Consider the following 144179-nt stretch of genomic DNA (forward strand, 5'->3'; position numbering starts at 1 on the left):
CAAGAGCAGTTGGCTAAGGCCATTTCAAGGGCTGATAGAGTCAAAGAGGTAGAGTCACCCGGTGTCCCTCTAACGTAAACATTGAATAGGTCAAGCCTGGCTGCATCCTCCCGTCCTCTCGCCGAAAGGTGGAGTATGTCATTACAGTCCACATTGTGGCGTGTGACCCCCCAATTCAGGTCTATTTTTAACCAAACAATGAGCCCACCCGCTGGTCTGCCCTTACCTCTACTTACAGCAGGCACAAAGTGGGTGGAAAACCCCGATTTGTGCAGCGGGACTAAGCTCCATGTTTCCTGAAAGAGGCAAACTTCAAACTGCTCAATGAATGTATGCCACTCCGGGATGTCGAGCTTCCTCTTTAACCCGGCAATGTTCCATGATAGAAGGTTTATTACCCGTTGTCCTCTGGGAAAAGAAATGCTACCCACCACAGTCGGACTCTCATCAGCCGCCCTACTCGTATGATTCCCCTCCTCACTAACCAGTGAGGTAGTGGATATAGGGCAACCTACCATAATAAGTGGAGGCCCGGCTAGCCCATAATCTTCATTAATTACATTGGGTATTGCCGTATGGGCGGTAGGTAAACTATCTACTGCTGCTTCTGTGGACCCTCCGTTTAATCCAGTATCCTCTGCTCCCGAAAGTTCATACTCACCCCCCCCAAGCCCCAGACTTCAATCGCAGTCTTCCAGCCCTGACAGCTGAGAAAACCGATTGTAAGTATCCAACGGGGTAAAAGGTATTAGGTGGTTCATCCTAGAGCCCATGTTCAGTGAATATCTATTAGGAACCGTAGACCAAGCGGTATGAAGGTCGGGCATCCTGATGGACTGGTGCCCATACTGGGGATAATTATTAATATAGGAATTTATAAGGGGCGGCCTGAAAGACCGAGATCTCTTATCGTATTTAGTACTAGTTACTTCAAACCTGGGGTAAAAGAATGTTAAAGCCCGTGGGGTGATGCCAGTTTCTCCATTCCCAGGTGGCCAGTTTAAGATATAATCAACTGCCCGCGGGTCTCTAAAATTAACCACTACTAAGTCCCCCTCTATATTTTTCGTGGTACTCCCCAGCCAATTAATCCTTCTGACATGGACTATGTCCCCATCTATATTCGGAGCTATCGGCCTATGCATCCTCAACCAGTGGATGATTTTATTCTTAAGGTCAACATAACCCTCCTTCTTATTACCTATTAGCGGTGGCACCCCCGATAAAACCACAACGTAGGGCACAGCTTCTGGGGGGATCTCGACTTGTGGAACCCTTTTATGAGCAGATCTACTATTTTCACCGACCTTGACTGCATTTTGGATGTTGCTAATCGGAGCCTTTAAGAGTGGTTTAGAGGGGGCGGCACCAGATGCAGTAGCTGTTGCCTTTGAATGTTTAGACGGCGATAAGTTTTGTGGAGGGGGGTCAACTCTACCCTGGGGCTGGCTAGTTTGCTTAATCGGGGCGGGGACAGAAGAGATTCCAGGTTTCGTTGAGGGTTTAATAGGAGGGGGCCCTGTCGAGGATATAGACTGCACCACCCCATTCCCTTTGAGGATATAGACTGCACCACCCCATTCCCGTCTCATAAATCTAAAAGTGGCAACTTCCAGTTCCAGAGCATTTGTATGGTAAACAGGGATAAAGGATGTACCTTTATTCAGTACTTGTTGCGCCTCAAGCTGCGTGCTTCCGTCTCTTTCTTTTACTACTCCTGGGTTTTTTTTATCTGGTGGTCGTCCTGAGGTTGAACAGCTCCCTCAAAAAAGACTTCGGCTGAGTACTGAATAAATGTTTTGTTTTGATCAATATGATATACATTGGAGTTGCTCTTGAAAAATAATGTGAAGTTTAAATACATTAATCCACGCAGTGCATTAAATACACTGGTGGTTTTCCAGGAGAATTTTTGATTTGTTCTTTTGAGCTGCCACTCCCCTCCCACCTGCCTAGCATTGTCAGATGGCTGTAACCTGTCCCTGCCACCTTGTCTGTTCCATTGTAATGCCCCTGATCCGTCCCTCCTACCCTTTCTGGTCTGTTATGCTGCAGCTTTCTCTCTTGTCTGTCCATTATGGTCAGCTATCTACCATTTCCTCTTTCCACTCTGTTCTCTGTTGTCCATGTGCATGGTCCTGTCCCCTCCCTATTGCTTTCTATGGATTGTTGTGCTGCACTCCTGTCCCGCATGCCCTGTGTGGTGTATTGTGCTGCTGCAAACCCTGATGCCTGCCCTGTAGGGTCAGTTTGGTGCACCTCTCCATGTCCCTCCTGTCCTCTGTGATCCAAGTCCTTGTCCCTACCCCAATTCCTCCCGCCTTCCATGATCCAATGTACCATACTTGCTAACATTTTGAACTTGGTAAGAGGGAGATTTTGAAATAAACTGGGGTATTGATTTCCCCCTTTGACCTACATTGAAAAATAGTTAATTGTACACAGGAGACAGACCAAATAAAGCCCATTTGTGCTTAAAACATTGGACGTTTCCTGGCTGAATCGGGTCTGTTGGCACGTATGGTTATACTACCACTGCCTCTTCCTTCTGCCCACAATGGTCTATTATATTGCCACAGCCTCTCTTGCCAGTCCTGTATTGTTGGTTTGTTGCCCCTGTCCCCCTTTCCACTGCCCACCATAGTCTGCCTGCCCAGTGTTGTCAAAGTGTTGCCTCTGCACCCTCCTACCTGCCTTCAATTTTCAGAGGCCGTGCCCCTGGCCTCTGCCTCTCAACAGCAGCCTAATGAACAACTAGATTGCTAACATTCTATATTTATTACAAAAGTGTGAAACGCCTGACGTCATCTTGATGTAATCAAAACTGTAATACCTAGAGCATTTCCTTTAGAAATTACATATATGAGAGGGTCTTATTTGCATCAAAATTGTGGTTAGTGCTCTAAAAAACTAAAATGAGGACATATTTTCTGAGTTTTCAAATAGCGACAAAGCACTTTCAAATTATTTGTTATGGATGTGGTTTTACTTCCAGAGCTGCAGACTTTGCAACTGGGGAACCAGGTTGGAGTTTCGGCTTCAGCTCGACATTCTGTGATTCTGGTCAAATCACTTTATCTCCCCATGTCTAAAACCAAAATGAATTTGTTCTTGTGTGATATAATCAATGCTCATGTAAAGCACTCCAATACCTGACAAGTCTGCACTATATAAAACTGCAAAAACGCAAACAATAAAAAGTGTTTTGCACACTTCTGTCATTGGGCTACACGTGGGCTACATCTGGGTGATATTTGTGCTACATTTGGGCTCTTTTGTCTCTGGTGGCCATCTTGGGAGATTTATTTGTTATGTAAATGTAAATGTAAATGTATTGCGACTTATATAGCGCACGTATCACCCGAAGGTATCAAGGCGCTTGCTTAGGGAACCCGTCCTGGTATTCCCCTGTGAGATACCCCGGCAGGGTATCCACAAGGTGAAAGCCAGGCATCCCGCCGCGAGGGGCCGTAGTGGAGATTAAGCAAGCTATTGCCCAGAGTCGCAGAGTGTGACCCCATGAGTCAAGTAGGCACCGGAGCAAGAATTGTCGAGTCCGTGGAATTTTTGAGCCCGAGACCCGCCGAGGCGGGGAATCGAACCCTGGTCCACAGCCGATCTTAGCATCCGGGTCTGCCGCCTCTAACCACTGAGCCACGCTTCTCCACTACTCCACAACTTCTATGACGTTTCCTTATTTACTGCAGTCTCCTAAATAGGAAATGCTTTCAGTTTTTTTACTTTGATTCCATCAGGAAGGTATTCAGATATAAATTCTGAATGTTAGCACTCTAGTTGCTCATTAGATCACTGTAATAAAGCTACTGCTCACCAAGGAAGTCTGCTGCTGGTATTAAAAGTGCATGTTTCAGTCTGCATGTCAGAATTTTTTAATGCAATAGAAGACGATTTGAGAAGTCACTCAAAACGTGCCCTAATTTTTCTTTCCTCAGCACTAATCATAATTTCTTTTTTTTTTTTATTTATTTTATTTCCACAATTGAAGCAAGTAGACAATATCGATCATATTCATACAATTAATACAAATAATACTATTTACAGGTTTGTTAACATTTGTACAGCATAAAAAAAACATAAATCAGGTCTCCAAATGATCTTAGATTGCCCCGCAAATTAACATACCTAGTCTTCGCTTCCTAACACCCTTTAACGCATACAAACTCCATTCCATTTCATACAAATTGTATAGCTTAGCTCTCAAAAATTCTAATCATAATTTCTATGGCAAAATGAACCCCCTCATTGTGTTCCTTTTAAAATTAAATGTTTTAAGTGTTACCAGTTTATTCCAATCAAGATGGCTTCAGGTGTGCCATACTTTTGTCATAAGTAAGACAGTAAGCGCTCTAGTTGAAGAACACTCTGGGACATTCTGTCATTGAGCTATACGTGGGCTCATCTGGGTGATATTTGTGCTACATTTGGGCTCTTTTGTCTCTGATGGCCATCTTGGGAGATTTATTTGTTATGAAGTTTCCTAATTTCCTCATTTACTGCAGTCTCCTTAGTAGGAAATACTTTCAGTTTTTTAATTTGGTTCCATCAAGAAGGCATTCAGATGTGTCACACATTTTCCATAAATTCTGAATTTTAGCACTCTAGTTGCTCATTAGATCACTGTAGTAAAGCTACTGCTCACCAGGGAAGTCTGCTGCTGGTATTCAAAGTGCATGTTTCTGTCTGCATGTCAGAATTTTTTAATGAAATAGAAGAGGATTTGATAAGTCAAAATGTGCCCTAATTTTTCTTTCTGCAGCACTAATCATAATTTCTATGGCAAAATGAACCCCCTAATTTTGTTCCTTTGCAAATTCAATGTTTTAAGTGTTACCACTTTATTCCATCACGATGGATTCAGGTGTGCAATACGTTTGTCATAATTAGGACTGTTAGCGCTCTATTTGTATTTGTATTTGTATTTGTATTTTGATTTGTAGAGCGCCTTATCACCCAGGGGTCTCTAAGCGCTTAGCGGGGTGTAGACACAAGTGGACAAAGAGGTGTTTTGGGGAAGAAGCTAGATGGTACCCCATGCCTCCTGGAATAGCACGGTTTTTAGCTTTTTCCTAAAAGGCAACAGACTTGTTTCTTTGCGCAGGTTCTCAGGCAGTTTATTCCATGCACTGGGGATTGTGTGGGAGAACGTGCGACCTCCTATAGAGGATAGTTTGAACCATGGGCAGATCAATAGTGCGGCTTCTGCTGATCGTAGATTCCTGCTAGGGGCATACGGGACCAGACGTTCCTTGATGTATTTAGGGGCTTGCCCATATAAGGCTTTATGCGTAATGCATAAGCCCTTGAATTTGGCCCGTTGATTTATTGGCAGCCAATGAAGTTTGCGAAGAAGGGGGGTGGCATGGGTCCTTCTTGGCTTGTTAAAAATGATCTGGCCGCGTCATTCATAACGATCTGGAGTCTGTTCATTAGTTTTTTTGGAATACCGACATACATGACGTTGCCGTAGTCCAGCCGTGCCAGGATTAGTGCTGATACTGCTCTCCTGAGCGTGTCCGCCGTCAGGATGGGCGACAGTTTGCATAGTTGTCTCATTAGGCCCACACAGGTGCCCACTACAGCTGAGACCTGGGCTGACATAGTAAGGTTGGCATCTACAACTATGCCGAGACTTTTAACTGTTTCTGCGGGTACTGGGGGGTTTCCTAACTCAGAGGGCCACAGGAGGTCACTCCAAGGGCTAGATGATGTCGTAATTGCAAGCACCTCCGTCTTATCAGGATTGATTTTTAAGGAGTTTGCCGTCATCCAATTGACGGTGAATTTTAAGATGTTTTGCAATTTATGATCTGCCGTTGGAGTGTTACCAATTTGAATGATGATCTGGGTATCATCAGCGTAATTGTATATACTGCAGTCCATCTGATTCAGTGATGAAATGAGGGGCTGCAAATATGCATTGAACATCAAGGGTGACAGGGCCAAGCCCTGTGGGACTCCACAAGTGATCCTTGCTGCCTCTGATACCAGGTCATCCAGTTGTACCCTCTGACCCCGTTCACCAAGAAACGAGGTCAGCCAGGCATGGGCCGTGCCCTGGATACCGAAGTCCCACATCCGCGACAGTAGTAGGTCGTGATTGACCGTATCAAATGCCGCGGAGAGGTCAAGCAGCACCAGGGCACAGGGGTCTTTTTTGTCTGCTTTAAGTCGCAGGTCGTCTAGCACGGAAAGCATGACCAATTCCGTGCTATTGTGGGCCCTAAAGCCGGCTTGGTTGGGTTCCAGCAAGGAATTGATCTCAAGATGGTGAGAGAGGCTGGGCAGTACATGCTGCTCCAGTATTTTAGCTAAAAAAGGTAGTTGTGAAATAGGCCTGTAGTTTTTTAAGATCTTGGTATCAGCCCCTGCCTTTTTTAAGAGCGGGATCAATCGGGCTTCCTTGAGGTTAGAAGGAACCTGTCTGGTAGTGAGGGAGCTGTTTAGAAGCGATAGTATATCATCCTCCAATCCTGGCCATGCTTGTTTGAAGACCCTCGGGGGGCAAGGGTCAGCCGGTGGCCTGATTTGACTTGGTTCATCACTCTTTCCAGAGTTTCTTTAGTGAGTAAGGGTAGTGACGTTAGGGGCTGGGTGACTGTGGGGGTAGGTATTAGAGTAGTTCCTGGGCATTCCAGTCTAGGGGTGGACTCGATTTCTGTCAGGAGGGCAGATATCTTGGTGGTGAAGAATGACTGGAATTTATGGATGGCTTCTTGCGTGAAGGAGGGGGGCTGTTCCTTCTTTTTCCTCAGCTCTGTGAGGACTTTGAAAATTTCTTTTTGGGGATTGGGTGCTGTCGCAGTTCTGCTTTCGTAAAAAGCACCTTTCCTAGACCTAATAGCTTGTTTACAGATGGTGAGCTTTTTTTCGTACAGAGCTTGGGAATTAGGATCATACCCCTTTCGTCATGCTCTCTCGCTCTGGCGCAGGGAGCGTTTCAGTAGTCTCAGGTCATCATTAAACCAGGGGGCCCCTTTTCCTTTGTCCCGTATTTTTACCCTTCGTGCAGGTGCCACTGCCTCAATGGCATTTTTCAGTTTTAGGGAAAGTTTGAGGCTGGCCCTCTCCACGTCATCCTCTGGTGGTCTGTTAAGGTGGGAGGATTTCTTTAATGTAGATAATAGAGTATCAATATTGATTGAATTCCACCTTCTCACCACCCGCCACTCGGCAGTGGGGATTTCTCCTTGCCCCGGGAAAGCTAATGTACCCTGCAGCAGGTGATGATCCGACCATATGCAAGGCGAGATAGTGACAGGGCTCAGCACCGGGACTGAGGTCCAAATCAGGTCCAATGTGTGACCTTTCTTGTGTGTAGGGCCTGTCACTATCTGGGTTAGTTCTAGCGCGGTCATAGCCTCATCTAACTGTTTGGACAGTGTGTCTTTAGTGGACTCCTCCCAGTGGAGGTTGAAATCTCCCATTACCACAAGCCCCTCATACCTTGTGCGAAGATCGTGACCCGTCCCAAAAAAGGCTCAAGAAAGGCTGGGGGAGTTCTAGGAGGGCGATAGATGATGAGTATCGCCAGGCAATTGGTTTAGAACACTCTAGTTGTTCTTTAGAACACTCTGTGAAGCTGCAGTAGAACACAAAGGAATCAACTGACAGTCTCTGCCCTTGTTGGATGTACATGTTTTACTGAGAATGTCAGACTTCATTCTCACATGCCTGAGAAAGATAATGTGAATTTACAGAAAATATGCTCTCAGTTAAGCTTATAGATCACCTTCCAAACCTCTGTGGGAAAAGCGTGAGAAAATAGTTTTCTCTCAAACATGATTCATGATATCCCAGCAGTAGGCTTTTTCAGATGGTAAAATCACCTTAGAACACACCATAATTCCTAAAATAAGTATGGTACCATCAACAAATGATTTATAATGTAACTAAAGTCTTAAAACCATCTATTATTTGCAATGCTTTTTAATGAGGTGCTATCATGTATATTGGTCCCAATATACATGGTCTTGGATGAAGTGCTGACAAGCCAATCTGATCTCACGATGAGATGTGTGGTTATGCTCAGATATATATATATATATATTTATTTTTTCAATAATATTTTAAAAACTACTGAACGGATTTACACCATTTAACGAAAAGGGCGCTTTCTGAACCAAGGGCTACCTTTTTGCCAAATTTGGTGTAATTCCGTTCAGCAGGTCGGGCTGTAGCTGTGCCTAAAGTTTCCTATGGAAAATTTCATGGAGAAATCACGTTTTGGGACTCCCCTTCTTTCTCTGACCCCGCTTGCCGGATCACCCCAAAACTTTTAGGATAGGAGCGGACCAAAGCGGGCCATAGGTTTTGAAAATTTCACGAAGTTTCATCAATCGGTGCCAAAGTTATTGGGAAAAGAATGTTGCGATTTTCATATGGTAACTAGGTCGTAACTATAACTAGTAGGATATATATATATATATTTTTTAATCCAATGTGCCTGTGGCATTTAGGAGGTCACACGACAGAGACTCGCCATGCGGCTTTTACATACTGCCTGCCTCGATCCTCATTTGCATATTTACAAGCCGACGCGTTTCAGGTTTTCAACACCCCTTCCTCGTGGGCTGCCGCATACAAACACCTGAGCCTCGCATTTTAATTACCAGCGATCTTTATTAACAACACTGCCTTTCATTGGGCGTCTGCTTGGTGAAACATTGATGCATGCTGGGAAACACAGTTCTTAATGCGAGTTGCATTCGTTTTCTTTGGTAAGTTCAAGTGTTCTTTTGCATTTAGGCTTAATTTATATCCTTAGTAGGTTCAGAGTCCCTTGGCAGGCATTCATTAACTTGTGAGTCTCTGTGCTGACACGTCTTAGTTAGGTACAAAAACGACAGCCTCACTTGCTGGAAACTCCATGTCTGCTCCAGGTTGTGATGGTGCTCCTCCCCACGGCCAGGCCGCCGTGTGAAATCTTTTAATCCAATGTGCCTGTGGCATTTAGGAGGTCACATGACAGAGACTCGCCATGCGGCTTTTACATGCTGCCTGCCTCGATCCTCATTTGCATATTTACAAGCCGACGCGTTTCAGGGTTTCAACACCCCTTCCTCATGGGCTGCCGCATACAAACACCTGAGCCTCGCATTTTAATTACCAGCGATCTTTATTAACAACACTGCCTTTCATTGGCCGTCTGCTTGGTGAAACATTGATGCATGCTGGGAAAAACAGTTCTTAATGCGAGTTGCATTAGTTTTCTTTGGTAAGTTCAAGTGTTCTTTTGCATTTAGGCTTAATTTATATCCTTAGTAGGTTCAGAGTCCCTTGGCAGGCATTAATAAAGATCGTTGCCTGCCTCCAGTGCTCATCCATCTCATTTAATCAAGAGCATCTCGTATGGGGAGATTCTCCGCATCCGACGGATATGCAGTAGAGAGGATGATTGCAATGATAAACAAAGTGAATGTAAAAGCAGGTTTTTGGATAGAGGATACAGTTCAGATGTTATTGAATCAGCGATTAATAAATCTAAATCGCAGACTAAACAGGACTTGTTGAAGTACAGGGACAAACAGAGCAGTTTGAATCCACAGAAAGAACACATAAGACTAATCCTTGGTTTTTCACGACATGAGAAACAGATCAGGGAGATAGTCAGAAAGAACTAGCCTATTATCAAGGGTGATCCAGTAATAGGGGGGTCACTGACTAACAAACCGTTAGTAACTATCCGAAAAGCAAATAGTATGGGTTCATCACTGGTCAGGAGCAACATTGAAACAAAAGGAAAGGGCTCTTGGCTTATGGCAAGAAAGGGGTTTTTTAAGTGCTCTGTATGTAAGACTTGCCAGTACGGTACGAATACTACATGTAACACTACAGCATTTGGTCCCGTAAGAGGCAAAATTAATCAACACCTTACATGCAAATCTGATTTTGCAGTATATGTGATCACTTGCAGCTGCAATCTAAAATATGTAGGGAGCACAAAAATACCAGCTCATAAGAGAATTCTTCAACACATCCACGCTATTTGCAACAACAATGAGAATTATCCAGTTGCCAGGCATTTCAAACTGTGCCGTAATAGCGATCCTAAACATCTGAAATATTATGTTATTGAGGCCATACCACCGCAAAAAAGAGGAGGTGACAGGGAGTCTAAATTAAGGAGATTAGAAACTACTTATATCCTGCAATTTGACTCTAAGCATTCAAATGGGCTGAATACTATGGAAGACCTGTACACTTTCTTATAATATTGTAGGTCACTTAGCTATGTGGAAGGAGAGTAATTGTTTATTGATTCGTATGATATGCCAAAGATGAGATACAAGATGATTTATGTTGTAATACAGAATGTTCATTTGGTCCACCTGATGTGAAGTTCTAATTCGTGTAGAGGAACTTTTAGGATAGTGTTATTTACATATTTATGGTATTAAGGATTGATTTTAGAAATCACTAAGGAGAAAGTATAATTTTATACTTCTGGATATTTATAGTGATTTTTATTGAAGGATCAACCTGAAATGTGAATGTATTTATTACTGTCCTGGAGCTGTTTTGCACGTTAAAACTTCATAGCAATTTTGCACAACAATGATAGTCACCTTGCTGACCACCAGAAATTTCTGAGTGGTTTTCAAGTCTAATAATTTATTCACTTGAAACAAATTGCACTGATTTTGGTTATACGCTTGGATACATTTTATGGATTGTACAAAGTTGGAAACAAGTATATTATGCATTTATGCTGGTATTTTAGTGTGATATATTGATTTTCACAACAGGATTTCTTGTGTACAAATTTAGAGGAATTAAGAAGCTTTGGGGTCATAATTTTTACATTATGTTTTATTAGACCTGAAAAAAGCACTTATACTTGGAGTTTTTCTTCTATGTCTATGTAATGGTTGCACTGCCTAGCACTTTGAGAAGCGAGAAAAAATTCCAATGAGTTGTCATGTGATCAAGGGAGGGAGCTCCCGAAACGCGTAGTGGCGGCACTGGTGAAATAAAAATATTGCACTTTAAAATTGTGTCCACGCTCATCTGTTCGTGAGCAGAAGTGAAGGCGGGTTTTGGAGTGATAGATATATATATATATATATATCTTATTTCTACACGAAAAGTCAACGGTCCCTGTGGGTTGGGGTAAAATTATAAGAGGATCCCTTCTTTTCAAAAGTCAGTAAGTACTGCTTGTATATGGAAGACCTCTTGCTATCAAAGAGGCAAACTATCCTTAACAGCTATCTGCAGACACGTTTCGACCTACCTTAGATGAAAGTCTTACTCAGGGTGGAAATTTTAGAGATGAGACACTAAATACAAAATGTTTTAACAGCCTAACTTTCAACCAATTTGCATGACTAGTTTCAGAACGGGAGTTATTTTATATACCTTACTGTTCCCTATGGAGAGTTTCTCAATGCTAGAAAATGTGGAGCCTCTTTCTACCAGTTTTCCTGTTGGGACCGAAAAAGTCGAAAGATTTTGTAAAGCCCTTGATTAAGAGCAGGAATCGCACTCTACGCAGGAATCCCAGCCAAACACATCCAAAACGCCTCTGCCCGACTGATCGTCAACGTCCCCTGCCGCAGCCACATCACCCCCCACTTGAGAGACCTACACTGGCTCCCCGTCGACTAGAGGATCACCTTCAGGCTCCTCACCCACACACACAAGGCACTCCACAACACCGGACCAGCCTACCTGAACAGCAGACTCAACTTCTACTCCCCCACCCGACAGGTCCGCTCCGCCAGCCTCGCCCACGCTGCTGTCCCCCGCAACCAACGAATTACCTCCGGCGGCAGTTCCTTCTCCCACCTCACCGCCAAGACCTGGAATACCCTCCCTACCCACCTACGGCACACCCAAGACCTGCTCGCCTTATTTATTATTTATTTATTTTTAACATTTGTATAGCGCGGCTGTCACCTCACAGGCATCCTGGCGCTGAGATAACTCCAGAGGGGGGAAGCACGGGGGCAGCAGAAAAATGGCCAGCAGGTCAACATTTAGGAAACAGACAGGTTTTGACCCGTTTCCTGAAAGGGAGGAGTTCCTTCATTTGCCGGATATCTAGAGGCAAGCTGTTCCATAGTTTAGCAGCCGCAACTCTGAAGGATCTACCTCCGGTCCTAACTTTTTTAAATCTCGCCTTCAGAAGGCTCCTCAAGACCTGGCTCTTCGAGCAGTAGCAGCTCGCCCTCCCCCAGCGCCTTGAGACCCTCACGGGTGAGTAGCGCGCTTTACAGGTACTCTGATTGATTGATTGATTATTGTATTATTGAAAATTGTCCTGAATAATTACCTTAACTATATGGTGTGCAGGAGTTTTCCTTACTTTTTGACAGAGTCTTTGACAGAGAGCTTTACCTCTAATTGGATCTCTTGAAACACATATGGGTCTGAATTTATATACTAATGGTGCTCCCTTGTGAGTGTGAGCTTAAGAGAATGGTGTCATTTGTGTAATATATGAATTACAGTTACTCATCCAAAAGCTTTGGTGGATGGTTCACCGTCAGCTTCAATATTATGCCTAGATCAATCATTAATAAATTAAATAAAGTAGGAGAAAATATACCCGTGTAAAAGTTTTAATAAAAGGGCCCTAGGACATGGATATCCCGAGAATGTTTTTAACCATGTCCTAGGGCCCTCTTATTAAAACTTTTACAGGGGTTATTCCTAGAGGCATTTTTAACTCATAACTTCACTTTCACATAGCACCTCACTTTCCTAACACAAACAACCTGCTCCGCTGTAACTCAGGCGTTGAAGCACAGCTGGATTGCGCTAGGTGATCCAGCTGGGCCCCGATGATGAAGCATACCACCTACGAGGTAGGTGGGTGAGCAGTTTCCTAAAACTATTTGCAGTTGTTTTTGCTCCTTCTGAAGGTTTTTGGTCAGGACCGTGGACCTGAAAACCTCAAGAAAGACTTGTCCATTTTGTTTGTTCATATACTACTTAGGGAGGAGGACAAGTTAACTGTTTCCTTACTCTCCAGTTGTTTCAATATGCCTAGTTTAAAGGACAGCAACATCTTATTTTCCTCCATGAAATCTCAAGAGCAAGAAGATTGTTATTGAGTAGCTCTTCTCACAGCAGGTAATGAAATTATCAAAAAATGCATATAGTTTCTGCTTCGGCCCCCTGCATCCTAAACTCTGCTCAAGCAATTCTGGACAAAGAAATTAGGAATACAAGTGCAGAATCTTTATACAGAGCCCCACAGGAACAAGAATCTTGAAGTCTGGGATGGATGTGTCCAGTGCAGTGCAAAATGAAGAAAAAATATCCCATTATATCTGCAGGTTTTATAAACCTTTTCACATAGAAAATAATATGTTAATATTTTGTCCTTACTATTGGAAGAAGTACATTTTAACGCATACCATTCTTATGTGCAGCTACGTGAAATGTTCTTTATTATGAATAATATTCTGTAAGTGACATGAAACTCTCATCAACTTTGAGACTCATCTCCACAAGATAGGCCATCACCTTCAATGTTTAAGTCATAATAGTCACTGTTTCCACGTTTCTGCCCCACAGTTCTACAATGTGAAGCCATTTTTCAAAGATTTCTAAATGTGGCCAACGTTTCACATTCTATATTCATAATGCTAATCTTTTTCATAATCACATTAATATCTTCTTGTGCTCACCAGAGGCTCAAAGTAAGGGAGAAGCGAGAAAATCAAGATGCCACCCACTTAGAACTAGACAGTATGATCATCCACTCTTACATCCACCCATCTGTTCATCCTCCCATTCTATCATCCACACTCTATTCTTGCAAGCTGTTTCCCCTTTCAATCTGTTTACTCTTTCATCAATCCTATCACCATTCCATCCATTCGCTGACCATTCCATCAATCTTAACAATTCATCAATATTTTCCTCATTCCATCCAGCCAATGGTCATTGTTTTCATCCATCCATAAATCAATCCGTCATCTATCGGCCCAGCCATTGTTTCATATATTGTTTCATTGTTCCTTCTAGTAATTTTTCCATACATGCATTCATCGCTCCTTATCTCCTTCCTGCCATTGTTCTTTTTTACCTTTCCTGCCCACCTTTCACATATCCTTTATGTCTCATACCTCCCCTTTTCATTTTCTTATTTTGCCATTTCTCTCTTCCTTTTCCCCTGCATACTTGCATGTTTTCGACTTCCAGTCTTCCTTTCTTTAATAATGTTCTTTTTTTTTCTCTTACCTTTCTGCCCCCTCTCTCTCTCACTTGATTTGCTGCCTTTTCCATTTGCCATCATTTCTTTCTCGGTCTTCTTAAATTAACATGGCTCACTTAGCAGCCCATGAGCCTCTCCTCTCGGTCCTGATTTGGTATTAATGTTATTAGGAGATTTCACCTTCTGAATCAAGAAATTATCTTTTTGGAGGGGCGCTTTACCAGGCAATGGGACCTAGTGAATAACCACCCATTAGCTGCCAAAGCTGAGGGTTGACAACGCTACTGGCTCGGAGAATTAACTAATATCTCTCAATTTACACCTGCTAAGAGCTCCTACGGCATTTCTATTGATAGCGGATGAAATCACAGCATGATCTAACATAACCATATAGTAATGTATGTATGCATATATGTGCTGTGTTTCTAGAGCGCAAACCTAGGTTGAGAGCAGCTGCACGCTTAACAGGGGGCTTGGGCAGATACAGCTATAAGGGGAAGATCAACAACAGACTGTAGTGTCTGGGGCAGTGCTCCATGAGGAGTTGTGTCTTCAGCTTTCTTTTGAAGTGTGATGTATAATGTTTGTTAAATAATGTTTTCAGTTCCTGTGCATTACTGAGCACTATACATAATAAGCGCATGCTTGTACAATCTAGATACTATTATCTTGCTCATGCTTCAACACTAATATATTTTCAGTTACCATATGGCTGAACATTTTAATGTTCTCTCCCACTGGTTTCGGCAGGGATGCCTATAGTTGGAGCGAAAGATATTTTCAATGATTTATTCAGGAATTCACCTCCTGCAGTTCTTTCTTAGATGTTTCAAAGGTGACAATATATAGAGAATTTTGAAGTGGGCACTTAACCTCAAAACATCTCAAGTCTATGCCTTCTCCCTAGTTGTCAATACAAAAAACGGGCTTATCCAGTTGAGGATTCACGTTCAGTCCGAGCTCTCCTCAAATATTATTAAAACATAATGCTAATAGGCCTAAGACTCGGATAAAACTCAGCCAGTATTATCCGAGTGCTGTGGTTACAAATGAGCGCAGAATCAATCCGATCCAGTCCAAAATTAAGGTTCTCAGCACCCTTTCTCAAGATAAAGTGGCCCAGGTGTCAATGCGAGGGTTGATCTTGTTCCACAGATGTTATGGTGTTTAACCATTTGACCACCAGTTACATCTTATTACTAAAAATGAATTCTACTGTTATCGTTTCGGTCTTCAATCTAGTGCTTTCTGAAATATTGGTATTTCTACATGCTGAAGGATCATTATTGAGGGATGCACTTGATCTATAATTCCATTTTTGTGAAAACCCTATGGTTCAAGCTAAGGTTTGATTCTGGAAAAAAAGGTCGATACTGCAGACAGTCATGCTTCTGGTACATGACAAAAGAAAACACTGAATATTGCAGTCTTCTGGCACTGATAAGAAAATACATGTTTAGGGGTACATGATCAACATCCCAAACTCTGGTGCACTCAGAACTGGTAAGGAAAGGCTACTGCAATGAATATGCTATGCTAAAAGACTTCAGCCCGGACGGTGACATGGCCTACCTACCAGCCAAGCCCTCTTATGCATACTTTGTTAATTGCTTGTGCAGGCAATGAACAATCTAAGAGATATGACAGCCTAGCCCAGAAGAAAGACCTGATCTAATTTTGTTAAGGCTCGGACAGTTGCCTTTTTTAACTGTATCCGGCATGGTAGGGACTAACAAGAATGAGTTTATTCACCATCTCTGAAGAGTAAAACTAAAATGCAGATAATTTTGAGATGTGTTGTGCCTCCTTCATCTAGTTCAATCAATCAGGATTCGTATAGCAGGGCTGCATCACCTGTGAGGGTCATGAGGCGCTGGGGGATTACGCTCATGCTGCCTGTAATCCAATTGGTTAAACATCCAGGTCTTGAGGTTCTTCCTGAACAGCTAGGCCGATGGGGAGGCTCTGCGGTGCAGGGGGATGTTGTTCCAGGCCTTCGCCACCAGGTGGGAGAAAGAGCTGCCTCTACTGTTCGTCATGAGGATGCGTTGGGTGGCTTTTAGGGAGAGAAATTCTGACTGCAGTTTCCTAGCAGGTTGGTGTCGGAGTTGAGTTTGATTAATTACCAAAAAATGAGGAGGTCTCCTTCTAAATCCAATTGGGGACAAGGAGAAATAAGTATACAAAATGAACAGGTCCCTCTATTTCCAAAGTGGAAAAAAGCTATTTAGGCTTCCACTAGTTACTCAAGAACCCATTAGTGCCAGTCTCACATATGATAGATTAATTATTAAAACAATATCGCATGAAAACACTACAAAATTAAGAAAAATTGTACAATTTATTCATAGAAAACAATATTTTACACAAGAAAAAGTGCCATACAATACAGATAAAAAGTTAAAAGTGTGTCAATCCACACAGGAAGCAATAAAAGTGCAAGTTGTCAACGCAGCGTTTCGGTATTTGTAATAACACCTTCATCAAGACAAAATTCTAATCAAGAAAAGAAACATACAATTAGTTACAAAAAACGTATACTTCTTTTTTTACATTTTTCATTCAACTCACAAACCATATTTACAATATACATAGTCTAAAACATAATCATAGCAATACTATTAGGCACTCTTTGACACTCTTTATATGTAAGAACAAATGGTTCTCGGAATTGAGTATTGTGGAGCCATTGAAAATCTACATAAATTATTTGAGAGAAACATTAACTTGTTGTATCAGAAAGAAATTTGGATTTCTGGTACGCATACCTTATAAAAGAGTAGAATTTATCAACCTCTGTAATCAATTTGAGGATTATATCATCTTCTAACCATCTCTTCTTCGATGGATTAGATGTTTCTGCTAGATTGCGATATTCTGGTTGTACTTTCCGAATTGTCAACCCTTTTAAATAAATAATTAGATTCATCAATTTATTGTCTCGACCCTTCATTATGGGCATATTATGCTCTCATCATCAATATACATTAGAATGGTTACCTTCAGCTTTCTTGATATATGTATTCTCTTTTGAGGACAAGGGAGCCACCGAGGTCTGGTGATCAATAGTTCATCACTATTTAAAAACGAATAGATAAGATTTATCTATCAGTTCTAATTTTTGCTCTTTCGTTTGTTGTATGAATGACAATTAAATCGACTTACCCACTGTTAATAAATTTAAACCTTAGAAGATGCGCGTGACTGGATATCCTGATAATCGCGCTGATTTCTTGTCTCTGGTATGTGGTTTGTCTTCTTTAGGTGGTGTATTTTAATTACCCGGCTGGATGGAACAAAAATGAATGCGTTCATATAAGAGTAGAATTAGACTCTTCAAGTTCAAATTTATACTAAGGAATATTTTTTCTTAAAAGGATAGTTACTTTGTATCTAATGTTATTAACCTTTCTCATGCTGGCGTCTTGGATTCGGTTTATATTTATCTCGCATTGATGTAGGGTAAAAGTAATTACACTAGTCACTTGTATGTGCTGCCACAGTTAGTTGCCTCGCAAGCCCTGTCTCGTATCTAGTGATAAATCGATGGAATGTTGCTTAATGTTTCTCTATAGTGTTCTCTAAGGTCTACGTATAAACCCCACGAGTCATGCTGTAGTCTATTAGGTGGTTTTATGCTGTTGCATTGATCAACTATGTAATGCTGGTTGTCGTATCTTTTATAACCTTTAAAATGGGCAATTCGACTTGCACTATGCCAGTTTAATTATTCTGTGCACAACATGCCCTCTACTTTTACTGCATTTTATTCCCACATCGTGTACTAGTCTATTCGATGGTAGTGATCGGCTTTAAAGTACTGGTTATCCTATCTGTTATATCCATTAAGAAAAAACAGTTCATCGACCACTGTGCTAGTTTGTGTTATTCTGTACAGAGCGTACCCTCGGTGACTTTTCAGCAAATCTGTCGGTTTCTCTATCTCTTCAGCAATATTATGAGAGTATAAAGGTAATAATTGTAGAGAGGTAGTATTCGCCTGCATACCTAGCAATGGACGATAATCCCTGGCTTTGACTAACCTGTATCGGGAAAGTCTGCCTCCCTGCTGCGCTTGTCGCTCTTTCGTTCTTAGTGGAATAGTGAGCTCGTTTAGTCAGGTATTTTTATATCCATCCTGCGAGGGCTGGCTGAAAGATCGTTTAAAGCCCGCGAAAAATTAGAGCGCGAGGTCCTTTCATGATCACGTCAGTTCCGGAGCGACGTTTTTAGAAAACTACTGTGGTAGTTTAATGTCATTTTCAATTGCATTTGTATCATACGCTCCCTCCTAGCTTTATTTAAACAACACCTCCTACTGCTATATATTTAGTGTTGTTTCTTTTCCGCCCTGAGTTAAAATGAGTCTGTTTGGAAATAATTTTTAGTTGGTAATCATGAATTAATAAATTAATAAACTAGGACCCCCAACCTAAATGTTTAAGAGACTGCCCTTATGAGTTCAATGTATTCAATAATTATCCCATCTCTCTTATTTGGATTAAGTTCTCTTGGCTGTCATATTGGAATGGGGCTAAATCAAACGGCTCCTTATGCGCATGTGATCTCGCGTGATGACGGATAAACTAAGAACTACTCTAGTAGTTTTCTGATTAGTTGAGTTTGAGGCAGTTGTTGTTCATCCAGCCAGCCACGTCTTTCATGCATATTTGAAACCGGTCATTGGTGGCCATTGGTCAGGGAGAGGATGAGTTGGGTGTCGTCGGCGTAGGAGATGATGTTGTGTCTGTGGCTCTTGACTATGTTGGCCAGGGGTGTCATGTATACGTTGAAGAGGCTTGGGTTGTGGGATGAGCCTTGAGGGACACTGCAGCTGATGTTCTAAGGGAGCGAGGAGTAGGGAGGGAGGATGACCTTCTGCATTCTTTCTGTGAGGCAGGATGCGATCCACTTGAGGGCTGCTCCTTGGATTCCAATCTGGTGGAGTCTGTCGATCAGTGTGTAGTGGGATATGGTGTCAAACGCTGATGAGGGGTTGAGGAGGATCAGGGATGTTGTTTCTCTGTGATATAGCAGCATTCTGATGTCGTACGTGGCTGTGACTAGGGCTGTCTCAATGCTGTTGTTTGCTCTGAAGCTGGATGGGGAGGGGTCCAGATGGTTGTGATTCTCCAGATATCTTGTGTTTCTTGATGACCTTGGCTGGTAAAGGGAGCAGGGAGATGGGTTGGTATTTCTTAGGTTCTACTGGGTCACAGATGGCTTCTTCAGCAGTGGCTTCACGTCGGCATTCTTCCATTTCTGGGGAAAGGGGGCCATGATAATAGAGGAGTTGGGGACCTTGTTGAGTTCTTTCCTGATGAGTTGATTGCTGAGGTTGAAAGTATGGTGTGGGTAGGGGTCTGCTGGGGCTCCAGAATGGAGATCTCATGAAGGATGCCCTTTCCTTCTTGGTGAGGGAGCTCTACAAGATGAGCTGGTGTGGGTGTGGGTCGGTCACCGTAATGCGGTTGATGCTGTCCTTGGCGGGGGTTGGAGTGTGAAGTCATGATTTGGTGTTGATTATGAAGGGGAAAAAAGTCCTAGAGGGTGTCGCAGAGAGCTCACAAGGGTGTGATGTTGTTTTCGGTTGCTGAGCAGTTGGTGAACTCCTTGACTATGATGAAAAGTTCCTTGCTGTTGTTGGAGCAGCCCTTGATGTGGGTGACTAGGGTGGAAGTGTTCTTCAAAAGGTGGTAGTATGGGTTGAGGGCACCTTTGAAGTGTTTTCAGTCTTCAAGGGTTTACTGGCATGCCATCTTCTATCCTGTTTTGGAACCAGTTGGGGTGTCATTTTTGTTTCTTCAGGTTGGTGAGTTCCCTGGGTGTGACTTCGTCAGCGCTTGCCATTATCCAGTTCGCAAAATTGTCCGCCGCTTGTTCTGTGTCTTCTGTGGTGGTGGGTAGGCGGGAGATGAAGGTGTTGGTACAACATTGTTCTGATACCCTTGCCCAGCTGCTCAGTGTCTTGATAATGCTGGAGGCAGGGGTGTTGGTGGTTTCGAGATGACAAAGTGGGCGCAGTGGTGGTCGGTTCAGGTGAGCTCCTCTGTGTGGGTGTATTTTACTCTGTTGCTGTCTGAGAAGATATGTTTGAGCTAGTGTCCAGCAGTGTAGGTGGGGTCAGTGACCAGCTGTTTGAGTACTGAATATAGTTCTCTATATTAGAAGATTTTGTCTGATCATCGGCAGCTGATGATGATGAATGTTACAGTTATGTATAAAGGAAGCAGCTGCACCAATTCTTCCATGAAAACCCTCTGCAAGATGTTGGGTAAGGTCCACATTATACTCTCCTTTTTTTTCTAAAGTAAAAGTATATTCTTCTGCTTGGATCTTCTAAAAGATCCTTCTCCTCAGTCCAATGCATCGCGGTGAGTGGTTCAGGTTCTCAGGGCCATAGCCCTTTAGTCTATGAGATAATGTCTATGAGATAATGTAGGCATCCATAAATTCTTCTGGAAGCTAGTACTGCTCTCACCTTGTACTAATTGAGGTCATTCACTAGGAAGGGAAACAATAGTAGAGCCAGCGTTGCTGTCTCATCCGCTAAAGGATTTACTATGCCTATGATAACTCAGGGCCTCATTTACCAGGATTGACACTTGTCAGGCAAGTTCAAATGAAGATTTTTTGTTGATAACTGTACATAGTGGTCTGCTTACAGTGTTGTGATGGACAACTGATCTATATCTGAATTGATAGAATCTGTATATTTTTCTTTTTGTAGATATTGTTGGGCTGAGAAAAAGATAACAAACAGCTGTTAGTGATGATCATTCACTGAAGGGACAAAGATGTTTATAATTTCATTCCGGGGAGGGGAGGGGGTCATTCTTTGGTGCAGCCCCATGAGGCAAAATAATTGTAGAACGCTTTTTGAAGAGTGTGAGGTGCTATTATATTAAATATTCTCTAAACCTAGTGCAGCTACCAAATACTCAAATATTGAGAATTATAAAAGACTGTAGATTTTCCATGGATTGATGTCTGTATTTTGGTTGCCTATCCATTTGAAGATGCTATGGTGTAGAAAGACTTGGGTTGATGTCCAGGGATACAAATTAGGAACCATTTTAGATGGACAGCAACTCATGCAAGGACACTATCTGTTAGCTGAATATGTGGGGTGGGGTTCTTGAAGTGCATAGTCTTTTTAAGTGCACAAAGTGAAACGACGTTTGTTAAATAGTTGATCGTCACCAGAATGGTGGTACAACCCTGTCTCTGGGTACTTCAGCCACGGAGTACATGACTATGTTATGCAAAGTCTTGGAAGAATGGATTTGTTATTTTCGAAACAGTACTATTATGCCAAATAGGATGCGGAGGTCCATGATTTTACGGAAGGCAACTGGGTGAGGATTTTATCTCAGAGTTTTATTTTAAAATGTAGATCCAGGTTTGGGAGGTCTGTTAAAGTTGTGAGCAATAACAAGCATATTGTTGGCAAGTAGGGAGGTAAATTATACAATATGGGGAAAGCATCTAAATGAGAAGTTTGATGTCTCAAATTGAATCTGTTTTCCAACAGCAACTGAAACTCATCCTCCTCAACAAATACTTTAACCCACGCGCTAACTGAATTGTGTTCCAATGCCCCACTCTCTCTAGGACTAGACCCTTTGTGACAGTCGACTGATTGTTTCAGCTGTCTAATATGTCATTTACCCCTTTAACTCATGCTATTCTAATTTTCTGCATACTTTAACCATCCTAATTGCCTAACGATTCTCTTTGTCTCTCTTTATGCGTGTACTTACTTAAGTTACCTGCTGAACCTAAGTGTGTCACATTATATGTAAAGTAATTTTTTTCATCTTCATCTTATGTAAAGCGCTCTGATACCTTTGGGTCTAGTTAGCGCTATATAAAACCTATAAATAAAAACAGTACTTTATGGATCATCGACATAACAAAGCAGAGTTGAATTTCCTTGAAATGTTAAGCAATGAGTCTGGTCAGGATGATGAGAACTCTTATTGAAAAATTCTGAGGGATAGAAACAAGCTCTCTTGGAGGGTGCTGCAATATGTATTTTTTTATTATGGGTACAGATGTGTTATGTTATAATTCTATGCGTTTGATTGTAATGGTCTGTATGTGAAAGACTTCGATCGAATATACCTAGTAGGGCTTCCTAGTAAAGTATCTTCGCCCTGAATGGAGTTTTTGATTTGGGATAGCAATACGACTCTGTGGATGAGCAAACTACCATTAAGGGTTTGAAGAATGGTGCTGTTGGGTCTCCCAACATTAAAAAGGACTTGGAAAGCACAGTACAGTAAGAAAACAAGTTACTTACCTGTAACTTTGTTCCCCAGTATTGGTACTTTCATAGATTCCCATGCTTTGTATCATTCCCCCGTCATCGGAATGGGAGCCTCGGTAATAGAAACATACCATAGCAGTAGGTACAAAAGTGAAAGACAGGTCTAGGCCTCATCTCATTTTGTAGCCTATCCGCCTCTTTTTGTAAAAGAGACCACAAAAATTGTAACAACCAATCAGAGTAGCCTCACCCCATAGAACCCTCCTGAGAGAGCCTCAGATTTTCGTAGCCGTTGTGTAAAAGTAATTACATTTACTGAAGGCTGAGCTTTCCCAGGGGAGGCGGGTGGGCGTATGGGAATCTATGAAAGTACCAATACTGGGGAACCAAAGTTACAGGTAAGTAACTTGTTTTCTTGCCCCAGTATTATACTTTCATAGATTCCCATGCTTAGTATCAGAGTAGCTAGCAGTAAGCCACAAATGCACATTTTGTTACATGCATATCAGCATAACACAGTATAAGCATTATCATCAAATACAAATGTGCAATAAAGGAAGGAGGGATAGAAGGGAAAGCTCACCGCTCACTGGAATAAATTCCTCAGGACTGCTTGTCCGACTGCTGTATCACTCCTTGTGGAGGAATCCAAACAGTAGTGTTTCGTGAATGAATGGGCACTGCTCCATGTAGCTGCCCTACAAATGTCCTTGATAGGGACACCATAGAACAGAGCCGTAGATGATGACACTGATCTTGTAGAATGAGCTTTGATCCGTCCCCTCAGCGGCTTTCCCGCTGCTTGATGACAGAAATGAATCGTGCTGGCAATCCAACGTGATATCCCTTGCTTTGACAGGGGCAAACCTTTCCTTGGAGCGCTAAAAGCGACAAAAAGTTGCGAAGTCTTCCTGAATTCTTTCGTACGTTGAAGATAAAACTTCAGGCATCTTTGGACATCCAAAGTGTGGAGAGATCTCTCCGCCAGAGATGAAGGTCGAGGAAAGAAAGTCTTTAGTACTATAGGCTCATTTAGATGAAAATCCGAAGGGACTTTTGGGATAAATTTTGGATTTGTCCGTAAGATCAAAGATTCTTTTTTGAACTGTAAGAAAGGCTCAACCATTGTGAGAGCTTGAAGTTCTCCAACTCTCCTGGCTGATGTTATCGCCAGAAGAAAAGCAATCTTCCAGGACACAAACTTCATGTTCGCTCTATCTATTGGTTCAAAAGGAGCCCTCATGAGATGGGCAAGGGCCAGGTTGAGTTGCCAAATTGGAGGAGGAGGTCTCACCGGAGGGAAAACCCTGAATAGACCCTTTAGGAATTGCTTGATCACCCTGGCGGACCAAAGAGAAGGTTAAATGAGAAGGGTTTGGAAGCGCACTCCTAATATTCAAACAAATCCACTTTAAACCAAAATTTTGTGAACAATATAGCTTACAATGGTGCCGCAGCGTAACACTTGCTGTCAATCAAGTGTGGAATCAGTACAAATCTAATGCTGCCAAAACTGGTAGACAACGCTGTGCACTGTGCATGAGTAGTCCTGTCGGGCTCTAATAATCCACTTGGTAAATAAACAAATCAATCATATATATACAATATTTTTCAAAAGAATGCTTATTATTCATCAACATTCATTTATATGTATGTTATACAGTTAATGTTGAACAAATGAATGTTCCATTAATATTTAGATCACAAAAAGAAACAACTGTTGGTCCATTAATACATGAATCCAATTGAATAATAATAAACAATGTTTTACAATCTAAACATAAATCAATACATTCTTGAAGATAACCATCTTTAAAATGCCCGATGCATTTCGGGACAGTGGTGTCACTTCTTCAGGGGCAATCTGTGGAAGAAAAACAATTTCTCAAAATTTTATATTGAAAATGTCAATACTATCAATGAAAGTGACTATGCATTAAGGCACACCTTGCATGGGTCGTGATTAGACGATATGCAGATGCTGTAATACTGTTATTAAAAACAAACCGTATGACTCAAGTGCTCGTGCACAAAATCAACCTCGAGGTGCACAGGAGAGGTGAAATCAATGAATCAATATCAAGAAGGTACCACGTGATAAAAGAAAATGGTGCAACTGATGAAGAATTTTCCCATAGACTACTCCCCGTGAATCCAGATGTTATAGAAAATGTAGATGAAATAAACAAGCTGAAAGAATATTACAATGGAAACTCAACTACCTGGATGGTGCCACGACCTGACAACTGTAAGAAAACCAACAACAACACACTTGTACGACCTTAAGCCAAGGTACCTCAGAAAAATAAAACATGAGCAGCAACACTTGAGTGTCCATATGGGACAAGACAACGCCTACCTGAAAGTATTCAATAATGGACTCTGTCCGGTAAAGGATGCTACTGTTATACTGTAAAATGCTGGAAAGGGCTGCAAAAGATAACAATACCAGCCTCTTAATATAATGATACAAAAGGCTGTGATGCTGATCAATGTGAGATTGAACCATTGTCATTTCTATCACTCACCCCCGCAGAGTCTCTTTTAAGTAACCTTCTTGCTCCTTCTGGTTATTTGTGAGATCTAATGTTCAGTCTTGCGTTAAATGAACCGCATCTGTAGACATGAATATAACGTTGCAGTCAAGAGTAATATAGCGTAACCTAACTAGCAGATAACAGTTTCGAAAGACCGTGAGGTTAAAAACTTACTCGTATTTCACGGTATATACTCCCAAAGTCAGAACATCTCTTGCTCGGTACCTCAATACACACGAGTGAACGGGACCCCGTCCAAGACTCGCGTTTACATGGAGATTAGCTCAAACATTAAAGAAGGACTAGTGCAATACGCGGGGGGCGCCATCTTGGAATGGGTTGAAATGCATGTTTGACGAACCGATGTATACACTAAGAATATACAGGCTAATAAAAACGGTTAAGGAAATAAACGGAACCTGATGGAAATAAGTGGAACCATTTAAAAAAAAAAAAGAAAAAAAAAAAGGCCTAACATTGGTAATATACAGGCTAGGTCGAAAATGAAAGAAAAATTAATGATATACCTTCCACAATGATGAACAAATGCAAGAATGAGACTGGCCAGACGGCACACACTAAAATATAAAGTAGAAAGATCTCTGCTGGTCACCCTATTCAGTGTGAGTGACCTGTAGAAAAATAGTGTAGGGGCTTCGATGCCTAATGATGATGGGAAATCCTCTAAATGGTACAGTGTCTGTGCACAGGTGTGCAAATCTGTGCAAAAGGAAAGCACAGGATATAAGAAAGTGTAAATACCAGTAACCCCAAAGAAACCCAAGGGTGCAAAATAGTGCCATGTGTATTGCTAAACTACATGATATCACAACAATGTTCATGACTATGCAATAAACAATAGGTGAAAGTAACAAGGACCCCCTGTTTGTGCAACAGAATATGTTATACAGGGAAATTAGACAGTGTGAAAAAAGGCATCAAAATTGATATCACCAGGGAGAAAACGACATATAGAAGGCACAACAATCAATTAAAAAGTACAAAATTTTGTTTTTTTTATTAAGTATATATACTCAGAATAAAAACATTTAAATTCAAATACAAAAACAGATAATACATTCGACCTATTCTAATTATAAAAAACAATAATTGACATACAAAGTAAAATAATCAATAACACAATTAATTATAAGTTCATAAAACAGTGGCAAACACTGTTTTATGAACTTATAATTAATTGTGTTATCTATATGTCGTTTTCTCCCTGGTGATATCAATTTTGATGCCTTTTTTCACACTATGCAATAAACAATAACATGACAAATGCAAATGCATAACATGAGACATGCAAATGTAAGAATCCACTGTGGTAAGTTACTGTTGAGGCAAACAGAAAACAGTCACGTCGACATCCTATAATTAGTGAAAATCCAATTTACAGAAAACAGCTCATATCAAAACGATCATTCAGCCCAATTGGTTGCATGGTTCCCAAGGATTGAATCCAATACAATTCACGTTGTACCAACAATTTGTTTACATCTATTCCTGGTTTGCTCTCAATTTGTTCAACAACTTGCACCCTGAGTTGGGAGATTGAATGTGTAGCTTCCTCCCAATGAACCGCTAAGCTAGCAGGGTGCGGAGAATCTGTTCAGATGCCAATGAATGTGACATTTGATTTCAAGACCTCACACACAAGTTTCAAAACAGAGGTTACCCTACACAGATCATTGACACTTGTCGTCAAAAAGCACTTACTAAAACTCGTGACCAGTGTTGACAAAAACAAACAGCACAGCCTAATACCCGAATGGTTTTTGTCTCGAAATTTTCAACTGCTTCTTATGCAGTTAAAAACATCATACATACACGGTGGGATTTACTCCAACATGAGCAGGATTTCAATGGAATTTTTTCAGAAAAAACCCTTTTTGCATACACTAAAGGTAGGAATCTTCTAACAATTTTGGCTAACCCCAATCAACAGAGGGTAGAACAGACAGAACAAGCACACTTAGGCAACAAAAGATGTAAAAGCTGCATTCACTGCAACAACATAACGGTTGGAGACACCTTGACACATCCATTATCTGGCAAAAAGATCAAATTAAGACACTCTTGCGATTGTAATTCTGTCAATATAATTTATTGTATAAAATGCCCATGTGGGAAAGCTTACATTGGCAAAACATCACGTAAATTGAGAGTAAGGATGACGGAACACAAAAGTAGGATCCGGACAAGTAACACATCATCTAGCTTAGCGGTTCATTGGGAGGAAGCTACACATTCAATCTCCCAACTCAGGGTGCAAGTTGTTGAACAAATTGAGAGCAAACCAGGAATGGATGTAAACAAATTGTTGTTACAACGTGAATTGTATTGGATTCAATCCTTGGGAACCATGCAACCAATTGGGCTGAATGATCGTTTTGATATGAGCTGTTTTCTGTAAATTGGATTTTCACTAATTATAGGATGTCGACATGACTGTTTTCTTTTTGCCTCAACAGTAACTTACCACAGTGGATTCTTACATTTGCATGGCTCATGTTATGCATTTGCATTTGTCATGTTGTTGTTTATTGCATAGTCATGAACATTGTTGTGATATCATGTAGTTTAGCAATACACATGGTACTATTTTGCACCCTTGATTTCTTTGGGGTTACTGGTATTTACACTTTCTTATATCCTGTGCTTTCCTTTTGCACACCTGTGCACAGACACTGTCCCATTTAGAGGATTTCCCATCATAATTAGGCATCGAAGCCCCTACACTATTTTTCTACAGGTCACACACACTGAATAGGGTGACCAGCAGAGATCTTTCTACTTTATATTTTAGTGTGTGCAGTCTGGCCAGTCTCATTCTTGCATTTGTTCATCATTGTGGAAGGTATATCATTAATTTTTCTTTCATTTTCGACCTAGCCTGTATATTAGCAATGTTAGGCCTTTTTTTTTTTTTAATGGTTCCACTTATTTCCATCAGGTTCCGTTTATTTCCTTAACCCCTTGGACGCTCATGACGAGCTCAGCTCGTCATGGAGTTTCCATTGATTTCAATGGAAATTCAATGAAGAATCTGAAAGTGCCTTAGCATCCAAGTGGTTAACCGTTTTTATTAGCCTGTATTTTCTTAGTGTATACATCGGTTCGTCAAACATGCATTTCAACCCATTCCAAGATGGCGCCCCCGCGTATTGCACTAGTCCTTCTTTAATGTTTGAGCTAATCTCCATGTAAACGCGAGTCTTGGACGGGGTCGCGTTCACTCGTGTGTATTGAGATACCGAGCGAGAGATGTTCTGACTTTGGGAGTATATACCGTGAAATACGAGTAAGTTTTTAACCTCACGGTCTTTCGAAACTGTTATCTGCTAGTTAGGTTACGCTATATTACTCTTGACGGCAACGTTATATTCATGTCTACAGATGCGGTTCATTTAACGCAAGAATGAACATTAAATCTCACAAATAACCAGAAGGAGCAAGAAGGTTACTTAAAAGAGACTCTGCGGGGGTGAGTGATAGAAATGACAATGGTTCAATCTCACATTGATCAGCATCACAGCCTTTTGTATCATTATATTAAGAGGCTGGTATTGTTATCTTTTGCAGCCCTTTCCAGCATTTTACAGTATAACAGTAGCAGCCTTTACCGGACAGGGTCCATTATTGAATACTTTCAGGTAGGCGTTGTCTTGTCCCATATGGACACTCAAGTGTTGCTGCACATGTTTTATTTTTCTGAGGTACCTTGGCTTTAGGTCGTACAAGTGTGTTGTTGTTGGTTTTCTTACAGTTGTCAGGTCGTGGCACCATCCAGGTAGTTGAGTTTCCATTGTAATATTCTTTCAGCGTGTTTATTTCATCTACATTTTCTATAACATCTGGATTCACGGGGAGTAGTCTATGGGAAAATTCTTCCTCAGTTGCACCATTTTCTTTTATCACGTGGTACCTTCTTGATATTGATTCATTGATTTCACCTCTCCTGTGCACCTCGAGGTTGATTTTGTGCACGAGCACTTGAGTCATACAGTTTGTTTTTAATAACAGTATTACAGCATCTGCATTTTCATCTAATCACGACCCATGCATGGTGTGCCTTAATGCATAGTCACTTTCATTGATAGTGTTGACATTTTCAAAATAAAATTTTGAGAAATTGTTTTGCTTCCACAGATTGCCCCTGAAGAAGGGACACCACTGTCCCGAAATGCATCGGGCATTTTAAAGATGGTTATCTTCAAGAATGTATTGATTTATGTTTAGATTGTAAAACAATGTTTATTATTATTCAATTGGATTCATGTATTAATGGACCAACAGTTGTTTCTTTTTGTGATCTAAATATTAATGGAACATTCATTTGTTCAACATTAACTGTATAACATACATATAAATGAACGTTGATGAATAATAAGCATTCTTTTGAAAAATATTGTATATATATGATTGATTTGTTTATTTACCAAGTGGATTATTAGAGTCCGACAGGACTACTCTTGCACAGTGCACAGCGTTGTCTACCAGTTTTGGCAGCATTAGATTTGGACCAAAGAGAAGGGCCAGAGGTTGTCCGTCTGTACCTCGAGATCGCTGCCAGACGCACTTTAATGGAAGAGTGTTGAAGACCTGATTTGGCCAAAGACAATATGTACGGTAAGATTTTATGAGGAGCCGAAGTAAAAGGATGAAGATTCTCCTTTTTGCACCATGTACAAAAACGCTTCCATTTTGCACGATAGGTCCTGTTTGTACTAGGAGCCCGAGCTTGAGCTAAAATGTCCTTGCAATCTTGAGGGATATCTAAAGCATTGAACTCCCGGTGCTCAGGAGCCAAGCTGTCAATTGCAGAGAGCTCGGGTCCGGATGCATTACTTGGCCCTGGGACATCGTCAGCAGGGTAGGAATTGGACGCAGGAGAGTTTGTTGATCCTGAGATAGAAGGAGGAGCTCTGTGAACCACAATTGGCGGGGCCAAGCTGGGGCTATTAAAATCATGGTGCAGGGTTCTGTCTTGAGTTTCCTCAGTATCCTTGGTATCAAAGGAATCGGTGGAAAGGCGTAAAGAAATGCGCCTAACCAGGCTATCGAAAAGGCATTCCCCAGCGACCCTCGACTGTGATACCTGCTTGCGTAGAATTAGCATTTCTTGTTCTGTGGAGTCGCAAACAGGTCTATAAGAGGAGTGCCCCAACAAAAGAATATTCTGTCGAGAGTCCTCTGATCCAATTCCCATTCGTGGGAGACTGACCTTAGGCGGCTCAATGAATCTGCCTCCACATTGAGAGAACCTGGTAGATGTTCTGCTGAGAGAGATATCTGGTGCTGAATAACCCATTCCCAGATCTCCTGTGCCTCTTTTGAAAGGAGTTTGGATTTTGTTCCGCCCTGCTTGTTCACATAATGCATGGCCGTCGTGTTGTCTGTCCGCACCAGGACTGTAGAATTTCGAATTTTTGGAAGGAAAGCTTGTAGAGCTAAACTAATCGGTCTCAGTTCTAGTAGGTTGATGTGAGAGGTGCGAAGCTCTGGAGACCAGCGATCGCTCACTTGAAGATCCTTTAACACAGCTCCCCAGCCTTCTAGAGAAGCGTTTGTGGTCAGGACTAATGGAGAGCGAGGAACCCTGAAGGAGAGACCTTCCTCGATATTGCTTGTTACAGTCCATCACCTGATCGCCTTCTTCATGACACGAGTAATCTTTATCCTGTCTTCGAAAGACCCCTCTGCTTGACGCCATTGCAAGTCTAGTTGTTCCTGCAGGGGACGCATGTGAAGCCTGCAGTGCGGATCAATGCAATGCAAGATGACATCGATCCTACAAGGGATTTGTACTGACGGACTGAAAGAGTTTGTTTTCTTCGAAAACGGTTGGCAGAAAGAATCAGTCTGTTCTGTCTCTCCTCTGAAGGGAAAGCTCTGCAAGGAGTTGTATCCAGAATGGCACCCAGAAATCTTGCCGACCTGGACGGAAGAAGGATAGACTTGCTTCTGTTTAGGCCTAGACCCAGATGACTGAAAAGTTGAATAAAATCCTCGACTGCTTTTGAGGCTGCTTGAGAGGTTGGAGTTTTTATCAACCAGTCGTCCAAGTAGGGAAACACCTGCAGAGACTGCCTTCTGAGAAAAGCTGCCACTGGTGCCAATACCTTTGTAAATATCCACGGTGCAGACCTTAGTCCGAAAGGTAGGACTTTGAACTGAAAGTGGCTCTTGGCTACTGTAAAGCGAAGATACCTCCTGTGGGACGGATGAATGGGAACATGAAAATATGCGTCCTCTAGATCTAGAGTTGCCATATAATCGCCAGGATTTAGGAGACGCAATATATCCTGGAGAGGAACCATCCGAAAAGAGAGTTTTATGAGATAGGTGTTGAGCTCCCTCAGGTCTAGAATTGGGCGCCACTTTTCTTCCATCTTGCGAACCAGGAAAAACCTGGAATAGAATCCTTTCCCTCGTTGGGTCTGAGGAACCGATTCTATCGCCCCTTTGATGAGCAGCTGTTGAACTTCGAGACGTAGAAGATTTAGATGTTTCGATTCCGTGGCGTGAGGAGCTCTGGATGGTGAAAATTCTTGAAACTCTAGTGTGTGGCCGAATTGTACGATGTTGAGGACCCACCGATCCGATGTAATAATTTTCCAGTTGTGGAGATATTCTGATATTCTGCCCCCCCACTGATGTTACTAGAGGGGAAGGAACAGTAGACAGAGCCATGAAGCCGCTATTGACATTTAGGAGTATCTCTCCCCTGACGTCCCTGTCGTCCTCTTGGTGGTTGGCGAGAGAAAGACGCCGATTGACCTTGGCGCTGTGAGTATTGGGGCTTGTATGACTGAGAGGACTGCGAGTAAGAAGAGTAGCGCTGTTGGTTGCCCCCTCTGTACGATGAAAAACCACTCCCTTTCGCACCCCTGAAAGGAACCTTGCGGTAATGCAATTCCTCCAAAAGCAAAGTTGGAGGCAAGGGTGTTACTCTGCGAGGAGATGTCATCTCTGGAGTAATCTGCTGGCTTTTAATAGAAACGTGGACCCTTTGAATCGTCGTCGATGAACTGATCGGAGAGATGGACCTCGTCGACGGTGGACTGATCGACACTATCCTCGATGTCATCATCGTCGACGTTGAAGATGTAAGCACCATCGTCGACGAGAAGGAAACAGGTACCTTAAACGTCGACAAAGATATCACTGCAGCTACCGTCGACGGTCCCGTCGATGGAGCTGTAACAGAACCCAAGTGAATTTAGGATGTCGTTGTCGACGTACCAGATATTTTCGTCGTCAATGGATGAGATTTCTTATCCGATTTTCCTTCCTGAGGGACAGAAGCAGGTTTTTTGAATACCTTCTCCTTATCAGATAGTGGAGAAGTAATAGAAGGGGTTTTCTGTACCTTCCCTTCTTTGATGACTGTGTCTCCTCAGTCCGTCCCAGCCTCTCCTTTACACCTCGGTGAGGAGATTGTTTGGGACTAGGCCTCTCAGACCTATCAGAGGTCACTTGCAGGGCCTTAACAGGGGGCTCAGAAGATGTTGAAGGGGAGGACATACCCCTTTTCTTGGATCTCCTGGAGGACGCAGCTGAGGAAGAGTCCTCACTGTCGGATGATAGAACCTCCTTATGAGACTTCATTTTCTGCAACCAGGTTAATAAGCGGCCTTCCCTGTCTCTCAAGGTCTTCGTAGAGAAAGTCCTGCAGATCTTACAATCTGTGGCCTTGTGATCCGGGTACAAGCAGTATATACAGTCCTTATGCTTGTCCTCAACGTATAGCCTCTTCTTTGAGCAGGTAGCACAAGCTCTGAATAAAGCCTTCTTCTCCTTATCAGACATATTAGAGTTGAAAAAGAAAAAGAAGAAAATTCCAAATCTGAAGAGAAATCTGAGCAGAGCTCAGTGGAGACTCCCTTAGCACAACGTGCAGTAGAAAATCTGAGGCTCTGAGGCTCTCTCAGGAGGGTTCTATGGGGTGAGGCTACTCTGATTAGTTGTTACAATTTTTTTGGTCTCTTTTACAAAAAGAGGTGGATAGGCTACAAAATGAGATGAGGCCTAGGCCTGTCTTTCACTTTTGTACCTACTGCTATGGTATTTTTCTATTACCGAGGCTCCCATTCCGACGACGGGGGAATGATACAAAGCATGGGAATCTATGAAAGTCCAATACTGGGGCAAGTTTGATGATGTCTGTTGCATGTGCTTTTTCATATGTTTTAGGAGATAAGAAACAAGATCTAGACAAGCCAGACAGGTATGTTAAGATTTGTGAACAAATAGAGGGGTCACCTCCTGCGCACAGGGGCTTGACTGGCTATCGTTAAGCACAGCATTAGAGCAGGATGCGGTTTGAAGATGACACGGTTCATAGGCACCACAGAGACATTGGTATTTGAAGATATGACAATGATGGGGGTCACCTACCTACCACTGGGTCGCGATTGGCCATAGTGGAGCACAGCATGAGAGCATGATGAATTCTGTAAAAATATACAGGTCACAGGCACCCCACGAATTGGTGTACTAGAGACTATGTACTTCACGGGTAATAGACGATCAGTAGATCATAACACATAATAGAATAAGCGCAGCGAACGTTACCGTATTGCATGGGTTTCCACTGAGTGACTTTCTGCCCCACAAATGGGATGTTTCCTAAGAGTGGGGAAACACAGTGGTGAAATGTGTCTTCACCAGTTTTGAATCATAGAAGTATAAACTATTGTTGATTTTGATGTTATGTTATTGTAGCCCTGAAGAATTCGCACGATACCGACTAACGACGAAACATGTGTTGGCTGGGCGTAAAAAATTAAAAGACAAAGAAAAAAACAAAAATCCCCTTGTCGTCTTGTTTGTGCAGTTACTGCTATATGTTTGTAATGTAAATTGATGTGTGTGCATAGGATTGTGATTTAGTATGACTTTTAACCCTAGGGTTGAGTATTGGAGGGTTCAGGGTAATTCCCTCCCCTAGAGCACCGCAAGTGAGCAGAGTTATATGCTTGATAGCAAGACGTGTATTTCTGAGCGCCAAGGAGTGCTTAGTTTTAATTGATCCAAGCACGAGATTATTCATTCTCACCGTATACCCTGCCCAAGTGTGGACCTCAGTAAGGATAAGAGGAAAACTCTGCTCATTAACTCACATTCTCAAAACATTCCCTACGGAGGCCACGCTGCAGTTCAGCTCATTAAAGTGAGGAGTTTAAGATGGCAGAGACAGCAATTTCTGTTTTAACACTTCATGTGACATCGTTTCGGTGACATCTGTGGGCATCGTCTGTGGTAATGAGTCCCCACTGCATGTTACAGGCATGTATTCTAGGAGGGAGGAACTCCCTTTACAGCTAATCCAATCACGTGCTGTAGCCTGCCTGCGTCTCCACTGAAGGAAGTGAGCCGATTAGGGCCACCCGGGTCATCCGAGACCACCTCTCAGCCTTCCACACAAATGAAGAGTCAATCAGACAGTAGAGAATACAAACCAAGTATATTTTATTCAGGTACACTCTGTCGTGTAGTTCCTATAAACAATATACAGGATCTGCGCGTTTAGACAACATACACTGTAGGATTGGTGTCAGACGAACTCTGATCACCCCCACCGGTTATGTTGGCCTTCTTGTACCAACTAGCTCACAGTGGCACTAGAATCTCCTCTTACCAAGGAGAGAATAGTTCTTAGCAACCATTGAACAGGACAACCCTGATCCCTCAGAATCATGGAAACAATATGCTACTTTTCGCTCATTCACTCGTGCTTACTGAGTCTGTCTCAGAGAGATACAACGAATGAAACAAGCATGGCGTTTTCAACAATCATTTATTGAACAGTTGTTATTCTGGTGTAGAATAGATTTGCTGCAACAACCGTTAGACAGTATAGGATATAAATGATTAACAGTACTATAAAGGTAAAAGGATGGTAAAGTTCTTCCATCTTACTAAAATCATGAATACATTCAAGCACATAAAACACATGATAATAAAAGGTGCGTACTCCTACGATGCCGCCCTATCCAGATGTACCCAATTGTACCTAGCATGTGTGCAGGTATTAAGCCAAGAATTCCTCTAGGATTTAGTCAACCCCATTACCTTAAGTGAGGCTGTGGGGCCACGTCCTGGTCTCGAGTTGGACACCCCGCGAGGGATATTAGACCACTGCGAGCTAGAGCGTCTGCATGCAGAAACCTCAGAGTATCTGGTCAGTGTGTCGGCCGGGACGTTTTGTCTCCTCTAGGTATCTTAGTAAGATGTGATGTATATATACCCATAGGTCTCCCCAGGGGTCCTACCTTGCTGTGTTACTCTGTCGGCCTAAGGATCACGTTGGGCATGAACTTTATACATGGATTTTATACAGGAGGAGACAGTCCTGCTGTGCTTCCAAGAACCTTCACGCATAATGTATTCAATTTTGAACTTGGGGAAACCCGCGTTCTGAATGCAGTGTAATATCTAGGTAAAAAGTCAGTCCTTGTAAACCGTTGCAAGTGTAATGTAGTGAGAGAATATAGGTGATGGGTAACGATTTTCCAGAGGCCTATGAACAATAGTTACTTACCTGTAATCTGTGGTTCTCCAGTATTGGTGTCTTTCATAGATTCACATGCCTGAATCATTCCCCGTCGTCGGAGTGGGAGTCCCACGGTACATAAAAAAGCAATAATATGCCATAAATATGTAGTAAATACCAATAAAAACAAACCAGGACGTAAAGTAGCCCAAGCTACAGTATGAAAAACTTCCACATCTATGACTATCCTAGTCATTTTGTATAGTCCAAACTACAGCCAATCAGGCGCCAGCACCCACCAGAATGTTGTCCCCAGAGGCTCAGGCTCTCAGATTTTCTCGCAAGGAGTGAAGGTAAACCAAAATAGCCTAAAAGCCTCTGAGGGGAGGTGGGCGGGTTGCATGTGAATCTATGAAAGACACCAATACTGGAGAACGACAGATTACAGGTAAGTAACTATTGTTCTTCTCCAGTATTAGGGGTGTCTTTCATAGATTCACATGCCTCAATCAGAGTAGCTAGAAGTACATATCCGTGCTAGGCAGACGCCAATGGTTGTAAAGCTTGACAGTCATAAAACAGTGTAAACTGAAAATACACATATCATATAAGCATAGGAGAATGCAATCATGTAAACATGTGTAAAAACATAACATATGAAGCGTCTGACAGCAGTAATGGAGGTGGGAAACAGAGGCTCACCTTATTTGAAAAGATTTCGTAGAACTGCACGACCCACAGAAGTATCGGCTTCGCTGGTTGCCTCCAGACAGTAATGCTTGGTAAATGTATGGCGACTGGCTCAAGTAGCCGCTCTGCAGATCTGCTGAAGAGGAACTCAGGATTCAAGCAAGCCGGGCCGAAGAGGCTGAAATGCCAGAAACCGGTCCCCGGTAGCTTGTCTCCTTTCTGGTGAAGAATTGGCTTGGTAGTTTGGTCTGCCCTGTTCCCATGATGCACTGGGCCAGGGACAGACTAATTTGCATATAGCCAGGTTCTGAGCTGGGATGGGGCAGTGAGATAAATAACGGTGATGGATCAAGCCCTGATCTTTGGACTGGGTAAGAGTGGTCTGCTTAATTCAGACACTCTGTTCATCACCACCCCCTTTTCTGTATCGAAGAGGAACTCCAGCAAATAAAGCCGTAGACGATGACATTGCTCTTGTGGAATGAGCTCTAGGAGCTGTTTGCAACGGTCGTCCTGCTTGCATATGGCAAAAGGCAATGGCAGAAGATATCCATCTTGCAATAGTCTGTTTGAAACTGCCTGCCCCTTATGAATAGCACCGTAGGTGATAAACAGTTGGTCAGAAGAGCGTAAGGCGGATGTCCTCTGCAGATAGAATTTAATACATCTCTTAACATCCAGCGTATGCAACGCCCTTTCCGCCGGTGCTTGCGGGTTAGGAAAAAATGACTTCAGAATTATAGGTTTGTTAAGGTGAAAATCCGAAGGTACCTTGGGAATGTACTTCGGATTAGTGTGGAGTATGACAGAGTCACTAGTAAACTGCAGGAAAGGATGGTGAACTGTAAAGGCCTGAAGATCACTGACTCTTCTGGAGGATGTCAAAGCCAGCAACAGTGCTACCTTCCATGAGAGATATTTGAGATCGGCCTTGTGGATGGGTTCGAAAGGATGACGCATAAGTTGTGCTAGGACAACGTTAAGATGCCACACGGGAGGTGGTCGTCGTAATGGAGGGAACATCCTAAAGAGTCCTTTGAAGAATTGTTGTATAATCCTCGCAGAGTATAAGGAATTAGTACCATCCTGCCGATATCTAGAGATCGCCACCAGGAAAACTTTCAGGGTTGCGTGAGACAGGCCTGATTTTGCTAAATGTAGGAAGAAAGGTAGAATCTCTTCCGGCGTTGCTGAAAAAGGGTGAACCCTGTTTGCGTGACACTAGATGCAGAAACGCTTCCATTTTAGACGGTATGTCTTTATGGTAGCCGGTGCCCTTGCCCTGGCCAGAACCTCCTTGCATTCCTCTGGGATGTTTAGGTGGGCGAAATCACGGTACTCAGGCGCCAAGCCGCTAATCTCAGTGATGTTGGATCTGGATGATAGACCTGACCGTTCTGCATGCTGAGTAAGTTCGGGATTGGATTCAACTGAATCGGTTCGCACTCTGACAGAAGAAGAAGTTCTGTAAACCAATACTGGCGCGGCCATCTGGGGGCAATCAGGATCAATCTGCACGATTCCTTCTTCATTTTCCGCAGAACCCTGGGGACTAGTGGAATCGGCGGAAAAGCGTACACATATTTCAGAGACCAATCTATCGAAAACGCATTCCCCTGAGAGTCTTTGTGGGGATGCCAGCTTGCAAAGAATTGGCATTTGCTGTTGGACTTTGTCGCAAAAAGATCTAGGTGTGGACGACCCCACAGGCGAAAGATGCGTTCCACTGTCTGCTGATGTAGCTCCCACTCGTGAGTGGAGATTGTCGTCCTGCTGAGTGTGTCTGCCAAGACATTCTCTATTCCCGGAACATGCACTGCTTGAAGATTTACATTGTGCTTTAAGGCCCATGCCCATAATTCTTGGGCGTCCTGGGAGAGGAGAAGAGATCGAGTTCCTCCCTGCTTGTTGACGTAATGCATGCTTGTTGTGTTGTCTGTTCTTATCAACACACTGGAATCCTGAATGATTGCATGAAACGCCTTGAGTGCTAGAAATATGGCTCTCAGCTCTAGACGGTTGATGTGCCATCGCTTTTGTGGAGCAGTCCACTTGCCGCTGATTGTGAGCCCTTGAAGATGCGCTCCCCAGCCCTCGAGAGACGCATCCGTCGTGATGGTGAGGCTTGGTGACTCTTGAAGAAATGCACACCCCTGCTGGAGATGACGTTTTTGTGTCCACCAGCGTAGAGAGTTTTGCATTAGCGGTGTGATCCTGATAAGATCTTCGAACGTTCGAGACCTGTAACCACTGCAGGGTTAGCTCTTCCTGGAGAGGTCTCATTCTGAGGCGACAGTTCGGTATTAATGGGATGCAAGAAGATACCATCCCCAGAAAGGACTTGTATAGCCGAACAGAAACTGACTTTTTTGATAACAGATTCTGCGCCATGTTCTTTATCTTCATTTGTCTCTCCTCCGAGACAAAGGCTTGGAGTTTCTGGGTGTCCAATGTTGCTCCCAAAAAAGCTCGTCTTTGAGAAGGTCTCAATTGGGATTTTTTGAGATTGATGGAAAGGCCCAGAGATTGGAACAGGTGTAGACACTGTTGTAGATGAGATTGCACGACTCCTCGAGAATTGCCCTTTATAAGGCAGTCGTCTAAGTATGGGAAAATTTGGATTCCCTCCAGCCGGAGATGCGCCGCTACTGGAGCCAGAACCTTGGTAAAAAACTCTTGGCGCTGACCGTAGTCCGAAAGGAAGAACTCTGAATTGGTAATCCCTGCCAGCCACCCTGAAGCGCAGGAAGGTAGAATGGGAATATGGAAATATGCATCTTGGAGATCTACGGTGACCATGTAATCTCCCGCTGCCAAAAGATGCAATATTTCCTGGAGCGATAGCAACCTGAAAGTTAATTTTCTTAAGTACTTGTTTAGAGCGCGAAGATCTAGAATCGGGCGCCACTCTCCGTTTTTCTTCCTTATTAGAAAAAATCTGGAGTAAAACCCCATTCCCGTCATCTTCTGAGGTACGCTCTTGATCGCTCCTTTTTGCATCATCAATCTGATTTGGGCAAACAGCTCCTTCAGGTGAGCTGGGGGTGGTCCTTTCGGGGAAACATTTGGAGGAAATTTCTCGAATTCTAGGGCATGACCCCGGCCACAATATCCAGGACCCATTTGTCTGATGTTATTGACTGCCAATTTGAGTAAAATTTGGATATTCGTCCTCCAATTCTTTCTTGAGAGCAGGGCAGCGGTCTCATTGGCGCTTATCTTTTCTGCGGTAAATCGCTTTTCCCCTGTTCTGGGCATAAGCGGGCTTTCTCTGGCCGTAAGATTGATAGTGTTGAGTGTGGTATCGTTGATTGTTTTGTCTGTAAGAGGATTGTTGGTTATATCCACCTCTGGTAGAGGACGATCCTCGTCCTCTTGCTCCTCGAAAGGGCGGCTTGCGGAAATGAAGGGTGCCTAAGGATTTTGCTGTTTCAGTATCCTTCTTTATTGTTTGTAAGGCGTCCTCCACCTGAGGGCCAAACAGATATTCACCATCATATGGTAAGTCCAGCACCTTATTTTGGACTTCTTGTCTAAAGGAAGTAGACCGTAGCCAACCCTGTCTACGAAGAACCGCAGCTCCCGCTAGCTGCCGAAAGCCCGTTGAGGCTACATCCACTGCTGAATCAATAATCTCTTCTGAGATTCTTTGACCTTCCTGTAGAATCTTGATCGCTTCAGCCTTAGAAGGTTCAGGTAGGAGATCAATAAATGGTGCAATGTCCGACCACATCTGTCGGTCATACCTTCCTAAGATGGCCAATGAATTTGCCGCTCGAACTGTCGTAGCTGCCATAGTGGAGACATGTTTCCCTATCGAATCTAGGCGTTTGCCATCTCTGTCTGGCGGGGCTGTAAGAGGAAAAGAAGGGTTCCGAGCCCTCTTTTGAGCTGCCTGGACAATCACAGAGTCAAGTTTCGGCTGTCCGATAAGGCACGCAGGAGATTTGTCCGGTGCTCTGTATTTCTTTTCCAAACGTGGCAGGACTGGAGGAATGGATGCTGGGGTTGCCATGACTTTTATACCCTCCTGCCAAATAAAGTCAATGATGGGTATAGACTTAATCTGTTTCCCGGGCTGATCCTTAAAGTCATATAGGAAACAGTCTTGTTCCTTATGCTCCATATTGATATGAAAACGTTTAGTTGCACGTTCCATTAAAAGGTGGAAGCTAACCACATCCACTGGTGGTGAAATTGTGACTGCTTGATGTGAAGGGGAAGGTGTTTGAACCTGATATTCATCCCACTCCGACTCATCCTGTACCTCTCCTTCTTCTCTTTGCTCCTCCTCATCCGAAGACTGAGGATCTACTTCCTCCACCTGAGACTGTGAAGTAGGTGAAGCAGGATTTGTTGGTTGCAAACCTGGCACCGGTACTTCAGTGGCCGGAGTAGCGGGCACTGAGCCCGTAGTTTCAGAAGGAGGAAACCTTCTATAATAATCGTCCAACATGTATTGAAGGTTGGTCAGTAAAGCAACTGGTACTTGCGCGACAGGTAAACTGTCCATCTGGGGTGCCATCTGTACAGGTGGTTGTTCATCCTCCTGTTCGTCTTCTTGCAATTTGATATTCAGCTCAGAAGGACTAGTGGCCGCTCGGAATGTATGAACCACGTTCCCTTTACTGTCTGAGTCTAAACGTCGGTCAGGCACCTGTGATGATGGCTTTGGTGTAAAGAACACCGTCGACGATGACCATACCTGCAACGCAGTGCAAGATGACAATTGCGTCGTCGACGGTGTGTTTTCCGCTGCTTCAGTAGCAGACAACAAAGGCTCCGTCGACGGGACCGACTTCGTCGACGGGACGGACTTCGTCGACGGGACGGACTTCGTCGACGGGACGGACTTCGTCGACGAGACGGGCTTCGTCGACGGGACGGACTTCGTCGACGAGACGGGCTTCGTCGACGAGACGGGCTTCGTCGACGAGACGGACTTAGTCGACGGGACAGACTTAGTCGACGGAATGGGCTTCGTCGACGGAATGGGCTTCGTCGACGGAATGGGCTTCGTCGACGGAATGGGCTTCGTCGACGGAATGGACTTCATCGACGGATCGGGCGTTGTCGACGGGATGATCGTCGTCGACTGTACAACCTTCGTTGACGTCTTCGTCGACGGTGGCAACTTCGTCGGCGGAATGGAGCTCACCGACGAAGCCGTCGATGGCATCTTCTTCGTCGACGGCAGAGCCTTCAGAGGAGCCGACGACGAGGTGTCGACGACGGCCGTCGTCGACGAGATTGGTCTTACCGTTACATAGACCATGGTAGGAGAAGAAGCTGTCGTCGTCATAATCATCGATGGTTTAGGAGATGAGAAGGTCATCGTCGACGTGGATGATGCATCGACGGAGGTCTTCGTTGACGAGAAAACAGAAGAAGGCGTCATCGACGATAAAGAAGTTTCCTGAGGTGAAATCTTGTCAGTTTTCTGAGGCAAACTCTTGGTGGACCGTTTTTGAGGTATAGAAGAAACCTCCAAGTCCTTGCCTGAGGGGGCAACCTTAGAAGTGGAAGGCCTGTCAGAACCTTTAGAAGGTTGATGCTTCTTAGCAACCTTAGCCCCAAGAGATGGCAATACCTCAGACGCAGGCCTCTTTTTAGACGCTGAAGTGGAACCAGAGGCAATACTGCCAACCTCAGACACAGGATTATCAGAATCCTTAAGCCTTAGTAGCCACAAAAGCAACCGACCCTCTCTGTCTCTGAGAGTCTTTTGAGGAAAGGTTCTGCAGATCTTACAGTCCTTGACTTGATGATCTGGATAGAGGCAATAAATACACTTTTTGTGTGGGTCCTCTTTAAAAAGCCGGAGGTTACCACAAGATTCACAGGCTCTAAACAGAGACTTCTTTGAAGACATTCTTGAAGAAATGATCCAAAAGGAAGATAAGTTGAAAGAACTGAGCAGAGCTCAGGGAGACTCCCTTCACACAACGTGCGGTAGAAAATCTGAGAGCCTGAGCCTCTGGGGAGAACATTCTGGTGGGTGCTGGTGCCTGATTGGCTGTAGTTTGGACTATACAAAATGACTAGGATAGTCATAGATGTGGAAGTTTTTCATACTGCAGCTTGGGCTAGTTTACTTCCTGGTTTGTTTTTATTGGTATTTACTACATATTTATGGCATATTATTGCTTTATGTACTGTGGGACTCCCACTCCGACGACGGGGAATGATTCAGGCATGTGAATCTATGAAAGACACCCCTAATACTGGAGAAATTATAGAACCTATATGGAATATAACAACTTGAGCGGAGTCCAGCCTGACAAGCCTCCTAGGATTGGTGCAGAGGGACTGACTTCAGCAAAGGATTAGTTACTTACCTGTAATTCTAGTTCTCTTCCAGGGGTATCCTCATCAAAGTCATAAGCATTAGAATATTCCCGCCCATGCGCGGGACCCCGGAAACACTATGTTATATGTGCCCCACATATATATAACCATATATATATATATATATACATACATATATATTTATTCACCAAGTTGCTCCGTTACTGAAGGCACACCATTTAACAGCCGGTGCGAGTTCCAGGGACGGGCTTTCCCTGCTCGTCAATTTCTCACCAAAGAAATAATTACTCGCACTCCACCAGGAATACAATTCTTTTGCAGGTTTATTACGATGCCATTATAGCAACAGCTATAATGGCATCGTAATACACCTGCAAAAGAATTGTATTCCTGGTGGAGTGCGAGTAATTATTTCTTTGGTGAGAAACATACATATATATATATATATCAAACACACACGTTCACGTTTATCCAAAGAACGAAGTCCAGGCCAGCATAAGTGTTCAAAAACCGGATTTATTCCAGAGCCTTCACTCTGTGTGTGTGAAGGCTCTGGAATAAATCCGGTTTTTGAACACTTATGCTGGCCTGGACTTCGTTCTTTGGATAAACGTGAACGTGTGTGTTTGGTTTATAGGGAGTGGCGACCCTGTCCATGGCCCGCCGCTGACAGAGGCCACCTCAGCTTGAATGCCAAAACTTTTCTTGAGATATATATATATATATATATATATATATATATATAAATAAGCAATTTGCAGCCTAATAAACACTAGAGCTGAATCATGCTGTAAAGAATTTCCACCATACATGAATAACATGCATTAGAAACATGAGAGACAACAATAAAGTTTGTTTTGGAACTGTTTTAATGCTCAGAAAACAGAAGAAATTCTTATAAAACACTGAAAGCATAGGAAGCTCCCAAGCTGCATTGCAAACACACAGTCTAAAAAGACTGAAAAGCTAACCTGTAGCTGCATGCAATAAACTGACACCGTGCCTTTAAGGTACTCCTGACCCCCAGCTTCCCATCATGCCTCAGGGGTGACAGTTAGGTCAGTTGTTCTTTGCGGAGACTGAAAAACCATGAAACTAAGAGGTTAACAATATCTCCAACATAAAATAGTCCTTTGCCCGGGGAGGCGGGATGGTTGCTTATGACTTTGATGAGGATACCCCTGGAAGAGAACTAGGATTACAGGTAAGTAACTAATGCTTCTCTTCCAGGGGATCCTCATCAATAGTCATAAGCATTAGAATAGAATAGCGAGCCTCACCTCATCTCCCTGCGGGCAAAGGAAAACACAGTAAAGATACAATCAGTAAGCTTAGTTAAAAAACACCAAGCTAGAATTGTACAGTAAGAGCATACAGAGAAAAGGATATTCATTTGTAGCCGGAGGCTGAGGCAGCCTCCGAGCGCACCTCCGTTGTGTCCATATTTCGCTCATCTTGGTCATCTAGAAGTTTTTTGAGTTTTTGCGGGTCCGTGAAAACCTGTGGAGATCCCCGGATAAATACTCGAAATTTTGCTGGACCTATAAATCCAAATTGGTGACCCATTGACCGTAACTGTGGGCGAAGAGCAAGAAATGCCATCCTTATGTCAACCGTTTCTTTACTATAGTCCTGCGAGATGTACACCTTGTTTGACTTCCAAAGGATATGGTTGTTTTTCCTGACGAAGGATAGTATCTGCTCCACGTGCTGGTATCGCAATGGTTTACATACGATGGGTTTGGGGTCTTTTTGAGTCTTCGTGATCCTGCCCGGAACTCTGTGTGCTCTATCGAATTCAAGTGGCTGATCGAAGGTAAGGTTGGTCGCTTGAGAGAACCACGACTCTAGAAAGGAGACGCATGATCCGTGAGCTTCCTCTGATCCCTCCGGAATGCCAAATATGCGGAGATTGCCCCTTCGATTCCTGTCCTCCAACTCAGACAATCTCCTTGTTCTTTGTTCCGAAATTATAGTAAGGCGTTTAAGGGCCCCGCAGGTCTTGACCTCTGTATCCTCCAAATGACTGATTCTTGTTTCCGTTTCAGTGAGTCTGGAGTTAGTGTCCCGAATATCCTATCTGATGGCTGCAACTTCTTCCTTTGTGGATCTTGCCAGATCCCGTACTTCTTCTAACTTACTCAGTATAATGTCCATAGTGTCACTGACATCTTTCCTGCCTTTGATGGGTGATACAGGGTTTGGCGGTTCAGCCTTGAGCCTCTTTAGGTTCTTTGTCGTTTCTTTGTCCCCCATGGTGAGACTAGCTACGAGTGCTCCGTTATGAGCGCCTTGAGTGACGATACCCATCTAGGTCGCTTATCTTCCTATGAGGCAGTTGCGCAAACTGTAATCGTGTGGGCTCCTATGCTCCGGTTTGTTTGGCCAGACTGTTTGTTGTTTTAACTCAAGAGCTAGCGCCTAAGTATTCGTTGGTTTATCCGCCTTCGCGATGCTTAAGTCAGTACTGCTGTATAATGCTCAATAGTGACAATGCTGCAACAATCTAGTATGTTTCAGGAATGTCCGTTCATTAATACACCTTCTATGTACCAACCTTCAACTCCCATCACGGTAACACATTGGCCAGATGTGTCAGGATCGCCGGGTTGCGCGCTATGTGAATAGGTGCTTAGTAGGTGAATAGGTGCTTAGTAGAGACATTGGAGTATATGTCAGCCTGCCATTTTGGAATTCTGGAATTCTGACACACCTTCGCATCTCAGCTTTGAAAGTTAAGGACCCCAAATGCAGAAATTCGTGGTTTACACTCATTCAGTGGGGGAGCTGCTTGTTAGGAGCATTAAGGATAAGCAGTGTTGTCTTGGAGGCTTTGCTGCACAGACTCCGTTGTTAGCGGTAGATTTGAGGCTGTAAGCCCGCCATTTTGGTTGTTTTGGGTTCCAGAAAGCTCTCAATAATCATTAATCAATAATCACCATCACAGACAGGAGCTATGCTCTGCCATCAGAGTATCATGAGTATCATGAGTGACAGTGAACCAATGTGAGGAAGGATATATACTTGTATCAGTGTATTCTTGGCAAACCTCCGTTAAGCGCCGGCAGCGCCCACCATTTTCCCTCTCAGATCAGATCATGCATCCAAATGTGTATTAGTGACACCGCGTGTAATAGCGTCACAAATGGGTCAAATGAGTCAACGCCTCGTTGCTCCTTATTCACAACTCACAGTCACAATCAGGAATTTTGCATCGCCATCATAATATCATTAGGAAGGAATCCGAGACCTGCTTGTATTTTCTCCGAACCTCCGTTACGCGCCGCCAATGCCCGCCATTTTCTCACATAACATGCATCCAAACGTGTATGAGCGGCAAAATTGAACTTGAACCCTGTTGCTGATTCCTAGGTGCGCGTTTACATAGTGATGCGATCTCACAAGTGCCCCGTTGCCGTGTAGCTGGTGCCAGAAGGCGCAGATCAGTGTTCGATCGCTCCTTACTTTAATCGCCGATCACTGAACGCATCCGCCATTTTAATATTGTATGTGTGTTACCTTGAAGTCTGCTGACTGTGTTAAGCAGGCACTCTTACTGCAAGGAGGGTCGGAGGCCTTGAGGACCCCAGGCTGTCTCCAGTAGCCACGCTGTCTCGATGCTGCGGCTGCAGAGTTATCCCCCAAGGCTTCCTCGTTGCAGGCAGACACCAGGTCTTGGCGGGGTAACGGCCACGCTGTGTTCAAGTCTGCCGTTTTCACGGGAAACGGTAAAGCACCACCAAAGTCAGGTAACAGTTTGCCCTCACATTCCGATTACTAGATCTGGTCTAAGTGTCAAGTTTGCCCAAGTTCAGCTGCTTTAATTCCGATGGAAGGTGAAGCCATGGGAGGAGGTGGAAACCTACGCGGCCATTTTAAGTCACAAACATATATGCCCCAAACACATGTGACCTGAAATTCTGGTCGGACCTAACAAAACATATCGACAGTATCCCGGACTCAGCAGTTTATATTCTTGCAGGAGACTTAAACCTCCCCTTTGATCCGACTCTTGATAGGGACTCCCGGTGTTCTTTCCGCAGTAACAAATCACACAAGGCCTTCCTTAACCTTTGCAACCGATTCCATCTAATCGATCCATGGTGGCTACAAAACCTAGATGGGAGAGACTACACGTTTTACTCTTCCCCCCATGACTCATTCTCTCGAATTGACTATTTATTTATTACAAAGAACGCCATTTCCAGTATAGAAGACACGTCAATAGAACCGAGAGTTCTATCCGATCACTCTTGCATCACTCTATCCATCGCCAACGTGAAACCATCCACCCGCCAATCTCTTTGACGCCTTAATGATGAAGTTCTTGAACAAGAACATCATCGGACCACCATTGAAGCTGCCATCAGGGAATATCTGGTACACAACAACAGGGGGGACACCACTGATTTGACCCGTTGGGAGGCATTAAAAAAAAAAGTACAATTAGAGGGGTCATTATTAAAATTAAATCAGCCATTAACAAAAACCACACCAAGAAGCTGGAAGACCTTGAGAGAGAGACAGCTTCGTTAGAGGCCAGACATTTGCATGATAGGAAAGAAGAGACACTTAATAAGGTGGCCAACAAAAAGTATGAGTACAATAAGATAGTGAGTGAGAGAGCAGGGGTGTGGCTAAACAGGAGAAAACGGTTTAAATTATGTGAATCGAATAAAGCTGGTAAAAGTGCAGAAAAACACGATAAACGCTATCGTAGATCAGTTGGGTGTGGCTCACTCCGACCCTATCAAAATTGCGGATATATTTAAAGATTTTTATGAACGCCTATACGCCAAGAACACAGAAGTCGAAGGTAACAAGATCAAAGACTATTTAGGAGAATGCAAGCTACCCTCTCTATCCTCAGACGAGCAAGCAGTCATCAATAGCCCAATTACAAGCTTGGAAGTTGAGAAAACCATAAAATCGCTAAAAAGTGGAAAGGCTCCCGGGCCCGACGGGTTCACTGCCAGATTCTATAAATGCTTTTCTTCTGTTGTGAAACAACCACTCCTGCACATGTTCCAGGAGATCAATGAGACAGGAGAAACAAAAGGTACATTATCAGAGGCCATTATCGCGGTCTTACCCAAGGAGGGGAAGGACCCAACACTGCCCAAGAACTACAGACCCATATCGCTCATTAATCTAGACTGTAAGCTCTTAGCTTACAGGGAGTGTCAACCAAACTCATACATCCGTCCCAGGCAGGGTTTTTGAAGTACAGGCTTTCCAGTGACAACACCAGAATTCTAGCACATGTGCTTGAGAAAGCGAAGCTACTAACCATCCCTACTGCAGCAATCACACTCGATGCCGAAAAGGCATTTGACAAGGTAGACTGGACGTATCTGGAGGCGGTACTAAATAAATTCAACCTGGGAGCATCATTTATAATGATGATCATGTCTCTATACTTTTGTCCATCTGCTAGAGTTAGAGCGGGGGGGTCGTTTTCGTCATCGTTCCGTCTACATCAGGGAACCAGGCAGGGTTGCCCCCTCTCCCCTTCATTATTTCTATTGGCTATTAAACCGTTTCTACACCATATAAGGTCCAATAAAGACATATTAGGAATTCCCTTCAAAGATTGCACGATAAAAATAACGGCCAATGCGGATGACGTTTTAGTTGTCTCAGAGAAGGCGGATGAGGCTATACCAGCTCTCCTCTATACTATCGAGGAGTTCCCGAAGGTGTCGGGCTACAAACTAAACAAAGAGAAAACAGAAGTCAAATTACTAAACAATCTAGGCAATAAAGAGATTTTAGGGGATTCTGGCCTAACCTGGCAACTGGGTTGTTTCAAATACTTGGGGCTGGACTTTGACAAAGATCTAATATCTACGCTAAGAATCAACGAAAGCATACTCATAAAGAGAATTTCCACACTACTCGACGGTTGGTCTCCTAAATATTTATCCTGGTGGGGTAGGGCGGAAACCTTGAAGATGATGGTAACCCCTCTGGTAAATTACTTAGCAAGCATGTTACCAATGACCTTCTCAGATGATTTCTTACATAGGATAGATAAGCTATTTGGTACCTTCCTGTGGCAAGGGAAGAAGCCCAGGATATCAATGAAAAATCTACAACTAGCTAAAGAAAAAGGCGGCCTGGGCCTCCCAAACTTCAGACATTACCAAACTGCGTTACTATGTAAACAGGGTGCCCAATGGTTAAGCGTCGAACCGAACTACACTCCACTCTGGCTGGATGTTGAAAGAGCCATCCTTGACAATGTTCCCCTCCCTGCCCTACTCACCATGGACCTTACACATCTGCCCCATTCGAAATATATCCTGTTGAATACAAGACGGGCCCTTCTGAAATTTGAACAATCCCAACACACAGGCATAAAATTTAAAAAAATCAACCTCCATATCCCTATGGTATAATCCTGCACTGAAAATCAATGGAGAACCTCTCCGATGGGAGCGCTGGTCTAACAAAGGCATCAACCTGGTGAGCGACCTTTATGAAGGTTGCAATCAATTACCGTTCTCTTCCCTCCAAACCAAACACTGCCTCGTGCCGATAGACTTTTACGACTTTCTGAGAGTAAAGTCACTCCTGTCTACTCGTTCCTTGACACCCTCTGTACCATGGCTCTGGAGCAACATTACTCGCATAAGAGCGGCGGGACATTTTGCCTCAAAGGTTTATAAACTTCTCCTCCCCCTACCTCAAAAAGCGCACAGAGGGAATGAGACAAGATGGGAAACAGAACGCAACAGGTCTGACTTTTGACTGGGACATAATTCACACCACTGCCTTCAGAAATAAGGGGCTATATGTATCAACACTTTTCTCCATAGGCACAGAATGGACAAAACCCTTTGATACATCTGGCCCTAAGTCTCCTCTATACTGTCACAGACTAAATACATGTTAATTAACAGGACATACTGGACACCAGATAAGCTTTATAGACTTCACCTAAGAGACAGCCCTAAATGTTGGAACTGCGACTCAGGAGTAGGAGACCTGGCCCATATGCTTTTTAATTGCCCTTCCTTGGGAAATTACTGGGGAAGACTCTTTAGTTGCATAGAACACATTTTTAATATTAAGCCTTCAAAGGAATTTGTGTATGTCATATTAGGAGTACTAGACCCGAGACTGACTAATGATAATGATGCCAGCTCCTTGATCTATTACTAACTCTAGCTTGCAAAGTTGTGTTATGTAAGTGGAAGAACACCTCTGAAGTATCGTTCAAACTGTGGCAGGAATGGTTGTCCTTTTTAAGAGGGGAGGATAATCCTGCTCTACATGCCTCCCCATGGCGTGCTTCTCATAAAAAAATTATGGCAAACACTTGATGCCTCCTCATTCATTTGATCCACCATAGGTACCTTAGGTAATTCTATATGCTTCCCTGTGAAGTGTATTTACAGATACACACCATGACTGCTGTAGAGGAACAACCAAACGGATGTATGACGTTATAACGCATACTTTTACTCCGCAGACCATTACAGCGCGACTTTTACTCCGCATACCGTTACAACGCATAGCGCCTTGGGGCGCTGGATAGTGGTAAGTATCATTTACTATTCTAACTCCAGTCCCCGTGGACCCTAGGGAAGGTGTTGGATAGTAAATTATACTTATTCCCTATCCTAGAGCGCCCCCCAGCGCAATGCGTTGTAATGGTATGCGGAGTAATGGTCGCGTTGTAATGGTAGTGCGGAGTAAAAGATCCGTTGTAACGGGTGTATACCCAACCAAACACATGATATTATTCCCAAAGATCACCCGAACTGTGAGACAAATATAAGTGCCATTGATACGAATCCCTTAACAGGTCCATTGTTTATGCAACTGTGTATACATACATTGACTGTGCAGCGTTTATTGATTTGTATTATGTCTGTTTTTGTTGGATTCAAGTATGTATGCAATTTTTCTACAATATGTATGCAACTCATGGTATTTTACTATATGACTCAATGTATTTACATGCTTTCTTTTTTTTTCTTTTGCTTTCTTGTCTTGTTTTCCTTTTATTTCTTTTTCCAAATAAAAACGATTTGAGATTAAAAAAAAACACCAAGCTAGGATAGAGTAAACAAAACCACTATCCAAACAGATTCCTCAAGGAGGCCTGGCCTACTTGAGCATCAGCCCTGGAATTAGACTCTAGGCAGTAGTGCCTCGTAAAAGTATGAACTGATTTCCAGGTTGCGGCCTTGCAAATTTCTGACATAGGGACGTCATGCAAGAATGCAACAGTGGCCGCTTTCCCCCTGGTGGAATGAGCCTTGGGAGGTAAAAGCAAGGGCCTTTTCACCAGCTGATAAGCTAAGGTAATGCATGAAACAATCCATCTTGAAATGGATCTCTTAGCAGCTGGGAAGCCAGTTCTCATGGAGCCATAATTAACAAACAATCTGTCTTCCTTATCTCTTTTGTACTCTGTAAGTAGAACTTAAGTACTCTTTTAAGATCTAAGAAATGAAGCCACCGCTCAGCTGGGGTCGCCGGATCAGGGAAGAAAGATGGCAGGGAAATGGACTGATTGATGTGAAAATCAGACACCACCTTAGGGAGAAAAGAAGGATGTGCCCTCAAGACTACTCTGTTATGGTGGAAAACAGTGTAAGGCTCATTGGCACATAGCGCTTGTATCTCGCTTACTCTGCGCGCTGATGTAATCGCTACTAGAAAAGCGGCCTTCCAAGATAAGTGCTGCAAGGAAGCTCTGTGGATGGGCTCAAAGGGAGGGCCCATCAACTTAGACAACACCAGGTTCAACTCCCACAGAGGAGAAGGGTTTCTAACAGGGGGATACACTTTCTTTAACCCCTGTAAGAAGTCCTGGACCACCTGCATTTGGAAAAAGGAGGGCTGACTAGGTGACTTCCTATAAGCTGTAATGGCAGATAAATGCACCCTGATCAAAGCATATTTAAGACCAGATCTTGCTAGGTACAGAAGGTAAGGGAGAATAACATCCTCCTGTCCCTTCGTGGGATTAAAAATGATGCTCTCTACACCAAAGAAAAAACCTCTTCCATTTAAACGCATGTGACGTTCTTGTGGATGGTCTTTTCGCTTACTTTAAAATATGCATACAATCAGGAGGCAAATTTAAATGTCCGTATTGTAGGACTTCAGGAGCCATGCTGACAAGTTCAGTGAGGGAAGGTTGGGATGAAGAATCCTCCCTCCCATCTTGGACAGCAGGTCCGGCCTGCAAGGTAGTCTCCTGTGTGGAAGCACCGACAGATGTAGAAGGTCCGGGTACCACCACTGCTGTGGCCAGTCTGGGGCTATCAGAATCATGGTCATGTTGGATCTGAGTAGCTTGGCCATCACCTTCGGGATCAGGGGCAGAGGAGGAAAGGCGTAGGCAAATGTCCCTGACCAGTCCATCAAAAGAGCATTCCCTCTTGTTCCTGGACGGTGGAACCTGGACGCGAAGTCGTGGCATTTTGTGTTTTCGTCGTCCGCGAACAGATCTATTTCCGGACGACCCCAATGATGGAATAGGTCTGCCACCACCTCGTCGTGCAGCACCCAGTCTGGCTGATCTTCGAAGTGCCTGCTGAGGGCGTCTGCCTTGATGTTTAGCTCTCCTGGAAGGTGCACTGCCACCACCGACAGGTTCCGGGCGAGCAGCCAGTGCCAGATGGCCTGAGACTCCAGGGAGAGCGGACGTGACCGAGTTCCACCTTGCTTGTTCAGGTAGAACATGTTTGTCGTGTTGTCCGTCTGGACCAGGACTGAATCGGACTCGATCGCAGGCAGGAAAGCTTTCAGAGCTAGATGGACTGCCCGGAGTTCCAGCATGTTGATGTGGTAGGTCTATTCTTTTGCCGACCACCGTCCTTGAATCTGAAGGCATCCCATGTGCGCGCCCCAGCCTTGCAGAGATGCATCTGTCACCACCGATTGCACTGGTAGTGGTAGGTGAAAAGGGACTCCCACCATCAGATTACGCTGCTGGGTCCACCATGAGAGAGAGGATCTGGCCGCCTGAGAGAGAGAGATCTGATCCTCCCAGCGACCTGTCGACTGATCCCACTGGTCCTCCAGAGTCTGCTGTAGAGGACGCATCCTCAGTCTGGCGTTGGGAATTAGGAAGATGCAGGACGCCATGGATCCTAGCAGGGATGACACCTGCCTGACTGTGGGAATCTGCGCTTGTAGCAGAAGCCTGCATCTGTGCTTCATGGAAGACAGTCTCTCCTCCGAAGGATACGCTCTTCCCACGCTTGTGTCCAGAACGGAGCCGAGGTAGTGGATGGCCTGGGTGGGCTGCTGCACCGACTTGTCCATGTTGACATGCAGCCCGAGGTCGTGCAGCTGCTGCAGACAGAACTGGAAGTTGTGACTCACTTGCAGTGGGGATGGACCTTTTAGCAGCCAGTCGTCCAAGTATGGATAGACGAAGAGACTTTTTCTGTGAAGAAAAGCTGCCACTACTGCCATGCATTTGATGAAGACACGCAGAGCCGACTTCAGTCCAAAGGGCAGGACCTTGTACTGATAATGTTTGTGGCCAACCACAAACCGCAGGTACTTCCGATGACGTTTTGTGATGGAGATGTGGAAGTACGCATCTTGGCGGTCCACCGAACACATCCAATCCCGAACTTGTAGATGTGGACATATTTGGTGAAGGGCCAACATGCGAAACTTCTCCTTCACTATGACCTTGTTCAGTAGTCGAAGGTCCAGAATTGGTCGAAACTTGTCCTCCTGATCTTTTTTGGGGACAAGAAAGTATCTGGAGTAAACTCCTTTTCCTCTTTGAGAGGGTGGAACCTCCTCTATCGCCTGCTTTTGGAGAAGAGCTCTCACCTCTTTTCGAAGCAGCTGTAACTGATGAGGACGAGACTTTTTTGGTGGTATGTCCTTCGGAAGCACACGGAAACTTAGCGCATATCGATTGAGCAGTATATTCAGCACCCAGGGATCTTTTGTAATGCTGACCCACTCTGCCAGATGTTGAGAAGCATTTCCCCCCACTGGAGTGGGCAACGGTGGCGGAGGAAGCCACTGCTCAGGACTTCCCGCCTCTCGTCGTGGCAGAGGACTGCTGTTGGTGAACACCTCTACCTCTGTTGGACTTTCCTCCTCGAAACTGGTTCTTCCCCTGGTTCTTGTTTTGGGACCACGGAGGTGTTTGAACCCTCTGTTGAGGCCCCTTGCGTTGGTTGGATTTGAAACGGCGCTTAAGCTCCTTCTTCTTCTCCAACCCAACCGCCTTAACCGTGTCCAACACGGTTTTCATCCTACTCATCTCTTCGTCAGCGTGAGTGCCGAAGAGCGAAGAGCCAGAGAATGGGAGGTTCATGATCCTTTGCTGAGCATCTGGCTTCAGTCCTGTCAGTCGTAACCAGGACGATCTCCTGGCGCATATTCCATGCGCGTAAGAGTGCGCTGATAGCACCACACCATCCGCCGCTGTGCTTATAACTTGGTTAGCCACCAGAGATCCCTCTGTGACTATTTCATCGAAGTCCTTTTGGTCCTCCTTTGGAAGCTTGGTCTTGAAACGCTCCAAAGAGTCCCAGAGAGCCCTGTCATACCTGCCAAGTAACGCAGCCGCGCTGGAGACTTTAAGGGTTGCAGTAGCTGAAGTGCAGGCCCTGCGACCCCAAGAGTCCTGGGACCTGCTCTCTTTGTCTGGTGGAACAGATGAAGTGGCCAAAACCGCATGCGTTTTCTTCGCTGCCGCCACAATGACAGAGTCTGCAGGAGGATCCATCTTGACGAAGACCGGATCCGAGGCAGCCGGCTTGTATTTTTTCAAGAGACGAGCCGGCACCGCCTTAATGGTTGCTGGAGTCAAAAAAGTGTCCATGACAGGGTCAAGGATCCCAGGAACCAATGGCAGCAAAGGTCGAGATGCTGTCTTCTGATGGAGTCTCGAAAATCACTATTGTCGTGACTTGCCGGACAGACATCTCAATATTGAGCTTCTGCGCACCTCTCTGCAGAACCTCATGGTAGGTGTTAATATCATCTATGGGAGAGACCCTGGAAATTGGGCTGTCCGATAGTGTGAGGGAGTAACCCCTCCTGGAGGATCGGGTAGAGGAAGTCGAGGTAGTAGATGGTGTTCTGTGGAAAATGACTATTTATTGTACAGTTATGTCCCCTCATACACCCTCTTCAGTCACGTCCCCGAGCCCATCTTGCTACAACACAAACACCCGGGAACACGAGAACACGAGCACACGAGCACGAACTGATCACACGCTGATCATGCACCTCACGAATATGCACACGCACTCTCCTTCCCCAAAAAGGGTCAAAGATTACACCCTTATGCTCAGGGCGATTCCGAGAACCAGTTTCCTCAGTTAAACCATACATTTCTGTGGTCAAGCCAACGCCGAGAACAAGACCCCCCATCTGTGACCATTTCCCTATAATCAGACCTATTCCGAGAAATAGCCCCCGTTCTGTTAAACCACGACAACCAATTCCGAGAAGAAGAGCCCCCGAATGCTGAAACATGACAAACAGACATCCTATCACGACTCTCTCTCTCTTATCTAAGGAACCAGCCTAGCGTTATTTCTTCACACCTTTGCCTCTCTTGTGCTTCCTCATTCTGAATCTTGACTCAGCCTTATTTCCTCTACCATGTGCCCCTTTTTCCACGACGTTGTCTCCTTTTAGGGTCATGACTTCTGTTTTATTGCCACATATTATCCGGGCCTACATGACTTCTGTTCTATTTCAATGTACGATCCGGGCATGCATTGAAGGGAAGCTCCTTCCTCTTTTTCTGTTATATATACTGTATGTTCTGAGAATAAAGTTAGAGATTCTTCCGATCCTCCTCAGGTGACGGAGCTCTCTCTTAACTCGAGTTACTGAATAAAGACCCTGAATTCGAACCACCACGGACTCTGCTCTTCATACTTGAACTTATTGATATTGCCTAGAAATTCCGATCAAGGTAAATTACTAAAATATTTACCACAGCAAATTGGCGCCCGAACAGGACCTTCCCTTTCTCCCCACACGCCGGTGATGCGGACCTAGACCGGTCTCTTCAAAACATCGACGGACTTCCAAGTGCACACTGCAGGGTGTTGCTGCATGAACTCCTTCGTGTCGAAGAGGGACCGAGCCACGGCCTAGCCATCCATACAAGGCGGTGAGGACGACAGCGGAAGTCTCGACCCAGAGACCGAAACCTGTGAAGATTGCCGAGTCCGAGGTCGTCTGAAACCCGACCAGTCCCTGTCCTTGAGCGCTGCGTAAACAAGTGTCCAGATCTTCAAGATCTTCAAGTTCTCTGCACCTCGGTGAGTACTGCTGAGGGTGTATCAAGACGGGTTCTGAGTTTTTCAGAGCACGGTAAAGACGGGTTCTGAGTTTTTCAGAGCACGGTAAAGACGGGTTCTGAGTTTTCAGAGCACGGTAAAGACGGGTTCTAGGTTTCTAGAAAACGGTATGTTTGTACTCTGATACTCAGAGTATATCGAGATTTCAAGTGTAAATCTTTGTTTGTGTTTGATACAATGACTTTGTTCTCTAAACTGTGTAAACTAGGTACCCGGAAGGGGTTACTGGAACAATCTGTACCAGTCCCCCCGAAGGATACTCCTGGTTACTTTATGTATACTAAACATGGGATTGGTGCCATCTTGTATTTGGATCTTTGGGAAGGTTATACTAAAGATTTAGACGTTGCGATCAGATGGCCAAAGAGTGGCACATGGGATTTGAATTGTATTATGGCAGTTGAAAAGAAGTGTTGGGAAAAGAAGGCAAGACCTTCGATGTTAGAAAGCGTTGAGATATGGCGAAAAGAAGCACATCGAAGGGAACAGAAAGAGCAAGGGAAAGTTGAGAAAGCAAAGAGAATGTCAGAAGAAAGTAAGATGAAAAAGTTACAGGATCAGAACGATGATATTAGTTTTGAACAAAAGAAAAGGGAGGCCTCGGCCTCTGCGACGGGTATATATCCTGTCCTCTCACCGAAAATAGGGTCCGAGGTTAGCTCAGACTCTAGTGTCCCTACAGCACCTCCACGCCCTAAGGTTTTTCCCGTACCCGATGATTTTATTACTACCTACTTAATGGAACCTCCTCCTGCTTATACCAATCAGGTAATCGCCAGACGAATAGTCGCCCAAACTGAACCCACCCCTGACACCTCAAGCGAACCACCACCCACGTTAGAGTGCGATTATGACCCAACCCCAGGGGAAGGGTCACAAGCAAATATCTCTCTTCGCCTACGAGAGACTCTAGAAGGTTTACAAGAAGTGCCAAATGTCACAAATTGCCTAAACAAAATTTACGAGGCTCTCCGAACGGGAGAAAACTTAGAAACGTTACAGGAAGCTATTAAAAATAGACCCATAGCACATAAAAAATGCCTCTCACGATTCATGATCACTTGTTTTATCAGAATGATAGCTAGCGCAGGAAAAAGAGTTCCTGATGATTTATTACAACTAGATCAAGCAGTAGTCGCAGGAAATTATAATAAAATAAAAGAAATAGATCTCTTTATTCCTCTCTTCACGAGCAAGGTTTCTGATTACCATCAAAAAGATGCCCACGCCCCAGGAAACAGAGAATGAAAGTACAAACAAAGACAGGGGAGAAGGAACTTCTTTTCACGGTGCAGTACGTTCCCGTATCCCTCATTCTCAAAATAATGGACAATTCAAACTTAAAACTAAGAAATTGTCAGCCCCCACAGATAAGTTGTTCCAACGAACACAAGAAGCCCTAGATGATTGGATGGACGACGAGCCTCCACTCACCACACAAGAAAAAGAACTCGCTAGATCAAGCACACATTGGGTATCTCAATACTCTATATATGGCCCAGATATAGTTGCCCAAATGTTCTTATCAATCCCTCTAACTTCTCAAAGATTAGCCAGCATCTATATGGTTCAACACCTCATTACAATGTACGAAGACACTGGTTGCCCGCCTAAAAAGTTACACTCTCTCTTACGGGACTGTTTAGAAGGGAGGTGGGTGGCCAGGGGACAAGAGTTTCTAAATATTTTCCTTGACCTACGACAGCGATATGTTCAGTGCTTTACAGACAGTTATGATATAAATACCCATCAATATGACCAAGGACAGTTCCTTCTCCGAGAAGTACACCCCGTAGCAGACTCCGCAGGGAAGTTACAACAAACATTTGTTTACACCCCTCTGACAAAACTAGAGATACTAGAAATGAAGAAAATGGTCCCTTCTCATGAAAAGGATCCCTCGGGTTTCCACAGGGAACTCAAGGATATCCTCCAAATGGGTTCCTTTACTTACAAAGACCTCAATATTCTACTCAAGGTCCTATTACCACAGGGAACGTATGACAAACTAAAGGGAAAGGACTGGGAGATTGAAGGGAAAAAGGTAACATGGACGGAATTAGAGAAAGAAGACATTACTCGCAATCCTGGACAAGGCTTAGGACCCCTAGTTCAGGAACTCCCTCGCTGTCTCCCTAAAATACTATCCCAGTTACTGACCACTAAGAAAGAAGATTGGGATGCTATCTCTGCATGCAAACAGAAACCAGACGAGGATATAGGGGACTATTACACAAGATTGGAAAAATGTTTTCTAATCAACAGCGGTCTCTCCTCAGGAGGAGACGCCTATAGTCGATTATTTGTCTCCAAATTCGTAGAAAATGCCTTACCGACAATTAGAAATAGAATACTGAAGGTAGAGAGTACTTGGCAAGCAAGCTCTCCTTCACAAGCCCTTCAGATGCTCCAATATCATCAAAATAGAATTAGAGACGAACAAGAACAAGAAAAGAAAAGGACAAAGGATACTAAAATGAAGGTATTGGTAGCACAAACTAATACGATCCAACAGACTCCTAAACAACCCCAAGTTTCGCAGGAAAAAGTTACTTGTAACTATTGCAAAAAGCCAGGTCATTTTGTGCGTGACTGTCCAGTATTACAACATAATATTGCCACTGGGAAGACATAACCTCGTAACTACCCCCCTCGACCTTCTGCTCCGCCAACTGATACAAAACCTACTACCCAACTCTATCAGTATCCAGTATCATCCTATCCTGAATTCCCCACAATTTTATGAGACTGCTGGGGGGAACACGATAGTCGTCCACTGATCCCGGTCCCGGTTGACCAAGAGGGTCCCTATGTATATGCTAAACTCCTAGGTAAAGAAGCAAAATTTCTGATCGACACCGGGGCTAGTAGGACGACAGTGCAACACAATGAAATTCCCAAGGTACCCCTCTCTGGCTCAAATAGTATTTCCTTGGGTTTCTCAGGTACACCTGTCATCAATCAAGTTTCTGAACCAATATCACTTCAAGTTGGTCCTCTTAAAACTTCCACCGACTTAGTGCTTACAAAATCCTGTCCCGAGAATCTCCTTGGCATTCAGACACTAAAAGAACTAGGTGCTATAATATGTTGTTCCCCGGAAGGAGTCCGACTATTCCTCCGAGATTTTAAAGGCCATTTCACCACAAGAGAACTAGATGTCAGACTAAGAAACATTCCCGTCACATTATGGGCTACTGATCCAACAGACGTAGGATTTATGGATATTACACCACACCTAGTGACATTGAAAGAAGGCGTTGTCCTACCCCGTGTCCGTCAGTACAAATTACCCCCAGATGCAGAACAAGCCCTTATCCAGATTATTGATGACCTGATACAAAAAGGAGTAGTCAGACGGTGCGCCACCAGTCTACAGACTCGTGGTTGACTTACGTGAACTCAACAAATGTGTAGTACCACAATACCCCGTGGTCTCAGACATCAGTACTCTGTTAACAGCCATAGATCCTGAGGCTACACATTTCACTGTAATCGATCTGAAGAATGCTTTCTTCAGTGTACCGATCCACCAAGACAGTCAGTACCTATTCGGATTCTCCTTACAAGGTCGTAGCTTCTGTTTTACAAGAGCTCCCCAAGGATATACAGAAAGCCCCAGTATCTACAGTCAGGCACTTAAAAGACAGTTAGACGACATTGTTCTGCCCACCAATACGACATTATTACAATATGTCGATGACCTACTGATCACTGCACGCTCCGAACCGGAATGTGAACAAGCATCACGAATTGTCCTAATGTTCCTTGCACAACATGGCCACAAGGTGTCACCCTCAAAATTACAATTGTGTTTACAGCAGGTGGCCTACCTAGGACACCTGCTGTCAAAGGAGGGTAGGGCACTCACACCTGAAAGAATTCAACTCATTTTTAACATTCCTGTACCCAAGACACAGAAGGAAGTCCGTGCCTTTATTGGCCTCACGTCTTACTGTAGACAATGGATTCCCCAGTTTGCATACTTGGCCAAACCTCTGATACAGCTAACAACCACAACCTCTTCCCCACTGCCATGGACACCTGATCATACTTTTGCTTTTGACACCCTCAAACAAGCATTATGCTCTGCACCTGTCCTAGCTACACCCGATTATGCCAAACCTTTTGTCCTCTTTGTCACAGAACGGGAAGGTACAGCCTTGTCAGTACTCACACAAACACAAGCCAACAAACATCGTCCCTGTGCTTATTTTTCTAGTACCCTCGACCCTGTTGCACAAGGTTTGCCTGCCTGTCTGAAATCTGTTGCAGCTACAGCTCTAGCAATACGACAAAGTGACTCCATAGTACTAGGACACTCTCTTGAAGTACAAGTTCCACATGCAGTGGAATTACTCTTGAATAGGACACAGACACAACACTTGACCATAGCTCGCCTTACAGGCTATGAAGTCACTCTGTTCCAACCCCACATCGTCATCAAAAGATGCAATATCCTCAACCCAGCTACGCTACTGCCTGCTATCCCAGTTGATAATCCGATCCATGACTGCCTAGAGGTAGTCGAACTAGTCACAAAACCCCGGTCTTATCTTACAGACGTCCCTCTAAGTACACCAGAACACACACTGTTTGTAGACGGTTCTTGTATGCGCCTCCAATCAGGCGAACTTTCAGCAGCCTATGCTGTCACTACTGAAAATTCAGTCCTTTTAGCCGCCAGAATATCTGTACAATCAGCACAAGCAGCAGAACTAATAGCTCTCAGCCAAGCATGTGAATGGTCCAAAGGAAAACGAGTCAATATCTACACCGATTCGCAATGTGCGTTCGGGGTAGTCCATAATTTTGGCATCCTTTGGAGGGAGAGAGGTTTCCTAACCTCTCATGGAACAAAAATCCAACATGGAGATCTTATTCTCCAGTTACTAGAATCAATACACAGACCCACAGAAATAGCCATAATGAAATATAAAGCACACACCAAGATCACAGATTCTATCACCAGAGGTAATGCTCTAGCAGATGCCACAGCTAAACATGCTGCTCAGACAAAAACACTAAACACCGAAACCACCACCAGAACTATCTGTCCAGTTGTCGACCCCACCAGAGATGTAGTGGACATCCAAAACCAAGCCACAGAGACCGAAAAGAAAAAATGGAAAGAGGAGGGAGGTTCACACACAGATCAAGGTTGGGTTACAAAGGATAAGTCCAAATGGTTTCTCCCTGACCTAATGGTTCCCGTAATGATAGAAACTGCCCATGGTCCCGCCCATCTAGGAGAAAAAGGAATGTTAGACAGTCTGAATTTGATATGGCACAACAAGCATCTGCGTGCAGCAGCCAAACAGAAAGTGCGAACCTGTATGATTTGCTGTCAGTTCAATCCAGGGAAAAGTATCTCAGTTGAACAAGGAGGGTTCCATCCTCCTGATCACCCCTTCGAAGTCCTACAAATGGACTACATACAGATGGAGAGATGTCGGGGATATAAGTATGTCCTCGTAGTAGTCTGTACTTTAACCTGATGGACCGAAGCATACCCTGTCCCAGACTATGGTGCCCAGATGACTGCCAAGCAATTGGTAAGGGAATTTTTCCCTCGACATGGGTTGCCAAGAGTTATATACTCTGACAACGGACAACCATTCTCCTCCAAATTGATGGAGGCTGTCTCCTTGCTGCTAGGATAAACCTGGAAGTTCCACTGTGTTAGGCATCCCCAAGCAGCAGGCTTAGTTGAACGACACAACCAGACATTAAAAACGAAGTTGGCGAAGATTTGTGCTGACAAACAAATAGACTGGGTGACAGCCCTTCCGGTTGCCCTCTTCTATATGCGAATGGTGGCACATTCCCGGACAGGCCTGTCCCCCTACGAGGTCACATTTGGGAGGCCTCCGAATATCTGGGGTGTACCATCTCTGAAAAAGATAATTGACATTGATGCAAATGTACTGACAGATTACTTGGCTTCTTTGATGTCTGCACTACGTTCTTGCCGTTCACAGGTGGCTGCAGCTTTTCCAGACAAGTCCACGCCCGACGAGCACTCCCTTCGGCCTGGTCAATGGGTGCTCGTCAGAAATTTTGATCGAACCAGCCCTCTGGAGAAAAGGTGGACGTCCCCCAAGCTGGTGCTGCTGACGACGAGGACCGCTATCAAAGTCGAGGGACGGAAAGGCTGGCTACACGTCTCTCATTGCAAACCCTTCTACGGACCAACTCCAGACACTGTTGCTGATCCCGAGACCAGAGACACTGAAAAACCAGACTTTAAAGACACTGAAACAACAGACTTTGTTTTACCCCTTCCTGAACTTTTACCCCAAGAACAGTACAAATCGCGGCTGCGATCCTACCCCAAACAGACTTGAGACATTGCATCTGAAATCCGGCTTGCCAGTGGCTATTTAAGCCCAAGACGGACGCTTGGTGAAGCGGTTGCTGGGAAGAGTCCGGTTACGGGGAGAGGTGTGGCGCCGCGGCCAGGGCGACTGACGCTGGAATCTGGGGATCACGGTTCGATCCCCGGCTCCGGCGGCAGATTAGCCCAGCACCATGTGACTCTGGGCAATAGCTCGCTTAATCTTCCCGACGGCCCCCAGCGCCTAGAGACCCTTACGGGTGATTGTGCGCGTTACAAATGTGGACTTTACTTTACTTTACTGGTGCATTTATTTCCTCTCTCAAAGACAAAGCAGCCAAAATCATGAAGATAAAGACTCTTTGTGCAAACTTATTTAAAAACAAAATCTCTTTTCTCCTCCCCATCCTGATTCTCATTTTCTGCATCATGGCTTGTCTAGGTTGGTTCCTTCATCTAGCTTTCCCACCATCTCCCCCCACGCCTTTGAACAACACTGCTATGCACTCATATATAGATCTCCCTCCACACCTCAAGAGCAGACGAAATGAATTCTTCAATAACACGTTCATCACCACACTCCATCAACATCAACTAGTAATTAACAAGACCAATTGTTGGGTCTGCGGCCTAATGCCACACTCCGTACATGGAGGAATGTCTTTTATTCCTCTCCCTTTCGGCTATGCTGGATCTACCTATGCCCTCTCTATGATATTCTCCGCCTCTATTAGAAACATTCCTGAGACCCAGATCAAGAACACTAGTACCTGGAATGAGATAAAGACAAAGACAGCATGCGCCGTAAGTAGAATGATAACACTTACCACTACATGGGGACGAGCAGACAATAATGAAAACACCAGTTATTCCCTCTTTAATGATACTACCTCCTTTAGGGAAACATTCTCAGTCCAGACGAGACAGGCAGACCAGGGCGGATGGGCGGTGTCCCATAAGGGCCTATTCTGTGTAAGAGGAAAGGGCAAGGGTCAGAAAATGGGAGATAGTGAATCTAACAAGACGTACACCTTACCTGATCCTAATTTCCCAACGATGACCACTGCCCCCAACACATATTTTATCTGTGGACCTCACGCACGCACTTGGCTACCTCAAGGCTGGTCCGGAAAATGCTACATTGCATTTCTCCTTCCCCCTACCTACACCGCCCCAGCAGATTATCATCTCAGTGACCCTCCGTCTGTGATTAATAGACGGCGAAGGGGGGCCATAGACGCTGAAGATACAGCGGACCAAGAGGCCGGCGACTTCTTTAAAGGAGTCATCCCATTCTGGGGGCCTATGATCAATAGCCGCCACATAAGACAACTGACTCGTGTAGTCCAGGGAGCCATAAACGCAACAGCTGGTGCATTAAGTAATATCACCGCTGAGATGGCTGCCGACAGACTCATGACGTTACAGAACCGTATGGTCTTAGATATCATACTGGCTAACCGTGGTGGTGTATGTGAACTGATCGGATCCAGCTGCTGTGTATTTATCCCAGACAATGCACCCTCAGTGTATTCTGCTATTTCCCGCCTTCATATACTTTCCAGAAAACTAGATGCAGACACTGGTGCCTGGTCCCTGACAGGTTGGCTCTGGGACTTCCTGTCCTCATGGGGATGGAAGGCGCTTACAGTCATAGGTCTCGCTCCAGCCATTCTCTTCACCTGCTGCCTCTGTATTCAGTGCGGTCCAGTACTCTGTAGTACCTGTGCCACTGCCTGTATTCCAAAAACCCAGTCCAGAAAGAAAAAGAAGGAAAGAATCATGTTGCAGGAACAAGTAAACGGCCTAATGAGTATAGAGGTGGATTAGAAAAGACAAAGAGTTTTAGAAGGGTATATTATGGGACAAGGAGGGAATGTGGAAAATGACTATTTATCGTACAGTTATGTCCCCTCATACACCCTCTTCAGTCACGTCCCCGAGCCCATCTTGCTACAACACAAACACCCGGGAACACGAGAACACGAGCACACGAGCACGAACTGATCACACGCTGATCATGCACCTCACGAAGTTGCTCACGCACTCTCCTTCCCCAAAAAGGGTCAAAGATTACACCCTTATGCTCAGGGCGATTCCAAGAACCAGTTTCCTCAGTTAAACCATACATTTCTGTGGTCAAGCCAACGCCGAGAACAAGACCCCCCATCTGTGACCATTTCCCTATAATCAGACCTATTCCGAGAAATAGCCCCCGTTCTGTTAAACCACGACAACCAATTCTGAGAAGAAGAGCCCCCGAATGCTGAAACACGACAAACAGACATCCTGTCACGACTCTCTCTCTCTTATCTAAGGAACCAGCCTAGCGTTATTTCTTCACACCTTTGCCTCTCTTGTGCTTCCTCATTCTGAATCTTGGCTCAGCCTTATTTCCTCTACCATGTGCCCCTTTTTCCACGACGTTGTCTCCTTTTATGGTCATGACTTCTGTTTTATTGCCACATATGATCCGGGCCTACATGACTTCTGTTCTATTTCAATGTACGATCCGGGCATGCATTGAAGGGAAGCTCCTTCCTCTTTTTCTGTTATATATACTGTATGTTCTGAGAATAAAGTTAGAGATTCTTCCGATCCTCCTCAGGTGACGGAGCTCTCCCTTAACTCGAGTTACTGAATAAAGACCCTGAATTCGAACCACCACGGACTCTGCTCTTCATACTTGAACTTATTGATATTGCCTAGAAATTCCGATCAAGGTAAATTACTAAAATATTTACCACAGTTCTCCTACTTCTTCGGTGTGCACTACTCCTCCTTTCTCTCGATCTCACAGTGCGTTCTTCGCGTCTCGGAGAACGTGACCTGTCGTGCATTCTCTCCGGAGACCTCTCATGCCTGTGTCTAGGAGGGCTTGCTCTGTCCGCTTCGTCCACCAGTCTCTGAAGAGGAGACCTATGCACCGAACTGGCATACTCCTGCATCTGTAACACAACAAAATGTCAGGGGGTCAACATGTATAGTGATGCCTATTGACAGTATTAGCCAGAAACCAAAGACAGAAAGTTATATTCTAAAACTCCCAAGTGTACTTAAATTAAGGGTCAGCCAACCAAAAGACAACTCATAGTGTTTGGTCCGGATGTCCATCAGTCACCACACGGAACCGCCCTTCATCATTTGGGTTTCCTCAAAGGACCATCTCACAGTGAGAGCCCGAAGGTTAAGGGACCATAGCTGGATTAGATCCCTCCCTAGAGATGTAAGGGTCTCACTCAAATGTGATGTTGGTAGTGTAGATGGTATAAACACGGGTGACTGGTGTTGCAGTGTATAGAAAGTGATGGAACAAAAAAATGGAAAAAAGTGAGTGACTTTAAAATAGGATAAACGGGCACTGTAGATAGTTTATTCTAGTGCTGCCCGTTTGTCTACTCTAAAAAGTAGGCAAGGTAGTTTAATAGATGTTGGACTACCCAGCTGCATATTTGGTCAACATGTTTCTGCAAGTGAACGACAGTAATTGTCTCTTGCTTTCATCAGGACCTTACAACTGGATACTACTGCAATGTGAATTAAGATAAAGAAAAAATCATAAAGTGACACCCAGAAAGCATAGGAATAATAACAGAGTTCACCTGAAAATCCTAGGTGTCCGTTACGTTCACTGCCTTATTAATCAGAATGCTGTTCCGATTCGTAAGGTGTGCCGACCTCACCCCACCTGGCCGCGGCTCAGGAAATAAGGGGAAGCATCGCTCTGTCCGTCGATACTTCAGGCTGGCGTCTGAGCCATCTGCCTAGATGACCCAGAGTCCTTCCAATGACTTACAGGCAGATACTATCTTGGGGACAACTGGACTGCAGCAGGAGTCTCCTTTGATCTTGAAGGAGACTTACGGACGCGGGCAGCAGGTTCCGGAGTTGGCGACCTTGAAGAAGCCCTCCTGGAAGAGTGAGATGAAGAATGGCGTGATGCTGACTCCGTCACCAGGACCACCGATCCATCTCCAGACCTCACCGAGGCATGTCTCGACGTCGTACGTGCTCTCGACGTCGTACATGCACGCCCTCCAGACTTCGATCTAGGTTCCAGCTATATTCTCGACGTCGAACGCCGTCTCGACGGCGACCAGTGCCGATGAGAAGCAGGTGAGTGCTGTCTCGACGTCAAACGGCGATGAGAAGCCGACGACGGACGACGTCTCTCACTCAACACCGAGTGTCTTGTAGACGACGACGGAGCTGTATCCAGTCTCGACATCGAAGGTCTGCGAGACGACGGCGGAGGGATTTTCCTCGCCCTCGACGCCGAACGCCATCGAGACAACGACGGAGACCTCATCCTCGACGCTGATCGTCGCCCAGTTGACGACAGCGGAGGGGTCCTTGTTCTCAACGTCGATCGCTGATGGTACTGCGATGACAGAAGAGAACCTGCCTTCGACGTCGAACGTCTTGCCGAATCCGACGGAGGGTCTTTGCACCTCGACGCCGATCGTCGCCGAGTTGACGACGGCAGAGGGGTGACACTCCTCGACGCCGATCGTCGTCGAGATGACGACGGCGGATGGTCTCTGCTCCTCATCGTCGCCGGGTTGACGACGGCGGAGGGTCTCTGCTCCTCTACGCCAATCGTCGCCGGGTTGATGACAGCGGAGGAGTCTTGTCTCTCGACGCCGATCGGCGCCGGGTTGACGATGGCGGAGGAACTCAAATCTTCGACATCGACAACGTACCTTTTCTCGATGGCGAGCCCGCTGTTGAGGGTCTTTTCTTTGAAAATGTAACCCACTTGAAGATCTTTCAGCGCCGAGCCCGACGCTGAAGCTGAAGGACGAGAGGACTTACTTCTAGAAGAGGTTCTAGCCCTCTTGGAGCCCTTCCTGACTGGAGACCTTCCTCTAGACTTCTCTGCCAGGCCATAAATGTGAATTCTTTCCCTGTCCTGCAAAGTTCTGTTGGACAGGTTCTGGCAGTGAGGGCAGGCCTTCGGGTCATGATCTTCATGTAGACACAGAATACAGACTTCATGAGAGTGTGTTTTAGCCTTCTTTTTACCACAAGAAGGTCAAGAGTCAAAAAGAGATGGCATTTTAAGGTGTTAAAAAAGCCTAAACCTGTCTAAAAAAGACAGCCTCTTACTTCTACAGATGAAAAACGTCGAAGTAAGGAATAAAAGTTGTTAAAAGTGAAAAGATTTTCTGAAGAAATCAAAAAAGAGTGGAGCTGTGTTGCCAGGATCCTTCCTGAAGGAGCCGGAAAGAACAACTGACCTGTCAGCCCTGAGGCATGATGGGAAGCTGGGGGTCAAGAGTGCCTTAAAGGCAAGGTGTCAGTTTTATTGCATGCAGCTACAGGTTAGCTTTTCAGTCTTTTTAGACTGTGTATTTTCAATGCAGCCTGGGAGCTTCCTATGCTTTCAGTGTTTTATAAGAATTTCTACTGCTTTCTGAACATTAAAAACAGTTCTAAAACAAACTTTGATGTTGTTTCTCATGTTTCTAATGCATGTTATTCATGCATGGTGGAAATTCTTTACAGCATAATTCAGCTCTGGTGTTTAGTAGGCTGCATTGGTATATATATATATATATATATATATATATATATATATATATATATATATATATATATATATATATATATATATATATATATATATATATATATATATATATATATATATATTCACTGAAAAAACCATAGGTTTCACACCAGTTATAGTTAGGTGGAAATTTTACTCGCATAAAACCATTGAAATTCCCACGTTATAGTTAGTTGGACTCACTATAACTTGCGCGTGCAATGCACTGCTGATGACGTCACATATTACATCACTCATGACATGGTCAGTGACATCACTCATGACATCACTGATGATATCTCAAATGACATCACTGATGACAACATCCTTGAGACAAAGTGGCAGACCTCCTATCAGCATAAAATAACCTTTGACACACACATTCAAAAATAGAAACTAACATTTTCTTAAAAAAGGAGAAACCAATACCAATTACAACAACTTATTAGGTAATTCCAACATCTACATACACATCCACTCATTCACCAACAGTTCTATATAGTCACTCATGCATGTACTTACTCATCATATGTACTCATACGCCTATACATCCTGTTACACACTAATACTCATCCATATAGTTACTCACACACAAATTCACACATGCAAATAAACTATCAAAAAAACATTTACTTGATTATACTGCTATATACACACCACTACACATACTTCTACAGAAACTGAAACATATTTACTCTCTTAAACAATCAATTATGAAAACACATACTCACTAACCCACCCATACATACAATCATCCACCCATACAGTCTTGCACACATGCTGTCTTCAAAATACATACAAATAGTGAGTCACTCATTCATGCATCTGTGCTCTAAGTAATATCCCCCACCGAACCATACAGACACTGATACTGATACTCAACAAAACAACTAATAACCCATATACACACTCATGTAGCTACTCACCAACCCATGCAGCCACTTATACACAAAGTGAGACACAGATACAGACATTTAAATATTTAAACATTACTCGCTAATATATGTATTCACTAAGATACATTTAATAAGTCAGTTAACCAATCAATTTTATACAAAAAAAATCCATTTAGACATTTATTTACCCATTTATTCTTCCATCAACCTTTAGACATACATATATAAAAAATATTATTTTTTCAGAAAGATACACATTCACTGGATGATGTCATCAGTGATGTCATTTGAGATGTCATCAGTGATGTCATAAGTGATGTCACTGACCATGTCATGAGTGATGTAATATGTGACGTCATCAGCAGTGCATTGCACACGCAAGTTATAGTGAGTCCAACTAACTATAACGTGGGAATTTCAATGGTTTTATGCGAGTAAAATTTCCACCTAACTATAACTGGTGTGAAACCTATGGTTTTTTCAGTGAATTTAATAGGTTTTTTAAATGCTAATTCCTAACTATAACTGGTGTGAAACCTATGGTTTTTTCAGTGAATATATATATGAGAACAGAGAATCCAATTGTGGCTACAATATATTTCCTGCCTAAGGTTCATAAGTCCCTCGTACGTCCCCCAGGAAGACCAATTGTTCACAATAGGATCATTGTTAGAATCGACATCAAGATTCATTGACATCTTTTTGATGAACTATGTGACTGAACTACCCTCTTTTCTAAGGGATACTATGGATTTCCTAAAAAAAAATTCGGAAAGTGAATGGAGACCAACCTATCTGATGGCAACAATTGATGTTGCCTCTCTTTATACATCAATACGCCATGAAGATGGCTTAAAAGCCATAAGGAATGCACTAGGAATTCGTTCAGTGAACCTTCTGGAACACACAGCGATGCTAATGGACATGCTTCACTACTGTCTGACACATAACATCTTTCTGTTTCTGGGGAAAATGTATCTCCAAAAGCAGGGAACCGCAATGGGGACTTCATTTGCACCCACATATGCCAACCTCCTGATGGGGACATGGGAAAGTGAGGTGGTGAAGAAAGAAGAGGAAAATCCAAATGGTTCTAGAATCAAACTTTGGTGTCGTTTTATAGACGACTTGTTCGTCATCTGGGAAGGCGACAACAGATCCTTAGAACAATTTATTGAATCTCTAGAGGTCAATGACTACAATCTACACTTCACTTCAGATATCAGCCCCACTCGACTCATTTTCTTGGATGTGGAAATATTTGTAAAGGAAGGTAAACTGTGCTCTAGAATACATTGGAAACCTACTGCGTGTAATAGCATCCTTCACGCAAACAGCGGACATCCTGTCAAATTGAAGTGGAGTATTCCCTACGGCCAAATGCTTCGAGCCAAAAGAAACTGTTCCGAACAAATAGACCTAGATGAGGAAATATCGAAAATGAGTCTTCGTTTCCTTGAAAGGGGATATCCGGAAGAAGTAATATCCGCCGCAAAATCAAGGATGATAACAAAGAACAGAGGAGAACTGCTCATACCTAACAATCAAAGGTTTGAAAATAACTTTAGCAGGGAAAGCAATCAGGATACAGAAGTGACAAGATTAATCATGGACTTTGACAACCAAAGTAAAGAAATGAAAAAGACATTACGAAAGCACTGGGAAGTTTTGCTTCTAGACAAGACGCTGAAAGAGAAGTTGACACCCGTTCCCAGTATTACCTATCGGAAAACCTCTTCTTTAAGAGATATTCTAACCCAAAGTCATCTGGAATTGAAGGAACCTGGAAAACAAACCTGGCTAACAGCTCCTGGGTTTTGGAAGTGTTATAAGTGTAAAGCCTGTGAACATGGCGTGAATATCAAGGAGTACAAATTGAAAAATGGCCAAATGGAGAAAATAAGGGAACACATTACGTGTGAATCCAAATGTGTGGCCTACAAACTACAGTGTCCATGTGATAAGTCCTATATCGGGAGCACGATTAACAAACTGAAATTAAGAATACTACAACATCTAAGAGCTATTAAAAACAAGGACACAAGCTACCCGATGGCCACACATTTTGCAAAATATCATCAGAGCAACCCAGCCCTATTGAAATACTCAGGGATCAAACTAAGTAGAATTTCAGAGAGAGGAGGAGATCGAACTCTTCAACTCCGAAAACTGGAATCAAGAATGATCTTGGGCATGGGAACTGAGGTTCCATTTGGTCACAATCTGGATGCGGAACTTTTTGTACATCTTTGACAATATACATATATTTTTTGTTGAGGATTAAGAACTCATATTCACAGAACATGTATAGAATAATGTAAATAGTAGAAATGAGTGTGAGGGAAATTGGACATTGTAAGGAGGTAACATTCAGAAATTGTCATATTAATGAAGAATGATTTAAACTTTTTTGTCAGGGGCAATTCTTTCAAGGAATAATCTTTCTTGGTGTACTGTAGAGCTCTTACTGAAATATCTTGAACTTCTTGTTACTCAAGGAAAGAAGTATTTATAATGGGTGACCACGATGGGATCGAATGAATTAATGTTTTGTACTTTACATGAATCCTGAAGGGTCGAAAACATCACCCGATCTGGAATCGCCATAAGATTAATAATTAGAAAGGAATAAGTATGTACACAATTTTAGAAAAACCGTCCTATATAGAATGTAAAATAGTGTAAATAGTGTACATATATACATATGAACAGACTTGGAGAAAAGAGTCCGCAAGAAGGTATCAAACTATGATTTAGTTCGTGAATATTTTTTCTTTGAAATGTACTTTACAAAATATACATAGTAACAACTTTCTGATTACTTGTAAGAGCAAATGTACACTGAATCTGAAAGGAAAAAAACCCCAAAAAAATCGCCAAAGGGGAAAAAAGGTGTATCTAAGAATACTGTAAATTTGTAAATATCATCATTTGATTTTGTGACAAAATCTGAGAAAGACATACAGTACTTTACAATGATATGAACTACCAATAATGATTGTGTAAATATGCCGTCAATTAACTGTGCCGGGTTGGCGGTCTAGATGACCAAGGAAAGGGAAAAGGGTACTTAGCACTGAGCACTTTAAAAATGGGGTCTAGACCACAGGACTCTATGGTCCAGTAGAAGGCTAGGAGTAGCCGAAACGCGTGACCGTTAATTGATGCACTTTAATTTTCACATGGTGTGTGAATAAAATATCTTAAAAACTAACCTGTTGCAGTGCCGTGACTCCGTCCATGAAGACTTGTGGTGAGGAGAGACGAAGGGGATATATATATATATATATATATATATATATATATATATATATATATATATATATATATATATAAAAAATTTCTATGGCAAAATGAAACCCCTCATTTTGTTCCTTTGCAAATTAAATGTTTTAAGTGTTAACACTTTATTCCAATCAAGATGACTTCAGGTGTGCCATACTTTTGTCATAAGTAAGACTGTTAGCGCTCTAGTTGTTCTTTAGAACACTCTGGGACATTCTGTCATTGGGCTATATAGTTGGGCTACATCTGGCTGATATTTGGGCTACATTTGTTTTTTTTGTCTCTGGTGGCCATCTTTGGGCTACATTGGGCTACATTTGGGCTCTAACATATATATAGCCCAATGTAGCCCAATATATATTTTTTCAAAGTTAATTTTCGTAAAAACCACTGGAGCATATATCTTGAGACATAGCAAAGGCACATCGGGGTACCAGTCCCTACAATTTTGCCAAGTTTGGTGGAAATCCATTCAGCCGTTCGGGCTAAAAGTGAGTCCAACCGCCCTATGGAAATTAACATGGGGAAAACATGTTTTGGGACCCCCCTTTTATCTCGGCCCCTGCTTGACGGATCCCCCCAAAACTTTCAGGGAAGGAGCGGAGCGCAGCGAGGCAAAGTTAAGGAAAATTACAGGCAGATCCCTCATTCGGCGCCAAAGTTATTTCCAATAGAATGTTGTGGATTTCCTATGGAAAACGATCCTAACTATAACTACCTACCTTTCTTTCTTTCTTTGTGGAAGATGTTGGGGAACATATATACATATATATACATATACATATATACATATACATATATATACATATACATATATATATACATATATATATACATATATATATACATATATATATACATATATATATACATATATATATACATATATATATATATATATATATATATATATATATACATATATATGTTCAAACAAAATGCCTGTGACATGAGAGGCACACTGCAGGGCTCTCCTCTCCGGGCTGAAATGTCACAGCGCGCTTCTGCACGTTGCAAGGAGTAATGTGCCCGACGCGTTTCTGGGGGACTCCACCCCCGTCATCAGGGGCTGCTTCCAGTCAAATCTCGATGTAATTCACGTGATTTATGGACATTTTCTATCAGGCAAATCCATAGGCAAGCATGTGGCCTGTTGAGTTGGAATTATGGGATTTGTAGTCCGTGGTGAAGAATACACCTCGATAATCTTGGGTGAATGGTGCTTCAATTTGATGCCTTGAGTAGGCTTGCTTTTTGTGCTTTGGCGCGCTGTTATTAAAATGACGAGTCCTGCGCTCCTGTTACAGCCAAGAAGTTTGGATGCTTTGAGCTTCATCCTGCCGCTCCTCATTACAGAGCAGCAGGCGATGGTGCCCTCTCCGCGGCCCCTGATGACGGGGGTGGAGTCCCCCAGAAACGCGTCGGGCACATTACTCCTTGCAACGTGCAGAAGCGCGCTGTGACATTTCAGCCCGGAGAGGAGAGCCCTGCAGTGTGCCCTGCAGTGTGCCTCTCATGTCACAGGCATTTTGTTTGAACATATATATATATATATATATTTCCAAAGTTTCCCCGAGCTTTAAAGACGCACTCCATGAGTGATTGTTCACAGAACCTTTATTAAGAACCTTTATTAAGTGGGCTCCGGTCCACACCAACGCTGCCTTAAGTAATATTGGCAGAGAAAATAGATTTGGAACATCAGACTCCACTGTGGAGAAAAATCGGGACTGTTATACCCAGCATGCTGTTCACTGGAGATCACATGCTCATACAGGGAAATCAAATTGAAATCCATCTCTGGTGTTCCAAATGGCCTTACCCCATGACGAAGGCGCAGGTGTGCGCTGAAACGCGTTGGGACATGAATCAATTGGGGCCCACAAAACCGCTGCCTTTTAATAAAGGTTCTGTGAACAATCACTCATGGAGTGCGTCTTTAAAGCTCGGGGAAACTTTGGAAATGTTTGAACACGGCAGCTCCGGCCGTGGAAGATTGCACCGCCGATAAAGAGCGCAGGAAGGTCTGTGTGGATGCACATCGTGGCAGCCTGTTCCAGCGTGAGTGAATTATAATTAGGCAGCGTTGGTGTGGACCGGAGCCCACTGGAGGGCTATGATTTCAAGTAATATTGGCAGAGAAAATAGATTTGGGACATCAGACTCCACTGTGGAGAAAAATCGGGACTGTTATACCCAGCATGCTGTTCACTGGAGATCACATGCTCATACAGGGAAATTACATTGAAATCCATCTCTGGTGTTCCAAATGGCCTTACCCCATGACGAAGGCGCAGGTGTGCGCTGAAACGCGTTGGGACATGAATCAATTGGGGCCCACAAAACCGATGCCTCTTAATAAAGGTTCTGTGAACAATCACTCATGGAGTGCGTCTTTAAAGCTCGGGGAAACTTTGGAAATATATATATATATATATATGTATGTGGGGCACATATATAGTGTTTCCGGGGTCCCGCGCATGGGCGGGAATATTCTAATGCTTATGACTTTGATGAGGATCCCCTGGAAGAGAAGTTTGATACCAAGCTTCTCAGTATTCAGTGAAGCCATCGTGGTACTGTGGAGTTCGTGATGACGACCTCCGAGCACCATATACTCTTAATGGCAGGACTGCACTTACAGTGCCCAAGAATGGACCAGGGTACTGTAGGGGTACAGGGCTCATGCACCTGTACCCACACCACTGGCATAGGGCCCCCAGCTAGAGGGGTAACTGAGGTATGCCAGTGCAGTGTGTTGTGTGCATGGCACACAGGGATGTATGCCATGTTGACTCTGTTTTGGTCTGTACCAAGACACGCAGCCTGCATAGGCAGTGTATGTGTCAATGCACAGGGCCTCTAAGGGTGGCACAATAAGTGCTTCAGCCCTTGGGAGCCTTCTCTGCTCACAGTGCCCTGGGGTACCTAGGGTACCATTTACCAGGGGCTGACAGGTGGTCAGAGATGCCAATTAGGTTTAGGTTTTAATGCAGTTTTAGGGACGGAACACAGGCCTTGGGTACCTGATTGGCAGGAGCCTAGGGCACACTCAGTCAAAGTACATCAGCAATTCAGCAGAAATTGGGGGCATACCATGCAAGAAAGAGGGCACTTTCTCACAGCACGCCCTAGTTTTTCACAGGTCTTTGAAAGACCATTTTCATATTTACATACCTTGGTAAACTGTTTAACAAGACTTAGGTTTTTTTCTGGTTCCAGTAACCCCTGGGCCCCCACTTTGCCCATTCCTTACATTTAGATTTTACTTTTACTGCCATAGTGTAAGAATGCATTTAATGAAAAATATATATAAAGTAGGGTTGCCAAAAGAAAAATAGCAATCATTTGTTGTCTAAAGAGCCTGCAAAGGCCTTGTCTTGACACTAAATAGGATTATAAATAAAATCATATGTAATGTGACTTTTCTGTCTTTGTTCCCTTCAATTATCAGTCGTGGATAATTCAGGCAGCCCTAGAACAGATTTAAAAAGGCTTTCTATTTAAATTTGTTGTTCCACGTATGCACAGATAAGTGCTGAAAATAGGCTATAGGTGACTGCTTACTTTTGCAATATCTGGGACATCAATATAATGAGCTGGACACCCTAATCACAAGACTGGAAGTTTGTTGCAGGATGAGCACAATATTTATTTCCTCCACCCTTGATCCCTAAACAGGGCCGAACTGGGAACACAAACCGGCCTTGGCAATTGAGTCGGACCGGCCGCGGAGGTGGGGGAGATAGGGCCTGGGGTGCGCGTGGAAAACACTGCAGCTGCTTTTGGTACAGGGGACCGCTATTGCAGCACTGCTGTAAAACTGGCCCTCTGTACCAAAAAATGGCACCCACTGGTCGAAAATCTGCCCCGTCCCTGAATAATGCCATAATAGCAATAGTTTAGCTGATATCTTGAACCAGAGCTTTCCAAACTGTGAGTCCCGACACAGTACTGTGTCGCCTGCAAATGGTGGGTGTGTTGTGGGATGACATCGGTATTAACGGGCACTTAGCACATCACTGCTGCTAATAAAGAGGCATTACTGTAAAAGCTTTGTTCTCACTAAGCCTCATCTATTGCATAACGTCTCCCAGTAAATGGTATTTTAAAGACCTGCGAAGTACTTGGGTGCGGCTGGGTGTGTGCAAGGGAAGCTGGGGTGAGGTGACAGTGGGGGACTGACAGAGGGAGGGAGACAGAGCGAGGGAGAGAGAGGGAGACAGAGCGAGGGAGAGAGAGGGAGGGAGAGAGAGAGAGAGAGAGAGGGAGGGAGGGAGAGAGGGAGGGAGAGAGAGAGAGAGAGAGAGGGGGAAAGAGAGAGAGAGAGAGAGAGAGAGAGAGAGAGAGACAGAGACAGAGAGAGAGAGAGAGAGAGAGAGAGAGAGAGAGAGAGAGAGAGAGAGAGAGAGAGAGGGAGAGGGAGAGAGAGAGAGATGTGTGTATGCCGGGTCTGGTGGCTCAGTGGACGAAGGCATCCCTGCAGAGGCCTGGGTTCCACATCATGGTCTCAAATTTGCTTGAAAATGCACCGTTTGCCCACTTTTATTTCAACATTTTCTTCCGGGGGGTGGACCCCCCCGAACCCCTCTTAAGTGGTACGGGTTCGCTCGCTACGCTCGCTCACTACACTGCCTTACTGTGTCCCAAAATGATACATCTCCAAAAAGTGTGTCACCAACATGAAAAGTTTGGAAAGCTGTGTCTTAAACCCTATGACAGCCCTAAATAATATGCGTTGTTGCACCAAGTGTCTGGGAATGCACCCTGCATTCAGACAACTCATTCACGCCCTTCACTTTCAAACTCACCCTCCCCTCACAGCGATCACAATGTACTCACGCTGATCACCATGCACTCACGCCATTCACCCTTCACTCACAATAACCACACAGCATTTATGCCACTCGCAATGAACTTACACCTTTCTCCCACCACTTACCCTGCAGATACATGAGCACACTTCTCACTCTGTACTCACACTGCACTTGCGCTTTTCACCCTGTACCTCACCCTGCAGTCACACAAGCACACTACTCACCCTGCACTCATGAGACACTTCACTCACCTGTCCCCCTCACTGCTCACGCTACAATCTCACTCAAACAAACCCATCACTAACCATACATTTATTCGTCCCACTCTGCACTTCTATCTGCACCCAAATTCATATGGTCACCTCACTCACCCTGCAGTCACTCCTCTCACCCTACTCTCACACTGTTGCATGGCTCACCGTGCACTCACATGGGCACTCCTGTCACCCACACAGCGCAGAGGGTTAATGTGCCTGCTACAAGGAACGTGCACCATGCAGTTCACAGAACTGAGTGTGAGTAAACTACGAGTAACCCCATTTAAAAAATGAAATGTTTATCAGAAAGGGTCTATGGATAGATGAGGAGCATTGTTGGTGAGTGGTAGTGAGGGAATTTATGGAGGAGGAAGTGGGGGAGGGGCGCCAAACAAAGACTGTTGCACATTGCGGGACCAGTGCTAGGGCCTGCCCTGCCTGGGAGACTTCCTGACTCTCCCCCATACACCTCTCCCCTCCACCCCCCCCCCAAATTCGAGTCTAGTTGTGCCCCTGCATGTTGGCACTTCATAAATAGCGCCATTCCAATGATGAACGTCGGTGTCTGCGTCAACCGAGGGGGTGACATAAGAAATCCATTGGACCAATCCGCCGAGCGCTGCCTGGAAGTGTTTTTTTATGTTTTTTCTCAGTTTGTGGAAAACAACTAATATTGGGTCACTGGATATTTAGAAATAAAACAGATGCAGACTTATTTTTTTTTTACTATTTCTCAAGCTAATTAACTTGTCAGCTGAGATGTGAGCAAAATTGTAAATTTGTCATATATTTATATTTTGTTTGTACATTCTGTGCTTGCTGCGTTTGATATTTTGGCCCTTTTGCCTGCGTTGTTTTGATTCTATGGCCTGCTATTTTTCGCCAGGAAGTACTTTAGTCATTGTAAATTTGTCATCTATATTTATATGTTTGTTTGTACATTCTGTGCTTGCTGTGTTTGATATTGTGTTCCTTTTGCCTGCGTTATTTTGATTCTATGGCCATGGGCGTAGGAACTGTGGGGGATGCGGGGGACATATCCCCCCCAGATTTTGGAGTGGGGGGGACGCAGGGGACAAACACATTTCCCTTCTTCGCGGAGTTGCGTGACCTAATGGCCCTGCACTTGACCTGGCGCCTCTCCAGTTACCTGTCTGTGAGCCACCAATGATCCGAGATAGTCACAGCATAAGGTGACGTCAGAGGCCACTCGCCCCCCTGCCTCTGCCCTTTTCAACTCTTTGTGTAGCGCAGCACCCTGAGACTCCTGTAGCCAGTGCACTGATTGATTTGCTGACCTCGGACTCCTCGCCCCCCCCCCCCACCCCCCCCTGTTGCCGGCTTGAAGACGGAAGGGCTGCAGCAGCACGCTCCCACTAAGTGTGAGGTCCCTCCTGCGTGAGTACCTATCCCATTGAAGTGACTGACTTTTGGTCAGTGCTTAATTTGTAAAATAATAAGTGCCGGGGCTCATAGGTTTTCTCAAAAACTTACAGGCAGGCTGCCTGTGCAGTATTAAGTTGTGGTGCATGTGCAATAAAGATAACCGCATCAGGATGCCCTTCCCATGCAAAGTAAAGAGTTGTAGGGAGCCTTTTCAAGCAGATTAAAACACCTGTGTGTTTTATTTGCACAGAATACACATATGAACCTTGGTTTGCCATTCAGACTTCTTGAGGTGTGGTTTGCCAAGCAAAATATCTGTCTCTCGCATGCTTTGGTGTTCTGAAAAGCTGGAGAATGCTAAAATAATTCTCCTCACCTTTCATTCTACAGGTCTCAGCAAACTGCACTCCTACAATCGTGCATATTCACAAGCCACATGTTTACTGACTAATCTACTTGGGATCGCCAGGCTTATTTGGAGCCCTCCCTTTTTCATAATGATAGCGTTTTTAATTTTTCCTGCACGGCCCAAAACATTTAACTCCAGCTGCCCCACCTTGGTGACAATCGTCAAGTAATGTACGTTTATTTCCTACAGTAGCTTCAAAAGAACGTACCTTTAGATGCATGCATTGTTTCGATGCCTAATCACTCCAAATCTGGTTCCCATTTAAAACTGGGACGTTCAGTAGGCTGTAGATGTGAAGCACGTGTATTTGTATAATTTTCCTCCATCTGTATCTGATGAGGTACAAATCGAGCAAACACAAACAGCCCCCTAGACCTTCAGAAACCAATAGGGAGCTGCTGAAGGCCCACGTGACAGGTAACAGACACGAAGATGCCATGGTACTTCCAATCTTTACTCCCTGAAGAGGCTCTCTAACTTGCTTGTAAGGAGAAGGATTTTAACCCCGGAAATATAGTCGGCTCATGGAGAGCCTGTTTGCTTTCTTTACTTTTTAAAAAGCTTTAAAATGAAAGTCAGTCAGCGATGTGCCAGCCAGCATTGACAGATGACGTAGGAAGAGCCTTGTGCATATATTTTTGAAAACATTACATTCACCACCACTGCCACATAAAAGAAATTTATAGCCCCGGCCCTGTCAAAAAAGTGCTGGTGCTAAACACCGGAAAGCACCGGCACAAATTAAGCACTGCTTTTGGTTCAGTTAACTTGTAAGTAAAGCCAAGAGCTCTTACACTGCATTCATCTGTCGGTCTGTTGTGCTCGTTTTTCACCCTGACTCATTCTTGCTTTCTCGTTGCGCCTCTCCCTCTCTTCTGTTCTGTGACTCCACTTTTAGTTTGCTATTTGCTGAACTTCGATTTTACCTGACATTGACATGTGATCAGCCAGGTGTGACATGATAGTGAAAATGTTGTGCTCCCCAGTTTTAGAATTCCAGTGGCTCTGCCTAAAACCCATATCCTCCTCTTGTGTAACACAGCCTCCGCTCCAGTGCGCTGGCCAGCAATGACATTCCACAACATAACACAATGATGCGATGCAACCAGTGCGCTACTGAAAGGAAGAGCCGTGTCGGCTCAGATGTTCTCATCATGTCACAATCTGAGTGCCGTTTAACTGGGTGCGCACTCATGTTTTATGGGCTTAAAATAAATGACAAAAGACTTAATGCTGCCATTTAAGTTATACATGTGCTGATGTACATATCACTGCTGACTCAGCCTTTCATCCTTCGGAGGGCACTATACTGAACACCAGGTGCTGGATGTTGTACAATAAAATGCGATTTATAGGTTCTGGTGCCATTTACATATGATTTGGTCTATTGATTTAACAGATGAATAGACTCTCAGTGGCATTGTATCCACACACGGACACGCACGCGCGTTGCACCTCCCCCCCCTCCCTCCAATCCCACAAGTTACAAAATTAACAGTTGCACGAGGGCCAGGTAGGGGGGTGTAAATATTCCCGGAACCCCAAGGCTGCATCATTGGAGAATAACACAAGATATCCAATAGGCGACTTTCTATTTTTTGGAGCAAGCTGCACTCAAAAAATGTTTCCCCAGAAGAAAAGCGTTTTTTTAAAACAATTTGTTAAATATAAGAAGAGCGTCTAAGCATTTAAAGACACTCCCAGGATACTTTTCAGCACAGTCAGCTGCCTCACAAGAGCACAACGTATTTAACCGCTACCGCGCTAGCGGGTTTTCCCGCTGTGCGCTGAAATTTAAAAATCGCGCGGTTTGTGACAAAGCCAGCTCGTCATCCGCGTAGCGCAGGTAACGCCCATGACGAGCTGGCTTTGTCATCCGCATCGAAGGGGTTAAGATCTGCGGAGGTCTGCACGGGTTAAACATGTTTACCTATCCTTTAGGGCCGCCATGTTCTCAGCTTGTGTCCAGCTAGTTTATGAAGTACATGTTAACATGATTGGGAATGGGGCCGGTGATAACTTGATCTCCATCTCTCAGACAGGCATGGCCACGACACATCAATGCAGAGCAAAGCAGGGCCTGCTGCAAGCCTGGCTTCATCTGCAAAGCCTGTCTCTGAAAGAGGGATTCAATGCTCTCAGACCACCCTGGACTGCCATTAAAACATTAGCTAGGTCAGAAAATATTTTGGTCATTCAAACCTTTGCACTCTTCTTGCCCTAATATTTTAATCCAATATTTATTTACAGAGGGTAACATTACAATTAGATTGTCTGTGGCTTGAAATCCGGGCTTGCTATTTAATGTTCAAGATGTTTGCAGTATTTGAAAAGACACGCAGTTTGGTGGTTTAAAATGAAATGTGTAATTCTCCCCTTCAAGAGGTGAGCTTTCGGTGGGGGCGTTCTCCTTTGCTGAGCACAATCTAACAGTGGGAGTAATATGTCCTTGAATCTGCCCCTAGGTGTAGCTAACAAAGGGCCCTGATTCCACCCAGCATGTTAAAGTGTTGTTTACTTTCCACGAAGAGAGCCCTGGTTCATTAAGCTATGGGTAAAGGTGAAGCCCAGCCATGTGGGTTGGTGCTGCTGAAAACTAAATGCATTGGCATGCAGCTTAGACAACAGTGAAACTAGCCCTTCCGCACTTAATGGGACTTAGTCCACATGTATGACATGCCGGTGAAATCGTCCGGGAAGGGGGGGGGTGAATTACTACTAGAGAAACAGCAATACAATCAGCTGACATGAAAAAATAGTATGATCCAGAAAACCAAGATGCTGTTGTGATTGGATATGTTCTCTGCCACACATTACAAGTTTTTTTACAATACATGTGAAAAACACATGACTTTAGTGTTGGTTAAAATTCTTAATTTAGGGGAACAATTATTAATTTAAGGAATAAGTTACTTCAAGTGAATTTTGACATTTTTTCACATACCTCCAGTCTCTGCAAATATTTTGCCTCGTTAGTACCAGTGTAACATACAAATGCAGCAATGAGAAAGGTGACCAGTCAACCTTTGCAAAGGGCCCGCCACTTTGCAGCAACATAAGTCACATTTAATCAGTAATGTTTGATCCCTGTGAGCTACAAACCGCTTTTTAGTTAAAATTGTCAGATTATTCAGCAGACGATGAATTATGTGGCAAATATGGTACAACTATAATTATGGTCAAAACATTTGCAAACGAGGATATTTTGCTATTCATATTTCAACTGCGGAAAAGAGAAAAGTACTGATGACAGAACCTGCTTGGCTCAGAGACAAATGGCCTGTGATTCCACTTTTAAGCGTATTTGGGACTTTCTGTGACTGGAAACATATCCCACTTTGTGAATGTATTTTAATGTCAATAACTCATATTAAACCTTAAATAAGCATGTGCGGCTATTGGTTGAATTAGATAGCGTAGTAGTTTGTAACTGGTCAGTGAAATGCTAAATAAATACTAAATACAGGGAAGATTTGCTCTTTCTGGCCACACCTCTGACTCCACCCATAAATCTAATCCTCAGGTTATTCTGGGCCTCTGATTCTCTGCCCACAGTTCTCCTACTTTTTCCCCCACTCTGACCACTGCTTTCAGCTTATTATGTTTTCAATGTCGAACCCCCAGAAACTGGAGTATTATCAGAGTAAGGGTTAAGCGCGACAGTCGCAGATCACAGTTAGCTCAGGTGGGAACTGGGGTTTGAAATTAGGAATCACGGGCTGCATAGGGGCGAGGGCACTTTCCCTGTGCCTTGCCATTTTACTAATGAAGCCCAATAAAGGTACCGGATGACACTATCAGGAAAAACGCTATTTTGTAGTCCCTGACTTTCCTTAAGCACACTAATGCATCTTGGGATGTGTAGTCTTGCATTACATCAGCTTAACCAAGTGGACTAATATACCTGAGAGCAATTTCAGGAAAAGGGAAGACCCATGGCTTGACCACTGTGTATCTAATGATATTATAGAGTACGCTGATAACATTGATGGTAAGCTACATTTATTCAGGCAGAACCACTCTGAACCCGGAGAGAAATATGAGGGCCCTCTTTGCAGGTGTGGCAAGTGTAAACTGAGTTGCCCCATTATCAAGTCTTTTACCATTAATGGCCTGACAGTGTTCCCAAATTAAAAATTGATTTTCCCACTTAAGCCTCTTGTGCTTGTGTTTGTGATTCACAAAAAGTGCAAGAGATTTACTCACAGTCTTGAACCAGCATTTGAAATGTGAGTAGCCCTTATGACCTTACTGCACCAGTCGGCGCCTGGCCACCTTTAGAAGTGTCAGGCCTGCTAGGGCATCTTCTTGATAAAACGTGTGCCAAGTGCCACATGCCCTCCGAGCTTTCTGTTTGTGTTTGTTTGTGACGGCTGTGGGTCATCTTGAATTAGGGACACTCAAGTTTCAGGAAAAATTATGCTTTTGAAGACTGTATAAATTAGATTTTCAGCTGAGTGACTTTTCAATTTTAAAGCTCCAAGTGGACAAGAATTATAGATGAGGTCATCAGCCACTTGTGGCTCTTTAGCCAGCAGCCCTTTGCATTCTGGTACTTGTAGTTTTATGTTTTCTACTATAGGCATGGACTTTGAAACCTAGCCTTACATAGTGCAGCTGAAAGTCAACCAGTGGTGTTAGAGTTAGCTGGTTTCTTGGCTATTAATGCTTCGTGAAGTAGTATTCTTTAAAGTGGTTTGTTCAATGTGTAAAATGTCCACCTGCAGGGGTCACACCTATCATACAAACAATGAACATAGTATTTGCACTATTTTTTATTTGATTTTTAAGTCTGGGAATTGGCAATTTGGTACTCACTCCCTTACATATTTTGGGTGCAAGGGCAGGCTATGGCAGAGTACCGGTGGACTATAGGCTAGAGGTTACCTGCACCATGTTTGAGCCTTCGTGCATCTCACACACACTCTCTCCTAGTCCTGTGTTTCACAATTCTCTATTGCTCTTAAAACTATGTGGAGTTTTACACCTGATGGTATCTGGGCTCAGGATACTGCTAGTGAAGATTTTATGTCAAGTCCCTCAGTTTCATTTCTTTGTACTTGTCACCATTTAACAACTGAGCAGGATCATCTTAGTACCGCATTTGAGTAGCCAGTACATCTTCCAAGTCCACTACTTGGCTGCCTTTCTTAATATTTCTCTTTATAACTATGCGATTGTATACATTTAACGCGCGTACGGTCTCACACAATGGGCGATTTGTATAGGGTCACTGGAAAGTCCGCAAGGTTGTCCCTGTCCCCCCCAGAAATTTAGTGTCTCCTACGCCCATGTCTATGGCCTGCTACTTTTGTTTTGTTCCATTCCTGTAACAGTTCTCTCGTGAAACGCAACTGGTTCTATTGTACAGTGCTCTGACACTTTCGGATAAAAATGCATTAAATAAATAAATCTGCGATGCTGTAAAAAAACAAACCTTCCCCGAGCACGAGTTATACTTGTCCCGGGCCTGGTATCCCCCCTCCTCCTCCTTTCCTCAAACGTCATCCTCCCGCCACTCGAACAACCCCCACCCCTTCCCTCTCCAAATGCACACTCACTAGCAGGCTAGTCCCCGATCGCCCATTGATGCCATAGGAAGGAATAGTACTGCGCGGAGAGAGGATATTACTACTTAAATACACACGCGGTAGTAAAGCAGCACATTCTTACAAGCAGCGCGTTATATCGGGCCCACCACACCCAGTAAAACCGAACCTTGTTGATGAACTAGCGCTTCAACGCCTCATTAGAGATAGAGTGCGCTACAATTGCACTACAATGCTTTGCGCGGATTGAAGGGATTCAAAGTCCGGAGTCTAAGAGATAAGATTTCAGTAACAGGGCCCCTGGAGGAGAGGCATGTATGCGTAACGCACACTCCGTAGTTCCAAACTGTCATAAGAGGCTCGGGTAATGCACAACACGTCACCAGGCAGCCTCCTCGATCGTACGTGCCAACATTTGGGAACACCTTGGTTTGATTTCTAGGTGAGGAACTGGGGCGACACAATGTCCCATTGGTTTACAGTGATATGCGTGAAGCGAGAGAGTAGTCATTCTGCCGCAAATGAGTAGTTACACACTATGCTACTTTATGGGAGAGAGAAAGATGGCGGCAAGGGTTAACTTAGCTGTCAACGTTGGAAGGAAGTTACTTTGGAAAAAAATGTTCTCGGTGAGTCTGGGATTCGGTTTTGTTGGGAGTCCAATGTCCCAAAAAACACGCAGGCACGGTCAAGCTTCAAAACTCGGGAGCGCTCGCCTTAAATCGAGTGTTGGAACTACACCGAAGGGCATTAACAGTGTTTCTCGTAGTTGATTCAAGGCGTCTGGGCTTTGGGGGTAGTTCAAAGTGCTCTCCGCCTCTAACACACGGCAGAGGCACAAAATACACTGTAAGTACCCGAAAGCAGATTTACTAAAGTATTCCTTCTCCACTGGGATTGAAGAGATTACAACGTATTTATTTCCAGAACAGATAAAGTCAATATAACTGCAACTGTATCTCTTCAGCTGCTTCGGCGGACCTGTCAGGAAGGGGTCCGGCGAAGCAGGTCTGCAGCACAAGGCACTCGGTCCGCCAGGGGGAGCTCCTGGCACGCGCAGGGACTCGTCTGCTGTGGTCTGCCCCTCACCAGCGCCACCTAGCGGCTGACATCGAGATATGCAGCCTACCCGGAGTGTTCTTTTACACCAGGGTGGAGTGAACGAGAGAGTCAGAAAAGAAAGAGTTCTCAAAAAGGCAAGATGGATGGGCTAGCGGGAGACTTTTCTGTGCGAAATAGGGAGGAGCGACATCGGTGGGGGAGTGGGAGGGTAATAGATGCCTTCCAAGCAACTATTTATTTAAATTCGTGATTTTATATAACGCGAATGCGCTTCATATAAACGCTTTGCAACGAAGCGGCCAAGTTACACCATCCTGAATGAGGTTAAAAGATATTTAAAAAGATGCTTGAGCGATGGAGAGCAAAGCAGATCAGAAGGAAAAGTCAGAGAATAAACTCGTGGGTGTTGAGTATGTGCGTATTTGGCTATTTCCTTTCCCCTCCTGGGTTAATCACCTGCTGGCAACTTATCGCGGGCAGTGGGAGCCAGGTATGTGTGGAAAGCCCACCTCCTCATACGACAAGACCCTCTTCTTCACCTTGAAATAAAAACGGCAACACCTTGTGGAAATAGTACTACGTATGATCGACCTCGTCTGGCTGGGCCAGGGTAAACTTCGCATTTTCCATAGCCGTTTAGTGCTGAAGTGAGAGGGTGGCTTTGCTTTAGACTCGCCTGGCCACCAACCTTTCCTTGAGGGTGCAACAGCAGAAGTGCTCAGCGGTGAAACTCGTTGCCTCCGTTCAGGCCTGCCGTAAAATGAAGGGCTCGCGCAGAGCCAACACTCCTGTCCTTAAAGTTAGTTTCATTAGATTACCTTTAAATGCACATAACATTACACTATTGATCTATTAGTGTGCAAACTATTTTGCAACCAACCTAATATCTATCGCAGCACGAGCAGCTGGCCCCTCCCTTTACCTCCCCACAGGACATGCCTGTACTTGCCCCTGGATAGAGTATAGAGCTGGGAGATCCAGTGTAAGGATGAGACACCGCTCAATGGGTGGACATGAAGCCAGGCGGGCAGCACATCAGGCAAAACTGGCACAGCCCTTACCCACCCACCCACCCCCAACGTGATGGATCAGAAAAGGCGCGTAGAAAGGAGCTGATCTGGTGGCAGAGGCTCGATGACTTGTGTGCACGGGAGCCAATACATGTATGGTTAATTGCCCCAGTTTCCAGAGAGGATTCTCCAGACGCAAGGGCCAGCATAAACATAGTTCGACATTAAATCAACCTCACTCATTAGCAAACGCATACATCCCCCAAGTTCGAAAGAAGTAACTCACACACTTCGAACGCTCACGAGCATTACACACGCACTGTCAACCGCCATCAGCTGATCAAACCTCACGCGCCTCTGGGGCGACCATCCCTCCTCCCAGCCGTGTTAAGTATGCCAAGTGTGGGAGTGCCAGCCTTACTCTGAGGCACTGGCATCCGACGTGTCCTCATTTTCAGGAAAATGTACAAAGGCAGTGATGTTGTGGCGGACGCACCCTGAGTCATTGACACCTAAGCAAGTGTGCAAGAGTGTAAGTGTGCGTCGCACAAACCCCAGCTAAAAATACTTTCCGATGGGCACAAAAGTTTACCGAGTGCATACAGGAAAGTAGGCTCCTTAAACACTTGCGTCACACATTTCCCCCTCCCCCACAGCACAAAGTCAGTCATGGGGACACTTTCCTGCAACTACAAACTGTACGTGCTGCTAGTGTTGCCCCGCCCCTCGCTGCTACAATGCTATGCCATGGGTGCCTGTCGAGTGAGGTTGCACGGGTTCTGTGGAGTGTTTCCGTGCTTTGGGTGTTATCTCAGCGCTTTAAAAACAAACCAAAAACACCCATGCTTCTTCCTGCTCTCCGCTGCTGCTCGTACGAGTGTGCAGCGCCCCTCCCTCCTCGCTGTAACACGAGCCCCCCTCCCCTGCGCGCACAGAGTGCGCCACTCGTTCACTTATCCCACCGCGGTGTCCGGTTACTCCGCGGCGCTGGCTCGGGTCTCGCCCTCTACCGGCGTCAAGTGTCACTGTGCCTCGGCGGGTACTCGGCCTTGAGGCGCCTCTCGGGTGACTGGGGCTCCAGTACTAATAACACAACACGCGCTCTCTTCTGGGATACCCTGACCAGCCTCAACCCCAGACATCTCGAGCTAGTCTCTCGTCACGCTCTCCGCTGACTGGTACAGTAACCGCAGCGGAGCCCTGTTACCCTGGTGCACGTCCCATAAAACCGTGCAAGGGCAGAGGCTAGGATTCACTTTAGTAACTGCTGGTGGATGCCCGTCGTGTCCTCTCCAAAAACCACCCTCCGTGCGTGCCCCGCTCACGCCCAGCTCAAGCTCCAGATACTTTACTTACTCCGCGAGTGTCGGGTTTTTCGGCATTTACATAAAGAGCCAGAGCCCCGCCCCTGTACTCTATTGCTCACAGATACCCCGCCGACTATCGGGACCAGTCCAAGGCTCCAGCGCATCCTGGCTCCTAAGGTGTCCTTATGTAACGTAACTGGTGCTCATGTAAAGCGCTCCAATACCTTCGGGTCGAGTTCGCGCTATATAAAATATGCAAGAAAAGTGCCTCAAGTCTTTCCTGTCTGGTCATTAATTAGAAGCGCCCAGCCGTGATACTTAGCGCTCATTGTTACTCTGCCCGCAGTGGGGGCTGCCCGGCTTTTCTACGGGAGCCCAGCCTGAAGACCCTATTGGCTCTTTGTTCCTTTGGTTGGGGTCCTCCTGACTGTTCCACTGTGCGTCAGCAACCTCTCTCAAAACTCTCGTGCTCACCGTTACTCCAGTGGGTGCCGGAAAATATCCTGGCGGTACCTTTACGTGTTAGAGCCCCCCCCACTCCACTTGGTGGGTACCGGCAGATACCTTGGCTGTACAAGTACGTGTGAGAGCTCACCCCCCCCCCAGATACTTCAGAGCTTAATATTACGTCTGAAGCGCTCATCTTCAACAGATATTTTAGTGCTCACTGTTACTCCGGTGGGTACTCGCTGTACCAGTACGTGCCAGAGTCCCCTCCCACTGATACTTTGGTGCTCACTTATACTCCGGTGGGTACAGGCTGTACCAGTACGTGCCAGAGTCCCCTCCCACTGATACTTTGGTGCTCACTGTTACTCCGTTGGGTACTCGCTGTACCAGTATGTGCCAGAGTCCCCTCCCACTGATACATTGATGCTCACTGTTACTCGGGTGGGTACAGGCTGTACCAGTACGTGCCAGAGTCCCCTCCCACTGATACTTTGGTGCTCACTTATACTCCGGTGGGTACTCGCTGTACCAGTACGTGCCAGAGTCCACTCCCACTGATACTTTGGTGCTCACTGTTACTACGATGGGTACAGGCTGTACCAGTACGTGCCAGAGTCCACTCCCACTGATACTTTGGTGCTCACTTATACTCCGGTGGGTACTCGCTGTACCAGTACGTGCCAGAGTCCCCTCCCGCTGATACTTTGGTGCTCACTTATACTCCGGTGGGTACAGGCTGTACCAGTACGTGCCAGAGTCCCCTCCCACTGATACTTTGGTGCTCACTGTTACTCCGTTGGGTACTCGCTGTACCAGTACGTGCCAGAGTCCCCTCCCACTGATACATTGATGCTCACTGTTACTCGGGTGGGTACAGGCTTTACCAGTACGTGCCAGAGTCCCCTCCCACTGATATTTTGGTGCTCACTTATACTCCGGTGGGTACTCGCTGTACCAGTACGTGCCAGAGTCCACTCCCACTGATACTTTGGTGCTCACTGTTACTCCAGTGGGTACAAGGCTGTACCAGTACGTGCCAGAGTCCACTCCCACTGATACTTTGGTGCTCACTTATACTCCGGTGGGTACTCGCTGTACTAGTACGTGCCAGAGTCCCCTCCCACTGACACTTTGGTGCTCACTGTTACTACAGTGGGTACAAGGCTGTACCAGTACGTGCCAGAGTCCACTCCCACTGATACTTTGGTGCTCACTTATACTCTGGTGGGTACTCGCTGTACCAGTATGTGCCAGAGTCCACTCCCACTGATACTTTAGTGCTCACTTTTACTCCGGTGGGTACTCGCTGTACCAGTACGTGCCAGAGTCCACACCCACTGATACTTTGGTGCTCACTGTTACTCCGGTGGGTACAGGCTGTACCAGTACGTGCCAGAGTCCACTCCCACTGATACTTTGGTGCTCATTTATACTCCGGTGGGTACAGGCTGTGCCAGAGTCCCCTCCCACTGATACTTTGGTGCTCACTTATACTCTGGTGGGTACTCGCTGTACCAGTACGTGCCATAGTCCCCTCCCACTGATACTTTGGTGCTCACTTATACTCCGGTGGGTAGTCGCTGTACCAGTACGTGCCAGAGTCCCCTCCCGCTGATACTTTGGTGCTCACTATTACTCGAGTGGGTACAGGCTGTACCAGTATGTGCCAGAGTCCACTCCCACTGATACTTTGGTGCTCACTTATACTCCGGTGGATACTCGTTGTACCAGTACGTGCCAGAGTCCACTCCCACTGATACTTTGGTGCTCACTTATACTCCGGTGGGTACTCGCTGTACCAGTACGTGCCAGAGTCCACTCCCACTGATACTTTGGTGCTCACTGTTACTCCAGTGGGTACAAGGCTGTACCAGTACGTGCCAGAGTCCACTCCCACTGATACTTTGGTGCTCACTTATACTCCGGTGGGTACTCGCTGTACTAGTACGTGCCAGAGTCCCCTCCCACTGACACTTTGGTGCTCACTGTTACTACAGTGGGTACAAGGCTGTACCAGTACGTGCCAGAGTCCACTCCCACTGATACTTTGGTGCTCACTTATACTCTGGTGGGTACTCGCTGTACCAGTATGTGCCAGAGTCCACTCCCACTGATACTTTAGTGCTCACTTTTACTCCGGTGGGTACTCACTGTACCAGTACGTGCCAGAGTCCACACCCACTGATACTTTGGTGCTCACTGTTACTCCGGTGGGTACAGGCTGTACCAGTACGTGCCAGAGTCCACTCCCACTGATACTTTGGTGCTCACTTATACTCCGGTGGGTACAGGCTGTGCCAGAGTCCCCTCCCACTGATACTTTGGTGCTCACTTATACTCCGGTGGGTACTCGCTGTACCAGTACGTGCCAGAGTCCACACCCACTGATACTTTGGTGCTCACTGTTACTCCGGTGGGTACAGGCTGTACCAGTACGTGCCAGAGTCCACTCCCACTGATACTTTGGTGCTCACTTATACTCCGGTGGGTACAGGCTGTGCCAGAGTCCCCTCCCACTGATACTTTGGTGCTCACTTATACTCCGGTGGGTACTCGCTGTACCAGTACGTGCCAGAGTCCACTCCCACTGATACTTTGGTGCTCACTGTTACTCCAGTGGGTACAAGGCTGTACCAGTACGTGCCAGAGTCCACTCCCACTGATACTTTGGTGCTCACTTATACTCCGGTGGGTACTCGCTGTACCAGTACGTGCCAGAGTCCCCTCCCACTGATACTTTGGTGCTCACTTATACTCCGGTGGGTACAGGCTGTACCAGTACGTGCCAGAGTCCCCTCCCACTGATACTTTGGTGCTCACTGTTACTCCGTTGGGTACTCGCTGTACCAGTACGTGCCAGAGTCCCCTCCCACTGATACATTGATGCTCACTGTTACTCGGGTGGGTACAGGCTGTACCAGTACGTGCCAGAGTCCCCTCCCACTGATACTTTGGTGCTCACTTATACTCCGGTGGGTACTCGCTGTACCAGTACGTGCCAGAGTCCACTCCCACTGATACTTTGGTGCTCACTGTTACTACGATGGGTACAGGCTGTACCAGTACGTGCCAGAGTCCACTCCCACTGATACTTTGGTGCTCACTTATACTCCGGTGGGTACTCGCTGTACCAGTACGTGCCAGAGTCCCCTCCCGCTGATACTTTGGTGCTCACTTATACTCCGGTGGGTACAGGCTGTACCAGTACGTGCCAGAGTCCCCTCCCACTGATACTTTGGTGCTCACTGTTACTCCGTTGGGTACTCGCTGTACCAGTACGTGCCAGAGTCCCCTCCCACTGATACATTGATGCTCACTGTTACTCGGGTGGGTACAGGCTGTACCAGTACGTGCCAGAGTCCCCTCCCACTGATATTTTGGTGCTCACTTATACTCCGGTGGGTACTCGCTGTACCAGTACGTGCCAGAGTCCACTCCCACTGATACTTTGGTGCTCACTGTTACTCCAGTGGGTACAAGGCTGTACCAGTACGTGCCAGAGTCCACTCCCACTGATACTTTGGTGCTCACTTATACTCCGGTGGGTACTCGCTGTACTAGTACGTGCCAGAGTCCCCTCCCACTGACACTTTGGTGCTCACTGTTACTACAGTGGGTACAAGGCTGTACCAGTACGTGCCAGAGTCCACTCCCACTGATACTTTGGTGCTCACTTATACTCTGGTGGGTACTCGCTGTACCAGTATGTGCCAGAGTCCACTCCCACTGATACTTTAGTGCTCACTTTTACTCCGGTGGGTACTCGCTGTACCAGTACGTGCCAGAGTCCACACCCACTGATACTTTGGTGCTCACTGTTACTCCGGTGGGTACAGGCTGTACCAGTACGTGCCAGAGTCCACTCCCACTGATACTTTGGTGCTCACTTATACTCCGGTGGGTACAGGCTGTGCCAGAGTCCCCTCCCACTGATACTTTGGTGATCACTTATACTCTGGTGGGTACTCACTGTACCAGTACGTGCCATAGTCCCCTCCCACTGATACTTTGGTGCTCACTTATACTCCGGTGGGTAGTCGCTGTACCAGTATGTGCCAGAGTCCCCTCCCGCTGATACTTTGGTGCTCACTATTACTCGAGTGGGTACAGGCTGTACCAGTATGTGCCAGAGTCCACTCCCACTGATACTTTGGTGCTCACTTATACTCCGGTGGATACTCGTTGTACCAGTACGTGCCAGAGTCCACTCCCACTGATACTTTGGTGCTCACTTATACTCCGGTGGGTACTCGCTGTACCAGTACGTGCCAGAGTCCACTCCCACTGATACTTTGGTGCTCACTGTTACTCCAGTGGGTACAAGGCTGTACCAGTACGTGCCAGAGTCCACTCCCACTGATACTTTGGTGCTCACTTATACTCCGGTGGGTACTCGCTGTACTAGTACGTGCCAGAGTCCCCTCCCACTGACACTTTGGTGCTCACTGTTACTACAGTGGGTACAAGGCTGTACCAGTACGTGCCAGAGTCCACTCCCACTGATACTTTGGTGCTCACTTATACTCTGGTGGGTACTCGCTGTACCAGTATGTGCCAGAGTCCACTCCCACTGATACTTTAGTGCTCACTTTTACTCCGGTGGGTACTCGCTGTACCAGTACGTGCCAGAGTCCACACCCACTGATACTTTGGTGCTCACTGTTACTCCGGTGGGTACAGGCTGTACCAGTACGTGCCAGAGTCCACTCCCACTGATACTTTGGTGCTCACTTATACTCCGGTGGGTACAGGCTGTGCCAGAGTCCCCTCCCACTGATACTTTGGTGCTCACTTATACTCTGGTGGGTACTCGCTGTACCAGTACGTGCCATAGTCCCCTCCCACTGATACTTTGGTGCTCACTTATACTCCGGTGGGTAGTCGCTGTACCAGTACGTGCCAGAGTCCCCTCCCGCTGATACTTTGGTGCTCACTATTACTCGAGTGGGTACAGGCTGTACCAGTATGTGCCAGAGTCCACTCCCACTGATACTTTGGTGCTCACTTATACTCCGGTGGATACTCGTTGTACCAGTACGTGCCAGAGTCCACTCCCACTGATACTTTGGTGCTCACTTATACTCCGGTGGGTACTCGCTGTACCAGTACGTGCCAGAGTCCCCTCCCGCTGATACTTTGGTGCTCACTGTTACTCCGATGGGTACAGGCTGTACCAGTACGTGCCAGAGTCCACTTCCACTGATACTTTGGTGCTCACTTATACTCTGGTGGGTACTCACTGTACCAGTACGTGCCAGAGTCCCCTCCCACTGATACATTGGTGCTCACTTATACTCCGGTGGGTACTCGCTGTACCAGTACGTGCCAGAGTCCCCTCCCACTGATACTTTGGTGCTCACTTATACTCCGGTGGGTACTCGCTGTACCAGTACGTGCCAGAGTCCCCTCCCGCTGATACTTTGGTGCTCACTGTTACTCCGATGGGTACAGGCAGTACCAGTACGTGCCAGAGTCCACTCCCACTGATACTTTGGTGCTCACTGTTACTACGATGGGTACAGGCTGTACCAGTACGTGCCAGAGTCCACTCCCACTGATACTTTGGTGCTCACTTATACTCCGGTGGGTACTCGCTGTACCAGTACGTGCCAGAGTCCCCTCCCGCTGATACTTTGGTGCTCACTGTTACTCCGATGGGTACAGGCAGTACCAGTACGTGCCAGAGTCCACTCCCACTGATACTTTGGTGCTCACTGTTACTACGATGGGTACAGGCTGTACCAGTACGTGCCAGAGTCCACTCCCACTGATACTTTGGTGCTCACTTATACTCCGGTGGGTACTCGCTGTACCAGTACGTGCCAGAGTCCCCTCCCGCTGATACTTTGGTGCTCACTGTTACTCCGATGGGTACAGGCTGTACCAGTACGTGCCAGAGTCCACTCCCACTGATACTTTGGTGCTCACTTATACTCCGGTGGGTACTCGCTGTACTAGTACGTGCCAGAGTCCCCTCCCACTGACACTTTGGTGCTCACTGTTACTACAGTGGGTACAAGGCTGTACCAGTACGTGCCAGAGTCCACTCCCACTGATACTTTGGTGCTCACTTATACTCTGGTGGGTACTCGCTGTACCAGTATGTGCCAGAGTCCACTCCCACTGATACTTTAGTGCTCACTTTTACTCCGGTGGGTACTCGCTGTACCAGTACGTGCCAGAGTCCACACCCACTGATACTTTGGTGCTCACTGTTACTCCGGTGGGTACAGGCTGTACCAGTACGTGCCAGAGTCCACTCCCACTGATACTTTGGTGCTCACTTATACTCCGGTGGGTACAGGCTGTGCCAGAGTCCCCTCCCACTGATACTTTGGTGATCACTTATACTCTGGTGGGTACTCACTGTACCAGTACGTGCCATAGTCCCCTCCCACTGATACTTTGGTGCTCACTTATACTCCGGTGGGTAGTCGCTGTACCAGTATGTGCCAGAGTCCCCTCCCGCTGATACTTTGGTGCTCACTATTACTCGAGTGGGTACAGGCTGTACCAGTATGTGCCAGAGTCCACTCCCACTGATACTTTGGTGCTCACTTATACTCCGGTGGATACTCGTTGTACCAGTACGTGCCAGAGTCCACTCCCACTGATACTTTGGTGCTCACTTATACTCCGGTGGGTACTCGCTGTACCAGTACGTGCCAGAGTCCACTCCCACTGATACTTTGGTGCTCACTGTTACTCCAGTGGGTACAAGGCTGTACCAGTACGTGCCAGAGTCCACTCCCACTGATACTTTGGTGCTCACTTATACTCCGGTGGGTACTCGCTGTACTAGTACGTGCCAGAGTCCCCTCCCACTGACACTTTGGTGCTCACTGTTACTACAGTGGGTACAGGCTGTACCAGTACGTGCCAGAGTCCACTCCCACTGATACTTTGGTGCTCACTGTTACTACGATGGGTACAGGCTGTACCAGTACGTGCCAGAGTCCACTCCCACTGATACTTTGGTGCTCACTTATACTCCGGTGGGTACTCGCTGTACCAGTACGTGCCAGAGTCCCCTCCCGCTGATACTTTGGTGCTCACTGTTACTCCGATGGGTACAGGCTGTACCAGTACGTGCCAGAGTCCACTCCCACTGATACTTTGGTGCTCACTGTTACTACGATGGGTACAGGCTGTACCAGTACGTGCCAGAGTCCACTCCCACTGATACTTTGGTGCTCACTTATACTCCGGTGGGTTCTCGCTGTACCAGTACGTGCCAGAGTCCCCTCCCGCTGATACTTTGGTGCTCACTGTTACTACGATGGGTACAGGCTGTACCAGTACGTGCCAGAGTCCACTCCCACTGATACTTTGGTGCTCACTTATACTCCGGTGGGTTCTCGCTGTACCAGTACGTGCCAGAGTCCACTCCCACTGATACTTTGGTGCTCACTTATACTCCGGTGGGTTCTCGCTGTACCAGTACGTGCCAGAGTCCCCTCCCGCTGATACTTTGGTGCTCACTGTGGGTACAGGCTGTACCAGTACGTGCCAGAGTCCACTCCCACTGATACTTTGGTGCTCACGTTTACTCCGGTGGGTACAGGCTGTACCAGTACGTGCCAGAGTCCACTCCCACTGATACTCACTGTTACTCCGGTGCGTGCCGGCAGCTTCCTCGGCCGTTGCATTAAAGTGCCGGAGCCACGGACTGATGCTCCGGTGCGCTCGATCCGGCGAGTATCTTTCATTAAGCCTTTTTTCCCCTCGACCTATAGTGCTCTCTGATACCCCCTCGCGGATACTCTAATGCTGTCACTGCGGCCGTGACGGGCTGTCATTACTATTTCTATACGTCTCGGGGATCTCGTGCAGCCCATCATTCCCCCTGGTGACAGGGCTGTCATTCGGCTTCACGAAGAGCCACAGCTGCCCTCCCCCAGATACTGCAGTGATCTTTGTAACTGCCCCGGGGACTCCCCTGACGGATTTATTAACTGTCAGCACCACATATTCCAATGCGAGAAGTGAGTCAGTGAATGTAAGGTCTGAGCTGACTGTTCCGTAAAGTGTCAGCAACCCCTCCCAGTAAATAAAGAAATAACTTTAATGCGCTGTTACTCTGGTGGGTAACCGTTCCATTAAGTACCAGAGCCCCTCCCGAATACTCGCTACTCCAGCAGGCTGTCACGGCTGGAGATGTTTGCAGCAAGCCCCGGGCCCCGCCTCGGTGCTCCAGCCATTGCCAGAAGCCCCTCCCCGACACTGCCCCCTTGTTATGGTAGTAAAAGTCAGGCTGCCCGCTGTTTACACACGGCCTCCCTCCCATCCCCCCGGTTCCACCTTTACTGGGGTTTGGCAGAGGAGAGGCACAGGCCGTCAGGCGGCGGGAGGGACCTGCCCAGGCCTCGTCCAATCGGCGCCCTGCCCTCTTTTAAATAGACCCGAGCTGTCCGTCAAGGCGCCTGTCGTCAGCCTCTTGCCATCGCCATATTGGGAGAGTGCGAAGGCTCGGCTGTGCCCGCAGACTGACGCTGCTCTCGCCGGGCTCGGTCTGTCGCAGCCAGGGTCGCGCCGCTCTCGTACCGGGCGCCCTCAGACTGCTGGCTGTGTTTTTTTCTCACCCTGGGATTGGATCGCTGAAGTGGAGGAGCCGGTGCAGGGAGCCTTTGCCTGGCTGCAGCTCTCCAAGATGTCAGACGTGCGAGTGTCCAGCAGCAGCCCGTCCCTGGAGCGGATGGAGCCGCGGCTGGCCGAGATGCTGCCCAAGCCGCCCACCTGCAGGAACCTCTTTGGCTGCTTTGACCGGGTCGAGCTGAGGCGAGAGCTGGAGAAGCACCACCGGGAGAGCGAGCTGAAGTTCAAGGAGACGTGGAACTTCGACCCCCGGGAGGAGAGACCGCTCCCTGGCAGGATGGACTGGCAAGCGGTGCCCAGGAACGCGGTGCCCGAGTACTATAGCAGACCCTGCCCCAACAAGAGGGCGCACTCGGCTCCGAGCCTGGACGTCAATGGCAACCGCTCGGACACATTTCAGGGAATATCTGGGGACTTGAGAGAGAATGGAGACAAGCACACGGATTCGCTGGAGCACTGTTCCGGGCAGCGGAAAAGACCAAACACCGAAGGTAGGAGAGCAGACTGTGTGCTGTTCACTGAGGCTTGCTGGGCAGAGGCGCGGGCAGGGTCCCCTGGCACTGTCTGCGCAGGGGCTTATCTAGCCAGGGAACAGCCGGCCCAGGTAAAGAGCGCTCCTCTTCGGAGACGCACTAGCTTTACACAGTGTTCGTAGTGCACCGGCACCCACTGGGTGGTGTCTGTTCACGCACTTGACAGTGGGGCTGGTCTGCTGGTGCCTTGCACTGGACGGCAGGAGCAGAGGTCTTTAGGGCACCTCTCGGGGTGCAGTGATCCCGGTGCGCTGTCATGCAGTGGCCACTTCTTGAAGTACCTAAATAGCCCATGCCCACGTTTAATGCGGCGTACAGTTTATAGTATAATTTTTTAATATGGCTTATTCGTAGAATCCACTAGTGAAAATAGGTGTTTCTACGCTATTCCTGTCGGAAATACAATTGTCACTCGAAACACAACTGAAAATCACGACACTAATTGGTTTAAAACGTCGACAGGGTGACGTCAGTTTTAATTTTTATAAACGCCGGGTGGCATAGACAAATGTAGCAGAAAAAACTGCTGCATGATAATGTGTTGCTGTACATCATTAACAAAATGCTCGTTTTGGGAGAAAAACACTTCCCCAGTGACAGAACATTTTCTTGTTTTAAGTCATAGAGCCGCACACCCCAGCCCTGATACCCTGCGTTACCCGTAATGTTGGTACATAACTCCCCCACCCGAAGCTGCACTTCATATCTTGACGTTTGTGCAGGCACAGGCCCCTGGCTCGACTCTGCACAGAGCGCCGTCACTTGGGGGCTTATTTACAAGGGTCTTGCGCCACTTTCCCGTCATTTTTAACACTGGAAAAGTGACGCAAATGTGGCGCAAGAGACTTGTAAATCTGGCCCTTAGTTTACAGGCTGTTCTCGTCTGTGTTAAATTGGTAACGCGGTCACCGCCTATCTATCTACCTAAGACACTTCAAAGTAAAAAAACAAAAAACACACAGGTGTTTGGGGACAGACCTTAGGCTTTATTTTCAAAAGTATTTATTTGTTTAGGCTTAGATTGCTCCCGAGAGCAGATGTGTAATGCGCTCTTAACTCTGTGTCTAGATGCGTGTCCTCCGTCGAAATCCAGCAAGACAGAAACGGACGACCCACCCTGCAGTTCAGTGGAACAGACGCCCAGCAAATGCAACCCCCGACGACATCAAACGTAAAAAGCCTCTTTTTGTAGGTGGGTACGCCTTCTGCTTGGGGAGATGTTGTCTGCGTGTGTGAAGTTGTGTGTGATGTTATTTCGGTCCTGATAACCATAAAAATAATATTTCCAATCGAAGTCTGTTGTTCAGCCTTAACTATATACTTTTTATGTACTTGCCCACGCCCACCAGGGTTTAAAAATCAACAGTCACAGGTGTTCTTGCAACTTGCAGGTACTTAGTTGTTGGAGCTGTGGTTGGAAACAGCCAAATAATAACACAGTTTTCACTAGTTACCGTTTATATAACATTTGTGTTTTGTCCTTGCAAACAGTTTTTTTTTTAAACAAAGACGCTAACATATGCAAGGTGCAGGGCACAAGATACATAACTGGCTATTAATTTGTCTGAAGGATTTGAAAAGATGCCGGTATGGGGGTTGGGTGAACGAACCGTGGTGCCAAAGGTTACCTTACCATCAGGTGTTAACAACTTTAAGCATGGGCACAGTTTTTCACTAAACTAAGTAAATACTACAAAATACCTATGTTTTCAAGAAGATCGGTTAGACTCAATTCGTGTTTAAAAACGCGATGACTCCGATAGATAGAGGTAGGTGACAAAAAAAAGAAATGCAGGCCACCAGCCTGCTAGAGCCGTCAGAGACCCGTGCTGGGGTAAACAGCCCAGGAACACGTCAGCAGGCTTGTGTGTATGCTAATGCGATACTACTGACTGTTTGTTTGGGTGTTCGGAGGGGAAATGAACAGCTCAGAACCACACCGAGTGGAAACCAAAACTCGAAGCTCTGCACTGAAAGACCGAAGTGACCCCAATCTGGCAGATTTGTCATTCTTTTATACAGATGTTGTTAACAAGGGCCTCTTACACTATCGGTGTTATGCCAGTTGCGTGGGCTCTATAATCTTTCAGCGTAAAACAGACTGTTTCAAAGAAAACATAAGACATTTTACTTAACTTCTGGCGCACAACTCTGGCTTGCATGGTTTCTTTGTTTGTCTTAAACCGAATGCTACAAATGTTTTTCTTCAGCTGTACTTTGCTACATTGACCTCGCCCCAACACTGCTACTGTTATTAACTTGCGTCTGTGTTTTTGCTTTTTTTGCAGATAAGAATATATATGTATTCCTTGCGAACCAGGGAAGATGTATAAAGTTTTTTTACAGACATATCGAGAGACTCCCTTCGACTGGGACATCTACTGTTTAAGCACTGAAAAAATAACACTAAAGTTAGGCAGCCACAAAAAGGACTGCCTCTAAAAAGCATTATATGTAGCATCTTGCAATTAGGAGTTTCTTATTTGCTTCGTTGTACTACCTGTGTATATAGTTAAGTTTTCATGTAGCACATACAAACTATGTTGGGGGAGAAGTCAACATTGATTGCAATTTTTTTTTTCTGCGCCCCTGATGTTGCAAATTATGCCTTGGCCTGTTCTGTTGATTTCTAACCTAAGGCGTCATTTTTTTTTATTGAATAATACTTTTATAACGACGCTCAAATGAAGAGATGTGGTGTCGTGTGCTTGTTTTAATGTTTAATCTCGAAGGCTGCGTTGGTCGTCCAGTGTGATCTTAATATATCTATCTAGATATATATTGTAAATGCTGCCAGGCCTGGCTACAGCATCTGGGAGCCGCCCAGTTTCTTTAACTATTGCCGGTTATATTGAGCTGTTTAAGTGTCCTTGCGCCTAGCGGTACAAGGAGACAAGAAATAATTAAATCCATTGTAGCGCTTAGTTTTATTAGGCCATCAGCTAATTTGACTATTTTGGAACAGACTATAAACGTCAGCCTCAAATCTCCCTCACTAAATTTGTACTAAATGGTATTCCCATCATCCAACAGTATTTCTACATTGCCTGTGTATCTGTATGTATATATTAAAAAAGATATAAAGTGTACCTGTGTACATACCTCTGTAAAGACACTGAGAAAGTATACTAACTTATTTATGTAAAAGATTTTTTAAACAAAGTATCTAGAAAGGTTTGTTGGTCCTTAAATGCCAGAGTGTCCTTTTTGTGCATTTGTAAAAGCTCTATTTGTTAGACTTTAGTTGTTTTCCTCCTCTCAAAATAATGACTGTGCTTAAGGTATGCAAACTGAGCCAGGTTTTATATTTTTTGTAATGCGTTCTAAAGAATATTCTGATTATTGTTCCACAACAAGCAATCAATAAATAACTGCCATACTCATGAGCACGGTGTTGTTTTATTTAAAATGTTAACGGAGAACTGTGTGAAGAAGTATTGCAACAGGAAAATGGATTTGTAATTGTATTTTGCTTTCAGGCTATCCGAAGCAAGCTTATCAGAGTTGTGAGAAGGTCTGGGTATTGGGTCCAGAGCAAAAAACCTTTCAAAACATTTCAACAGATCACATGGCATCTTCGATTTCCAGGGAGAGTCCATCACCTTAACTGTAATCCTCAAACCAGATCAGCACGTATGTTCATGGGTAAGGTCTAGTTCCCTCTGCTCCTATTGGATGGACGATGTATCACAAATGGCCTTCAGTTGTTATAGGATTGTTTGTCACTATCCTCTAGTTTTTCACTATCCTCTAGTTTCAATGTGGGTACTCCTACTACTAGAGTTTGCCTCAAAATTAACGTGAAACGTGTGCCTGTCACAGATAGTTTGGGCCCTTGAACTCCCATCCCACCAGCTTTCAGCAGGAAGGAAATGAGAAAAAATAGTGCTCCATTCACACTCCTTCCCCCTCCCCCCCAAAAAGCAATGGTTTATAGGAAGGCGCTCCCCAAATGTACATACTTTTGATGAGGTCAAATACTCTAAAGCAGTCACAATGTTCACCAAGATTCAACTGGATACCTGCTTTCCTTCACAATGTAACTCGCTTGGTATTTTCTTCTATAGTAAGTGTTGCGAGTTTATGTTCAAAATAGATATCAATCAAAAAACCAATACTAACAGTCTCTCAACAATAACGGTCTCTTTCTTTTGCTTCCTGAAGACGAGAAAGTGTGCTTATTAAGAAAATAAATGTAAAGCACACAGACAAAAGTCCTACCATAAGATGAATAAGTAAGCAGAGATCAAAATCATTAGATACACTAAAAAACAACAACTGGAGTACCCCAAATAATAATCACAAGCTGACTTGGACAGCTTTTTTCCCGCCAAAATGTTGAAAACCCGTTTTTTCTAGTGAGAAACGTTTTCCCGCCAAAATAAATCTTGGTCACAGCTTTACTTGGCCTATAGGGGCGCTATAGTCTTTAGACCCAAAGCGGGCTCGACGAACTGTTCTCTCTCCAGAGATAAAGTGTAAGAAGTCACTACTTGAACATACCTCTGTGTATCTGCAGTGGAAGAGGCTATGTTGAAACTCCAGTTTGCTAAGAAGTTCAGCAAGTGACAAAGCCTATCTCTACAAACAGCTTTTAAATTCGAGTGGGCGTTCAGTAAAGACCCAGCGATTTGATTCACACATCAACATTTTCAGAAAAATTACGATTAATTGAATTGGTATAGCCAAGGCAAGAATACAGTAATAGTAGTGTTACATACATGTAATAACGAGGAATATTATACACCGAACCGAGTGGGTTTACCTGTCCAGATATGCAGTGGTGTAGTGACAGCAGAAGGACAACACAATCGTTTTAAAGTTGAGGTTTGGTAGCTACTTTGCTAAAACTGCTACGAAAAACTTTTTCTGGACAATGTTCTCCAGTACCGACGTGCAACACGTTTAAATGTGGCCGAAGACAATTCCACGCAGTTATAAATGTGGTCAGCAATTTTACCTCCATCGGATTTAAGAATGAGATCCACCTCTTTTTAGTATGATCTGAAAGAAGATTGTCATCTTCGGTGTTGCACCATAGTGGTAACACCTGTCTAGGAAAATTTTCCTTAAAATGCAAAGGGAAGAATAAATAAAGTAACGTATTGGCACCTCCAAGGCTATATTCACTTCGGACTTTAAATTATCCCTTGCACGGCATCCTTGTCAAAATACTAATAATAAAGGGGAGCTGGAGTTGTGTGGAATTATCTTTTCCGACTTCGCCCAGGGGTTCGTTGGATACCTAGCTTAGGCGAGTGATGCTTAGAGACGAGACCTAGAGACAGACCCTGCTCGTACCAACACCACAGGCCTTTCATTACTGCAGGTGTATGGAAGCAATGCACCCATCACCCTTAGACTGATATAGGGTTCCCAGGCGTATTACTAGAAATGCGAGCAGAGCATGTGACGCTGTAAATGAGAAACAGTTGCATTTTGAGCAATTCTACTGGAGACAAAAATACAGGGAGGGGTGGGTAGGGAGTCCTCCTTTGGTAGATAAGCACCCGCCCAGCACAGATCAATGACACGCACTTCTCTTGATTGTGGATACAAACAAGCCCAGAATAAAAGGATAAGAAGGTTGCGGTCACATTTCATCAGTGCCCAGCTCTGTCCAATGTGCATGGCAGGGAATTCTGTTTAAGTGGGTGACAAATGCAGAGTATAACTAACTACCACTAAATGCTATATTAATTTATTTTTCTCGATGAGCGCCAAGATCACTGGGAAAAAAGGGCTCCTGTGTCAGTACTGATGCTGACTCTTGAAACGCTCAGGTTTTAAAACAGAACAGTTCCCCATATATATGCTTATCCGCAGTTTTACTGATTCAGGGAGACGTAAGCAGGTGCAACGGACGGTTACCAAATGCACTGGTATTCAGTGTATTGATCTCTGAATAATGGAGTAAACGGACCACACCGGATTCACGACTTGCATGCAGATGTCAACAGCGAGCGTTAAACGCGAGCACATCTGCCGTGCATTAGAAATGAAAAGGGTGTTAGCATCAATCCTATCGAGACGGCTAGTGCGGGGACGCTTCTTTATATTCATTACTATACATTCCGCAATACATCATCTAAGAGAAATGCATCCTCAATTTAAGCAGCAGGTACGATGCGTGCATTAAGGCCAATTACCTAGCTAACCGGGATACACGAGGTAACAAAGGCCGTCTTCTGCCAAGCAAGGCCGCAGAGGTCCATAGATTAGAAGCATCCATCACACCAATAGTACGGTCCGGAGGAAGCCCGAAGTCCCTCAGCAGGCGCCACGCAGCCCCGGCTTCCCTCGGTCCACAAGCAGCACTACCTTCTTCAGTAGAGCAGCAGAGGCACGATCTGACTATGCATCACAGAGTTCTGCACAGCGGGGATCGCTTCCTAGGCACATTTCAATAGCACGTGCTGCCAAACAGCAGAGACCAGCACGGAACACCAGCATGTACCCACAGCAGCACATTTCACAGCACAGCCCACGTCTCCCACCCCACACCAGACGGCACTGCTCGGCTATGTCTCCCAGTACATCAGATACCAGCACTGCCTAGAGCCTTGGCACGTCTGTCAACAAACCTGACAGCAGCACTGTCTCCCAGCGCATCAGTGCCCTCGTGTCACTAAGTGCTCTAGACACAGCTCTGCCAGCACGCCTCAGAGCCCTAGAAGTCAGAAATGAGAAGCCCTTTTCTGCGGCTGCTACGGCTACCTCACCAGACAGCAGCACGGCCTCGCCATGTCTCAGAACCCTAGCTGTCACTAATGAGAAGCGCCTTTTCTGCGTCTGCTACCTCACCAGACCGCAGCACTGCCTCGCCATGTCTCAGAGCCCTAGATGTCACAAATGAGTAGCGCCTTTTCTGCGTCTGCTACCTCACCAGACAGCAGCACTGCCTCGCCATGTCTCAGAGCCCTAGATGTCACAAATGAGTAACGCCTTTTCTGCGTCTGCTACCTCACCAGACCGCAGCACTGCCTCCCCATGTCTCCCAGTGCACCAGCCAGCAGCACTGCCTCGCCGTCTCCCACACCAACAGACCGCAGCACTGCCTCGCCATGTCTCACACAACCAGACAGCAGCAATGCCTCGCCATGTCTCAGAACCCTAGCTGTCACAAATGAGAAGCGCCTTTCTGCGGCTGCTACGGCTACCTCACCAGACAGCAGCACGGCCTCGCCATGTCTCAGAACCCTAGCTGTCACAAATGAGAAGCGCCTTTTCTGCGTCTGCTACCTCACCAGACAGCAGCACTGCCTCGCCATGTCTCAGAGCCCTAGATGTCACAAATGAGTAACGCCTTTTCTGCGTCTGCTACCTCACCAGACCGCAGCACTGCCTCGCCATGTCTCCCAGTGCACCAGCCAGCAGCACTGCCTCGCCGTCTCCCACACCAACAGACCGCAGCACTGCCTCGCCATGTCTCACACAACCAGACAGCAGCAATGCCTCGCCATGTCTCAGAACCGTAGCTGTCACAAATGAGAAGCGCCTTTTCTGCGTCTGCTACCTCACCAGACAGCAGCACTGCCTCGCCATGTCTCAGAAGCCTAAATACCACAAATGAGAAGCGCACATTTTCTGCGTCTGCTACCTCACCAGACCGCAGCAATGCCTCTTCATGTCTCCCAGTGCACCAGACCGCAGCACTGCCTCTTCATGTTTCCCAGTGCACCAGCCAGCAGCACTGCCTCGCCGTCTCCCACACCAACAGACGGCAGCACTGCCTCGCCATGTTTCACACCACCAGACAGCAGCACTGCCTCGCCATGTCTAACACCACCAGACAGCAGCACTGCCTCGCCATGTCTCACACCACCAGACAGCAGCACTGCCTCGCCATGTCTCACACCACTAGACAGCAGCACTGCCTCGCCATGTCTCAGAGCACTAGATAACAGAAATGAGTAGCGCCTTTTCTGTCTGTGCTATCTCAGCAGACAGTAGCACTGCTCCACCAGAGCCCTACTGCATCTGATGCCAGAGCAAACCCTGACTGGCCATGTGTCCCAGTGCACCAGCCAGCAGCACTGCCTCGCCATGTCTCTCACACCACCAGACAGCAGCACTGCCTCGCCATGTCTCTCACACCACCAGACAGCAGCACTGCCTCGCCATGTCTCAGAGCACTAGATAACAGAAATTCGTAGCGCCTTTTCTGTGTCTGCTACCTCACCAGACAGCAGCACTACTTCACCAGAGCCCCACTGCATCAGATGCCAGAGAAAACCCTGGTTCGCCATGTCTCCCACAACACCAAACAGCAGCACTGCCACCATGTCTCCCAGTGCAGCAGCCAGCAGCACTGCCTCGCCATGTCTCCCAGTGCACCAGACAGCAATACTGCCTCACCATGTCTCTCAGTGTACCAGACAGCAGCACTCTCACCATGTCACCCAGTGCACCAGACAGCAGCAGCACTGCTTCACCATGTCACCCAGTGCACCAGACAGCAGCAGCACTGCCTCACCATGACTCCCAGTGCACCAGACAGCAGCAGCACTGCCTCACCATGACTCCCAGTGCACCAGGCAGCAGCACTGCCTCACCATGTCTCCCAGTGCATCAGACAGCAGCAGCACTGCCTCACCATGTCTCCCAGTGCACCAGACAGCAGCAGCACTGCCTCACCATGTCTCCCAGTGCACCAGACAGCAGCAGCACTGCCTCACCATGTCTCTGTCTACCAGACAGCAGCCTGTCTCTCCATGTCTCCCAGTGCACCAGACAGCAGCAGCCTGTCTCACCATGTCACCCAGTGCACCAGACAGCAGCAGCACGGGATCCCCATGTTTCTCAGTGCACCAGACATCAGCAGCGCTGCCTCACCATGTCTCCCAGTGCACCAGACAGCAGCACTGCCTCACCATGTCTCCCAGTGCACCAGACAGCAGCACTGCCTCACCATGTCTCCCAGTGCACCAGACAGCAGCACTGCCTCACCATGTCTCCCAGTGCACCAGACAGCAACAGCCTGTCTCACCATGTCACCCAGCGCACCAGACATCAGCAGCACGGGATCCCCATGTTTCCCAGTGCATTAGACATCAGCAGCGCTGCCTCACCATGTCTCCCAGTGCACCAGACAGCAGCAGCACTGCCTCACCATGTCTCCCAGTGCACCAGACAGCAGCAGCGCTGCCTCACCATGTCTCCCAGTGCACCAGACAGCAGCACTGCCCCACCATGTCTCCCAGTGCACCAGACAGCAGCAGCCTGTCTCACCATGTCACCCAGTGCACCAGACAGCAGCAGCACTGCCTCGCCATGTCTCCCAGTGCACCAGACAGCAGCAGCACGAGATCCCCATGTCACCCAGTGCACCGGACAGCAGCAGCGCTGCCTCACCATGTCTACCAGTGCACCAGACAGCAGCAACACGGTGTCTCCATGTTTCCCAGTGCACCAGACAGCAGCAGCCTGTCTCACCATGCCACCCAGTGCACCAGACAGCAGCAGCGCTGCCTCACTATGTCTCCCAGTGCACCAGACAGCAGCACTGCCTCGCCATGTCTCCCAGTGCACCAGACAGCAGCACTACCTCGCCATGTCTCCCAGTGCACCAGACAGCAGCACAGCCTCACCATGTCTCCCAGTGCACCAGAGAGCAGCAGCACGGGATCTCCATGTTTCCCAGTGCACCAGACAGCAGCAGCCTGTCTCACCATGTATCCCAGTGCACCAGACAGCAGCAGCACTGCCTCACAATGATTCCCAGTGCACCGGACAGCAGCAGCACGGGATTTCCATTTTTCCCAGTGCACCAGACAGCAGCAGCCTGTCTCACCATGTATCCCAGTGCACCAGACAGCAGCAGCATTGCCTCCCCATGTTTCCCAGTGCACCAGACAGCAGCAGCACGGTCTCACCATGTTCCCCAGTGCACCAGACAGCAGCAGCCTGTCCCACTGTCACCCAGTGCACCAGACAGCAGTAGAACTGCCTCACCATGGTCCCAAGTGCATCAGACAGCAGCACTGCCTCACCATGTCTCCCAGTGCACCAGCCAGCAGCACTGCCTCACCATGTCTCACACCACCAGACAGCAGCACTGCCTCGCTATGTCTAAGAGCACTAGATAACAGAAATGAGTAGCGCCTTTTCTGTGTCTGCTACCTCAGCAGACAGCAGCACTGCTCCACCAGAGCCCTACTGCATCTGATGCCAGAGCAAACCCTGACTGGCCATGTGTCCCAGTGCACCAGCCAGCAGCACTGCCTCGCCATGTCTCTCACACCACCAGACAGCAGCACTGCCTCGCCATGTCTCAGAGCACTAGATAACAGAAATTAGTAGCGCCTTTTCTTTGTCTGCTACCTCACCAGACAGCAGCACTACTTCACAAGAGCCCCACTGCCTCAGATGCCAGAGCAAACCCTGGTTCGCAATGTCTCCCACAACACCAGACAGCAGCACTGCCGCCATGTCTCCCAGTGCAGCAGCTAGCAGCACTGCCTCTCCATGTCTCCCAGTGCAGCAGCCAGCAGCACTGCCTCGTCATGTCTCCCAGCCCACCAGACAGCAATACTGCCTCACCATGTCTCCCAGTGCACCAGACAGCAGCACTGCCGCTCCATGTCCTCCAGTGCACCAGACATCAGCAGCCTGTCTCACCATGTCACCCAGTGCACCAGCCAGCAGCACTAGACAGCAGCACTGCCTCACTATGTCTCCCAGTGCACAAGACAGCAGCAGCACTGCCTCACCTTGTCTCCCAGTGCACCAGCCAGCAGCACTGCTCGCCATGTCTCCCAGTGCACCAGACAGCAGCAGCACTGCCTCACCATCTTTCCCAGTGCACCAGACAGCAGCAGCACTGTCTCTCCATGTCACCCAGTGCACCAGACAGCAGCAGCACTGCCTCTCCATGTCTCTCAGTGTACCAGACAGCAGCACTGTCTCTCCATGTCTCTCAGTGTACCAGACCGCACCACTGTCTCACCATGTCACCCAGTGCACCAGACAGCAGCACTTCCTCACCATGTCTCCCACTGCACCAGACAGCAGCAACAGGGTCTCTCCATGTCTCCCAGTGCACCAGACAACAGCAACACAGTCTCTCTGTTTCCCCGTGCACCAGACAGCAGCAGCACTGCCTCACCATGTCTCTCAGTGTACCAGACAGCAGCAGCCTGTCTCACCATGTCACCCAGTGCACCAGACATCAGCAGCATTGCCTCACCATGTCTCCCAGTGCACCAGACATCAGCAGCATTGCCTCACCATGTCACCCAGTGCACCAGACAGCAGCAGCCTGTCTCGCCATATCTCCCAGTGCACCAGACAGCAGCAACACGGTCTTACCATGTCACCCAGTGCGCCAGACATCAGCAGCGCTGCCTCACCATGTCTCCCAGTGCACCAACAGCAGCACTGCCTCGCCATGTCTCCCAGTGCACTAGACAGCAGCAGCACGGGATCCCCATGTTTCCCAGCGTACCAGACAGCAGCAGCTTGTCTCACCATGGCACCCAGTGCACCAGACATCAGCAGCGCTGCCTCGCCATGTCACCCAGTGCACCAGACAGCAGCAGCCTGTCTCACCATGTCTCCCAGTGCACCAGACAGCAGCAACACGGTCTCACCATGTCTCCCAGTGCACCAGACAGCAGCAGCCTGTCTCACCATGTCACCCAGTGCACCAGACAGCAGCAGCGCTGCCTCACCATGTCTCCCAGCGCACCAGACAGCAGCAGCCTGTCTCACCATGTCTCCCAGTGCACCAGACAGCAGCAACACGGTCTCACCATGTCTCCCAGTGCACCAGACAGCAGCAGCCTGTCTCACCATGTCACCCAGTGCACCAGACAGCAGCAGCGCTGCCTCACCATGTCTCCCAGTGCACCAGACAGCAGCAGCCTGTCTCACCATGTCTCCAAGTGCACCAGACAGCAGCAACACGGTCTCGCCATGTCTCCCAGTGCACCAGACAGCAGCAGCCTGTCTCACCATGTCACCCAGTGCACCAGACAGCAGCAGCGCTGCTTCACCATGTCAACCAGTGCACCAGACAGCAGCACTGTCTCGCCATGTCTCCCAGTGCACCAGACAGCAGCACTACCTCGCCATGTCTCCCAGTGCACCAGACAGCAGCACAGCCTCACCATGTCTCCCAGTGCACCAGAGAGCAGCAGCACAGGATTTCCATGTTTCCCAGTGCACCAGACAGCAGCAGCCTGTCTCACCATGTTTCCCAGTGCACCAGACAGCAACAGCATTGCCTCACCATGTTTCCCAGTGCCCCAGACAGCAGCAGCACGGTCTCACCATGTTCCCCAGTGCACCAGACAGCAGCAGCCTGTCCCACTGTCACCCAGTGCACCAGACAGTAGTAGAACTGCCTCACCATGTCCCCAAGTGCATCAGACAGCAGCACTGCCTCACCATGTCTCCCAGTGCACCTGCCAGCAGCACTGCCTCGCCATGTCTCACACCACCAGACAGCAGCACTGCCTCGCTATGTCTAAGAACACTAGATAACAGAAATGAGTAGCGCCTTTTCTGTGTCTGCTACCTCAGCAGACAGCAGCACTGCTCCACCAGAGCCCTACTGCATCTGCTGCCAGAGCGAACCCTGACTGGCCATGTGTCCCAGTGCACCAGCCAGCAGCACTGCCTCGCCATGTCTCTCACACCACCAGACAGCAGCACTGCCTCGCCATGTCTCAGAGCACTAGATAACAGAAATTAGTAGCACCTTTTCTTTGTCTGCTACCTAACCAGACAGCAGCACTACTTCACCAGAGCCCCACTGCCTCAGATGCCAGAGCAAACCCTGTTTCGCCATGTCTCCGACAACACCAGACAGCAGCACTGCCGCCATGTCTCCCAGTGCAGCAGCCAGCAGCACTGCCTCGCCATGTCTCCCAGTGCAGCAACCAGCAGCACTGCCTCGTCATGTCTCCCAGCCCACCTGACAGCAATACTGCCTCACCATGTCTCCCAGTGCACCAGCCAGCAGCACTGCCTCTCCATGTCCTCCAGTGCACTAGACAGCAGCACTGCCTCACTATGTCTCCCAGTGCACCAGACAGCAGCAGCACTGCCTCACCATGTCTCCCAGTGCACCAGACAGCAGCAGCACTGCCTCACCATGTCTCCCAGTGCACCAGACAGCAGCAGCACTGCCTCTCCATGTCCTCCAGTGCACTAGACAGCAGCACTGCCTCACTATGTCTCCCAGTGCACCAGCCAGCAGCACTGCCTCGCCATGTCTCCCAGTGCACCAGACAGCAGTAGCACTGCCTCACCATCTTTCCCAGTGCACCAGACAGCAGCAGCACGGTCTCTCCATGTCACCCAGTGCACCAGACAGCAGCAGCACTGTCTCTCCATGTCACCCAGTGCACCAGACAGCAGCAGCACTGTCTCTCCATGTCTCTCAGTGTACCAGACAGCAGCACTGTCTCACCATGTCACACAGTGCACCAGACAGCAGCACTTCCTCACCATGTCTCCCACTGCACCAAACAGCAGCAACAGGGTCTCTCCATGTTTCCCAGCGCACCAGACAGCAGCAGCACTTCCTCACCATGTCTCCCAGTGCACCAGACAACAGCAACACAGTCTCTCCATGTTTCCGAGTGCACCAGACAGCAGCAGCACTGCCTCACCATGTCTCTCAGTGTACCAGACAGCAGCAGCCTGTCTCACCATGTCACTCAGTGCACCAGACAGCAGCAGCATTGCCTCACCATGTCTCCCAGTGCACCAGAGAGCAGCACGGGATCCCCATGTTTCCCAGTGCACCAGACAGCAGCAGCCTGTCTCACCATGTCACCCAGTGCACCAGACATCAGTAGCACTGCCTCGCCATGTCTCCCAGTGCACCAGACAGCAGCACTGCCTCGCCATGTCTCCCAGTGCACCAGACAGCAGCACTGCCTCGCCATGTCTCCCAGTGCACCAGACAGCAGCAGCACGGGATCCCCATGTTTCCCAGCGCACCACACAGCAGCAGCTTGTCTCACCATGTCACCCAGTGCACCAGACAGCAGCAGCCTGTCTCGCCATATCTCCCAGTGCACCAGACAGCAGCAACACGGTCTTACCATGTCACCCAGTGCACCAGACATCAGCAGCGCTGCCTCACCATGTCTCCCAGTGCACCAACAGCAGCACTGCCTCGCCATGTCTCCCAGTGCACTAGACAGCAGCAGCACGGGATCCCCATGTTTCCCAGCGTACCAGACAGCAGCAGCTTGTCTCACCATGTCACCCAGTGCACCAGACATCAGCAGCGCTGCCTCGCCATGTCACCCAGTGCACCAGACAGCAGCAGCCTGTCTCACCATGTCTCCCAGTGCACCAGACAGCAGCAACACGGTCTCACCATGTCTCCCAGTGCACCAGACAGCAGCAGCCTGTCTCACCATGTCACCCAGTGCACCAGACAGCAGCAGCGCTGCCTCACCATGTCTTCCAGTGCACCAGACAGCAGCAGCCTGTCTCACCATGTCTCCCAGTGCACCAGACAGCAGCAACACGGTCTCGCCATGTCTCCCAGTGCACCAGACAGCAGCAGCCTGTCTCACCATGTCACCCAGTGCACCAGACAGCAGCAGCGCTGCCTCACCATGTCTCCCAGTGTACCAGACAACAGCACTGCCTCGCCATGTCTCCCAGTGCACCAGACAGCAGCACTACCTCGCCATGTCTCACAGTGCACCAGACAGCAGCACAGCCTCACCATGTCTCCCAGTGCACCAGCGAGCAGCAGCACAGGATTTCCATGTTTCCAAGTGCACCAGACAGCAGCAGCCTGTCTCACCATGTTCCCCAGTGCACCAGACAGCAGCAGCATGTCCCACTGTCACCCAGTGCACCAGACAGCAGTAGAACTGCCTCACCATGTCCCCAAGTGCATCAGACAGCAGCACTGCCTCACCATGTCTCCCAGTGCACCAGCCAGCAGCACTGCCTTGTCATGCCTCACACCACCAGACAGCAGCACTGCCTCGCCATGTCTCACACCACCAGACAGCAGCACTGCCTCGCTATGTCTAAGAGCACTAGATAACAGAAATGAGTAGCGCCTTCTCTGTGTCTGCTACCTCAGCAGACAGCAGCACTGCTCCACCAGAGCCCTACTGCATCTGATGCCAGAGCGAACCCTGACTGGCCATGTGTCCCAGTGCACCAGCCAGCAGCACTGCCTCGCCATGTCTCTCACACCACCAGACAGCAGCACTGCCTCGCCATGTCTCAGAGCACTAGATAACAGAAATTAGTAGCGCCTTTTATTTGTCTGCTACCTCACCAGACAGCAGCACTACTTCACCAGAGCCCCACTGCATCAGATGCCAGAGAAAACCCTGGTTCGCCTTGTCTCCCACAACAGCAGACAGCAGTACTGCCGCCATGTCTCCCAGTGCAGCAGCCAGCAGCACTGCCTCTCCATGTCTCCCAGTGCAGCAGCCAGCAGCACTGCCTCGTCATGTCTCCCAGCCCACCAGACAGCAATACTGCCTCACCATGTCTCCCAGTGCAGCGGCCAGCAGCACTGCCAGCCCACCAGACAGCAATACTGCCTCACCATGTCTCCCAGTGCACCAGACAGCAGCACTGCCGCTCTATGTCCTCCAGTGCACCAGACATCAGCAGCCTGTCTCACCATGTCACCCAGTGCACCAGCCAGCAGCACTGCCTCTCCATGTCCTCCAGTGCACTAGACAGCAGCACTGCCTCACTATGTCTCCCAGTGCACCAGACAGCAGCAGCACTGCCTCACCATGTCTCCCAGTGCACCAGACAGCAGCAGCGCTGCCTCACCGTGTCTACCAGTGCACCAGACAGCAGCACTACCTCGCCATGTCTCTCAGTGCACCAGACAGCACCACTGCCTCACCATGACTCCCAGTGCACCAGGCAGCAGCACTGCCTTACCATGACTCCCAGTGCACCAGGCAGCAGCACTGCCTCACCATTTCTCCCAGTGCACCAGACAGCAGCAGCACTGCGTCACCATGTCTCCCAGTGCACCAGACAGCAGCAGCACTGTCTCTCCATGTCACCCAGTGCACCAGACAGCAGCAGCACTGCCTCTCCACGTCTCTCAGTGTACCAGACAGCAGCACTGTCTCTCCATGTCTCTCAGTGTACCAGACAGCAGCACTGCCTCACCATGTCTCCCAGTGCACCAGACAGCAGCAGCACTGCCTCACCATGACTCCCAGCGCACCAGACAGCAGCACTTCCTCACCATGTCTCCCAGTGCACCAGCCAGCAGCAACAGGGTCTCTCCATGTTTCCCAGTGCACCAGACAGCAGCAGCACCTCCTCACCATGTCTCCCACTGCACCAGACAGCAGCAGCACTGTCTCTCCATGTCACCCAGTGCACCAGACAGCAGCAGCACTGCCTCTCCATGTCTCTCAGTGTACCAGACAGCAGCACTGTCTCTCCATGTCTCTCAGTGTACCAGACAGCAGCACTGCCTCACCATGTCTCCCAGTGCACCAGACAGCAGCAGCACTGCCTCACCATGACTCCCAGCGCACCAGACAGCAGCACTTCCTCACCATGTCTCCCAGTGCACCAGCCAGCAGCAACAGGGTCTCTCCATGTTTCCCAGTGCACCAGACAGCAGCAGCACCTCCTCACCATGTCTCCCACTGCACCAGACAGCAGCAACACAGTCTCTCCATGTTTCCCAGTGCACCAGACAGCAGCAGCACTGCCTCACCATGTCTCTCAGTGTACCAGACAGCAGCAGCCTGTCTCACCATGTCACCCAGTGCACCAGACAGCAGCAGCATTGCCTCACCATGTCTCCCAGTGCACCAGACAGCAGCAGCACGGGATCCCCATGTTTCCCAGTGCACCAGACAGCAGCAGCCTGTCTCACCATGTCACCCAGTGCACCAGACATCAGCAGCACTGCCTCACCATGTCTCCCAGTGCACCATACAGCAGCACTGCCTCGCCATGTCTCCCAGTGCACCAGACAGCAGCACTGCCTCGCCATGTCTCCCAGTGCACCAGACAGCATCAGCACGGGATCCCCATGTTTCCCAGCGCAACAGACATCAGCAGCTTGTCTCACCATGTCACCCAATGCACCAGACATCAGCAGCGCTGCCTCACCATGTGACCCAGTGCACCAGACAGCAGCAACACGGTCTCACCTTGTCTCCCAGTGCACCAGACAGCAGCAACACGGTCTTACCATGTCACCCAGTGCACCAGACAGCAGCAGCGCTGCCTCACCATGTCTCCCAGTGCACCAGACAGCAGCACTGCCTCGCCATGTCTCCCAGTGCATCAGACAGCAGCACTGCCTCGCCATGTCTCCCAGTGCACCAGACAGCTGCACTGCCTCGCCATGTCTCCCAGTGCACCAGACAGCAGCACTGCCTCACCATGTTTCCCAGTGCACCAGGCAGCAGCAGCCTGTCTCATCGTGTATCCCAGTGCACCAGACAGCAGCAGCACTGCCTCACCATGTTTCCCAGTGCACCAGACAGCAGCGGCCTGTCTCACTGTCTCACCATGTCTCACAGTGTCCCAGACAGCAGCAGCACGGTCTCACCCTGTTCCCCAGTGCACCAGACAGCAGCAGCCTGTCTCACTGTCACCCAGTGCACCAGACAGCAGTAGCACTGCCTCACCATGTCTCCAAGTGCATCAGACAGCAGCACTGCCTCACCATGTCTTCCAGTGCATCAGACAGCAGCAGCACGGTCTCACCAGGTCTCCCAAGCTAGACCACCAGGCAGCAGCGCTGCCTCATCACGTCTCCAACAGCATCTGACGTCATAGGGGAGTACTTCCTCACCAGGTAGCCCCATGCCACCTGCAAGTCTCCTGGCTGTCCACATGACCTATGTCGGACTAGAACAGAAAATATGCTGGCACCAAAAAAAAAAGTTGTCGAATCAGATAGATAAAAATGTGGCGCACACACGCAAATCGGGGCAGTTTAGAAGTTGTAAAGACACGCTTTCTGCAGGCTATATTTGTGGTAATATCAGGTAAATTAACTGGAAAAAACGGCCCAACAGGACACAGAACAGGCCCACAAACAGCACAAATCCCAGCCCTTGAATGGACCTGTCAGACCAGCTTTTTTGACACTGCCATCTTGCCCTACAGGCCATTTCGCCCCTGCACCTGACAGCATATCAGTCTCACTGTATCTGTATGTGCACCAGGCTGCAACAGTGTTTCTACTGGCTCGTCCCACCTGGCGGGACCTGCCAGGTCTAGTAGCTCATCGGAAGAATCTCACCTCCTCCTATACCCTAGCACACTGATTAGCATGGCATGCGGCACCACCTCACCCTCCCATTGAGGTTCATACAGGCATGGTTCTGGGGTTGAGGGGACAACTGGACCAGCCCCTCCAAGTGAGCCTCCCCGGCTAAAATGAGCACCTATTTGTTATTTTTACATGTTTAAGATGTGCCTGTAAGACCCACAGTCTTAAGTACTAATTTGGGGCTAAACAAGTTGGCTGTGCCGAATGTTAGGGAAGCCAGTAGGGGAAGAAGGTGAGTATTTTTATAAACCCACAAACCACGATGAACACTCAATTATTCTGATACACTTCCATAAAAGACAGGGAATACAACTCCAATCATAAGTTAATTGAAGAGCTTAAGAATTAAATGACAATCTCAAAAGGAGGTTGCCTTCCTAGAACAAGCATTTACAATGCAACGGTCTCGCCTTTGCAAAAGTTAGAGCTATTGGCATTGCAAATGACAAACTTTTTATTTGTGTTGGTTTTGAAAACCGATAAATAAATGGCATTGTCATTTACAGTTCCTCCCGGCCGTCGGTCTGTTCAAGATGGCGGCTGACTGACCACCACAAGAGAGCTGTTTCTGTGCCCCGCCCCTAACCCAGCTGTAATTGCGAAGGAAAGAAATAGGGCTCATCAATAATGGGGAATTATGATGAGAAATTCCCCTACCAGGTGAAATATAGGACATCAGCGTGGTCTGGAGTACTTTGACGGCTGAAGCGTCGGCTTTTCTCTTTATTTGGAAACGCCACAGCATTGGTGGAGTCTGTGCGAGGGAAGCTGCTCACTCCCAGCGGCACAGCCGAGAGAGCAAAGGAGGCGGAACCAAAACCCCAGTAATGGCCACTGGACAGCTGGGCGCCTGAGTGTGACTGCGGGGGGATCGCAGTGCGAAGCAGACGCTAATCAGTTTTTCGTGAGGGGCAGTGCAGGAAGTGGTGTTTGAGGCGGATGATGTGTTCCTGCCTCGGGGTGACTCACTAGTGAAAGGCAATGCCGGTGCCGACTCTCAGGAACTTGCTGCTGTCTCTACAGCCATAATTGCACAGGATCAACAGGCAGAGCAGCTGGATAGCTCGGCTGGAAAAACACAGCTTGTCGGAAAGGAGGTGGAGCAGCCTATCGGGCATTAGGGAAAACAGACTCAGACACTGAGTGAGCAGCTCGGGAAGCTGATGGAGGACAGCTTGCACATATGCCCAGGTAAAGATGAACTTTCTATAAATAGCGTGTTACCAAGTGTGCCTATTATGAAAGATACTGATCTCTCACTTGAAACTGTGGCAGGGAAAACAAGGGCTAGCGGCAGCAGGGGGGAGGAGGGGGACTGCGCAATTCACTAGCGGGAGCGATAATTGCTACCATATGGCAGCGCTTGCTCCCGCCAGTGAATCTCCACACGTGCACGCGTTGCCATTGAAGGCATTGGAACGCTTGGACGTGATTGGCGGAAAAGCCAAAGCGATAGCAATAGGCCATTTTGCCTAAGCAGCGCATGTGCGCTGTGTTGGCGAGACCAAAAAAAGGCTTGATCCAACTCAATTAGTAAATCACCTAGGATGGAGATGCACCTCAAATAGGAACAATCTTAACCCCTGACCATATCGAGAGTGCACAAGTCTGACACCATTAAAATGACACAAGGAAGTGAAAGTAAAGCAAACAGGAGACAGGGTCAATAAGTAAATGAATAATTAGAATGAAAGGCCTTAAAGTGATACACAATTGGTGGATATTTGCTTATCAGAGCAGATGGCCCAGCATTTATTTTCAGCAAATTTCAATCAAAGAAATCACACCCGAGTAAAAGTGAGACTGGGAGTACTCACTGATCAAGGGAACCAGTTACTTAAAAGGATACAGATTGCTTGAACAGCTTCCAGTGCTTGTTCAAAAATGACTGTACCCATTCCACGGCTCTTGCCGTCTTGGTCTTCTTTTATATCCGCGCGTTTCACAGTTCCTGCCATGCTAAACACCTCTTTCATTTTCTTCCATCCAACTTTAAAATCAAGCTGAAAAACAAAACATATATTATGACCCTATAAAAATGCTGCCCAAACTAACCTATTGCTGTGAGTGATATAGGAGGGGTGTGGGTGTGTGTGTGTGTGTGTGTATGGGGGGGGGGATTTACAATGCAATAGGTCTTGCATTAATTAAATGTAGAGCTTTTGGCTTTGCAAGTGGAAAACAAATGCAGTGTCGATCGCCAGTTTCCCTATTTATTGACTTTTGCAGCAACGGCGGCATATTGCGCTTTAAATGTGTAGAGCTAAATTGTGGCACTGTTGCTACACAAGGCAATACATAGGAAAAAAATTATGCGGCAGCTGTATTGTCTAAATATTGACTATCAATTAGCTTATGTTTAAAGCTAAAGCACGATGTGCAGCCATTGCCACAAAGCGGAAAAATGGCGGGGTTTCAAGCCCATATCGTGATCACAGCATGTCTCAAAGACAGGTGAAACTTTAAAAAATAAAAAAAACACACAGCCCATCAGCAATGTGTGTTTCGTAAATAGTAACCCTTTCCCTCGGCAGGAATATCAGGATGCCTGGGTGTTTGGAGTGGACATATATGTATAAAACACAACAAAGAATATCCTGCTAAGCAGCACCATGAACGCATTAACAGCATTGCAGTCTCTTCAATTTTCAAAACTTGAGTCAAGAATGCAGGTCCTTTAACACAAGAGACACATTTGAAGACATTTATTATATCAGACTTACATTTGCAACAAATACAGTGTTTCCGAGTTGACCAGTTGACGAGTTTATGATCTCTGGGGGTATGTTGGGATGATTCACAATATTAGGAGGTAAATTCATCATCCCCGGTCGGACATCCGCACTGTGTCCTGCTGAGAATCCTCCACCACTGCGGCTTAAAGCACGGCGAGCATGTTCTCCTTAAAAATTCCTGGAAGGGGGGTGGGGGGGGGAGAAGCTGGAGGGAGTTGAAAATATCTACAATACTGCAAATGTGACAAGTCTTATCAAGAGTGCCTATTACTAGAATCCGATAACGTCTAAGACAAGTTGGTTTAGATGAGTTATGTTCCTTCCAAGTACTTTTTTTTTTCCAAGTGGGACACGGAGCAAAAAATGAGTGATAAACTACCAAAATGACAGTTAAAGGCATGATTGAGCACAGCTTTAGAAAACCTGCTTTAGTGGCATATCTTGACAAAATCAACAGCCTCACCTCTATAATGTGCAAGGGTCTTCCACTAAGATCGTGCTTGGCCTTAACTTCCACTGCTTTCTTGACAAATTCTGCATCTTTGAACTCAATCACACTGTAGAAAACAAAATGTTTACTAACCAATAAAATGCACAAACGTAAATTGATATACAAATATATATTTATATTGGTTAGTTACCCACAACCCTACAGCAAGGGATATTTTCAAATACATGTAAAGAAATAAAACAAATTAGTAAACGAATATCCTCATACAGAATAGCTTGCAACAATGTATAGGCCTACACATTTAATTAAGTTAACCCTGTGAGGTTCTGTAATTCTCGAGCCTAACTCCATTTTGTGTTGCCCTCACGTAGGCCTGTGAAGGTAGCCTGGTGAACAAAGTGGCCTGGCCTTCTTAGTCCATGTATACATTAACTAGGTTTCTTTCTGACTCTGGAATGAACTGTAAGAAACTGACCTCTTCACCTGAAACTGACCTCGCAAAGCCAATTTCCCTGATCGATCTTTGTCTGAGATTGCCAATCAATGTTCAGGACATCGTTAACTTTTAGTTTCCTTGCACATGCCTTATCTTGTTCATCATCTGTTACTGTTTCTTTTTTATGTTTCTTCATTACATGGGTTATGCTTTCAATTATAGGTTTGTCCGGCTTTTGGAGATTGAATTTGGGACATTCCTAATGATTAACTTTTGGGTTGGGATACTGTACATGTAATTATGCCATGCCCTGCAGTGCCATCTAAATCAGATTAACTTTTGTGAACTATGTAATTATAATGTTTTGCCCATATCCCGCTAAAACCCCGAAAGGCTACTCACCTGCTGACCCTCCAGATTTTCCATTTGTTTAGGAATGTAATTGGTACAACTCTCTTATTGCCTGGGGCAGGATAAAGAGTATATAAGACGTGAAGTAAGACCATTCTAGCAGACTGCCTCATTCAGTTGCTAAGGCTTCTGTGTGACGTAGTCTCACCTCATTTAAGGTTAATAAAAATGTTCTTTTATATTTCAGCTTCATGCCCAAATTCTTTATTATTGGTTTGAATGGACTAAGTATCAGTGAGACCCCTGAGAAGGAGTTCAGATTTCTTCAAATGGCACAGCCAACGCGGGCCTCATCAGAGAAGTGGCTATCTGAGGGAGTGATCTTGTCAGAAGACAGAAATCTACTGAGGAGGACAGGACAGGACTCTACTAAGGAGGTACTCTGTGCACGGAGGTTCTGGGGATTCTTTGTCTCTGCAGCCCAGTATATTTCTGATCTTCCTGATTTTGATCCTCCACATGATGTCACTCCTGACTGAGAACCTTTTTGGCGTGAGTATTTTAAAAAAAGACCGTTAGGTCATTTTCATTTCATAGAGCTTTATTCGGAGCATAAAACATGTCCATAAAAGCACATACAGTTGCATATACAAACATTTCATAGATTAAAAAATATAAAGAAAAATACAGTTGTAACAATAATTATCCAGTGCGGGATGGAATAAATATATTAAAACACAGTCATTAAAAACACATGCTTTTCCTTGCGCTGATAGCCTTCTGTAGGAAAATAGCCGTAAAAAAGCAAATGTCCGGATGATGCATATTAAAAAGCAATTTCATAGATTCTGTGATAGTTCTTACTCCAAATCTATTCAGAATAGGCTTTAAATAAATTTTCCGCAATTCACTGTACATGATACAAGAAAAAAGAAAGTGCACAGTACTCTGTTCTGTCTTGTGATCACATGGACAGGGTCCCACAGGGCGCGTTTTTATATTAGGGCACGCAACCAGATGGTGTGCAGTTCCCATCCTCATTCTAGTGAGTACAAACTGGTGTGAGACTCTAGTCACCTGCGTCAAGTATGGATGTAATCCACTAAACTCATTCAAGCCATTATACAATTTACAGGTAGTAAGTTTTGAATCCTCCAAGGCACGCCTCTCTAAACAGGAATTCAAAAACATAGTCTTCAAATTTGACTTGGAGTTATCAGATACACAAAACCGATCATTGATCACATCATATCCAAAGACAGTTTGAAAATTTTCAATATTATATTTGATCCAGGGGATCTTCATGTGCTGGTCCAAGGTGAGGCAATCCTCTATGATAGCTCTGTTTAGTGAGGTGCCTTCATTTAACCAAACAGATCGCCACAATAATAAGGGTCTTAGCATGATTAAATCATTCAAGAAATGGGACCCCGTTTCCTTGTGGACCAGGGTATTAGAAGTAGATTTGGGCAGACACAGGAGCCTTTTCAGGAAGTTGTTCTCCTCTATCTGTAGGCACCCGGCAGATGTTACACCCCAAACTCCTGCCCCATATAGGGCCGCAGATGGGCATTTAGATTGATAGATTTTTAGCATATCTGCTATACGTCTATTTCCCAATTTCTTTGCGAATACGAAAACCCCATTGGCACTTCTAATCATCTTAGTTTTAACCGCTTTGTGTTCGATGTCCCAGCTACCATTTTTTGAGAAATTAATCCCCAAATAGCAGAAATTGTCTACTTTTAAAACCTGTTCACCTTCTATAAAATAATGGGAGTTTGTTTTCGTTTTTGACTTAGCTCGGCCAGAGCACTCCATCACATAGGTTTTAGATCTATTGATCACCAATTTTCTATTTTTGATGAACAGAACAAACCTGTCCATCAATCGTTGGAGACCCAGGGGTGTCCTAGACAACAGTACGGCGTCGTCCGCATAGAGTAGCACTGGGATGTTAAGGCTATTAACTCTAGGGGCGTCAGCCGTAACTGCTTGTAGGGCAGCATCCACCTCATTGATAAAGAGAGTAAACAGCAGGGGTGCTAAAACACACCCCTGCCTGATTCCTCTCCCTATCCTAAATTTACTTGTACATTCCCCATTGGGCCCATATCGGACGCTAGTGCTAAGGTTTTCATACAGGCGAGCTAGAAAATATACTATACTGTTGGGGGTTCCCATGTCAATCAATTTGGCCCAAAGTAGGGCGTGGTCAACCATGTCAAAGGCACTGCTTAAGTCGGCGAAACATAAGTACAACGACCCACTCTTGGCCTGTGTATATTTCCCGACCAAAAGTTCTAAATTTAAGCACTGCTCTATAGTTCCACGCCCCTTTCTGAAACCAAACTGGCTATTAGTTAAAATCTCATTCGATTCCGCCCATTCTTCTAATCTGGCTAATAAAACACGACTCATAACTTTAACTGATGAGTCCAGTAGGGATATTGGACGGTCATTTTTTGCTTCGCCCCGGTCTCCCTTCTTATAGATAGGGATTATAATTGATTCTGCCCAAGTAGGTGGTATTTTTTGCTAAATTACACACTGCTTTGTGTAAATCATTGACAACTGTGTGCCTAGTTCCGTCAAATATATTATTGTAGAAATTGATCAACAGAACATTTCTACAATCATTTTGTACAAGCCAAAGGATTTGGGAATGAACCCCCACTTTTACATACTTTTTTACTAGTACAGGCAACTTCACTGAAATCAGAACTAGCAGACCTCCTCTAGATCTTCCATGAGGTGAGGCCAATGCAGGAAGTTCATAGGAAACAAAGCCATCACTCCCTCTATATTCTCTACACCATGTTTCCTGTAGACAGATAATATCAAATAAGCTAATAAAATCATTCCAACCCAACATATCCTCTTTGGCCGTCAAACCAGCAATGTTCCAGCTAGCCATATGACACGTTGCCTTACCCGTCTCTAGGCTGACAAGGGGCATATCATCTGAAAATATGGACACGTTATTATTTACATTAAAATGCTCTGCGTTAGGCTCTACATGTTCATCTTCACCCCCATTAAACATACAATCCTTATTCACAGTATTAATGTTTTCAGTTGAGGGCATTTTTAACTCTCCGGCATCCACTCTCACCTGGACTAATTTACCCTTATGTCAATCGTTTTGGTCCAGGAAGCTCAGTGACTGAAACCTGTTCTGGGTAGGGACTTGGTAGAACATCCCATTAAGTGGTGACATTATACTATCGCTTACTGGTGGAAAATTAGGCGCTTGTGTTATAAATCTATTCCCGCCATGTACCGGGTTCATCATATGCATTGGAGCAACAAATGGGCCGTCCTGGGGGGCAAAACAGGGGATATGTTGCCCTAATCTGTTTCCAGTTGAGTAAGAATTATTATTATTCGAGGATCCCTCCCAGCTGTTTACTGAATGCAACCTGTTTAAGTGGTTGTAAAAATATCCCAGTGGCCTTGCGACAACGTCTGTCTCTGACTGCGTGATCGAGGCCGCTCTTAAGAGGACCGTCGCAACATGTTGCGGATGTTTAAAATTGATAATCACGCAGTCACCCCCACATGTTTTTCTGGTATTACCTATCCAGTTGACTCTTCTAATAGAGATGATCTGATCTGAGTAGCCAACTGGATAACCACAGTGCCGACTAAGCCAAGAAATAGCTTTGTTTTTAAGAGAATCTACCGATTCTTGGGTATAAGGGGCCTGTGTAATAGTTGGGACATTCGTTAAAACTACAACGTATGGTACGCAATCAGGTGGGAGGTCCACAGGGCGCTTATTTACTCTAGCTGAAACCCTACTTGTTCCACCATTGACAGCCACTTGGGCTTTATTGGCTAACGCAGCTGGCACATGACCAGACTGCTCCCCATTTAAAGATAATGTTGGTCTAACCACCTGGTTAGGACTAACCTGTCCTTTACTTGATGACCCCGCTCTCTGTTGCTGCTGAGGCGGTCTACCCTTATCCTGTGCAACAGAAGTTGTTACTATGGTAATTGGAACAGGTTGTTCTTTAGATGGTTGTTTCCCGTTATTAACTATAACAGGAGGGCTAATTAGATTTCCTGGTTGCCCCTTATCCTTGGTAGATATATCTTTAAAAGTTGATACCGTTTTATCCAGGGTAACAGATTGATGAGCAACCACATCCCTTAGTCTTTGAACTTCCCCGCACAGGCCCTCTATTTTAGCAATCAGTGGATCAATAATCATTTTAAATTTCTTGTCGATAGAACCCATCAGTAAATCTAATTGGACAGGGTCGATGGTGACACAACTTTCTTTAATTGGTGAACCTATATCCTCTGGGTTATCCTTATGGGTTAAATCCTTTTTATGTTTTCTACCTTGATAATAATTTCCCCTTTTAGGTACAGTTTTCCTGCAGGCTCTCATTAATCTTGAGGCCCTCATTGAATGTTGAGGGGTGCCCTCACAAGTATCACACAAATCACCTCCCACCTCAATGGAATTGCTAAAAACCTCGGTACTATCTACAATGGTATTGTTCTCATCTGCCCCAATTAATGTAGCATGTTCACTGGGAGTATTAGTATCCACAACATTGAGGTCCAAGGACTCGATTAAAGGGGGGATTTCCGGAGTGCTTTTCCCCAGCGATTTCCTCCTATCCGTATTTATTCTGTTAACCACCTTCAGCAGATAGTTATCGGGTAGGGTGTATTGAATAGACATGGTGAATGGGTAATCCGAAGACAGTTCACGACGAGTAAATAAAATCAAATGTTCGAATGTTAAGTCACAATATACTACTTGGATGTACTCACAAGTAGAAGTAAGGGGGGTGGCCCGTCCCGTCCCTGGTCGTCCCCGGACGGCCACAGACGGCCCGCCCTCTGCCCGGGCTCAGCCCGGCGCCGCCCGCGTGCGTCCCGCGAGGCGTTAGGGGGGGCTGTTGCTTTGTAGCGCCTCCGGGCGCAGTGCTCGCGTCAGCGATGGAGCGCCGGGCCCCGGGGCAGCTGGGATGTGTAGTTCTCCCGCTAACACCCGGTCCCGGTCTGGTGCAAGGAAGAGACTGCTGCCGCTGCCCACGTGGCGCTGTGGCAACCCACTCGCAGGGACAGGTAAGTTCAAGCTGGCCGTTGCCCTCACGGCGTGTGTCCGACAGTTTCTGGCCCCCAAAGCACACTCAGCGGGGCTGCTGCTTTGTAGCGCCTCCGGGCGCAGTGCTCGCGTCAGCGATGGAGCGCCGGGCCCCGGGGCAGCTGGGATGTGTAGTTCTCCCGCTAACACCCGGTCCCGGTCTGGTGCAAGGAAGAAACTGCTGCCGCTGCCCACGCGGCGCTGTGGCAACCCACTCGCAGGGACAGGTAAGTTCAAGCTGGCCGTTGCCCTCACGGCGTGTGTCCGACAGTTTCTGACCGTTAGGTCATTTAGAACTTGGCAGTTAGAATTTGGACAACTATTTGTTTGGTATAGCTTTGGAATTTTGGAATTTGTGTTGGCCAACTTTGGATTTGTATAGGTTTGTATATGCGAATTGCAATTCGTGTAGGCAGGTAATGAGGAGACGTTTCTCTACTTTGTATAAGATTTGAACGGTGCAATGTACGGAGAGTACCGTAAGCACTATTTTGATTATAATATTTGCATATTCTGCAGTATTTTTGGCATACCTGTTTTCAAGCTCACATCAGAGAATATGTTGCTTTTTGGAAGGTACCATAGTGTGATGTGAAGTAAATTAGCCGGCTCCCCTAGAGGGAATACCTAAATAGGTTTAGGTATAAAAACATATTTCTTCTTCTGTGATTCTGTATCCCCAGGGAATTAAAATATGGACATAATACATACAAGGATCCTCTGTTCTGTGCAATTTTATGAATGGAGATATGCAGAGCGATTTTTGGTGTTCTGCCAGCCAAAGCTAGTGAATTGAGTGTATCTTGGCTTCTCGGAAATAAAGGTCTGTGGGGCTGTTTTTGCAGTTTTTTGGAACACTATTGAGAAGCGCTTCTTGTAAATATGACTTACAACTAGTATTTACAAATGGTTTGGTTTAAGTACAGTCTGTGGGCTGTTCTTTGTTTCTGTCTTGAGTATTGATCTGTAAGTTAAATGTGTGTTTAAATGTCTATCTGGTTTTCCCATTAGTGCAACTTCTGTAAGTAAATAGCGATGGCGCTATTTATGAAATAAATGACTAAAAGCGCGCTGTATTGTGTGTCCTGAGTGTTTGACCCCTTTCTGTTTATGTTTGAAATGAGCTCAATGTGTGTTTGTGGTTTTTTCTTGATGTTTGCAGTCTGTTATGCAAAATGTTAATTAATTAATATTAATCAGAAATGAAATAAAAATCCAGAAATGAACCATGTGATATGCTAAAAAAGCTATATGTTGCCATTTAATTTATAGAGTAAGCAATTATGCACATGTACAATGTTTTAAAGATAAAATTAAAATTCACATTCACTAGGAATAAAAAAGCCCTCAAAAACGAAATTGTGTGTTTTGCAAAAAATAAACTTACAGCATTTTCCTTAGATATATTGTATTAGATATTAACAGGCACACACATCATCTGAATACATTGGATTTTGCTGTATTGCACACGCATTTTGAAACTTGAAATCTCTTAGTTTTAGTTTTAAATAGACAGCCACCGTGCCCACGTTTTCAACACTAAGAAACAGCTGTTGCTGCCGCTAAGCAAGCAACACGAAGCAATAACGAATAGACAGGAATGTTTACTCAGTCAGGACTTTCCCAGTTAAACACAGGTGAACCTTTGCATTTTAGAATAGTGTTTTAAAAAGGTTACAAAAATAAGGTTCATTATTTTGTATTACAGGAAAACATTTCAATTAAGGGTTTCCTTTCTTTAAGCATTTTTTGTAAGCACATTTTTGGTTCTAATATTAAAATAACTGTCCTTTTAAATAAAAGTGGCGCAAAAATTTGTCATGTTTCAAGTTAGGCTTATGTGCTTAGGCTTGTGAATGAATGCGTTTAAATATGATAGGCAAGGGATGCAGCTTGCTATTATATGTGGAATTATTAAAAATGGTTTTATTAAAAGACAAATTACTAATTATGGAGAATATTTTTTTTAAATAAGTGCTTTTAAAATCGTTTTTTTAATATTTATAAAGCTTAATACTCATACTATGACCTCCTAGCATTAAAATTTAATTTAAGTTGTGTTGAACTGCAAAAATGAGAACATTTGCCTATGGAATTTCACTTGGCGCAGGCGTAAAAAACTCATTTTTCTAAGGATTTACATGAGATATGTCTAATGTCCAATCTCTGCAATCTGTACAGAACATTCTGAGGATGATTAATATGTAGCACAATTATAGGATATTTATTTGTAAGTGCCACAAATATCAAAGTCGAATTTGGGTAAATAGACTATTTAAACAGCATTTTTTTCATTTAAAGTAGCTTTTAAAGTGCCTTAAGCTTCAGTAAATGCATACATTTAGGTATGATACAAATTTGCAGGTTGTTCTCATTTGGGGTTGCTCTTAATGGCTCAGTGAGCCAATGTGCCCGGTGCATAGGTTTGAGCTTAATATCAGGGTTGAAGGTTTTAACTCTAGCTGGACCTACTGAGACCTTCATCCATTTGAGGTTGATGAAATGAGAACCATTGCATAGGGTGGTAACAAGCATTTGTTCTAAAGCTGGTATGTTGTGTTGTTGTGTTCTGCGAATTATTCATAGTAGATGTTTGTGAGTCTGGGAATAGGAGTGGATTGTGGCACCTAAAGGGAGTAATATATATGGTATGTGGTTTTGGATAGGATTGGTTATTGCAGGTTAGAAAGAGTTGGGAAGGCTTTTTTTTTTCTTTGACAGCTTCAGAGTGACAAGCCGCGGAGTGCGCGAGGCAGATTTTGACCTTAAGGTCTGTCAGGTGGGGGTTAGGAGTAAGTGAAAACAGATGTTCTGCTGAGGTGTTATTCTTAGCTCTTGGAGGACTGTGCTAGGCTTTCATGTAGGTCGACATCTGCAGCCTATTAAATCAAAGCATTGTTTCCGAGAAGTGCATTCCTGAGCGGCCTCGCTCAAAGCAGGGCCTAAAAGGGGGTGATACATTTGTATTTCTGTTTTTGAAAAATTATGTCCATATAAGTTGCTTTCATTTAACAGAACAAGAAATGTTGCATTAGTTTTAGAAGATGGTTGGTTACAGTTGATATTTTGTGTGTTATGTGAAGTGTCAGCAGTAAGTTGAAGCAAGATGTGGATTTTGTATGACTCCTTTGAAAAGAAATGTTCCTGTGTTTTTCACGTTTTTGTATTTTTTCCTTCTATGAATTGTTCCTGTTGGTCCTGTGTGTCAGAAGCGACACAGTAAGTCGTATTTGACAGCCGATCTCCACTAACTGGTGATCTCCTGTCAAAAGGAGGGTGTGTAAAGTAAAACAAAGTGTAATTTTAATTTTAAGCCTGACAAATTAAGCAGGCCCGAACATTGGGGTTTGGGCTGCATGAAGTGCGTGCGTCACCGCTCATTTACATGTGCTATTGTAATTTGTCTATGCTTTTTGTGCTTGGTATACAGCACATATATCTGATGGCTTGACATGTGTGTTTTTTATTTTATGTATGTTTTTGTTTTATGTTGCTGCTTTTGATACTATTACAAGTTCCCCTGTGTTGTGAAGGGATTTGCATTTGCAGCTGTTCAGGCATTGACAGACTATTTAAACGCTCCTCCCCTAGCGCAGCGGGATCGCGCAGCGGGCGTGTCTTCGCGTGGCCGGAGTCGTGCCAGAGTCCTGCCCGTCTGCGCCCGTCCGCGCTAAGGACGCGCTGGACGTCGCGGTACTCTGGCTAAGGACTATTATTCTATCCTGGCTCTACCATGTTGACGTACTCGCGGGATTGTCTGCTTTCCATCGGTCAGGTAAGCCGCTGCTGTACCCTTTCACCGGTACACCCATTGCGTGGCCCGTATCATTGCCCTTGTAATGGGTGGGCTCTTGACTCTCCGCGTCCTCTCTCAAGGATTATTTCCTCTGAGACTCGCCGCATTACAGACATCCCTACTACTTTGAAGATCCTGAATCTAAACGTCAGGTCCGCGCTGAAACACTATCAGCACATCTATGACCTCATTGAGGAGGAAGCTCCAGATGTATTTGCCATGACGGAAACATGGCTACAGGACGCTGATACCGCTATCACCAATCTAGCCTGCCCACCCGGCTATTCTATGTACACCCTGAATAGGCTGTCTAGGGGTGGGGGTATCGCGCTAGTGGTAAAAACTATCTACCCTTGCGTCTGGAGTGCCTTAAATATTTCTGGATGTGAAAGTGCCATGTTCAAGGTCTCTGTCAGCCCTGAGTTCACCCTGTCCGGGATGGTCGTTTATCGCCCACCCGGCAGTGATGTGGCGTTCAGAAATGCTTTCCCTGATACTGTCGGCCCTTTGGTCGCTGACTGTGCCAACTTTTCTATCATGGGCGATCTAAATCTGCATTTCGACACCCTCTCTGGCATGACAGTGCGTTCCATCTCTTCTGACCTTGAGGCCTTTCAACTCCTCCAGATGGTTTCCCAGCCTACCCACCTGGGTGGACATATTTTGGATCCCCTGTTTACCAATCTGTTGGGGATTCTAGTTACTTCTGTCTCCCCGGTGGAATGGACAGACCACTTTTTGGTGTCCATTTCCTGCCCTGTTTCGGCCACTCTTTCCACCTCTACGGCCAGACGGGTTCAGAAGAGGGCTTGGAAAAAGCTTAGGTTAGAGGACTTCCATCGTCTTCTATTAGAGGAGCCGCTGGGTCTTTTTACGGATGTGGAAGGGGGGTATGACCTCTTCTGTTCATGGATAACTAGGGCCTTGGACTCTCTGATACCTATCGTTTCTACTAAAATCAATCCCAGAGAGTCGAGCCCCTGGTACGATGGCACTCTCCGGGCCCTAAAGGGTGCCTGTAGACGAGCAGAGAGGGCTTGGAGGAAAACCTATGGGGCTGATCTAAAAGCCTCATATACCAGGTCCGTTAAGCTCTACCATCGAGCTACCTGCCGAGCTCGTGCGGCCTTCTATGCCACCGAATTCTGGAACAGCCCAAATCCGTCAAAAGCTATTTTCAAGGCCGTAAAACAACTTACGGCGAAGCGGACCTCCACTACGACCGTAAGCTCCCTTTCCCATTGTGAATCCCTTGCATCCTACTTTTTGGGGAAGGTCCAAGCTATATATAGGACATTCCCTAGTATAGGGTTCACTGTGGAAAGTGTTAATCGGGTTCACCATCAGACCACACTGCTTGTTTTCCCCCCCCTTACCTCGGATGGTTTTGACAAACTTGCGTTGCAAGTTAAATCTGGGTCTCCATCTGACCCAGTAAGGCCTGCTCTCTTCCGAGACCAAGCTTTTATGGGGCGTACAGTTGTATGCTCCCTTGTCAATCTCTCCTTGGAAACTGGAATTGTACCATCTAAGTGGAAACAAGCCGTGGTGTCCCCGATTATTAAAAAGCCCACCCTGGACCCCTCTAAGCCTGAAAGCTATCGCCCCATCTCGTTGCTACCCTGGCCAGCCAAGATCACTGAAGCCCACGTCAACTTGGCCCTGTCTGAACATCTGACTCGGACCAATGCCCTCGACCCCACACAAAACGGATTCCGTGCTGGGCACAGTACGGAAACTGCGTTACTTGTGATGGTGGAACATCTCCGGGCAAGGTTGGATGCTGGTCAAACGGCGGCGCTTATTTTGTTAGATCTTAGCGCCGCCTTTGATACGGTAGACCACAGCATCCTCCTGCGTCGGCTCGAGGAGACTGGTATTGGCGGTCAGGTGTTGCAATGGTTCCGCTCCTTTTTAGACGACCGCTCCTTCTGTGTTGCCATCCCTCCCTTCAAGTCCAGTTACCAACCACTGGCCATGGGGGTTCCGCAAGGGTCCTCGCTGAGTCCCACGTTGTTCAATCTATACGTGAGACCGCTGGCTGATGTCGCTAGGCAGTGGGGCCTTACTTTGGTCTCATATGCCGACGACACTCAGCTGGCGGTTACTCTCAGCGGGGATGCGGAAATTGAGGCCCCCAGGTTTCAGTCCGGACTGAAGGCGGTGGCTAGTTGGCTGACAGGCAACTGCCTTCAGCTAAACGCCACTAAAACAGAGGTGATGGTCGTCGGGAAGGGAGTGGAGCTGTGGGGTGACCACTGGTGGCCCTCAGAGCTGGGTCCTACTCCGATCCCGGTATCGGAAGTGAAAAATCTGGGGGTGTGGCTGAATGCGGGCCTCTCCTTTATAGGCCATACTAAGAGAACTGCGGCCTGCTGTTTCGGTCTCCTGAGGGGCTTGAGACCTGTTCTCAAGTTCTTTGACGCCCCGACCAGGCAGCTGGTGATCCAGGCCACTATCATCTCTCGCCTGGATTATGCCAGCTCTCTCCTGGCTGGGGCCAACCAGGCTGAACTAACCCGTTTACAACGGGTTCAGAATGCTGCGGCAAGGGCGATTGTTGGTTTACCCAGATTCTGCTCAGTGACAGGTGTCCTTCGCTCCCTACACTGGCTCCCGGTTAGAAAGCGCATCCTTTTTAAGGTCTTGTGCCTTGCTTTTAAAATCTTGAGAGGTACAGGCCCGGAAATCCTGTCGAGTTGTCTGTCTTTTTATGTCCCTGCCCGTTGCCTCCGCTCTCAAGGTCTGGCCCTTGCGGTGGTTCCCAGATTCAGGCTTAGCCGCATGGGAGGCCGCTCGTTTAGGGTAATGGCTGCGTTAGCATGGAACTCCCTGCCCGTTGAAATTCGCCTGCTGGAGGACCTTTTGACTTTTCGGAAGGCTTTAAAAACCTTCTTGTTTTAGTTGTTTCTTAGTCTCTGTTCTTGCCTCTTGTTGTGTTACGGGCTACCTTGTCTCTGCGCCAGGACGCTCCTTGGCTGGAGTATCTGTGCGCACAATAAATAGACGTAACATAACATAACATAACATAACATAGCATGACGATGCATATCGCTGCACAACAGTTGGGTGGATTTGCTCCGATACTAAATTTCACAGATGTGATATTTTCATGCTGTGAACAAGACAGACAACACTTCACCAGTGTATGTCAATTTGGCTATAATAGTATTGAAGAAAAATAAAAGAGATATACAGGATCAAAGTGTGTCACCTGCAGTTAGTCACGTTACTGCCCCTTCCCTCAAGGAACAGGCAGCCCTAGATTTATGTTTCCTTGATTGGACCTAAGGATGAAATTATAGATCTGTGACTCTTGTACAAGGTGACCTAATTTATATATTGCATTAGTCTGCGTCCAAGTAGTGTATGGCTTTGTTCCTCAAAGGAAACCAGGTTTCATTTTCCCTGAAGAAGGAACTGGAACATTTGCTGAGATTACCGTATATGGTGTAGCGGCCAACGGTAGAATAAAAATTTGTGTACTATTTTGACTTTTATGTATCACCCATACTCTTGGTGTTGTGTCACAAACTTGACTATCACCTGAGTAATTTCTTGTTCTTCCTATAGATTTTTCTTTTGCCGCTTCTCCCCTTGATCGATGTCGCATTGTGCCTAGTTATTGGGGATTTTAGCTGTGTCCTAGTCCCATTTCCCTTTTCCGTATTCCTTTCACCAGTCAGCCCATTTATTATTATTGGTGTATTGTTCAGGTTCACACTTCCAGACTGCAGTAATGTACCAGGGACCCCTATATTATGTATAATTCCCTTTTGTATGACCAGACTGGTTTTCAAGATATTTCTTCAGGCCTACTTTGATGTTTTCCAGTCTGACTGTCAGGGTAGTGATGGACTGGTTAACTGACTTGATACTATAGTAAGACAAGTTTTCCACCTCAATAGGAGATACCTTAAGTTTATTCTTTGAACATGACAAATTCAATGCCTATTTTAATTTGGTTTTCAGTTCCCTTTTGTTCCTGCTGCTTTAATTTTTGGTGGGATCAGATGTGTTCTAATCATGGAAATACTAGGACTCTCTAGTTCTTGTCTTTTGTTTCTACATTTTGATCATTAGCCTTTGTATTGCATAGTCCACTTAAAGCACAATTATTAAAGGGAGGTATCTACATGTCCCTGATAATCTGTATCATGTGATTTCTCTTTTGAGGTGTTTTAGATAAGGAATTTAGGAACACCTAGAGGTAACAATTGAGGGAAAAAAATGTTTACCCCATTAGACAATGCCACTATATGTGAGGACATCCATTCAGATAGAATTCCCATGTAGCTATCTACCCTTAGATGGCAGAGAATAATGAAGAGAACCCAATTGAAGAGGCTAGAGGCACTGTTTTGCCTACTGCCTTTGTCTTTGTATTCTATGAGAATGACAGTGTATTTTAGATCACAATAGTCCCATATTGTATGGCCACTCCTTTAAAGATTGCAGGGCACCTGCTTGCAGTCCCCTTGTTAAAGACAATGAACTGTTTTTGTACTAAATTGAAGAAAACTAACAACTGTGTCACATTTCCTACATCACTAGGTTCTGCGGTATCAAGTCATAATAACCTGCAGAACATTTATTTGAGCCTAATTTCCATCAGTGACAGCTACAGATGAATGGCAGACGTCTTGGCCCTACAGTCCCAGCACCCAGAAAGTAGCAAGGCTGGACAGCGATCGCCAGCGCGCCATCAATGGTATCTCCAAAGCATCGTACTTGCTCCATCAGACGGCATTGGACATCACAGAACCAGAGTTTCAGTGCAAAAGAGCAAAAGAGAAGGATCCCTGTTTTGAGGCTTCAGTTTTCTAACTGTCATGTGCTGGTAACATCTGACAGTGTGCAGTCCCTTGAGCCCCTTGGCCTGAGTTTTGGCCATTCCCCTTTCTTTCCTTTGCTCCAATGGAAGAGCAGTGCACCGGAGGATCCAAGATTGACAAAAGGCACTACATTATCGTGCCCATGAAAAAGCAGCCCGAGCGTCCTCTGGCACTGAATAATGAGTGTTGGAGCCTGAGAATGTAGACCCGGGTCTGCACGAGATGATCTGTGCCCATGACCAATGAAGAGCACATTATTTGTAGTGTCTGCCGCAGAGGAGAGACACTGGTGCACTGCCTTGAGACATTGAGACTTTCGAGTGAGCTGTGGGTGTTTGCCAGGAGGGCACTCCAACTAAGCAGTACTATTTTCATGAAGAGGCCTGAATCGAGAGGCCCAATGCGGAAGAAGACAATGGAAGCAGATTTGATGGACGATAGAAGCCTGCCAGAGAGGCTTTGAACGGACTTTGGGCACAGTTGCACAAGCGGTTCCAGTGCAATTGTATAAAGTAAATGTTAATTAAGTTCTCATTTGACTGAATTGCCATGGAAGAGGAAGTGGCTCCGCCTCCAGCATCCAAAAATGGTCCCGCCATTTATAGTCTTTGTGCTACTATGTGTGTTCGGAGACCTGTCCAGAGAGAAGTAGAGAATAATAGGATGATGCTACAGCAACACTTAGATGACCTAATGAAGATTGATATGGACCTAGATTCAGATTAACATGAGTTTAGGTTATTGCCTACGTAATGGCAAAAGGAGGGTCTGAGGTTCTGTAATTCTCGAGCCGGACTCCATTTTGTGTTGCCCTCACGTAGGCCTGTGAAGGTAGCCTGGCGAACAAAGTGGCCTGGCCTTCTTAGTCCATGTATACATTAACTAGGTTTCTTTCTGACTCTGGAATGAACTGTAAGAAACTGACCTCTTCACCTGAAACTGACCTCGCAAAGCCAATTTCTCTGATCGATCTTTGTCTGAGATTGCCAATCAAAGTTCAGGACATCATTAACTTTTAGTTTCCTTGCACATGCCTTATCTTGTTCATCATCTGTTACTGTTTCTTTTTTATGTTTCTTCATTACATGGGTTATGCTTTCAATTATAGGTTTGTCCGGCTTTTGGAGATTGAATTTGGGACATTCCTAATGATTAACTTTTGGGTAGGGATACTGTACATGTAATCATGCCATGCCCTGCAGTGCCATCTAAATCAGATTAACCTTTGTGAACTATGTAATTATAATGTTTTGCCCATATCCTGCTAAAACCCCAAAGGCTACTCACCTGCTGACCCTCCAGATTTTCCATTTGTTTAGGAATGTAATTGGTACAACTCCCTTACATGCCTGGGGCAGGATTAAGACTATATAAGACGTGAAGTAAGACCATTCTAGCAGACTGCCTCATTCAGTTGCTACGGCTTCTGTGTGACGTAGTCTCACCTCATTTAAGGTTAATAAAAATGTTCTTTTATATTTCAGCTTCATGCCCACATTCTTTATTATTGGTTTGAATGGACTAAGTATCAGTGAGACCCCTGAGAAGGAGTTCAAATTTCTTCACCTGCCTGCTTAAAGCAGTCAGCTGCCCGTAAACAGCTGCCAATATAGAGATGGGCTGCCCTCTAAGAGGTAAACATATTCCATAACACGTTCGTTTGCTGGATCCAGTTCACAGGTAACCTGGATGGCAGGTTACTGGCGAGCAAAGATGCAGGAGCAGCATACTAGTTTGACTTTTGTAAAAAAAACAACAACAAAAAACCGTGCTGAGGAGAGTAGCATTGTGTTGTACAGCTAAACAATCTAGTTAATTCATATGACAGTTTGTCATGTTTCAGCACACAAATAATTATGGTGGGCGACTTTAAATAGCATATAATTAATATGTTAAATCGGTCTTAAATCCCTTCCAAATATATGTATCCATCCAAGTCGGAAAGCAGCAGAACCTGACAACACCAATTCATTTTAAAATAGGACTTGCCTATTGATCCACAGCACTATTGTGTGCAGCTCTGCAAACTGCTTGGAGGATGCCAAAAGTACAACATTGCACTACCTGAAATTGACCATTCAGTATAGTGTCGAAAATCCAGAAAACAAATTCAGATTACAAGATCCAACGCCTAGTGTAGGTTTCTGAAAGGGGACAAAGTTTGTAAAATGGGGTGCCTTCAGCCTTCCAGTTAAATTTTAAATAGCATCCAATTATTTATCAGTGCAGGGATCCGAGATCTTCCATACAGAAACAGTAAAATGAAACTTACTTTCCAACACTGGTACAGGTATAATGCAAAAATAAAACTGCTGAGGAAGTTTAAAACCTCAAACAAGTTATTGCCCACGGCACTTACCCTTGATTTTCATTCAGCATCCTTAACCGCTACCGCGGTTTCCCGCTGTACGCGGGAATTTCAAAAATGGCTTGATCGTGACAAAGCCAGCTCGTCATCCGCGCACCGCAGGTAACGTTGATGACGAGCTGGCTTTGTCATCAGCATCGAAGGGGTTAAAGAGCTCCACGTATGTAACCTCACCAACTACATAAGACATACAAAGGGAAAATACCAAGAAACAATGCATTTAAAAACACCAGCATCTTTCTTTACTGTGCCAAATGCACAACTCTACAAAGAACCTATTTGTCACCAACAATGAAAACATTACAAATGTCAATCAATGGCTACATAATTCAGCCAAATTCGAAAACGTAGCAGCCACATACTCAATAGCAATGCACAACTATAACCCAATTCATACTACAAAATCATATTTCTGCCACTACAGTAATATTACAAAAATCAGCGGCCATTTATCCTCAATTTAAAACAATTATATAGCATGTTTCATTGACGTGTCATCTCAAGCACAGCAGCTGTTTTAAGGTGACTTTCTACCTGAATGAATTCAATCTTGAAAAAAGTTTACCTTCAATATAAAAACAAATTTACAAGCGAAATGTTCACAGGAGGCAACACTTTCTAAAATTCGGTAATAAAAAACAGTCAATTAATCATGTCACATTACAACAGACACACCAAGCACAATTTCTCACAGACCTGCCTTACACAGTATACAGTTTTGTTTTACGTTGATAATGACCCAGTAAGTGGGACTGCATAATTTCATTATTCTGCCAAGATTATGCAAAGTGTAAACAAAGAAAAGCAGTAAGCAATTGTAGTTCGGTCTCACCTGAGAGCGTATTGACAGTGTGCAATGCAGACAACTTGAATTCCAACGCCAAATGTACTACCAAGGAGGTACAAACAGTGTCTGAAGGACATCCATCATTGTGCACACAAACACTAGATATTAGGCTTGCCAGTAAAAATTACCTACAAGGAACCATTTTGGAAGCATGGCTGCATGCATGTGCCAAACTGCCAATCTATGTAAGCAGTATTCAGCAGAAGAGCACTACATTTAACATTGCTCCTCAGCAATGCTGGTTGTCTTGAGGGAAAAGGGGAAGCAAAAAGAAATTAAAACCCTCAGCAAAAAAAAAAAAACGTCGTGGTTAACTTTAAGGCAAGTTACGTTTGTCTCTCATGATGTCTTTGATTGTTTGCCATTTCATGTCATATGGGATGTTACTAATAAATACTCTATTGCGTCCCTGTCCCTTCCGGTCACCAGAGCCCGATCCTTGGTCCTTTTGGAACGGTTGAAACCGGTTTCCTTTCCTAGACTCTGTAGATTTTTCCTTCAATTCCAACTTCTCTTTCACTTGCTCTTCAGACTCGCTAGTAAAAACAAGCATTTACAATGCAATGGTTTCGCCTTTGGAAAAGTTAGAGCTATTGGCATTGTAAATGACAAAATTTGTATTTATGTGTTGGTTTTGAAAACAGATAAATAAATGGCATTGTCATTTACATTGCCATTAGCTTAATCTCTCGCAAATGTGAGACCTATTGCATTTTCACCCACACATACACACAGAGCCACACACACACACACAAACAAAGGCACACACAGAGCCAGCCGCACACACACACACACACACACACTCACAGAGCCAGCCACACACACACACAGAGCCAGCCACGCACACACAAAGCCAGCCACGCACACTCACACAGCCAGCCGCGCACACACACACACAGCCAGCCGCACACACACACACAGCCAGCCGCACACACACACACAGCCAGCCGCACACACACACACAGCCAGCCGCACACACAGCCAGCCGGTCAGGTCAGGTCAGGTCACAATGACAAAACGGCCCTGGGTTGTTTGTGTTTGGATTGTACAATTCAAGCTTGGCCTTGATAGTACAGGTTTGCTTTAGCTCTATTTGTAAACTGGCCTGGAAAGGAAGTTAAATGTGATATTTCCGAAAGAACCGCATTTCCTTACAGCAAGTGAACACACACCCTGTACACTTTACTCGAAGCAGATAAGCTTGTGTGATTAAAGTGAAATGTGTAAAGGATGAAAATTGTATTTATTACTTATCCAATAGTAAAGGTTTTTCCTACATACAAAAGACACAATTCATTCTCATGGTTGTGCCTTAAAGCATCTGTATTACGTTCTTAAGACCATCAGCAGAAGTAGAGACCTTAGACTAACGAGTGTAGAAGTGAGGCTAACCACATGACACTGAGGATTCATGCTGTCTGGGGTAAACCATGAAGGATCATTTGCCTTCAAAAGACAGCTGAGCTAAGGAGTCTCATTACTCATTCTAATGACTGTCAACAAGAGAACAGAAACACACTCTAAATACAGACTATTTATGACATTTCTCTTAGTGGTGCAAACAATGAAGTAGAAAAATCCAACCTGTCAAATTATTTAATGAAGAAAAATATTAACAATGGTTACTTTCAATACGTATCCCTGTGTAAAACCTGACATGTAAAGTAACGAATAGCTTCTTTAACAGAGTAACCCTCAGAAATCAACGCGAAGCTGCTGTACCGTTTACAACCAAAGGGCTTGAAAAGGTTTAATGTAAGGCATGAGCTTTTCAGAGCAACTGGAAAAATATTAACAATGGTTACTTTCAATACATATCCCTGTGTAAAACCTGACATGAAAAGTAACAAATAGCTTCTTTAACAGAGTAACCATCAGAAATCAACGCGAAGCTGCTGTACCGTTTACAACCAAAGGGCTTGAAAAGGTTTAATGTAAGGCATGAGCTTTTCAGAGCAACTTTGTTGGGGACCTTTACAACTAGAACCTCAAAGATAAGTCCCTGTGCCAGACTCTGTAAATAACTGAAGAGTGCAGAGCACGAATGGAATGTGATGGCAATCAAAGGACATGGTTGGTCTACACTGTTAGCAACTGTCCACAGTGAGGGCAGAAGTGAGTACCAACAGTTCTGATGGCAGACACGTGAAAAAAGACGGAGCAGCTCCATGCCTAGTTCGCACGATTTGCGGCAGGGGTGTAGTGTGTGCAGGGGCGGCTGGTTTGTACCCAGTGTGCAGGAGGTGAGTGTGCAGGCGGCGCAGCATCTTACCGAGCTCGCAGGACTTGTGGCAATTTGCAGGGGGCCGCCGTATGGCGCTAAGGTAAGTGCCCAGTATGCAAGAGGAGAGTGTGATGTACCCGCCGCGCGCAGCCCCTCGCCTAGCTCGCAGGATTAGTGGCATGGTGCAGAGTGTACAGGGGGCGGCTGAGGTGGTGCACAATGCTGATGTTAGTGTGCAGGAGGAGAGTGGTGCACACGCCACGTGCAGGACTTGTGGCAATGTGCAGGGGCGGCTGAGGTGGTAGTGTGCAGGCGGCGCAGTCCCTTCCTCACCTAGCTCGCAGGACTTGGCATAGCTACCACCAAATGCCCGTCCGTTCCACCCCACACAGGAGCTGTGGTTACTTTGAAAAGTGTCCCAACTCTTCGTAAAGAACGGACTCCAGCTGATACAAACAAGAGATTCAAGACGGATTTCGGAGCAACCTCATCCGCCATATACCTACCCGTGCCGGGCTATCAAGAAAGGAAGTGGCAAGCACACCAGTGCCCAAACTTCTTCCGGAGCAATAGACATAGAGGAAGTACAGATGTCAAAAGCGCAATACAGGTGGCCATATTGAACTAGTATTACAAAAAAAAGGAGATGAAGCATTCTAAAGCGTCGCGCGTACGTTTTGCTACTCTATTAAAAATAAGTAATTCTTTTCTTGGTATTTCGGAGCGTAACACAACATTGTCGACTCGGAAAAGCACATAGTCTAAGATGGCAGCTGCTTCAGCTAGTTTACTTACTCTGGGGACGGAGCTCCTCCGATTTCTCCGAAAGCCCACACGAACTCGCTAATTGTTAACTTCGTACGTGGCCAGCCGCACACACACAGGCCGGAGACACGGACAGCGGGGGGGAACAGGGGGGGGACGGAACGGGCACACGGACAGCGGGAGGGGGGGCGGGATAGGTTTAAGAAAAGCGCTTAGCGGCTCTCGCCAACCACTCCGGCTAAAGGCACTTTCAAAATGACAAAAACATCACGGGACAAAAAAAAAAAAAAAAAATACACGCCCACAGCCACATGACGTCAGAAAAGAGGCAGGATGAGAAAAACATCGCCGAAACGCCCACGAATCGCCTCGAACGATGACAGGCAGATCTCACTTCCAATGGCTAGCCTCCATTTTTGGAGGTAGCCAATGGGAGAGTGAGGCGGTGCCCAAGCCACAATACTCTAACAAAAGTTTGCTTTTCGCCAGGTCGAAACCTAAAAAAGCCAAAACAGAATTAGGTTTATCTCGTTGCAGGCACATGTATTTGATATAAAACAAATGACGCATCACATGGCAAAAGAAAATACTATGTCATGCTTTATGGTGGAGAAAGCACAGGATTTAGAAGACTACTAGTCTCCCATTAAACTACCAACTAAATATATGCCCTCAAAACTACAAGATCAGACAGAAGTGTTATAACCTCGCTGATGTGAATATGTGACGTTTTCTCGCAAACAATTACCCGCATACCATCACTCCGCAATTATTATACCGCAAGTACAATCACCTCGCAAATCATCACAACGCAAACTTTTACAACGACTATGCCTTTACCACGCATGCCATTACAACGCAAAGGCATGCATGTTAAAGGTATACTCATTGTACAAGTTTTAAAGGTAAGTGAGAGTACACTACCCTACCCTACCCTACACCCACACCCTAATGTAGAACCCCTGCACAACCCACCCTCGACACCCAGTCTTTTCCCTACATTTACACTACCCAGCACGACCCCACAAAACTACCATAAACCACTTTACTTCCGTACACAAACAGTACAACACTAACTTAATACACTACCCCTCAACGATTCTACAATACACAAACACCACATCACTACCCTACAGTATACAAACACTACCCTAAACCCTAAAACACTACCCTACACTACAAAAACACTACAACACTACCCTAAACCCTAAAACACTACCCCCAGCATGACCCTACACTACACTACACAAACACCGCAACACTACCCTAAACCCTAAAACACTGCCCCAGCATGACCCTACACTACACAAACACCACAACTACCATAAACCCTAAAACACTACCCTACACTACACAATCACCACAACACTATCCTAAACCCTACACTACACAATCGCTACAACAATTCCCTTAACCCTAAAACACTACCCTGCACGACCAGACACTACCTTACACCCTAAAACACTACCCTACACTATCCTACACCCTACACTACACAAACACCACAACACTACCCTAAACCCTATAACACTACCCACAACACGACCCTACACTACACAACCACCACAGCACTACACTACACAAACACTACCCTACACTACACAATCACTACCCCAGCACGACCCCCCACCCTTAAACAAATTAACCCAAACCCGTCGCGGTTCCGCTCTCCTCCTGGTTCCTTCTTCATGAAGTCTGGTTTTTTTTCACAACGTGTGTGCATTTACCATACATGCCTTTCCATCGTAATTCGTTGTAAAGGCATGCGTGGTAAATGCACACGCGTTGTGAAAAAATGCGGAGTGATGGTATGCCGGGTCAATGACCTCATGGAGTAATGGTATGCAGAGTCAAAGTCCGCGGATTTTTTTTTTTATAGTAAACGTGTATTACCCGCTGATGTAGGTTTATGGATGTGCCATTAGAATAGCTGTTCCCGTAAATCTGCGAAACGTACTGCGAATACGCAAATTGATAGTCGTCACAAAATCCAAGAAGCCGATATACACTACCTTAAACCCTAAAACACTACCCTCCACTACACAATCACCACAACACTACCCTAAACCCTCTAACACTACCCCCAGTACGACCCTACACTACACAAACACCACAACACTACACTACACTACCCTACACTACACAATCACTACTCCAGCACGACCCCCCACCCCTTAAAAAAATTAACCCAACCCCCCTTACCTCTCTTTCGTCGTGGTTCCTCTCTCCTCCTGGTTCCTTCTTCATGAAGTTTTTTTTTTCACAACGCGTGTGCATTTACCATACATGCCTTTACAATGTAATTCGTTGTAAAGGCATGCGTGGGAAATGCACATGCGTTGTGAAAAAAATGCGGAGTGATGGTATGCGGGGTCAATGACCTCGCGGAGTAATGGTATGCAGAGTCAAAGTCCGTGGAAAAAAAGATTTGCAGTAAACGTGTATTACCCGCTGATGTAGGTTTATGGATGTGCCATTAGAATAGCTGTTCCCGTAAATCTGCGAAACATACTGCGAATACGCAAATTGATAGTCGTCACAAAATCCAAGAAGCCGATATATGTTAAGTTTGTCGCGTTGAAGAACCTTTGCGAACCGCCATTATAACAAACCCCGGAAGTAGTATTGCAATAACCAGTGCATAATACACAACGGCACAAAGTTGATCCATCCGGTTCAAAAGTACCATCGTAGATATAGTCCGACGCCTCACAGTTGTAACGAATTGACCAGACTTATCTCACTCGTGATACGGGTCTACGAGATTTACAAACCAGCAGGACACATCGTCACAGCTTACCTTAAAAATAATGCATTTCCAGTGCTTCAAACGTGCGGACGTTTCCCCTCCCCGCTTCAACTGAATTGCGTTGACCGCACAAGCCCCTACCGGACTACGGTCACCACCCACAAGAGAGCCTGGGATACACCATCAATAAGTGAGCCCTGCTCCATCCCCTACCACGGCCTAAAATTCGAGAACATGTTTTTCAAGGCCTACTACTTTTACGTAACCCCGTCTTTAGGACAAATCAGCCGCTTATGTGGGGTCTATTTTACGCGTACTACTAGCTTATACTCGATAACCTAGCGTCTACCCAACACGGCCTGCCCGGCAATCTCAAAGACAATAGGTAGGCCGTACGCTTGAACTCCATTGGAATCGCCGTTCTCCTCCGCCCGTTGGTCGTCACAGTTGTTGACCTCCTCGCTCCCGTGCTCCTGCTGGGGCTCCTCTTCCTGGGCCCCCTGGGCTAAAACGGCTTCCTGCGCCTCGTCCCGATCCATGTCTTCCATCCTAACATGCCCCTTGATCTCACGAAGGCTTCCACAGCAAACAGGCCGCTCAGTCTGCACCGTTGGAAAGAACCGGTGCATTGGGCTGCAGTGGGTGTCGTCAGAGACAACTTCTCGCTAGAAGGGGAGTATTCTTTAATTTAGCATGAACATGGAAATAGGACAAATAAGCAAAAGAACCCAGTTAAAATGGCATCTTACAAATGTTTAAAATATTCTACATATTGAATTAATTGAAAAAATATTGCGGAAAAGCACGTAATAAAAAGGACCGCTCGCAGCAAAAGATTCAAAGCCATTTTTTTCTTGAATAACGCGCGGTCAATATCTGAAGAGTTTCGGTTGAATACATGACAACTAAATAAGTAATGATCCCAGCTTCCAGTAGGACAGTTAGGAGCTGTGACCCAAAATGAAAGAAATAGATGTTTTTTCCTATTTCTGGTAATCGTGGCACCCGCGGTTTACTTTTAAAAAGTTAAAAGTAATGCGCAAGTGCCACAATTATACTAAAATGAAAGAAATTTCACTTTTAGCCCCGTCCTTTTCAGACGGGCTCTGCATTATTTACTGCTGCGGTAAAAGGTTAATTATCTTCTTTATGGGGCGAAACATATGGCTCCATAAAGAAAATAAGAAACCTTTTACCACAGCAGTAAGTCAAGGAGCCCAGTCTGAAAAGGACGGGGCTAAAATAGAAAGAAGAACGTCACTAGGACCTCTTCTCCAATGGCTGGCCACCGTTTAGGAGGCCAGCCAATGGAGAAGGGGGGCGGGGCTTAACCCTCGCTAGTGAAGTTCTCCCTAAAACATAACATCTTGCAAGCTCGATTGCGCATGTGCGCAGTACGCCAAGCGAGACCTAAAAAGTAAATCATGTACAATGAAAACATCTTGCAGTAGTGTTTTCTTTTCATCCCGAGAGGCCATTCCTATCTTGCAGTGTTTCATAAAAAATGAAATTAAACGAAAAGTGAACAAAATAAATGTTGCATCGTAAACCATGGGTCAAAAAAACAGACCACTCAATAGTCATTCCTTTTATTCACATGCTGTTTATGCGGTTGGGTACATGTGCCAGTATTATACCCAATACAAGGATTGGTGTGACCTGCAAGACATTGGTTTGACCCCCCAGCTGGGGCATGTCAGCATTCCATACTTATAAGACTGATAAAATGGGTATCACTAAGTGAACAGTGTTGCTTATTATTTTAATTTTTACAAAATAGACAGTAGGAAGTGCTACATAATACAAGTTAGTATGTATTTGTTTAACCCCTTTGCCGCGGCGCAGTCCCCCGAAGTGCGGGCGAATCCCACACGTGCGCAAATCGGACAGCCCCCGGACGTCCTACGCACATGCCCACCATGACGTCAGACAGCCCCCGGCCATCCGACGCATAAAAAGGGTTAAACTAGAATAAACAAAGGTT

At 45.9% G+C, this 144179-nt stretch overlaps 2 protein-coding genes across 7 annotated transcripts; one reads left to right on the plus strand and one right to left on the minus strand.

The window, feature by feature from the left end:
- Positions 1 to 16516: 16516 nt before the first annotated feature.
- Positions 16517 to 118825, minus strand: LOC144809927 (myelin expression factor 2-like). Of its 5 annotated transcripts, none has more exons than XR_013606871.1 (8): positions 118727 to 118825; positions 118252 to 118441; positions 117346 to 117531; positions 64901 to 65104; positions 17354 to 17474; positions 17189 to 17264; positions 16957 to 17092; positions 16517 to 16684 (listed from the first exon to the last, which is right to left on the minus strand). XR_013606871.1 is itself a non-coding variant. In XM_078673751.1 (8 exons), the coding sequence occupies exons 2-4, from the start codon at positions 118351 to 118353 to the stop codon at positions 65076 to 65078; spliced, it is 240 nt and encodes a 79-aa protein (XP_078529877.1). In that variant the 5' UTR covers positions 118354 to 118441; positions 118727 to 118825; the 3' UTR covers positions 16517 to 16684; positions 16957 to 17092; positions 17189 to 17264; positions 17354 to 17474; positions 64901 to 65075. The 5 variants fall into 5 exon arrangements, 1 of the variants encoding a protein (XP_078529877.1); XM_078673751.1 differs by having other exon boundaries at positions 117423 to 117531; XR_013606873.1 differs by lacking the exons at positions 117346 to 117531; positions 118252 to 118441 and adding an exon at positions 62984 to 63124.
- CDKN1B (cyclin dependent kinase inhibitor 1B) lies at positions 96529 to 100649 on the plus strand. 2 transcript variants are annotated; one of them, XM_078673750.1, is made up of 3 exons: positions 96529 to 97221; positions 98332 to 98434; positions 99552 to 100649. In XM_078673750.1, exons 1-3 carry the CDS (start codon positions 96786 to 96788, stop codon positions 99553 to 99555), a joined length of 543 nt encoding a protein of 180 aa, XP_078529876.1. In that variant the 5' UTR covers positions 96529 to 96785; the 3' UTR covers positions 99556 to 100649. The 2 variants fall into 2 exon arrangements, with proteins under 2 accessions (XP_078529876.1, XP_078529875.1); XM_078673749.1 differs by having other exon boundaries at positions 96535 to 97221; positions 98332 to 98455.
- Positions 118826 to 144179: the final 25354 nt, after the last annotated feature.

The sequence above is a fragment of the Lissotriton helveticus genome, chromosome 1_1 (assembly GCF_964261635.1).
Source record: "Lissotriton helveticus chromosome 1_1, aLisHel1.1, whole genome shotgun sequence".
Lineage (NCBI taxonomy): Eukaryota > Metazoa > Chordata > Amphibia > Caudata > Salamandridae > Lissotriton > Lissotriton helveticus.

Bases quoted from the DNA above. Each gene is read 5' to 3' on its own strand.
- CDKN1B (XM_078673750.1), top strand. From the start codon at position 96,786: ATGTCAGACGTGCGAGTGTCCAGCAGCAGCCCGTCCCTGGAGCGGATG. The intron at 97,222-98,331 runs GTAGGAGAGCAG...CTCTGTGTCTAG, and splicing joins GAAAAGACCAAACACCGAAG to ATGCGTGTCCTCCGTCGAAA.
- LOC144809927 (XM_078673751.1), bottom strand. From the start codon at position 118,353: ATGATGAATTTACCTCCTAATATTGTGAATCATCCCAACATACCCCCA. The intron at 117,532-118,251 runs GTAAGTCTGATA...TTTGTTTTTCAG, and splicing joins ACACTGTATTTGTTGCAAAT to CTTGATTTTAAAGTTGGATG. The intron at 65,105-117,422 runs GTACAGTCATTT...GTTGTGTTACAG, and splicing joins CGGCAAGAGCCGTGGAATGG to ATGCAGGAGTATGCCAGTTC.